Source organism: Haliotis rubra, unplaced genomic scaffold, assembly GCF_003918875.1.
Source record: "Haliotis rubra isolate DU_JTF1 unplaced genomic scaffold, ASM391887v1 Scf814, whole genome shotgun sequence".
NCBI classification, from domain to species: Eukaryota; Metazoa; Mollusca; class Gastropoda; order Lepetellida; family Haliotidae; genus Haliotis; species Haliotis rubra.
The window spans coordinates 1-144,179 of NW_025767540.1; the positions used below are offsets into that span (position 1 = coordinate 1).

The 144,179-nt window shown below is 42.4% G+C and overlaps 3 protein-coding genes and 1 long non-coding RNA gene across 4 annotated transcripts; 3 read left to right on the forward strand and 1 right to left on the reverse strand.

Annotated features, from left to right (window-relative positions):
• The first annotated feature begins 3,051 nt into the window (after positions 1-3,051).
• Positions 3,052-86,987, forward strand: LOC124261885 (probable ATP-dependent RNA helicase DDX31). Its single transcript, XM_046696251.1, has 4 exons — positions 3,052-3,288; positions 6,551-6,665; positions 86,098-86,207; positions 86,883-86,987. The coding sequence occupies exons 1-4, from the start codon at positions 3,133-3,135 to the stop codon at positions 86,985-86,987; spliced, it is 486 nt and encodes a 161-aa protein (XP_046552207.1). The 5' UTR covers positions 3,052-3,132.
• LOC124261892 lies at positions 12,467-13,942 on the forward strand. Its single transcript, XR_006894458.1, has 3 exons — positions 12,467-12,797; positions 13,458-13,596; positions 13,903-13,942. It is a non-coding gene; the product is annotated as an uncharacterized LOC124261892 (long non-coding RNA).
• On the reverse strand, positions 18,297-41,915 carry LOC124261889 (dibasic-processing endoprotease-like). Its single transcript, XM_046696257.1, has 3 exons — positions 41,884-41,915; positions 20,125-20,304; positions 18,297-19,007 (listed from the first exon to the last, which is right to left on the reverse strand). The coding sequence occupies exons 2-3, from the start codon at positions 20,237-20,239 to the stop codon at positions 18,778-18,780; spliced, it is 345 nt and encodes a 114-aa protein (XP_046552213.1). The 5' UTR covers positions 20,240-20,304; positions 41,884-41,915; the 3' UTR covers positions 18,297-18,777.
• Positions 86,988-97,526: 10,539 nt separating the features above from the next.
• Positions 97,527-98,423, forward strand: LOC124261894 (circumsporozoite protein-like). The gene has a single exon (XM_046696259.1). It carries the CDS (start codon positions 97,527-97,529, stop codon positions 98,421-98,423), a length of 897 nt encoding a protein of 298 aa, XP_046552215.1.
• The last annotated feature ends 45,756 nt before the right edge of the window (positions 98,424-144,179 follow it).

Consider the following 144,179-nt stretch of genomic DNA (forward strand, 5'->3'; position numbering starts at 1 on the left):
TGCAAATCCTCTCAAATTATTTATCTCAGTCTACTATTTCCAACACTATTACCACTGATATTGTTATTCGATTGCAAAATCTGTCTGCTTACAGCGTACGCAGAGGAAGCTAAAAAACCTATAGTTCAGCATTTAATTCATCTCAATTATGTAAAATGAATTATTAAACACTACCAACAAACAGCATCTGTATACTCTGTGCAGCTAATCACAGCACTGTATACTCCACCCCGTAATCTCTCCCTTGAATCAGTCTATTACCAGACAGGTAAATGCCGCGTGTTGTTTTAACCGAATTGTAGGGGTTGGTGGCTGTAGGGGTTATAAGGCTGTAGGGGTTATATATGATGCAGGGGTTATGCATGAGAGGGTGTTACTGGGCCGGGGAGGTTTATGGGCCGGTAGTCAGGCCGTAGAAGGTTATGGGCTGTAGGGGTTATGGGATGTAGGGGCACTGGGCCAGGGGCACTGGGCTGTAGGGGTATTGGGCCAGAGGCATATGGGCTGTAGGGGGTTATGGATGTGGGGAATTGTGCATGCTGTAGGGGCTATGGGATGTAGGGGTTTTGCGAGACAACCGTTACTGAAGGCGAATATTCTAACCCGGACCTTCACAGGTCTTTTCGTGATGTAGTCAAACATACTAATAACATTTGTATTTCCTTCATATAATTATACATTAATAGTTTAGATAAGTTTATTGGTCATATAATTGCATTTGCGTGACTCTTAAACCATATAAATAAAAAAAAATCAATTGGTTCCGGTGCTATTTGTTGGGATAAACAAACCAAAATAGGGGACGCTTTTCCTCGGGTTCCAAACTTTAAAGCGAAGACTTCAATTTAGAAACATTTTCAATTGATAGGATAAACGGTATAAGCACTCTATATCAAAACGTCGCAACAGAACAATAAAGAAGTTGATCATCCATAAACATTTGTCATAACTATTGTAACAACTTCTAGAATGCCTCGCAAACAAAGTTCATTTTCAAATTGATTCTTTGTACAATAACATCTGAGTCCCGACAGTGGCCAGTGCATTGTTTCAAAAGAAAGAAACAGTAATTCCAGTATCTTAAACCATGTTACACTGTCACATTGTATTGCAATAAATATTGTAATGCGCAAAACACATATAGTATGACCAGAAATTATTGAGAATTTTAGGAATATGTTTAATTGGATTTCTAGTATAAACAACCTTGACCAGCTATCAAGTGCTTGGTTTCATTCAAGAGACAACTCCGTTAATCCTTTTTCATTAGTTTGTGAAGAGTTATCCCCCTTTGTTTACTTGCTAGCAGACGACATTTTCAGTGATCCTCAGTATGGATGATTTAGAGAAGAGGAAGTTGATTTTAGAGTATTATAACAAGGACATCAGATCAGCTAAAGTGATTTCAAGTAGAACAGGCATCCCTTGTCCACTGTTTATCGTGTTTTGAAAAATATTGCAAATGGATATGGCATTGAGCACCAGGGAGGCGCAGGTAGGCCCAGAACATTGACTGTCGGTGACAGGAGGCGGCTTGGTATTCTTGTTTCTAAAAAACAAACGAAGGAGTTTAGAAAACTTAAGGCTGATATGATTGACAGAGGAACTGTGGCTGTCTGTAAGGAGACAATTAGAACTGAGCTGCATGCAATGGGTTGGCAGAAAAGTCGAGGAATTCCATCACCGATCATGAAACCTGAACAAAAGGAGCGAAGGTTGAACTGGTGCTTACAGCATACAGAAATTTTAACTGGGACAATGTGATTTTCTCGAGATGAAAGTTCTGTGTGGCTGTTTCAATACACTGAAATTCTGGACCAAACAAACTGAAAACCTTTTGTATCAGCGCCCAAAGAACAGTCCGAAATTTAACGTGGGGTGGCGATCTCGGGCAACGCCCCTCTGTGTATTTGAAGGAATATGAACACTGAGTGGTACATAGATATGCTCGAGGACATTTACTTCCATCTGCTCCCGTGTTCTATGGAATTTGTTTGGATTTTCCAGCAGGACAACGACCCAAAACATTGTTCAGCATCTACAGGCCTGGTTTCGGACCCAAAAGGCGACATTATTAGATTGGCCAAGCTATAGCCCTGACCTAAATCCAATAGAAAATGTTTGGGGACTCTATGAAGGAAAGTGTCAATAAGAAAAATCTGACAAATATTGCTGAAATGAAAGAAGAGGTGGTCCGATATTTGGACAGCGTGGACTCACGACTTCTAATTTCCTTGATCAGTAGTATGGCCCGGCGCATTGAAGCTTGCATTGCTGCCCATGGTGATTCTGACAAAATACTGTTCACCTGTCGTCTTTGAATCTGAGTTATGTTCTGCTATTCACATTTAATATGTGAGTAGTGAGTGAATTTTTTTTTTAAATTACAATCTTTAAATTCTCAATAATTTCTCAGGTTGTACTGTATCACAATATATCACACAACAAAAAGTTGGAGCAATAATTCCAACCCCTAACATTTACAGGTAGTGTTGGAATAAGTGAAGGAAAGTCAGTTGTGAGAGACAGTGGAGCAGGTAAGTACCAAAGAAACACACCTACCCCCTATCTGATAGAATGGATTAACCCCAGCTTATTAGGGATTATCTATTTAACTGAATCTTGTGGAGGTAGCTTAAAAGATAAAGTAGCACTAACCTTACTGAGGTAAATGGCTTTTAAAAATAAACGCTTTGTAGGTAACTTCGTGATCAATATGAAAAGTGTCAAAATCTCCAAACATGGACCCTTGTGTAAAAGTGTTTTATAATGACACACAAACATCATATAACGCAAATCATCAAAGTGTGTGAGTCAAAAATCATAATGAAATATTTAATGAACTATTTCTTCTGTGTAAATATAATGATAATCTTTTTCAGTATTTCAGTATTTAACTTGTTCTTCATTGAAAACAATAAATGCTCTTTAATGCTCATTAATGAACTATGCCTCCTGCGGGACTCTTCAGCAGCAGGGCTGTTCCCACTTTCATCGTGGGGATGGGGAAGCACCACCTGTGTGCACTGAACCATTAATTAATGTGTCTCACAACTGGGAGTTCTCACAAATGGGAGGACACCTTTACAGGTAGTGTTGGAATAAGTGAAGGAAAGGCATCCACATTTTGACATGCTTGGATCATGTGTATGTTTCTGTGGGGGAATTCGGGAATATACACTCAGTGTCTCAATGGAGTGTTTCTGTTTCAGCTCGAAAGTAACAGAATTAAAAGAAGATGTGTTTTCATCAGATTCCTTCAGTCATCTCTCTCTCCACCCCTTCATGGTGAGATAGTCATTAGCTTGTTAACATGGTGGGATTGTAAATGGCTTGTTAACATGGTGAGATTGTCATTAGCTTCTTAACATGGTGAGATTGTCATTGCTTTGTTAACATGGAGAGACTGTCATTAGCTTGTTAACATGGAGAGACTGTCATTAGCTTGTTAACATGGTGAGATAATGCTGATGGCAGAATGGTGAGATTGTAATGGTGAGGTTGAAATACTGATGTCGACATGGCGAGATTGCCCTTATGATGTTGATATGGTGAGATTGCCATTATGTCTTCATGGTGAGATTGTCATTAGGATGTCAGCATGGTGAGATAATGCTGATGTCACAATGGTGAGATTGTAATGGTGAGGTTGAAATACTGATGTCGACATGGCGAGATTGCCCTTATGATGTTGATATGGTGAGATTGCCATTATGTCTTCATGGTGAGATTGTCATTAGGATGTCAGCATGGTGAGATAATGCTGATGTCACAATGGTGAGATTCTTGTAATGGTGAGGTTGAAATACTGATGTCGACATGGCGAGATTGCCCTTATGATGTTGATATGGTGAGATTGCCATTATGTCTTCATGGTGAGATTGTCATTAGGATGTCAGCATGGTGAGATAATGCTGATGGCACAATGGTGAGATTGTAATGGTGAGGTTGAAATACCGATGTCCATTATACGGCGAGATTCGCTCTTTATGATGTTGATATGGTGAGATCGCCATTATGTCTCTCATGGTGAAATTGTCGACAGGATGTCAGCATGCGAGATAATGCTGATGTCACAATGGTGAGATTGTAATGGGTGAGGTTGAAAGACTAATGTTGCCATGGTGGCGAGATTGTCCTTATGATGTTGATATGGTGAGATGGCATTATGATGTCTTCATGGTGAGATTGTCATTAGGATGTCAGCATGGTGAGATAATGCTGATGGCACAATGGTGAGATTGTAATGGTGAGGTTGAAATACTGATGTCGACATGGCGAGATTGCCCTTATGATGTTGATATGGTGAGATTGCCATTATGTCTTCATGGTGAGATTGTCATTAGGGATGTCAGCATGGTGAGGATAATGCTGATGTCACAATGGTGGAGATTGTAATGGTGAGGAGTTGAAATACTGATGTCGACATTGGCGAGATTGCCCCTTATGATGCTGATATGGTGGAGATTGCCATTATGTCTTCATGGTGAGATTGTCATTAGGATGTCAGCATGGTGAGATAATGCTGATGGCACAATGGTGAGATTGTAATGGTGAGGTTGAAATACTGATGTCGTCATGGTGAGATTGTCCTTATGATGTTGATATGGTGAGATTGCCATTATGATGTCTTCATGGTGAGATTGTCATTAGGATGTCAGCATGGTGAGATAATGCTGATGTCACAATGGTGAGATTGTAATGGTGAGGTTGAAATACTGATGTCGACATGGCGAGATTGCCCTTATGATGTTGATATGGTGAGATTGCCATTATGTCTTCATGGTGAGATTGTCATTAGGATGTCAGCATGGTGAGATAATGCTGATGTCACAATGGTGAGATTGTAATGGTGAGGTTGAAATACTGATGTCGACATGGCGAGATTGCCCTTATGATGTTGATATGGTGAGATTGCCATTATGTCTTCATGGTGAGATTGTCATTAGGATGTCAGCATGGTGAGATAATGCTGATGGCACAATGGTGAGATTGTAATGGTGAGGTTGAAATATAAGTCGACATGACGAGATTGCCCTTATGATGTTGATACAGTGAGATTGTCATGATGTCATCATGGTAAGATTGTCATTAGGATGTCAGCATGGTGAGATAATGCTGATGTTGACCTGGTGAGGTTGAAATACTGAAGTCATCATGGTGAGGTAATGCTGATGTTGGCATGGTGAGATTGTCATTATGATGCCGATATGGTGAGATTGCCATTATGTCTTCATGGTGAGATTGTCATTAGGATGTCAGCATGGTGAGATAATGCTGATGTCACAATGGTGAGATTGTAATGGTGAGGTTGAAATACTGATGTCGACATGGCGAGATTGCCCTTATGATGTTGATATGGTGAGATTGCCATTATGTCTTCATGGTGAGATTGTCATTAGGATGTCAGCATGGTGAGATAATGCTGATGTCACAATGGTGAGATTGTAATGGTGAGGTTGAAATACTGATGTCGACATGGCGAGATTGCCCTTATGATGTTGATACAGTGAGATTGTCATGATGTCATCATGGTAAGATTGTCATTAGGATGTCAGCATGGTGAGATAATGCTGATGTTGACCTGGTGAGGTTGAAATACTGAAGTCATCATGGTGAGGTAATGCTGATGTTGGCATGGTGAGATTGTCATTATGATGCCGATATGGTGAGATTGCCATTATGTCTTCATGGTGAGATTGTCATTAGGATGTCAGCATGGTGAGATAATGCTGATGTCACAATGGTGAGATTGTAATGGTGAGGTTGAAATACTGATGTCGACATGGCGAGATTGCCCTTATGATGTTGATATGGTGAGATTGCCATTATGTCTTCATGGTGAGATTGTCATTAGGATGTCAGCATGGTGAGATAATGCTGATGTCACAATGGTGAGATTGTAATGGTGAGGTTGAAATACTGATGTCGACATGGCGAGATTGCCCTTATGATGTTGATACAGTGAGATTGTCATGATGTCATCATGGTAAGATTGTCATTAGGATGTCAGCATGGTGAGATAATGCTGATGATGACCTGGTGAGGTTGAAATACTGAAGTCATCATGGTGAGGTAATGCTGATGTTGGCATGGTGAGATTGTCATTATGATGCCGATATGGTGAGGTTAACATTAGGATGCTGCATGGTGAGATTGTCATTAGGATGCCAGCGCGGTGAAGTTGTAATACTGATGTCAGAATGGTGAGATTGTAATGGTGAAGTTGAAATACTGATGTCAGCATGGTGAAATTGCTATCAACATCAGATTGTCATGCTCATGTGAACATACTGAGGTTGTAATGCTGATGTCGACATGGTGAGATTGTCCCTATGATGTCGATATGGTGAGATTGTTATTAGGATGTCGATATGGTGAGATTGTTATTAGGATGTCGATATGGTGAGATTTTAATTAGGATGGCAGCATGCTAAGGTTGTAATACTGATGTCGATTATGATGTTGACTTGGTGAGATTGTAATGTTGATGTAAACATGGTGAGATCGTCATTATTGATTTGACATGATGAGATTGTCATGTCAACAGGTAAATGTACTGGAAGAAAGGCTGCAGCTGACACAGATGACAGCTGTACAGCAGCGAGCCATCCCCACAATCCTGCAGGGTCAGGACGCCCTCATCAAGTCACAGACTGGCTCAGGTAGGTCAGATCACAGACTGGCTCAGGTAGGTCAGGTCACAGACAGGCTCAGCTAGGTCAGGTCACAGACTGGCTCAGGTAGGTCAGGTCACAGACTGACTCAGGTAGGTCAGGTCACAGACTGACTCAGGTAGGTCAGATCACAGACTGGCTCAGGTAGGTCAGGTCACAGACAGGCTCAGGTAGGTCAGATCACAGACTGGCTCAGGTAGGTCAGGTCAGAGACTGGCTCAGCTAGGTCAGGTCACAGACTGGCTCAGGTAGGTCAGGTCACAGACAGGCTCAGGTAGGTCAGGTCACACACTGGCTCAGCTAGGTCAGGTCAAGGACTGGCTCAGCTAGGTCAGGTCACAGACTCGCTCAGGTAGGTCAGGTCACAGATTGGCTCAGGTAGGTCAGGTCAAGGACTGGCTCAGCTAGGTCAGGTCACACACTGGCTCAGCTAGGTCAGGTCAGAGACTGGCTCAGGTAGGTCAGGTCACAGATTGGCTCAGGTAGGTTAGGTCACACACTGGCTCAGCTAGGTCAGATCACACTCTCTCAGGTAGGTCAGGTCACAGACTGGCTCAGCTAGGTGAGGTCAGAGATTGGCTCAGCTAGGTGAGGTCAAAGACTGACTCAGCTAGGTCAGGTCACACTGTCAGGTAGGTCAGGTCACACACTGTCTCAGCTAGGTCAGGTCACAGATTGGCTTGGCTAGGTGAGGTCACAGATTGGCTCAGGCACGTCAGGTCACAGACTGGCTCAGCTAGGTCAGGTCAGAGATTGGCTCAGCTAGGTGAGGTCAAAGACTGACTCAGCTAGGTCAGGTCACATTCTCAGGTAGGTCAGGTCACAGATTGGCTTGGCTAGGTGAGGTCACAGATTGGCTCAGGCACGTCAGGTCACAGACTGGCTCAGCTAAGTGAGGTCAAAGACTGGCTCAGCTAGGTCAGGTCAAAGACTGGCTCAGCTAGATCAGGTCACACACTGGCTCAGCTAGGTCAGGTCACAGACTGGGTCAGCTAAGTCAGGTCACAGACAGGCTCAGGTTGGTCGAGTCAAAGACTGGCTCAGGTAGGTCAGGTCACAGACAGGCTCAGCTAGGTCAGGTCACAGACTGGGTCAGCTAAGTCAGGTCACAGACAGGCTCAGGTTGGTCGAGTCAAAGAATGGCTCAGCTAGGTGAAGTCAAAGACTGGCTCAGCTAGGTCAGGTCAAAGACTGGCTCAGGTAGGTCAGGTCACAGACTGGCTCAGCCTTTGAACCGGTTGAGGCATCAATGGAGGAGAACCGACCAGAGGAATCTGAAATCCCATGGAAAGAGTTGACTGAACGAAGGGGTCTTTCAGTATCGTCCAGTTGAGTTCATAATCTCCAAGTCTTCCGCCGACTGGTGAGTCTACCACTGGCACAACTGGAGGCGAGAGTTCCTAGTCATGCAGCAATGTCACAGAGTTACTGCTTCGAAGATCCCGACACAGGGGGCTGTACGTTCCTGGCAGAGCCACGAGAGCTGGCGAAGTAGTGTTGCTGTCGTCTGGGACGTCCATGAGAGAAAGATCGTCCCCCCAAAGGGAGCTGAAGACATGGAGCGTAACTTCGGATTTCTCGCAATGTATTGTTGCAACGATTCCTCTACCTGCATACTAGTGGTGGTCCGATTAATTCAAATAATCGAAATTGGTCGTAGTGACTCAATGACCAAGCAATCAATCATAATTTCTCATAATTGAACACAAACAATTCTGAAACACTTGTTTTCATTAACAATATTTTTCTCATGGTTGGTTTTGTCTGTTACATTTCGTCAGCACTACAAGCTCGTTTCAAGTCATGATTGAATTTATCTTAAAGATTCCAAGAAATTTATGTTCCTAACATACTAGTCATCCTTAAAGATGTGAAATTTTGCCAGAAACTCCCCCCAAAGAACTACATATTTTTTCCTTATTTTTATGTGCATTAACAAATTTCATAAATGACGCTAACCACTTATGTTCCATGATTGATCGGTAGTAATGAACCAATCATCAATTATGAGATTTTAACCAATTCCCAACACTATTGCTTATGCTGAAACTTCAGGAGTTGAACTGAAACCTGAAGTTGTGTATCTTGCACGACTTTAGTAGCTACCTCTCTGGTGGCCCCATTAAAGAGTGTGCATCCAGACCAGGGCTGGCGAAACAGGTCAGTTGTAGACCCATCCTCCAACCACGACAGATTCAGTGGTCCCCTACACCTGACAGCCATCAGGTAGGAGAAAAAGTGTGCAAACTGATCCAATACTTGCGCATGATCCAATACTGTCGGGAACTGCTCCTGCATCAGAACCATGGCTCCTCTAATGTAGGCCTGTTCAGGCAACAGAGCATGAGCAACTGGCTGTAAGGATCATAATAAAGGGAGCAAGGATCTTGCGTACTGACAAATCCAAGTGACACAACTCCCTATTTTCTACTAGAAGTGGGGTGTACGTATGTTGTTTGGTCCCTAACAAAGCAAGGTCATCATCAATTGAGTGATACATGGTCGAGGCGGGAAGGTTCATGCAAACCCGGAGGAGTAGCAGTCGCTTAGGGAAGATCCCGACCTAAGGCAGAGGCTACTGCTCAAACAATTGAGTCAAAGTCGAAAGGCTGGGAACCAGCACTGTCTCTAGAAAGATCCCAAGAAACCAGAATAATCGGACGGGAGGATGTAGACTAAACCGTCACAGGAGCTGAACCCGGCAAAGTAGATGACGTTGTAGATGGGAGTGATGTCACACCTGGCCGGAGAGGGACTGTCACCTTGAAGTGAAACAGCGCACAAGTCTGAAGTGCTGGAGTTAGAGGGATCACCGTAAACAAGCTCGCACTACAAAAAGTGACTGTAGACATTTTAATTGCTGAGCCAGAAAAGAGAGATACACTGCCAGTAGGTGCTGACATTGCTGTACCGGGTGTTTGAGAAATTGTCACTAAAACTGTTGGTCGGGACTGTGATCGCGATGTATGAAGCACTACCAAACGAGGGGGGGAGTCAGTCTGTCTCAACACTGGACTCGATGTCTGGGGCCTCAATAAACGGCTTTAACTCGCTGAGGTAGGAATCTGACGCAGCATCAAGAAATCACTACGTCCGGTGATGGTGATGAACGGCAAGCTGTTCAGAAGGCCTCCGACGGTCCCTGTCTGCCACTCGTCTTGTGCCCACTCTACGATAAGCGGTGAATGATTCATCATCTAAACTGCCAAAATATGAGCAACGGCTAGACCAGTCACACCATCTGATACAATCAACACACAGTGTGTGAGGATCAGCGGCGGAGAAATTACTTCTGCATTGTCACAGTGTTTTCTCTTCCTGGTAGATTGGTTACTTTCCCCCATGATGAAAAATAAGAGACGACTGCAGACAGAGCATAACACACGTCCACCTCTGTAGGCAACAAAAAAGAGAATGACATTAGTGGGACGTCACGTGACCATCTGAGCGCTTAGCTTCACAAAGATGATTGACAGGTCCAGCTATTGGAGCAGTGGGAGCAATCGGGTGGGAGAGAGGCCAGAAGATTTGATTCAACTTAACCTACAGGACATATCCACGCCATAGTCGAAGTGAGAGAGAGTAGTGCATACCGTGAGATAGGATAAGTTTAAAAATTATTCATTTTCTAAATCTATACACAATCATACAACTTGGTTCCAAAATAGTATAACCCCAAACTAGAATATCCCCTACTTTTTCAAAAAGTGTATGATGCCCAGCTGTGAATATATCCGACATTGGTTAAGGTAGGACACCTCGTCTTAGGGGATGATGAATGGTTCCTGGAGGACTAGTGTCAGAAACTGCTTGGCTACATGGGAACGTTTTGTGGGATACAGTCCGTCATCGGTATCTCCTGGAAACTTAACAGGATTTGGGTTAATCATATTCTTGGAACCACAAATTCTGGATAGGTGTAGTTGAATAGGTGACAAACAATTTAAACTTTCATAGTGTTTAATTCTGATGCAACAATAAGAAATATTTTACAAGAAGAACCTTCTCCAAAAGTAATCACTATGTTCAGCAACAGCAATATTCACCACCAGAAATAAGGAAGCAACAGTGAGTGTGTGTTTAGTGTTAGGCCGCTTACAGCAATATTCCAGCAATATCACGGTGAGGTACACCAGTAATGGGCTTAACACTTTGAGCCTATGTGGGGAATCGAACCCGGGTCTTCGGTGTGACAAGTGGATGCTTTAACCATCAGCCTACCCTACCTCCCAGGGCAGCAACAGCAATATTCACCACCAGCAATTCCCATGTTGAGGAAGTCAGCAGCAGCAATATTCACCACCAGCATGTTGGGGAAGTCAGCAACACCATCAGCAGCCATTATGTGCACAAACTCATCAAAGCACTATTTCCCTCAGCAATCACTATCTTCATAAATGCAGCACCAGCCTCAACTACAGAGCACAGACAAAACAATACAGACAAAGCTGTCATAGACTGGAATGTTTCCTTGTGGGGATCACAGGGCCAAAGTCTTTCAAGAACTCAAGATATATGACGTAAAGACAATATCATGCTTTAGAACTATATTACATAAATCGGAATCTGTATGCTGAAGTGGATAAAAAGATGGATCATGTCATTGTTGGAACCCAGCTGTAATGATAAGAGACTTGCACACAGTCTACATGTATACTGAGCCAGGCGAGCCGGACCGGCCCCCTACCCGGATGTGCCTGCCTCACACGTGCTTCTCGAGAACCGTGTCACCTTGTACACATCATGTTCAGTCCTCTATTGTTGGTCCTCGTCCTAGCGTCACATTGTTACATGGTGTCAGGAGTGGTTTCGTCAGAGAATGGACAAACTACATCCACCCTCATCTTTGCCGTTGACGGTAATCTTGTAGTTCAAGCAACGGTTTCAGTTGTTTATGACTGCTACTGACAAAGACCCGAAAGGTGACAAGGTATTTTTTTGTCTACTATTGGAGAAGATGCACTGGAGATTTATAACACATTTCATTTTGAGAATGACACGGATGCTATGAAACTTCATCCGATTTGGGATAAATTTGAAGCTTATTGCATTCCCAAACATAACATTACTTTGAAAGGCACAGATTCTTTACCTGTAGCCAGAGGGAAGGGGAGAAAACAGACCAGTATGTTACAGAATTAAAGAGCAGAGCAAAAACATGCGAGTTTGGAGATTTGCATGATTCTCTCATCCGAGATAGGATGTGCTGTCTTGTTTCACATACAAAAATATAAAACCCTGACCCATCTGCCATTACTGCCAGACTTAGACTTAAGGTCAAGGTCATGTGTGGGCCCTAGTTCATTGACACTTCCAACAAAGGAACGAGTATAAAACAGTTCCAATATCTATACAAAGTTATGTACAAATAAATTATCATAATATTGTCCACTAGCATAAGATGCAGCTCCAGGCCTCTTGAAGGATTTTTAAAAAGGTTAAACACTATGCATTTTTATTACATAATGCCATTCAAACATGAATATACACCACATCTGCACCATCCGTTTACGAAAAATAGTCGTAAAAATTATAAATATGCACTAAAACTAAAACCACTTTAGCCCCGCCCACTCGTATGCATATTTTTATTTTTAGCGATCTGCCATCTGTGGGTGTGACGTCAAACCAGAGAGTCCGCTCAGTGTGTTGACATTTCAGTAGTGTATACGCCATCGAGTTGAAAGTGACTTGAAGCGCAATATTTTGAATGGAGCGTTGTTGTGATTATGTATTGGAAACTGACAACGGCTCTACGAGTTTTGATGATTATCCAACTGCGTAAACAACACGGATGTACATTTCCTGAGAAATTCTATTTTACAAGAGAGGAAGAGCATAGATTGTTTACTGTCGTCGTCCGGATTTTGTGAACCCCTCTAGTACGCACGGTCATCTGTGTTCGTTACACTTTTCAAAGAAGTGCTATGAAAGAGACCTAACCTGTGGCGAAATATGGATACGAATAAGCAAAACCAGAGACCATATACCGACTTAAACTTTAAAAGGATGCTATATATCGGGCATTCCTTTCGACATTCCAAACAAACACAGAGGCCGAAATGTCAACTTGGGACTGAGACCGAGAGAGTTGCATTCCGGACGCGACGTTAGTTGCAGGTGAGTTTTAAGATTTAGTTGTTTTGGAGCAACATAAACACTCCAGTAGCTAGCTACATGAAGGAATAGTTGATTAAAAAGTACGTCATAATATGCGCTCATGTCCTATTTTCGATCAGAGATATATTTTCACAGCCACTGTTAGTGTTACTCAGTAGGGCCAAGTCATCTATTTCCCGAGACGGGTGTTTTGTGATGTGAGTGTGTGTTGAGGGATGGGGGTGGGCATGGACAATGAGAACTTGCAACATATGGGTGCGGTGGTGAGAGAGAGCACATAATTACTAAAACATAATTAAAAATAAGTCATATCAGATAATTATCCACCAGGGACTGGTCCCCTACCATGTTAAAATGGGTATGTGAATTTTGTGTGTGTGCGTGTGTGTGTTAGGGCATGATTAAAATGTTGACTCTCACTCTTTCTCTCTTTGTGGCAATGTACAATAAACAAAATGAAAATGACTGCTCTGCACTGGCATAAAACTTAGGTATTAATGGACCCCTTGTAAAAACATCATGGCAGCTGTATATATAGGTAACTTTTAACCCACTTTCAAAAATGGGAAATCAGGGAAATATGTTCATTCAGATAATGTATTTCTTTGTGGGTTTTATTTTTGGCAAATGTGAAAATGCTACTTTAATGCTATTTTTTAGGATGTACATGGCAGCATTTCACATCAATGAAAACAGCCTAAATGCCCTAGAAGTGACCAAGACTGGAGAACCCAACTGGGCAATCAGCTACCCCTAGCCCTAAACCAAGAGGCCCAGCCAGTGAACAAGAAAGTACATGGTAAATATAATTCAGACAATTAATAATCTTTTGTTGAACTGGTGCACTCCAGTTTGAAAAACAAAACAAAACACTGTTCCTATTACTGCATGTTTTTCTCAAACCAATGAGTCAACACTGAGTCTTGTTTGCAAAGACACTGGTTTTTAATCCTCATATCTATTTTCCCTCTCAGCATTTGTTAAGACAAAAGTACTTACTTTTTTAGTGCAGATTTCAAAGAAAATTATTATTTTGTTGCCAAAACAAAATATACTGAAATTGTGTTACAAAATGTCTCTAATTCAATGTAAAATTTATTCACAGAGTTTGTTGAATTCCTACCCAGTAGGCCATTCTTAGGAGAAGAAACATATTTCCTTCCTACAGCCTTGCGGGACAAACAGCCTAAATTTCCAGGATATTCTGCCAGACACTTTCATTTATAACTAGTAAACAGGAACTGGTGAATTCACAGACATCAAGATATAATGAAATCATGTATATGTGTCTAGGATGTGAACTGAAACCAGTTGTGCCTGATGTCTTAAGGTCTGTTGTATTCGTCTGTTTGAATCCTGGGACTTGTTCAGATGGCAGTCACCACTGTGTCACATGGTGTTATTGGAGATCAATCTTGTTTTCTTAGGCTTTTACAAGTCCATCCAGTTAACTTACACGCAAGTCTTTGCCTTCATGATGTTGGTGTACACACTGTATTCATTATTTTGTCATAAATAGTTTGTATGCAAATAAATTATTTGCTTTAATTTTTGTGTGCTGGTTTCTTGATTTGATCCATGGTCTTTCTTTGCGGTTGATCACACTTTACACGTTACTACTAGAACACAATGAAGACTTTTCTTTTTCAGTAGCTGACAGTTAAAGAGATAGATAAGGATTTGTCAGTTCTTTTTTTTGCATCTATATGTATTTATTATATCTATTATCAGCTGTTAAGGAGGTTACAGGTCTTTATCATTTTACATTTTACGTATATTTTGCAGATTTATATGACTACGTATCACGACATATAACCGATGCTTTAGACGTGTATGGAAATTGAAAATGTAATGAAACTGATGTTTGATATACCATGTCAGAGACGATCGATACACCGACTTCTCCTAAAACATACACTAACGAATTTATCTCTATACAGTAGTGAGATCGAACTTATCGACTTCCGTAACGGTACGTATTTCATAGAAAAGATTATCACCATACTTAAACCTTTACGGATAAATTTAGCAGAAGACGCATTTTATGAAATAAAGCTGAAAGTTACTTAATAACATTTATAAAATCATGAACCTCGAACGTAACTATTTCAGTGTTTACCTTCCCATACCGATGTATACCGGAAAACAGGCTCAACACATTGATCGAACATTGCCGTTATCATGACTGCAAATTTTACCGTGACCGCGGAAAAATTAATTCAGTATCTAATCCGTTTTCCATGAACATGTGATAGGCAAGTAACTTTCATACCAGTCTGCAGTAGGTCTAAACAAAACATAGTCATAGTCGGGATCGGGATCGTCCCACGGCTGTATGTTGTCAACTGGTGTAATCGTCCTCAATATTCCTCTCGGTCCTGCTGCTAGAAATACTTTCAAATTGAAAAGGTTGCATGTATGTGGTATTATCTGTATCTAGTATGCCATCCAAATCCAGGTTTGACTTCGTGGATTGATTTATTTGCTAAACTAGAAGCAGACCTCAGTTTAAGCGAACAGGCTCGGTACCACTGTACATGTATTTTCCGTGTGTTGATTTAGCAACTCTCGGGTCTGACGTCACGTGACCATCTACCTCATTATCTTGCGTAATCGCGAAATGCTTTTGAGGGAGGTGCGTTTTAGATTCCTTATACAAGCTGTATAATGAAAAAATACCGTTTTTAACTGTATTTTGTGGATATTATATATACCCAGGTGTTCATTAAGAGCGAAACTAAACAATGTGAAGTGACCTTTTTAAAAATCCTTTAATCACTTTGCAGGACATTTTTCTGAGGATGAGCCACTGACTGATGTTCCACAGACAGTTTGACCCTACACAATCTCTAAATACCAACAATTGTGTATTTACTTGTATCACTTGATCAACAAACAAAATTAAAAGAAGCAAATAGAGAATTAGAGACTATTAATAAAAAAGAAACAGAAGGGATACTACTACGATCTAAAGCTAAATGGAAAGAAGAAGGAGAAAAACCAACAAAATATTTTCTGTCTCTAGAAAATCGAAACTTTTTAAACAAAGCAATATATAAACGTGAAAAAAATCAAAAGGAAACCCTAACCAAAAACGATCTTATAACTGAAACTAAATCGTTTTACCATAACCTATACACGAAAAAACCATGTGAAAAAGTGAACCTAACAGAATTGCTTAAAAACATAGACGTCCCAAAGCTATCAAAGAATCAACAAGAAAGTCTAGAAGGACAATTAAGATATGAAGAAGTATTAAAGTCTTTAAAAAATGAAAAATGAAAGAAGTCCTGGCTCATCGGGTTTCACTGTTGAATTCATCAAAAAAAAAATTTCCAATATTCACGAGTATCTTATAAGATAATTAAATTTAGCTTACGAGAAAGGAGAATTGTCTTTGACTCAAAAGCAAGGCATTATAACCTGTTTTCCCAAAAAAGGTAAATCCAAACATTTGCTTCAGAATTCGAGACCCATTTCATTGCTGAATGTAGCGTATAAAATCGGATCATCAACCATTGCAAACAGAATAAAAACAGTCCTACCCTCTATAATAAATGAGGATCAAAAAGGGTTTATGTCAAAAAGATATATTGGTGAGTGTACTCGCGTAATATATGACATCATTGACTATACTGAATATATGAATATACCAGGAATTCTACTTCTTATTGACTTTGAAAAGGCATTCGATTCTGTTGACTGGCATTTCATTCCAAAAGTTCTTCTATTCTTTAACTTTGGACCATCGATTACTAGATGGATAAATACCTTCTTTAATAACATTCAACCATGTGTTGTTGTAAATGGTTTCCTTCAAATTATTTCAATATCTCGAGAGGATGCAGACAAGGAGATCCCATCTCCCCTTATATTTTTATACTGTGCGCAGAAATATTGGCAACAATGTTTAGAAATAATAATAAAATAAAAGGAATACAAATTGGAGATACAGAATATCTAATTTCCCAATACGCTGATGATACTTCGCTGATACTAGATGGCACTGAAAAATGTTTACAGGCGACATTAGAAATTCTTAGAAAATATGCCTCATTTTCAGGCTTAAAAATACATGTAAACAAAACACAGGTATTATGGATAGGCTCAGAAAAAAAACTCTAAAAGAAAATTTTGTAGAAACTGGAATTTAGACTGGAAGAGTGACTCGTTTACACTATTAGGAATTGTATTTACTCACAACATCGCAGAAATGGTTGAAGGCAACTATAAAGATAAACTTAAGACTCTCAAAATATCAATGAATCAATGGTTAGCAAGAGATCTAACTCCCTTAGGTAGAAATACCATATTGAAAAATTTACTTTTACCGCAACTTAATCATTTATTTGTAAGTCTACCGAACCCAAACGATCAAATGATTAAGGAAACTGAGCAGCTCTGCTTTAAATTTATATGGAAAAACAAACCAGACAAAGTCAGTCGAGAAACTATCACAAAGAACTATGAATACGGAGGAATACGAGCTCCAGAGATAAAAAATCTTATTCAATCACAAAAAATATCATGGATTAAAAGACACATCAACTTAGATTCAAAAGTAAGGAAATTGCTACAAACGAAGACACATTTGGACATCGACAGCTTTATACAAACATGCGAAACACACATACTTGAATCATTAATAACACAAGAAATAAATCATTTTTGGAAAGACACTTTGAAATCATGGGGTAAATTCGTAACCAGAAAAGCAGAAAAAGAAAAAAACGCATGTGATATTTTATCCCAACCCTTATGGTTAAATGACAATATTAAAATAGATGGAAAACAAATTAATTATAAACATTATTCAAGCAAAGGGATTACTTATATAAACGACATGTTTGACGCCCAAGGTAACTTTTTAACGGTGGAACAATTAAGAAAATCGTTTGGGTGCAAAACTAACTTCCTAGAGGTCAAGGAATAGTGGAATCAATTAAATACTACTGCAAATCCATAAACATCCATATTGAAGAAAAAATCCAAGCCCTGATCTTGCCATATCTTTTACCAAATATAGTAGGAAACCCAAAAGGATGTAGAGATATTTATGACATACTCATAAATGGTAAATCTAGAAAAAACTTAGTGAGTCTATTGACGATAATATATGGGAAACGATAGAAAAAACAACCTTTAAATCGTGTAATAGTTTAAAACACTCGTGGTTTCAATACAGCATACTGCATAGGTTTCTGCCTACAAATGATTTGCTAACAAAAATGAAATATAAAGATTCCAACACATGCACATTTTGCAAATCCGAGAAAGAATCAATTCTACATCTATTTTGTGACTAAAGTCATAAAAGCTATTGGGAAGAAAATAGAAGAATGGATATTCGAAAAAACAGGGTCAAATATTATCTTTTCAAAGAAAAATATTATTCTAGGATATTGTGAAAAGAGAAACCATGCTCTGAATTTGATAATAACAGCAGTGAAATATAATATATACAAAATGAAACAAAGAGATTAAACACCAAAGACAACATATTATGCTGAACGTTTTAATGCCTATTCAAATTGCAAATATGACAGCTTCACAAAATTTTGGTCACTATGTCACAAGCTGTTCTGTTAACCTAGCACTATATATAATGTACTGCTATTACATTTTCAAGTACCTATTCATTTTGCCTGTAAATCGACTTTGTATATATTTGCGAATCGTGATTATACCAACCCGTTATGTTATGAACTGTATGACCTGAATTTATGGAGAATCAAAAATGAAAAATTATAAAAAAAACCCAAACAAAATGGTAAAATTTGTCAGATAGGGAATCGAGTCTGCACATAATCAGCTGACAAAGCTTCATGTCGATCTAGGTGCTCTGCTGCTGACAACCACGGCATATGCCTGAATGTAGCTCCTGTAGAATGGGCAGCTCCGGTCCAAGTCAGTGATGATCTTGTTCACACAGTCAATACACACGTTGGTGTGTGAGCAGGGAGATAACTCTATATTGCCCTCATTTTCGAAACACACAGCGCACTCGTTGCTGATGTCTGGGCCCCTTCCACGCTAGGCGATGACGGCGATGACAAGCTCGGCCAGTCTGGTTGTCATCAGGGTTGTCATCAGGTCTGTAATCAGGTCTGTCATCAGGTCTGTCATCAGGTCTGTCATCAGGGTTGTCATCAGGGCTGTCATCAGGGTTGTCATCAGGGCTGTCATCAGGGTAGTCATAAGGGTGATGACCTGTAGAGAAGAAAAATATTATGGCCAGTAGACCACTTGACTACTCCATTTCTTCGAGGGCATGGAGCCTGTAACCCATTGAGCAACTCACGGGGATGGGGCAATCCCTCTAACCACAACAATCTTTCTAACCATTACAATCCCTGTTACCATGACAGAACAATTACTCTGGGGTTGTCCAAAAAAGTACAGATCATTGGGGTCCAAGGTAAAATGTTGTGATGGTAGTGTTGTTTAAAGTGATTTAAACCCATGGATAGTCAGACATTGTGTCACTGTTTCAACTCTCATTGTTACAACCTCTCTCACTATTAAGGTCACTCTAACCATTACAATCACTTCCCATGGTTACAATCACTTTTCATCACAATCACTCTCAGTGTCACAATCGCTCACAGTGTCAGTCACTGACAGTGTCACAATAACTCTCCATCACAATCCCTGACAGGGTCGCAATCACTGACATTGTCACAATCACTCTTCATCACAATCACTCTCTATCATAATCACTCTCTGTATCATAATCACTCTCAGTGTCACAATAACTCTCCACCACAATCACTGACCTGGTCACAATAACTCTCCATCACAACCACTCACAGTGTCACCATCATTCTCAATCACAATCACTCTCAGTGTAACAATCAATCACAGTGTCACAATCACTCTCAGTGTCACAATAACTCTCCACCACATTCATGCTCCATCACAATCACTCTCAGTGTAACAATCAATCACAGTGTCACAATCACTCTCAGTGTAACAATAACTCTCCATCACTCTCTATTATAATCACTCTCAATGTCACAATCACTAACAGTGTCACAATATCTCTCCACCACAATCACTGACAGTGTCACAATAACTCCATCACAATCACTGACAGTGTCACCATCATTCTCCATCACAATCACTCTCAGTGTAACAATCAATCACAATGTCACAATCACTCCCCATCACAATCACTCACAGTGTCACCATCACAATCACTCTCAGTGTCACAATTACTCTCCACCACATTCATGCTCCATCACAATCACTCTCAGTGTCGACGTCACAATCACCAATAATGTTACATCACTGGTACAATATTACAATCACCTTGACAAGCTCTCACCTGAGTGATATCCTGAGTCAGGCTGTGGACAGTGCTGCCAACTTTGGCGAAAGAAGTAGAAGGCAAATGCCAAGGCTATCCCGATTGGAATTACTGTTACCAAAGGTGGCAGCATCCTCAACCGTACACCAAGTGCTCTTTATTTTATCGCAACACAGTAAAATGTCACACCTGCGAAACCTGCGAACATAACGCACATCATAAACACTGATGTCTGACTATTATATGGACATTTAACACTGGAAAGTAGAGCACAACTACAGTATGATCATAAAGTAGTGACATTATCTAAAAAAGATTAAACCTACCAAACTACCCCATACTTCTACCCCCAACATATTTTCTGGTAAATTTTCCAAATTCAAAATTCACATAAAAAAATTCAATATGTAACCCACCCCTTCAGGTTGGTCTCTCTTTCTGTGATGTTCACCCCTCTTTCGATCTAACACTAAACATGGTAAATGGCCTGGCAGGCCTGTGTGTGAAACACATGTTGGAAAGTGCAAGTAAAATCTCGAAATCATCATCAACTAATATGTAATGGTCTCATCCTTAACGATGCTAAGGTTTGAATTGATGCTCCGGGTGCCATCCCAACAGACACCAACACTGTGCGAGTCAGCAGATAGTGCTTCTTGAATACTAGTATATCTCTTTGTTGAGTACAGACTTGCTCTCAACTTCCGAAGAACATGCTTCAGCTGATTACCACAAATCTACAAGATTAACCAAAAGCTCTATCACACATAGTCATGTTTACTATGTGATCAGTGTTGTATATTGACCTCCAAAGTTAAGCAATCAGTTAACCCAGAAATCCAAACACAGGAGGATTCAGCGCGAAAGCAACAAGACACATATTACAGGGAACAGGTGTATGATAAACTTATGACCGTTTACATATTAATACAAATTACTGCAAAGTCATTACAATGACAGTATTACAATAGGGTGGCAATATTTGACGGAAGTAAAATTACACAGGCAGTTTGTCATGCATCCGCCGAGCAGGTAGGATAGGGGAAGACCGCAAAAAGACAGCGTGAAAAAGCGCGGACAGACCAGCAGGAGGCAAGCCATGGACACAGAGGGACGAACACTGACCAGCCTATCCAGGCGTTCTGCTGGTCAAGTGTCAGTCTGACTTCTCTGACTTCCCTCCATAGTGCCTGTCAGACTATGTGTGAACTGTTCACACTGCCTCACATAGTTCAGTCCCTTCTGGATTCCGCGACAATATTTAAGAATTCCACGGCAAATATAAGTAAATTCTGCATCCCATATTTCAAAATTCCGCAAAAAAAATCTGCAGTTTACCCTGTCTCTCCGTTTGAATGCCCGACACCCGGATTTACAGGGAAATCCAGAGTGCTGAAGAAAAATGTAATTTTCTGACTAAAATTTAAATTTTATACTTATCCTGACTCATGCTAAATGCTTGTCCTTGTGAATGATAGTGGAACACTTGAAATCCCTTGAAGTGCCCTTCCACAAAGCTGACGTAAAATCACTACTCACCCAGGAGTTGCCTCCCTTGCCCCTTTGGCGCTCTTTTGGTCACCTGACCGACCATGCCTTGTCACTCTCTCCGTTTGAATGCCCGACACCCGGATTTACAGGGAAATCCAGAGTGCCATAAGAGGGGAGGTTGGGAGGGCTGACCTCATGAGTCAGGATAAGTATAAAATATCAATTTGAGTCAGAAAATTACATATTTTTCCTTATCCTGACTCATGCTAAATGCTTGCAGAATCCGTCGGAATCGGTGGTGGGTCAGGCCACTTCTGGATTCTCTGGCTGTAGATTTACGTCCCGGATTACCCCCCATGGGAACTTATGACGGCACTGCTGATGATTCTGTTCTTTCAAGTTCCTCTGATGAGTCTGGGGGGAACCACAACTTGTCAGATTTCTTCCGAAACTTCTCCTGACATTTCGTGTGAATTTTTAGATATACTAATGTTCCATTAGTTATCTATTGCAACTCCATCTCTTGATGCGCGCATCAAGTGGAGATGCGACCCTTGTTCATGTACGAGTATGTCCTATACAAGTACAGGGTCTATCACTCATGCTACCCTGTCCTAGACGTGTGCATCGACTTTAACCATTTGCTCTCCAGAGCGTTGGTTTTCATAAGTCACGTGATAAAAAGGGTGATATTTTTCTCAGCGCCTTTGTGGAACCGTTAGTTGTTGTGCTACAACAAGTGGCCCAAACTGGTGAATGCCTGAGACGTCTTCGGTGGCAATGTCTCTGAGGTAGTGGTTGGCAAACACTGTGTCCGATTTCCAAAAGCAACCCTCCATTATTGTTGTAATCGTGCAGTTTCCATGCAGAGCAAGTGTATATTTCCGTGGGCATCTCAGTAGATAAGGGGATGAATAGGCGCTTGAATTTTCGTTTCCTTGTATTTGTCCTTTGTAGGTAGACTTTTAGTGCTCTGACAGGGCATAAGGATAGATCCTGTGTATCCTGTGGTCCAAGGACTGTAGAGAGTGCTGGGATGTCAGGCTGGCCGGGCAGTTGTTTCTTGGCAATAAAATCCCATCTCAGTCCTAGATGTAAGATGTCACGATTCAAATCGTGTTCGTTCGAAGTCCAGAACATGTATTTCTGACATCCGTGCTGCTGTTGCTAGGGCGATCAGGAACAGCGTTTTCTGAGTCAGTAGTTCAAAGGATGTCCATTTAGAGGCTCGTAGGCATCACTGGTGAGATGTTGTAGAACTATGTTGAGATCCCAGGCAGGAGCCTTGAAATACTTTTGTTGGTCTTCCAACTTGAACGAGCGTAGTAGTGCCAGTATCTCTGGTACTTTGGTCAGCTTGACACCCGTCTTCATGGTGATTACTGTGCTGAGCGCAGCCAGGTACGTTGAGAGTGTTGAACCTTTTAAGCGTCTCGTCTGTTGCAGATGACACAGGTATTCATACCCTCGCTGGCCAATAGGGCACGACCAAAATCAGTTGCAGCGTTGTCATCTGTTTGATTTCCTGTATTACTTGTGGTAGTAGTGCTGGAGGTGGAAACGCATAAGCGTTTAGTCCTTCCCATGAGATGCTTAAAGCGTCTGTTGCCAATGCCTGAGGATCCGGAATCGGAGAGACGAATGTTAGTAGTTGCTTGTTGAACTTTGTTGCAAACAGGTCTATTATCGGAACTAGGAACCCTTGCCATATCCGTCATGGAAGCGGAGAGATGATCGATTCTGGAATCATGGCTTGAAGCTTGTCTCATCAATCTTCCGGTAATTTCTTTGAGAGGCATTTTAGAAGTTGTGAAGATGAAGGAAAACTGATTTCTATGGATAGTTAACTTCTTTATTGCAATGAGTGTGACGTTTCGGTGTAGGAACTAACACCGTTATCAAGCAAGAGATACAACAACTGAAGCAAGGAGAATATATACGTAGCTGTATAGTGAGTGTAAAGGCTGGATGTTTTGTCCTAGTCTTTTGCACAAGTAACCCAATATCCTGCCCTTTACCAGTTATCTGATAGGGTTCTGGGGCTCAAGGCACTGGTGCCATGGTTTCCATAGCAACAATTTTTTAGCCAATCCCCAGGGGCTTTGTTGTCACATGACAGGGGCAAGAGGGAGCGTGGGACCCCCAAGCCTGAAATCTTCCTCTTTCTGCCTGCACTGTCGAGGTGACAACAAGCCAGCTTGTTTTTTAGGTAAGAACCTCAGTTTGCTTCGATATTGCAACTGGGTCTTCTGTATTAAATTCCATTTATTTACAACTTGTTGCTGCTAACAACAGAACTCTTTTTGCCATTTTAATCTAAATTAAAAAGTCTCTGTATCACTGTCCCGGTTTCCAAACCATGTGCTCAGTTGGAGTATCACGGTGTCAGCTGGAACCAATTAGTGGCGGTCATGCTCACTGACCAGTGCTGACCTCTCCACTGAGCAGCACACAGCCTGGGCTGTCTTCGGCTATCCTCGGCATTCTCCGGCTCCCGTCCGGCTCCATTACAAAATGGCTGCACCGGATGTAAACAAAACTAGGGTCCGTCGTCTGCTTCATGGTTATCTTAACATAGCATTGACTACCGTACCATGCCACTATATCAATCATATTTTAGTATGTTCCCCCACTTGATGTGAAAGTGAAGTCACAGTTTATTCAATAATAATATAATGTATTATATTATATGGCCAATAATATACCTACATATTGTAGTAATGTAAATTATGTAATATCCGTTTATTACATATTGTCAATTTACTTACTACAATTAGGTGTTTATCCTGGGTAGCCCCAAGTGGTGTACCTACTGGGTGTATTGACATTCTGTTGGAGCTAGCCTCATATTGACTAGTATGATCATCCAACAGGCAGTCATACCCCATTTCCCTTAGCCACATGTGTCGTACAGGCCAGGTGTCCTGTCGTGGCTATTGTGTTTATCAATCAACCGGTTTTCTGTATCATATATTCCAAATGTGTTGGGTATAAATATTGCCCCACTTTGTGTATATATATATATATTTTTATATTTCCAATTGGCCCTTAATATTAATGTGACCTTCACCTCACCTCAGGTGGGGCCCTATGTAAATCCTCTGATAGGATGGGTGTGACGATTCTTTTGGGTTATGTAATTAAAGGTATTTATGTAAATACTCTTTGGGATTGTGTGCTCATATATGCACATATACTTTTGTACCAATATTGTATTTATTTGTCCTTTAATAATATTGTTGCCCCTATTAAGTATTGTCGTCACATCCTACATATCAGTCGGATTATTATTTATTTTCATTATTGTATCTGTACAATGGCTCTTTCTGCCTGCACTGTCGAGGTGACAACAAGCCAGCTTGTTTTTTAGGTTTCACCTGGACTGTGCAGTCAGATTTGCAACTCTGTTACCAAGACTTTTATTTCAATATATATTATTACTGTCTTTTTGTGTTGTGTCATCTTTGACTGGAGCACTTCGCGCAATAGACACACTTGCCCATCCCTTTTCCCGTGAGACGTAATTGTTACGCAATAACAGCAATTACCCAAGTCTTACATTGGCTTAACGTGGGGCAAAGTGTCGCAAGCGTTCATAGTACTCCTCAACGGTCAAAGATATACACTCATTGGCACATAAGGCATAATTTTGTATCTATACTCCTACCCTTAGTTGCCTTAGTCAACTAAGAATTCTCAGTACCTCATCTCCGATTTGTTGTCAACATGTCCTCGCTCACGAACTCTGAGCTCTTGGACACTATGTTGTCAATGAAATTTGACCCCAAGCGATCAATTGGAATAATTGGGCTCCCAGAGGAAACAAAAACGGAGTCGGTTGAGGAGGAGTTGTCCCCTTGCTATGGGAAGGTGCGGGTTCTCCAGGTGCTTGATTCTATTCATCAGCTGCACCTCGTGGAGTTCCCAAGCCCTCAAGTCCCTCTGAAGCTTGGGGACACTGTACTCATCAGAGAGGAGGAGTATCAAGTTATGAAAGTGAACTTGGTCCAGGAAGGATCCTCCTTAGAAGATGTCGTGGCCAGGGCAGTAGATCAGGCCCTGGACAGGAAGACAGCCCTGATGATGGAGGCGATGAAGTCTCAGATGCTGGAACAGTTCCAGCTGCTACTACGACAGCTTCCATCAGCCACGACCAGCGCCGGATCCATAAAACCAAATCCACCAACTCCCACACCTGTTCTGGCGGCTAACGAGGTTGCTGCTGCCCACTCAGAATCCCCAGCCGCTAGCGACTCTAATGTTGCAAGCTCGAGTGCTGGGGTTGTGGGTAGCGGTAGCACTGTAACGCCCAGACCCACAACAGGTGCTGGTGAATTTGGATCGTCCCTCATCCAGCTACTTCAGACTGAAGACCTTCTCTGGTGCAAGACCCATCAAAGCCGGTGAGGTAGCCTTTGAAGAATGGGCCAAACAAGCGAAGAAATCAGCCCTATTTATGCACCCTGCCAATAAAGAGTGAAGTGGCCCACATCTTCAGCAGCATTGTTTCTGACCCTTCCGGACGCCTAGGAACAGTACGACTAACCGGGAGGAAAAGGATAATTGTACCAGCAGGACAAACTATGGAGATCCGCGGCACGGCAAGAAAGGTCAATATTCCATCTACTGCACAAACAGTTCTGATCCAGGAAAGCATTAACCATCAACAGTTGTATGGAGACAGTCTTCAAGTCATGAATGCTGTTGTGTCTGTCACAGGAAGTGTCCCAAGAATAAGAGTATTAGTCCACAATGTATCATCTCGTGACATAACCATCTCGCCTCGGAAAGCACTGGCTGACTTGTACCTCCCCCAGGACGTCACCCCCCTTGACTGGGTGTATAACCGTCTGAAGAAGGAAGAAGCAGCCAAGCCACCTGTTCACTGCAATGCTGCCCAGATGTCCACAGGGGAGTTATCACCAGAACTGAACTTTGACTTTGGTGACTCACCCTTGCCAAAAGAAGACAGGCAAAGGATCATCGGGAAGCTTCATGCTATGAGAGATGTGTTTTCTACTCATGATTATGACATTGGGAAGACAGAGCAGGCCACTCATGCCATTAAACTGACAGACAACTCACCATTCAGGGAGAGAGCTCGCCCAATACGACCTCAGGACTTTGAAGATTGCCGCCGCCACATACAACAGTCAATAGATGCTGATATCATTCAGCCTTCATCAAGTCCCTTTGCTAGTCCAATAGTCCTCATTCGCAAGAAGTCAGGAAAGCTAAGACTATGTGTGGACTACCGGAAGTTGAATTCTAGGACAATTCGGGATTCATATCCTATTCCAAAGGTTGAAGATCTCTTCGCAGCACTACATGGATCTGCATGGTTCACCCAGCTTGACGTTAAATCGGCCTTCTATGCTGTCCCAATGGATGATGAATCAGCAAAGTACACTGCCTTTGTGTGCCCATTTGGACTGTTTGAATACAAGAGAATGAGCATGGGTCTTGTGAACAGCCCTCTAACGTTTCAACGCCTGATGGACCAGTGTGTAGGGGACATGAATCTTAAGGAGCTGGTCGTCTACATGGATGACCTCATTGTCTTTGCTGAAGATATCCCCACACATGAAGATCGCCTGTTCCAGACTCTTGCTCGACTTCGCAAGTTTGGCCTCAAGCTGGACCCTGAGAAGTGCAAGTTCTTCCAAACAACTGTGACCCACCTTGGTCATGTGTGTTCCAAAGAAGGAATATCACCAGACCCTAACAAAATTAACGTTGTAAAGGAATGGCCTGTCCCAACCAACATCGGTGAACTGAAAAGCTTCCTTGGGTTTGCAGGGTACTACCGTCGCTTTGTGGAAGGATTTAGTCGTCTCTGCAAACCATTAAATGCACTGACAGCCGGCTACATTCCAAGGAAGACCATGCTTAAACTCGGAAGAACTCCTGGGAAGAACAACCTCACCCTGAAGACGCCTTTTGGGGATAAGTGGACAGAGGAATGCCAAACAGCTTTTGAGAAGATCAAGGAAAAGCTAACTACTCCTCCTGTGTTAGGCTATGCTGACCTGTCTGCCCCTTTTGAACTCCACACTGACGCCAGTGGCACTGGACTCGGAGCTGTCCTTTACCAACAACAATGTGGTAGCCTGAAAGTCATCGCCTATGCAAGCCGAGGTCTTTCTAAAAGTGAGGCAAATTATCCAGCACACAAGCGCGAATTTCTAGCATTGAAGTGGGCTGTTACTGACAAGTTCCATGACTACCTGTATGGTTCGGAATTCACAGTCGTAACAGACAACAATCCCCTTACATATGTCCTGAAGTCAGCGAAAGTTGATGCCATGGGATACCGATGGTTAGCAGCCCTAGCAGCCTACAACTTTAACATCAAGTATCGACCAGGAGTGCAGATGGCCGATGCAGATGCTTTAAGCCGCTTGCCACAGGAAGCTCAAGAAGAAGATCTAGAGTTTAAACAGGACACTGAAAGAATAGACTGGTTGATTGCTCGGAGCACACCCCTCGATGCTCCAGAATCTGGAGTGGTGGAGTGTTCCTCATGCTCAATCCGGGCTATTCTTCAATGTCATGGCATTCACAGCAGTTCAGAGGGTAGGCAGCAAGGGAATCTCAAAGAAATAAGCAGGCAAGAGAAGAAGTGCATGGCATACTCTCAAAACGCTGTCTTGTCCAGCACAGAAGAACCTGTTCTGGTGGAAGCTCTTTCCTGTTCCAAGAAAGCAGTTCCTGACAGTTTGGTCACGCCACCTACAGTCCATGATCGAGGGATGTCGTCAGTGGATTGGAAAACAGCGCAAGGCCTGGATTCAGAAATCTGTCAAATCATGTCAGTACTCAAATCAAAGGAGGGATCATGCAAAGCAAAGACATCCAAACTCCATCCCGACATGCATGTCTACCTGCGAGAACTGGAGAAGCTTGTTATTAAAGATGACATCCTCTACAGAATGGTCACTGATGCCAAGGGTATAGAACGACAACAGCTGGTCATCCCCAAACAATATCGCAAGGAGGCAATTCATGGAGTTCATGATCAAGTTGGACATCCCTGCAGCAACAGCACTTTATCCCTTGCCCGCCAGAGATTCTTCTGGCCATTCATGGCTACCTCCATCCAAACTTACTGTTCAAACTGTGAAAGATGCATCAGGAGGAAAGCCAGGAAAGAAACTGCACCACTGGAAGCCATCTTACCATCTGTCCCGCTTGAACTAGTCTGCATTGACTACCTGTCCATCGAACCAGACAAAGGTGGCTTTGAAAACGTACTGGTGATCACGGATCACTTCACAAAGTACGCAATGGCAGTTCCAACAAAGGATCAGAAAGCTACCACTGTAGCCAAAGCTTTATGGGAAAACCTCATCTGTCACTATGGTTACCCTCAGCACCTACTGTCGGATCAAGGACGGGACTTTGAATCAAAAGTTATCAAGAAGTTGTGCGATATGGCTGGCATCAAGAAAATAAGAACGTCACCATACAATCCAAGGTGCAATGGTGTAACCGAAAGGATGAATCGTACCCTCTTGGATATGCTCGGCACTCTCAACCACAGCCAAAAGAAAGACTGGAGAAAATATGTTGGACCTCTAGCCCATGCATACAACTGCATTGTACATGACACCACAGGCTACTCTCCATACTACCTCATGTTCGGCCGTCATGCACGCCTACCAATAGACATGGTGTTTGGAACAGATCCTGACAGCAGGACTTCAAAAGGACCTCAACAGTATGTCAAAGATCTGCGGAACCGACTCCAGTTTGCATTCCAAGTGGCCAGGGAGAATGCCCAAAAGTCAGCGATTCGCAACAAGGGCTACTATGACCGAAAGGCTCATGCAGCAGCATTGGAACCAGGTGACCGGGTTCTTGTCCGTAACATTGGGGTCAAAGGAAAACATAAGATCGCTGACAGATGGAAGTCGGGAGTCTTCATTGTCGAACGTCACCAAGGTGAACTGCCTGTCTATGTTGTTCGACCAGAAAATGGAGACGGGCCCTCAAAGACTTACCATCGCAACCTCTTACTTCCTGTTGGTTCATTGCCCCTAGATATGGATGAACCAGAAAGACACCAGTGTCTGAGGCGGCCTGTTACCAGATCCAAAGCCCGAAATCAACAACCGGAGGACATCTTGGAATCCTCTGAAGACGAACTACACACTGTCAATGTATGGTACCCACAGCCTGAACCTATTAGAGCTGTACCCACTAGCAGCTTGAACCCTGAGGCTCAACCCTTTGAACCACAAGAGCAGGCGCTGCCATACTCACAACCTACTGTAGAGGAAGTCCCCGCAATCCAAGTGGTTCCCGGTATGCAGAATGAGGCAACCACTGCAGGACCCCTCACCTGGGAAACGGTTGCAGTGGAAGCTGAAGCTGCTCCATCAGAACCCATGGAGAGTGGGGACTCAGGAGAACTACATCAAAGAGAAGATAGGCTGCCTGAAGATCCGGACAATGAGGATACATCGCTCATCGCCCCTTGTGATCTGGTAGAATCCTCTGGTGGTGAGCCAGACCTATCTGAGAACTCTGTGGACTCTGCTATAAGTGATCCAGTTGCTGCGGAGGAGCCACTCCAGTCTCTCCCCTGTGAAGAGACTGTTATCATGACCTTGCCGGAAGCTCCTCGTAGATCCCAGCGCCAGCGACGAAGCACTAGGTTCTTTTCCTGGGATCCATTTACGAAGAAGTATTCTCAGGTCATACATGTGTGATACAAGAGGGTTACGAATGATTGTTCAGCTGAAGCATTGTTTAATCATGTATTTGTATTTATCAATTTCAATCCGGGTTACAACATTTCCTTAAAGGGGGGGAGAGTGTAAAGGCTGGATGTTTTGTCCTAGTCTTTTGCACAAGTAACCCAATATCCTGCCCTTTACCAGTTATCTGATAGGGTTCTGGGGCTCAAGGCACTGGTGCCATGGTTTCCATAGCAACAATTTTTTAGCCAATCCCCAGGGGCTTTGTTGTCACATGACAGGGGCAAGAGGGAGCGTGGGACCCCCAAGCCTGAAATCTTCCTCTTTCTGCCTGCACTGTCGAGGTGACAACAAGCCAGCTTGTTTTTTAGGTAAGAACCTCAGTTTGCTTCGATATTGCAACTGGGTCTTCTGTATTAAATTCCATTTATTTACAACTTGTTGCTGCTAACAACAGAACTCTTTTTGCCATTTTAATCTAAATTAAAAAGTCTCTGTATCACTGTCCCGGTTTCCAAACCATGTGCTCAGTTGGAGTATCACGGTGTCAGCTGGAACCAATTAGTGGCGGTCATGCTCACTGACCAGTGCTGACCTCTCCACTGAGCAGCACACAGCCTGGGCTGTCTTCGGCTATCCTCGGCATTCTCCGGCTCCCGCTCCCGGCGTCCGGCTCCATTACAAAATGGCTGCACCGGATGTAAACAAAACTAGGGTCCGTCGTCTGCTTCATGGTTATCTTAACATAGCATTGACTACCGTACCATGCCACTATATCAATCATATTTTAGTATGTTCCCCCACTTGATGTGAAAGTGAAGTCACAGTTTATTCAATAATAATATAATGTATTATATTATATGGCCAATAATATACCTACATATTGTAGTAATGTAAATTATGTAATATCCGTTTATTACATATTGTCAATTTACTTACTACAATTAGGTGTTTATCCTGGGTAGCCCCAAGTGGTGTACCTACTGGGTGTATTGACATTCTGTTGGAGCTAGCCTCATATTGACTAGTATGATCATCCAACAGGCAGTCATACCCCATTTCCCTTAGCCACATGTGTCGTACAGGCCAGGTGTCCTGTCGTGGCTATTGTGTTTATCAATCAACCGGTTTTCTGTATCATATATTCCAAATGTGTTGGGTATAAATATTGCCCCACTTTGTGTATATATATATATATTTTTATATTTCCAATTGGCCCTTAATATTAATGTGACCTTCACCTCACCTCAGGTGGGGCCCTATGTAAATCCTCTGATAGGATGGGTGTGACGATTCTTTTGGGTTATGTAATTAAAGGTATTTATGTAAATACTCTTTGGGATTGTGTGCTCATATATGCACATATACTTTTTGTACCAATATTGTATTTATTTGTCCTTTAATAATATTGTTGCCCCTATTAAGTATTGTCGTCACATCCTACATATCAGTCGGATTATTATTTATTTTCATTATTGTATCTGTACAATGGCTCTTTCTGCCTGCACTGTCGAGGTGACAACAAGCCAGCTTGTTTTTTTAGGTTTCACCTGGACTGTGCAGTCGGAACTTGCAACTCTGTTACCAAGACTTTTATTTCAATATATATTATTACTGTCTTTTTGTGTTGTGTCATCTTTGACTGGAGCACTTCGCGCAATAGACACACTTGCCCATCCCTTTTCCCGTGAGACGTAATTGTTACGCAATAACAGCAATTACCCAAGTCTTACATGAGTATGTACAATTAACAAGGTTGATGTACATTGGATATTTGATAAGTGATTTCAGCAGAGGAGGTTGATGTCCATCTGACTTCCATGCTTCCCTCCTTTGTGCTTGTAATCACAACTATTGTACGTCAACTTATCAATTGTATAAACTCAACTCTAATCACAATCAATCACTCTGTACATCAACCTCCTCTGCTGTAATCACTTATCAAATATTCAATGTACATCAACCTTGTTAATTGTATATACTCACTATACAGCTATGTATATATTCTCCTTGCTTCAGTTGTTGTATCACTTGCTTGATAACGGTGTTAGTTCCTAAACCGAAACGTCGCACTCATTGCAATAAAGAAGTTGACTTTCCATAGAAATCAGTTTTCCTTAATCTTCCGGTAATATGTAATAAAGATGTTGTCACCAGAATCCGAACAATGTGCAGCGATGATGCATAATACGTCGTCTCTAGATCAGCAAAAATCTATGATGTACTGGGACTGCCATTGATGTGAAGTCTATTTATAGTCGACCGGCTGCTGCGAGCAGAAACCGTCTCACGCTTGTCGCTGCAAGTCCCCAGATAACCAATATTAAATCTGCTGACAGGGGAAGTCCTCTATGACCCGTGAAGATAGTCGAACCACGCTGTACCCTGCTAACTGGAGTGTAAATGGAGCCTTTCCCACGTTGAAAGAGTTGTTTACAACTGTAGACGACTTCCTGGCACGTGACTGTGACATCACCGGTGTTGCAGGTAAATGATCCTCATACAATCTTGTGCAGTCGTTGATTTCTTTGTCAACACGGCCTTGTCCGTAACCTCTCTGTTCAGCTTGTGCCGGAGTTACACGAGTGAACACGTGTCTTGATGGCTGAACCGCGTAGTGCCGATGTAAGCAGACTGTTCCCTGTCTGTTGTGACTGTATTCTTCAACTTCATAATCTTTACTGCCGTCGTCATCTTATACAGATTCACCTTCAGTGTTTCATCGGATGTTATCTGACATCGTTACTTCAGGTGTGCATCTCTTCCTTCAGCCATGCATTGATCCAACATAGCCAACATCTAGTTGTAGTGTCCAGTTGTGTTATTTTCTTATCATGCATCTTGAAGATCTATTACGGGATTCACTGATGATCTTGTAATCTCAAACCCTGATGTATCATGAAGGACTCTGTATGATGAAGGGGAAATCTGCCATCATTGAACAGCGGGACATGCTGACTCTGATTATAATCCTCCCCGTGAGTGCCTGTGCGCAGGTTTATGAAGGTCCAAGTTGGAAGATCCGTATCTGCGCAGTCTGTAGAATCCTGGAGAACGACTGGATCTACTTCGGTGTTAGAATCCTTCCTGCTGAGACGCTGAAACAGCGTGGAGGCTCCGTCATGGACTGCTAGCGCTAAGCTGGCGTTCGTTGAATCCTCCAGGCTGCTAACTGCTGATACTTCTGACGGTAAAGATCTTCGCGAACTTAACCATTCGTGCAGGCCTTCATCCAAGAAAGCTTGTATAGCTAATATACCTTTGCGCAGGGCGACTGTCATCGAAGGGGTCTGCTATGCTGAGCTGACGTTAGTAGAGTTCTCCAGACTTCTAACTTCAGACGGTGAAGTTGGACATTTCCCTATCTGAAGATCAATAATGACGTGAGTCTCTGTATGTAGATCTGTATGTAGAGCTGCGTGCAGGTGAACGGTCCTGGTGTGACTGTGTATTCCTCCTGGAGTCTTGAGATATCTCTCTAGGACTTCACGAAGGCTGATAGACGTAATCTCCCCTCTGTGAGATGTGGAGTGCCTGCGAGCAGGTTCCCGATGTGAGTCTAAGTCCGACGATGATGACGATCCATATATGCGGCTACTGTAGGGTTCTGGAGAACGCTTCAATCTGCTTCTGTGTTGAGAATCTTAGAGGCTCCTTTGGGGACGTCTCAGGCTGAGCTGACGTTGGTAGCGTTGTCCAGACTTCTAGCTTCACTCGTTGAAGATCGTCAGGTGCATGGCCTTCGCGCAGGCTTTCTCTTCAGCCAGGTGCGATGGAGAGGCTGCTGAATCTTCATGCTGGCTTGTAGTCATCATAATGGACGTCGTAGCAGCTTCCTCCTGCGTGAAGCGATGTTCCATCATCGACCTAATCTGATCTGTAAACTGTTGCATAAACAGCCCCAGGTTGAAGTTCTGCGACGTATGTTGAGACTGCTGCGGGGCTGATGATGCTTCTGAGAACGTTGAGGCCTCTTCTAAGGTAGGCTGCACTTGTGAAGAGTTGACGCTGCTGCTATCTCTGGTACCCGATGTCTGTGTTGATGGAAGGTCTTCTGTCAATGTCTGCGCTGATATAGTTGCCGATGTAGCTGTTGAAGCAGGCTTCGTCTTCTTGCTGATGACTGTGACTTCAGGTATGATGATGGGAGGATCATCATACACGTCTGCTTCTTCCTGCGGTACAATTTCGGCAGTGAAGGATCTCGTCTTCTGCATAGAGCTGTGAAGAGACTTCGACGAAGTCTTAGGTGCTGTAGACTTCTTCTGCGCTGAAGAAGATCTCGTCTTCTTCGTCTGCGATGAGGACAGCTCCCTTCACGATGATCTCTACTAAATCGAGACAGAGTTCATCATTGGAACAGCGACCTGCCCTCATAAAACGCTCGGCAATTACTAGAATTATGAACCTAGGTTATCAGCGCAATCACTCGATTTACCAAACATGACTTGTGAATACCTTCTTACCCAGTCCTTTGCACGTCTATGAAGGGAAAAAAGGTAGTTATTAAATTCAAAAGTGGTTAGTTTCTGACAATGTTTACAGCGAAAGCTTGAAGAACGTGTAGCATACAATCAGGACATAATATCTGCAGGTCAGCCACAGACAGCCGGTAGCTACAACGAATAGAAGTTTTCATCAATTGTAAACCAGATGAAAAACATGGCACACAACGTATAAATTAGACAAAATATCAAAACAATTGATAATATACAATCCAAAAACCGTATACAGCTGCCATTTAGATGTAAAAGGTCCAAAGTAGAAAAGGATATGTGCCATATAGGGACCCAGGTGCTCTCACAGCCGTCCTCAAGGGCGAAGAAGGAGAGAGTGACAAACATGGCATGGTCATGTGACCAAAAAGGGCGCCAAAGGAGGCAAGGAGGACTACTCGTGGGTGAGTGATGATTATACGTCCGCGTTTTAGAAGGGATCTTCAAGGGATTTCAAGTGTTCCACTATCATTCGCAAGAAGAAGGAGACAAGCATTTAGCATGAGTCAGGATAAGGAAAAATAAGGATATGTGCCGTATAGGGACCCAGGTGCTCTCACAACCATCCTCAAGGACGAAGAAGGAGAGAGTGACAAGGCATGGTCGGTCAGGTGACCAAAAGAGCGCCAAAGGGGCAAGGGAGGCAACTCCTGGGTGAGTAGTGATTTTAAGTCCGCTTTTTAGAAGGGAACTTCAAGGGATTTCAAGTGTTCCACTATCATTCGCAAGGAGAAGGAGACAAGCATTAAGCAGGAGTCAGGATAAGGAAAAATTATTACCTTAGGAATAAATCATCTTTATTCGTGAATATTTTGAAAATATCATTGTAACAAATGTCGCAGTTCGTTTTTGTGTAACCAATTATATTTTGGTCATTTACCCTGACTTTTCGTTTCGGTCGATAGTCAATCTTGATTCAACTTTCAAAATATGTAAATTCCGTGGCACAAATATGGCAAATTCAGCAGGTATTCTGCATGAAAATGCATTTTCCGTGGACCAGATGATTTTCTGCATCAAAAGGTAATTTCTACAACCGCAGAATTGCAGAATCCAGGATGGACTGATAGTTGTACTGCGAGAATAAAAACACCCATTCTGTGTTTGTCACTACGCCTCGTGTTGTTTGAAGAGTGACATCCATCCCGGATTTGCCCATAGCTTTCTAGAAGTTTCCCGGCAATACTAGATTACAAAAGGATCGAAACAAAGTAGTTACACATTCAGTGATGTCAATACAATGACAACTCTGTTTTACAAAGATTACACTACCATACATACTGAGTCACTGACACCATGACAATCAAAACTCTTGAAAATATAATGGAATTTCCTCAGTTTCCACGAGATGAATCTGTTAAAAGCACTGAGATAGGTAACACAAACCTTAACACTAACCCTTAATTGTAACGTAGAGCAGTCCTGAAAGAGACCAAACGCTGACCATTCTGAAGCACTGCTTGAAAACAATAGCCAATAAACGTCAAGTTAACTAGGCCCTGTCAACATATTCCACAAGAAAAGTTTCTGCTCGAGTGACCACATCCTGGCTAGGATTATCACGTCATCAGACTTTTCACTATTTATCCAAACACACTTGTGCTAATAAGAACAGACTAACCTAATATAAGAATTGAAGTGCACATTACATATTGTTAAGCATAATTCAATAGATACATTACTACAACTGTGACAAGTGTGGAGCATGACACATCAACAAGGCCATGTAACCACTTCTCTGTATGGGCTTTCACGACAGAACAACCCGGGAAGATCCAGGTTAGAATTTATCTTCAGTAACCCATGCTTGTAGTAGGAAGCAACTAGGAATCGGGTGGTCAGGCTCGCTGACTTGGTTGACACATGTCATCGTATCCCAATTGTGTAGATAGATGCTCATGCTGTTGACTCAATTATTTACAGACCACCGCCATATAGCTGGAATACTGCTGAGTGCGGCGAAAACTAAACTCACTCACTCATGACAGAACAGGATAAACTAACAAGCAGAAATAGTCTTTCAAGTTTTGTGTACAATGTGACAATGTGTTAAAGGTAATGATTGGCTACATACGGTCAATTTGATTATTTTCTATATTCTACTCAAGATTTTGATAAACACTGGCAGCTAATTTAAGCAAGCTGGCTATGAGTATTTTGCAATTTATCAATGAGGAAAACACACAATCTTTCTCTTTCATTTGCCCTCAATATAAATCATGACAGAAACCATTAGACCTCCTAATGACCTTGACACTGCTGCTTTCCTGCGCCATGTACAGTATTCTTTCAAATCCTACATTCAACAGTTTGAATGGCATTGTTGACATCTTGAGAGAAGATGCAAAAGTTGATGTCTTCAACAATACTTCAACACTATCGAGACGGTATGCATCAGCTCCTCATCTTTTACTGCACTTGAGTCACATCCCCTGTTTTTTGACACCTGCTTCTTGAGCCCATGAAATTGACCATGCACCTAATGATGTCATCATGATAGACACTTCAAGGCCCAGTGAGGACAACATATTGTTTGCCACTTGCTGCTGAAGTCCTTGAGTAAGCCATAAAAGGATAGGTATTCAAAAAGTAATGACAACAAACCTCAAAACTTACATTTTCTCTAATGCACAATATAATTGGGGAATACTAGTAACTGTACTGTGTTTGACGAATTGGGGATGTATACCGGTGGTTATATAGCTGCAAATTTAGTTATCGGCGACGCGTAAGTGGAGTCAATATAACGTTAAATTTGGGGCCATATAACCACTGGTATACATCCCCAATTCGTCAAACACAGTACAGCTATCCCCATTTTAATTCAACTCGTTTTGCGCTGTTTTTTCGTGAAAGAAATTCATTATTTAAACCAGGTCAAAGTTCCTCGAGGTCAAAGGTTAATCATATCACTCCTTCAACTGACACCATCGCCAGAAAAACTAGTTCCCTTTTCAAACTTCAACACATTTATTATGTGCACACTGACTAAATCTGACAATGATGAATAAATCATAGTGTTACAGCTAAAATGGACAGAATTATCATGAAACCGGACTCTAATTATCAGAAATGAGCGGAACACTGCAAATGATAATGGCCCGCTGATTCCTTAATGATGGGCCATTCTAAGATGCCTAGCATTTAGAACAATCAAAAGAAAATACATTATCAGACAATAAAGGTATAGTTTTTTGATGACGTAACAATTGAATGACGTTATCCCGTCGCTGCGCCATTCTAGTGTGCCCCCTCGTAATCGAACCATTTTACATTACGTCACAATGTAAGCGACGTCACGATGAATGTCAGTTGTCATCGCCTCGTACGGCCTCCTGCAGTAAACTACTCCGTTGCATCCCGTTTTTTGCTTTGCAGTTGCTTCACGCAGCTAACATCACTGGTGGAAACATTACGTTTATGTTTTACGACGGTAAAATGTGTCAATTCGACTCACAAGTTTTCAGCGACACGGTAACGTTCGCAATGTTTACATTCCCACAATGCAATCGTGGAATGTCGATTGACTACTCAGCTTCATCTTGATGTGGGTGCTGGTCGAACCCTTGGCTTCGGGGATGACGCCACTATACCCGTTTCACCGGTATTCACCGTGGGTGTGACGTTTAAGACGTTGATACCCGGGTTATTAGCCAAATTTTGATCGGTGGTGGCGGTGACTATTTCGTTGTCGTAACGCACCACTTTATGGATTCTCAGGTGCATGTCTCTCGGGGCCATGTACAGTCCCACTCCGAACACGTAGTCGGCTTTCGACCGGGCATATTCCAACACGTTTTAGTAGCGTTGGATAGCACTCAGTAGATCAACTGGAGCATTGATAGCATCCTCAATGTTTGACACGAACTGTTTCTGCGCGTCGTAAGCCGTCCCTTTACCCACGATGTCGGAATGCGTTTGTATCTGCGCTCCCTGCAGCGCCCACACATACGTTCGAATCGAGTAGTTCAAGTGTGAAGTGAAGCACGAGTGAACCCTCTCGAATCCAGCATGAACATTTTCCAATCGTTCGCAGACCCCTGCTCAAACCTCCAAACGCGATAATCCTTGCTGTCCTCGAAAGCCATGAGATCATCTCTCCACTCGTTACTCGTGACGTAAGAACCTGCATACGTTCTACCACCACATACTCATATTGTGAACGATAGGAATACCCAAACCGTGATTCACGCCTGGCAAACGCCAATCCGTGTTCGGATCGATTTCGAATTCATTGCAAATTCTTTCGTATGCACGTCGATCGTACGGATTGTTTACCGCATCCCATGCTTTGTCCTGTGGAAGCAGAGCGCTGATTTCTTTGAGGATACGCCTGATCTGGTAGCACACGTGAAACATAAACACAGACTTACTCAGCAGGCCACGTTGAGTGTCGCTCAACGTCACAACGCACCCTCTCGTTGTGCACCACACGCCAAAATTGAATTGATTCTGCCAGAACTGCATCTGGTTGTTAAACCAAGTGTGTACCATCTTAACGTTCGTCACCGAAAACCTGTAATTTTTAAACACATCGATAAATGGTGCTTTGAAATGCAACCCATCTGCAACCAAGATCTTCATGTGTGTGAAATCAGAAGTATCGCTTTTAGAATAAAACACTCCTGGTTTGTACATGTTGAATTGTTATATAATATATAATATATACATCCAATATGTACGTGACGCTTCCGGGAATAACGAGCGGTGAGGCCGTTCAACTGCTGCACGCGATCAATAACACATCCGGCTTACTTGAAGTCACACGCAATATCACCTACTACCCGCGATGGACCAACATCAACAGCAAAAACAACAGGCTGTTCGTCAACAATGTCCGCAACCAAATAACGGACGGCTACTACAGCGTGTACTATCTCAACAAAGAAATCTTCAAATCCGTGGGGGCCGAACTCAAAATTAACGACGGAGAAAAACACTTTGAGACTCAGTAAGCCATTGACTAAAACGCTCGGGTTTACGACATTCCACCAAAAACCACCGTGACCGGCACGAAATTACCCGATCTTGTTCCATACCATGAACTGTGCATTCATCTCGATCAGCTGAGCACATGCAACAACGTTCAAGGTGATGCCCTTCCACGCTGTTGAGAGCCGTACCTGTGAAAACGGAAAAGTGTAACAATGGCAGAACCGAATCGTTTTCGTCACGGCAGTACAAGAAATTAACCCGAGGCACCATCTAGGAATTAGAAGTATCTGTTTTAGACATAAAACATAATCCTGTGAATATAGGATTCCTCAGCGTGACGCTGCACATCCGATAATGACAAGCGCCCAAGGTCCCGGAATGCGTTTGAAAAAATGCGTTAATATAGTGGTCTCCGACCTCGGGGACACGAGCAGATTGGACGAACCAGGAATAGACTGTAAACTGTACGCCTTGCAACTGAAAAACAATATTTACAAACGCGTCGAAGTCCCCGCCGCCGGTAGATCTGGCAGTTACTTAGATGATATAGTTAATACATCAAGAGCTGTCAGCAGCATTCGGTACGACCTAGTCCGCAATGACGAGGATGAATGGATGATATACCCAGCGTTCGGCGGCAAGCTGTTCGACTTAAACGACGTCGAGACCACGGTCGTCGATCGAAACAAGCAGTATGCCCTCGTCTTCACCGACGACAACAAATGGATTTTAACACAATCTCGAGTCGACTGGTTTCTCAACATCATGCTCGGCTCTTCCTACGTGTTCACTGAAAACAAAGACCATTACCTAAACAAAGTCGTGAACAATGGAACCCTGCTCATGGCTTACGTCCCGACGCATAGGCGCAGTGTAATCATCAGCGCAGTCTCAAGTATGGCAGTCCACATGCTATCGAGTAAACCCGGGGAGCAAAACGTGGGGTTGCAGGTGGTGTCTGAATTCGAGGGCGTTGTCAACATCCTGGAAAGTCTACCGGCGAATTCCACGCTGGTCATCCAAGTCTACCTCGGTGAACCATCATCACCAGTCGAAATCGTGAAAGGAATCAAACTCCGGTGGACCAAACAACATCAATATCGCGTTTGTTCTGTTTACGTGTGGGTGAACGTCGATTCCCACACCAGTCTGCAGGGAGTCACCGTGACCGTGGAAGACACGATATCGCTCACCAAAATTTTCCTACCCGACAACATACATCTCATGGGGTTGAAGTGCACACCTGATAAATTATCAGAAAAACAATTGGAAACTATTTTATAATTTTATATAGACGATGAATCATCATCCCAACGTCACACTCAGTGATTTAGGAGACACGGAGGGGTTCGATCTGCCTGATGATGAAAACACCTGGTACGTCCTACAAGACAACGTGTATGAGCGGGTGCCGCTGGCAGACTTTAAAGAGCCCGAATGGTTGATCAACGTGACCCTCACCACCACCTTACATCTCTTTAAACAAAAATAGGTTTGTCTCCGAAATTAGGAACAACGGCGTCTTTCTCGCGTCTTTCATTCCGAATTTTGATAATATAATGGTTGACCAAATACCACATCACACGTGCAACATGTTAGTTTCAAACGGGGATTCAAATTTAAGGTTCGACTTACCCGATCACCTATCAGATCTTATGACTATGAAACCAGGCTCCACACTGATCATAGTCTTTCTCGGACACGCTGCTAGTTGGAGGGGTTCAGACCGATAATTTATACCTGGGTTGACAATACATTGTGAAGAGGGGGGCACACGTTGCCGTATCGTCATACAACTGGGATCGGAACCTTTACTGAGATTTATACCACCCTTATTAATACACACACACACACACCCCAATCCCCACCCATAGGTTTCGTATAGACCAAGATTTACCTATTAGCCTTTCCAGTATTTTCCTGTCCGAGGATCTAAACCTTATAAGTCTCAAATACACTGAGCAACCATTAAATAAAACACAATTAAAAAATCTCTTATAAAATATGTACACGGGATGGGTCTGTACCCAGTCGTAGAAGAAGTAGCGAAAACCAAAGAAATCATAGGAGATTCACATTAAATTGTTTCGCTGAGATCAACATTATATAGTTTATTGATGTGAAAATTTACTGCTAGGACAAACAACACTTACCTCCGCGTCGAGTGATCACAATAGTGCAGGGAGTGTTAGCTTGAGTCATAAGCCGCGTGACCAGGAGAGTGCCGATTCGCGGTCATAGTGACCAGGAAGTTGGCTGGGGATTCAAAAGTAGTATGCACACTAGTGGAGAGAGATAAGGGCCTGATAAAAGCTTTATTTAATAGAGTCTTTTGTTGAAAGTGATCTCGTACCATCACTCTGTATATTACTACTACTCATCTGGAATTTAATGAAGTATATATCATAAAAGCAAGAAGCCAATTACAATCCCACCAGGTTAACAAGCTTATGACAATCTCTCCAGGTTAACAAGCTAATGACAATCTCTCCATGTCAACAAGCCAATTACAATCCCACCAGGTTAACAAGCTAATGACAATCTCTCCATGTCAACAAGCCAATTACAATCCTACCACGGGGGGGGGGGGGGGAGATGACTGAATAGAAGGAATCTGTTACCTGCGATCAGAAACAGAAACAGAAACACGCCATTGAGTCATTGAGTGTTGTAACATATCCCCCCCCCCCGATTCCCCCCACAGAAACATACACATGATCTAATGATGTCAAAATGTGGATGACCTCCCTTCACTTATTCCAACACTACCTCTAAATGTTGATGCTGATATCTCAGCTGTTAAAATAATGAATTGGAGTTAATATACATGCTTAATAAATCAACAAATATTAACATATGTTAGTATATTATGATCATCAACACGAAGATGACTTCCAGTAAGTCTTCACTTTGAAAGGGAGAACAGATAAACAAGAAAGATCATTACCATTTAATTCTATGATATAAGCAACTTAATACACCACATTTACACAGTGAAAATATATTTACAGGAAAATAGAAATACATTGGAATTTCTGTCCAAGGTAATCTGTATAAACAGATTTTCATTAATTGTATGTATGATGCTCAGATTTATTTAAGTATTAAGTATTTGTTGAGAGGTAGACACTTAGAACTGTATAGCCCGAGGTGAGGTGAGGTGAAATTGGGTTTAACGTCGTGCTTGAGAATATTTCGCTCATATGACGACGTGCATGCGTGTGTATTTGTATGTGCGGCTGCTTGTACTAGCCCAGACTTAAGCTGGTTTTATAGTGCTAGCCCACTGAGATACCATGCCGCAGTGAAGCATGAATACCCTACTCAGACACATTATACTGACTCCAAGCCGACCAGTCCTTGTTTTACCCATTAATGCCGAGCGCCAGGCAGGGACCAACAAGTACCATATTTTAACGTCTTTTGGTATGACGCGGTCGGGAGTATATCCCGATGGGGAAATAGGCAAAGTAGACTGTATATAAAATTTGATTCACATATTTTAATTTTAAGATGATAACCACACCATAAACCTATTAAAAGTGTTCTGAACTGTATGACAATATATATACTTTAGTTGAACCATAATGAACAAAACAGCTTAAAATTACTTTAAATAGCCTCATGTTTCACAAGGTATTTGAATCCAGAATTATTCTCCTTTATATCATAACACAAAATACAGAGTTTAAGTACAATTCCTCTGTGAGTGACACTGACAGCTTGCTTCAAATACGTTTGGTTATCTGCGCTGTCCTACTGAGAGAAAAAATATGAATGCATGATATAAAAAACTCTAAAGAGTGCCATCAGGCGATAGAACTATTTTCTGTGGAATACAATATTATGAATGGTTTTCTATGAAAGAAAAGAGCAAACAAATCTCTCTTTTCAATGGCCCCCACTCTGCAGTGTCATCTGAAAGGACCAGTAATTGTTTTCCAGATGCCAGAACGTGTAAAACAAGGGCTTTCCTGTGAGGAAAACTGGAGCATTATTTATGTTAGTTTTGTAGAGTTACATCCCATGCAGAGCTACTTGGTACAAACGTGTTAATTCTAACATATTGCATAGAATTTCCTTCAGAAAGATTTGATTTACTTGTTGGCAGCGATGGTTATCCCTAAGTCTAATAAACCAAATAGGGATTAAATGGTTATTTTTAATTGTGAAGTGGTTATGTAAACACAATGATATTAAAGGATGCTTGATCGGAAAGAGGATCCACACAAACTAACACAACTAGTCCTAAGGCATAGAGATAGAACAGTCAGAGCTGTGAGTTATGTCTGGTAAACTGTAGTTTTTGCCAAACTTAAACTTTCTCACCTTTGGTGAGTATGGCTAGTTAGCTTCTGCAATGCTATGTACATCAAGTGGTTTTTCACATACTAAATATTTAGACCATTGCTTGATGTGTCAGACGAATAAAAGGCCGTCGGAAGCTGACAAGTAAACAGAAGAAGGAATTTGCTGAGTCCAAAACTGAAGAGAAAGTAGATGCGGGGGACACCATAGATGGAGGCGTGGCGGGGTATGAGTCAGCTGATACAAGAGAGGCGGTTGCTACACCACAGACAGGTGATGGGCAGTCAAGAAAGAGGAAACAAAAAGGTGACAATGTCGGAAATACTACTAAGAAGATGAAGAGTGGACATGGCGGACAGGTTGTTTCATCGTTGTTCAGATACAATCCGGATATACCTAAAGTTGTCAGGTACGTTGATATCTGCCTGCAATATTTAATAGGGATGGGAGATAAAACCGGTTAACCGGTATATCACAATTTGAACTTCACAATACGATATATTGCTGTACACTTTTCGCAAACCGGTTCACCCGATACGATCGGCAATTGGCGTGACCATGATCGATAATTTTGGTGATGTGAGTGAGTTTAGTTTTACGCTGCACTCAGCAATATTCAAGCTTTATGGTGGCGGTCTGTAGATAATTGAGTCTGGACCAGACAGTCCAGTGATCAACAGCATGAGCATTGATCGGCGCAATTGGGAACCGATGGCATGTGTCAACCAAGTCAGCGAGCCTGACCACCCGATCTCGTTAGACGCCTCTTACGACAAGCATGGGTTACTGAGGTAACCTCCCAAAAGCCCGACAGCCCATAATCCCAAAAGCTTATATCAACAAAGTTCATGGTCCAGTGCACTGCTAATCTCCTGCATGTTACCTATTTCATACAATGGACCATTCCAAACATTTGGAAATTAAGGGAATGATTTCAATGAGCAATAAGGAAACTAAGAGTTTGAGATAATGGTTTAAATGGAAGATCACAAAAATATTTTAATAAAAGTACAATAATATTGAACTTGAGGTTTAATTAACTTCATTAAATATCATAATATCATAACATATGAGTTGTGTTCATGTTATATTTTTCTACATATTATCTGTCAACCTCAAGCAAATTGGTTTTACCATGTTCCAGCCCCATCTTGTTTCACTTTTTATTTTGGTAGTTTGCAAAATCTGCAATAAATGCATCACAAACTTCAGGAAACAAAATATGAAAGAAACACTTTGGTTGTTTGAGATATTCAGAAGTTCGCTAGAATCAAACTACATTAAAGTGCATAAAATAATAAAAGCAATGGTCACACAAGTGTCAGCTCTCAACATATTGTATATCTGGACTTAATAGTTTTGAAAGATTAAAATGGGGTGTCCTTGAAAACCAGCCCCCGTCTAAACGTAAATCAAGCAGTCCAAATCTTTAAATGTTGATTATGACGGGAAGTCATCCAATATTAGACTGAATATATTTTATATGATATTATCTGAGGGCATGCCATAATCTAAGAGGTATCAAGTAACAGGTTGTTACGACGTAAATTGTAATAAAAACGTAAATTGTAATAAAAATTGACGTCAATTGTAATACGCAAATTGTAATAAAAATTGACGTAAATTGTAATAATTTTCGTTGCGGAAAAATGTAATAAATATTTACGTAAATTGTAATAACAGTTTTAATCCCTAATAAATACGCTGGTGTTTGTTTTTCGTTGCATTTCATACATCAAATAAGCTTGTTGGGGCGATAACTCAAGAAAGAAATGATGGATTTTGTTCAAATTTGGTACCAAGGTATATTGGCGAGATTCACCGACACAAGTGAAATGGAGTGACCTTGAGATAATTTTAAAGGTCAAAGCAAAAATCTGAAGGGTTTTGCCAATGTAAATATTGTTAGCGCGATAACCCAAGAAAGAACTGACAAAGACAAATCTTAGCCAAACGACGAAAATGATATTCGTCCTGATATATAATCGATATAAAATCTCTTACTATCCTCTGTATCATGTCTTTTCGCAAATATCTTTTAAGGTTTTGATATGTATAAATATAAAGTGGGGGTGGGGTTGAGGTGGCTTTCTAACTGGTATATCAAATCAAATCAAATCAAATTAGACATTTGTATAGCGCTACATATCCAGAGTCCTGCTCATGTGCGCTTAGTCGAATGCTCTTTGAAGAGGATGGTTTTGCGACAAGATCGGCAACTGTTGATATTTTCCGTTTTCAGACATTTTCAGGTAATCAATTCCAGAGTACAGCGTCCGGTCTGCTAAATGATCTGTCTCCGTATGTTGTGGTTCTGACAAATGGAATAGCCTAGCTGACTAGCAATGAAATGCATCACAACTTAAACTACAGGAAACAAAATATGCAAGAAACATTTTTGTATGTTTGAGATCGGTAGAGGTCGGCTAGAATCAAACTTAGATATTAAACTGCACAAAAAGGCAATTTGAAACTACAATCGCTTGTTCAAATGACTGCCCCTTCGGTTTACTGAAAGAACTCGAGAAAGAAATGATGGAGTTTGTTCAAATTTGGTACCAAGGTTTACAGACGAGATGTACCGACACCAATTGAATTTAGTGACCTTGAGGTCATTTTAAAGGTCACAGCGAAAGTGTAACAGTTTTGCACATGCCAAGCTTGGTAGCCGCGAACTTAGGAAAGAATTAATAGATTTTGATCCAATTTTATATCAAGGTGTATTGGCGGGAATCCCCCTACACCAATTGAAACAAAATATGCAAAAAACATGTTGTATGTTGGTAAAAGTCAAACATAGATATTAAACTGCACAAAAAAGCAATTTTAAACGATGATCGCTTGTTCAAGTGACTCCCCCTTCATGTTTACTGAAAGGGCTTGTTTTGGAGACAGTACCCACCCCCTTTCAGTTAACGTCATCATAAGGATATAACTCATCCTAAAGTTTTCACTTATTCATACATGGTGTCAATGGTTCAACTAAATACTGAATGGTCACACAAGTTTCAGCTCTCAATTTGTTGTATATCTGGACACAATGTTTTTGAAAATTTAATGTTGATGATGACGGGAAGTCATCCAATACTTTGCTGAACATATTTTATATGATACTATCTGAGGGTATACCATTATCCAAGAGATAGCGCAAAAGTGCAGTTGTGAGGTGTCTGCCTATCACGCTGAAGGCCCTGTTTCGAGGAGGCACTGAGGTTTGGTTCCCGAGATGGGCACATTTGCGTACTATCCTTGGACATGATACTTAGATCTACACTGTCTCAGTTCACCCAGATGTAAAATGGGTACCCGCGAGGATGTGCTGGCAATGTGAGTGTTTAGTTCATTGCGCCTAACATGCAGCATGGCTGTACAGTCCCCAGGGAGTTGAAAAAGTATCGGAAACTACGATAGTGTCCTATGATCGGGGATAGTAATGTACGTAGCGCCGTGAGCAGGCAATGTGCCTGGATGTGAGCGCCATATAAGCCGACTATTACTATTACTAGATACCAAATGGGAGATTGTTTTCCATTTTCTGCAAATTTGCAAGAAACATAACACCCCAATGTTGTGATGACTAATATCTCGTTAACCACATTACCCACATGAAATTTTGGATATGACTTTGCTAATGATTCCTTCAAAATATAATGGAAGCTTCGTTTCAAACATTGGACATCGAGAATATAGTTAGCCTTGACTACTTTTTCAACGCCCCGTAACATACTTTAAAGAAATGAGAACGTCTAAGGAAAAAGCATTTCGATCTCTGAATACTCTGAGCTATTTTATATACAAAAGCAAAGGCATGAAGTAAATAATCTGAAAAGAATATCCAAGGGAAACTTTTATTCTAATTTTGATAACTATTTATCACCTCAGTCTACTCAATCAGGTGGTTAGTACTTCATCGGGGCGCGCTCTCCTTCTTGTCACTGATGATTCTGGGATACCTTCAGTTTTTACAGATTTGGATAAAGCTCAAACATTAAATGGATATTTTGTATCTGTTTCAAATGTTACTGATGGCGACAAGACTTTGCCACCTGTTAGCCATCGCTGTGTTAACAGTATAACAAATGTCATTAACACGTCACAATTTAATTCTGGACTCACAAATGTCCCCAAACTCTCCGCACTGTGGGTACTTTCTGACAAGTGATTTGACCAAATTAAACCAGTAGTTATGAATATATGCCAAGGATTAAAAAATGAATTATTTTTTGGCGAAATCTTTAGATTTAACCTCGCTCGCAGTGGAACAGTGGCCCATGGGCGAGAATGTTTAAGTTTGCTCAGAATTCATGTTTTGGAGGTTGTAAATGAATGAGTGTATGTTTATAAGCATCATGACACAAATTTCAGCTCATTTTGACTTAATTCGACTAAGTTAGAACGATATTAAAAACTCTCGCCCATCAAATTATGTATTCTGTGAGACATGAAATGAAAAATAGTGACAAAAATGGTTTTCATAATGTTGCATTGCTGTACCTTCACCCGTCGGAGAAGTCCTTCTCAAAAGATACATATTCCGTTGTTTGGAGCAGGCCTATATGACTATTACGCCCCAGTGCTGCTAAACAACTCGTAGACCTTTAGTCTGACATAGACGCAGACCTTGCATGTTCAACTTCACTTCTGATAGGGGCCGATGTCCTTCTTATATTTCCCCGAACGGAAGCTCTACCCATTTTAGGTACAATGTGCATGTTACAGAATAGTAGGGAATAGTCTTAAGACGTTTCAACTTTGACCAGGATTCTCCGAACTTGTTACAGTCGTTTGAGAGATCAAAAGACAAAGGGGTAGTGCGCGATGTATCTGACGGACGTATGTGTAGAACGTTTGAAGAATGTTACTGTATAAATACAATAATTGAAATACCAGTTATGTTTAAAAAGTACCCTCAATCTGATAGCCAGAGAGATTATTGTGAAAGATCGCCGTATTTATCTTCATAAACGGGCCAAGATAAAAGTACATGCCATTCATCCCCATATTATATCCCTTCTATATACAAGGGACACCGTTGTTACAGGTAAGGCAAACACTTTCTTCTATAGGTATCCGCCGGTTTCACGCTACATACATGTATTCAGATTATTGAGAAAACTAGCGACGCAAGATCTCCTCCATCACACATATAATTGTATACATACCCAGTGATTAGTGATAGCGTTGAAGCAACTTATTAAAATTACGACGGTGACACTATCAACTGCAGTAGTGCTGCTATACCTAGCATCGTATTTATTACTCTCTTACATAAGGTGAAATATCACAGGGTTGTCATGGTAACGATAATTTGGCATACTATTTACTGTCTTACTCTTTAATCAGCGATTAGAATTTAAATCAGTTTTGAGGTCATCATGTTAAGAGAAACGAAGTTGTAAAACGAAAAGTATTGTGATCGAATCTATTGGCCTTTGTAAAAGCAAGTTTCAAGCCACCTACATAAAACCTATTTTCATGATAAATATCTGCTAATCCGTGGCATGATTCCGACCGTATCATGAGCATGTGTTTGTGAATCATAATCAAATAATGATGTTACAAGGCGTCCATGCCGCGTCAACAACACATGGAAACGCACGAGAACTGCAATACGGGCCCCAACACCAATGATTCTCCGTGACCTGGAGACACATGTGATTGAGCGTATGTAGGGACGTAGTCTGTCATACAGACCCTGAAGCAATATATCCAAGTCCAAGCAAGTCTAGAAAATGCGGCAAGTCTAGATTTCCACAGCTTCAGGAGAATGTCTCAGGGGTCCTTTTTATTATATTTCTCTTTTTTACTATGAACTTTTTTTCTGTAAAATATGTTCATTTCAGAGACCAGTTGTTCGTCTAGTAGGGACGGGTAGAAGACAAAAGACAAAATGGATACTCGTGCTGTCATACTTTTGAATTATATGTAAACATTCGTTCTTGTCTCGGGATAAATGTATATTTTCCAGTTTCAACCAAATGTACATACGAGGATATCTAGGTTAAGTTATTTGAATCATATTTACAATTAAAAGACCCAAGCAATGGTCTGTTGTCCAAATTGTTGGTTTTCCATACCTTGTCCAAGTCTGTATCACAGTCACAGACCGATATTATTTGCCCTTCTGTCCAGCCCTTACTGTAATATGCATACTGCAATACTGTATATGTTGCACATATATTACACAACGTATTATGCATGTAGTCAATGCTATGCTAAGCAACATCAATTCGTATTCAAGAGTACACCTGGTTAGACTGACTGACTGACTGAGTTTGGTTTTACGCCGCTTTTAGCAATATTCCAGCAACATCACGGCGGGGGACACAAGAAATGGGCTTCACACATTTTGCCCATGTGGGGATTCGAACCCGGGTCTTCGGCGTGACGAGCCGACGCTTTAACCATTAGGCTACCCCACCGCCTCCCCTGGTTAGAGATGCAAACAAATGTGTATTCGTATGTGCATTTTAATGAAATCATAGCAAAATCATAGTATGCATAAAAATCAAGTTGGTACACTGGGACTCGTTATCATCGGAGGAAGCTCACAGTTTACTTGTATGGACGATTACAGAACCGTTACATAGCGTGTAGAGCACGGATACACTGCTCGTGCATCCCACACACTCACATTCGCAGCTCGTTCACCGTTAACATCTGGCGGTGCGTGTCACTGACTGAAGACGTGAAGGGAGGCATTGACAACTTCATGAGCACATATTATCATATTTATCGAAATCATATAAAATGTTCATTTACATCACATGTGAATCTCTGCAAAAGCGCAATGTTACTGTAAACAATACAGTTTTATGCACAGTTATACTGATGTTAACATATGTAAAGCATGGAGTCATGATGACTATCGTCGTATCGACAGTAACTGTTCATGAGATCGTGCAACGGCATTATGGGTATTTCAAACAAGTTATCTCATGACTGTAATAGTATTCATTTGTCTTGACTCAGACTAATCACCACCTTGAGTTTAGTAGACTCGCACACTTCATCGAAGTGCTATTGGCCACCTTTCTCGCCGGCCCGTCCCCCATCTTAATGAGGATGCATGACCCCGCTGGTCACCCATGACGCCTCAACTTTCTTATACAAGACCAGTTGGCGGGCCCTTCGACCTTGCCCTGCTCGGGTCCGGTAAGATCTTCATTGATGATAAATCGTGTCATCTGACAAGTTATGTGTTCTCCGAAGGTCCTCATATAGCTTCCCGTCTCGATTACGATTTGTGAATCTTAAATCTGAGTCCAATATGTGTTATTCAAAATGGTTGCATTGTATTCTCTCTTCAGGAACAGTTTTGAAAAGGAAGTAATAAAAGTATGTTTTTCAATGGCAATGCTAGAAAATAAAATTGTATATATACACATACTTCACTTTCCGAATGAAAGCATAAAATTATCTGCTGTGTCCATATATGAAAACAACCATAGGAATGTGCTTGATGTTAAACAACTTATGTTCTGGTCACGTGTCCTCGTTGATCATGGAGGGTCGGTTTGCTTGGCTAGTGGTTAAAGCGTTCGCTCGTGGATCCGGGTTCAATTTGCATAATGTGTGAGGCCACCCCCGAGATATTGCTGGAATATTACAAAAAGCGGCGCAAACCACACTCACTCGCTCACTCGTTGATTACAGAGTAACAGCATGCTACAAGATTCCTTCTTATCGTTTATTTGCATATCTCCTTAAAGGCATTGTAACTCTTTAATCTTGCATGAAAACGCATTTAGATGATATCAGCTTTTACTGACATTATTGTAACATGCAATTTGTATGTGTCTCTGTATGGTGGACATACACGGACATGGGCGACGGCAAAATAGTCGGGGCTGCATGAAATACATGGACAGTGTCGGTTATAATGAAGTGAGTGGGTGAGGGTTTTTTTACCCGCTTTTAGCAATATTCCGGCAATATCACGGCGGGGCACACCTAAAATGGGCTTCACACATAGTAACCATTTGGGGAATCGAACCCGGTCTTCGGCGTGATGAGTGAACGCTTTAACCACTTGGCTACCCCACAGCCCAAATAATGGCTGAATGTTTGACAAGTTATATTTATCAATAATACCATTTGCAAGGCATTACATGTACTTGACTTCATACTCATAGGCATATATGGAGAGATTATTCATATTGGTCAACCCATTTCGATCGTTATTAAAAAGTCATTACTGCAAAATTGACACTAGTCTTTCATGTTAAATACCTGTCTTTGAAAGACAGCGTCTATTCCGAGCTGATTTGCTTTTCAGTCACTTCACGTCCCACGCCCAGCGATGACATTGGCATTTTGTGATTTACACCAGCCATTAATGTTAAATAGCTGTCTTTGAAACACAGAAAGTATTCAGAGCTGATTTGCTTTTCAGTCACTCCACGTCCCGCGCCCAGCGATGACATTGGCATTATGGGATCTGACAACGAAAAACAAATGGAAGTTCTTGTGCTTATTTACTCTTTGAAGTGTAGCGTTTCTACAACTTAACACATGTTAAATGATACATAATAGTGTCGTCGTATATCTCATAAAGCGATAGCGTGTAGTGAACGCCTGTGTTTGTTCGTGTTGTGCTTTCCTTTGGGAACATGAATCTAATCAATACCCTGTACGGTGTTTATGCATAACTCCATGTTGAGTCACTCACTCAACAACGCTGTGAGTTTTAAAAACTCTTGTTACCTTTGATCGCGCAGTGAATATCGAAGATATTCAGTCGCAGATGATATTGTGAAGCTAATTCATAACGCCATTCGTGTTGAACATGTAACGGATATTACTTCATACGTTTACACGCGCACCACCTCCTGTACAAACTTGACAAGACGGTTCTCTATGAACCGTTCTCTGTTCATGATAACTGTCTCTTACAGTAATATGTAGAGTTTCAAGTTAGGGTTTAGTACTACGGAAGCGTAGTAGGGCCACGGTGAACAAAATGTTTGGTCTCACTATCTCCTATATAGGACTTAATATCTACTACGTAAGGCATATTTTCTCCTACGTAGGACAAATTATTCCCTACGTAGTACTTAATATCTCGTATATACGTAGGAGATGAGCGATATATTAATAGACATTAATCTGATATGGTCGACTTAGATCGGCAGACCACGTGAACTCATTATTCTTATCACCAAAAGAGCCTGACAAAGAAAGCAGTATTACGCAAGCTACCACGGCTTATTAAGCTGCACTCGCTCTTGCTACCAGTATCAGTTACGTCTTGACTGCGGTGTTGGCAGATCTTGTGAGGTGCTTGTTTCGAGGGATTAAAAGGTTCAGTGGTGAACAAAGGGCGATGAGGTGCCTCTTTGTCCTCTCAAGTGTCCCTAGCTGTCCCAATAGAATAGCACTTTATCTCTCTTACATCCTCGATAATCTCCAGGGTATACGTTACGATCACTCTCCACGATACCCTGGATACATTCACGGCTTAGGGCGATGATTTTATTACCTCAATTGGCTGGTTTTTTATCCAATCAGGGGCCTACGCTGGGAAGTTGAGAGTATCAATCACAACTTCTCTCGCTTCTTAAATTATCTAACCGTTAAAACTTGGCAACACAATTGATGCAGAGGTACTCTGAAAGAAGTAGAAGGAGTTCTGTCATATATTTTTTAAAGTTTCAGATCTGTCAATTTGTCTTTATTATTTCCCATCTGAGTGGCACTGCGAACAAACCTTCGCGACTGCGACCGCTATCCTTGTTGACACTGGCAAGCTCGGTTGTAACGGCGGATTAGCTGATTGGCTACTGTGAGAATGCGGATCCAGGCAAGGGAGGTAATAAAATCATCGCCCTAAGCCGTGGATGCATAGTGGCGAGTTATCGTAACGTATACCCTGGAGATTATCAAGGATGTCTCTCTTAGAGCACAGCCAAATATGCCCCACGTACCTTCTCGTAATTCTTAAGTCTATTCAGCTCACTACTGTAAAATATGTTTTGTCAGTACATAATTGGAATATTATTGCGCTGCATGTGACCTTTCTTAACAGCCTCATAGTGCCGGAACCATGTTATTTCTCCTTCCGCTCAGCCTTTGCTGTAATAACGCCATACATCAGCTTTAAGTTGTCCACAGTTGTTTCAATAACGCAAAAGTATGCGACAACAAAAATGGAGGTATCTGATAAGACTTTACCAGCAAACAAATCTAGTGGACCTGATGGCATTAACACGAGAGTGTTAAAACGAAATTGTACATCTATAGCTGAACCTCTTTGTTTGTTGTATAATATATCACTGAGTGACTGTATTTCTCACATTGTGGAAAACGGGTAATGTTACTCCTATTTTGAAAGAAGGAAATGCATCTCTCCCAACTAATTACAGACCTATTAGTTTAATACCTATCCTTTGGAAAATCCTTGAAAGAATAAGGGTAAAGCATGTGCACGACCATTTCCATGAACATAACATTTTAAGTAAATTCCAGTCAGGTTTTACTGCTAGTCATTCTACTACATCTCAACATAGACATTTATCATAATATATGTTCAGTCCTAGATAATCACCATCTTTACTGTATGCTGTTTTGTGATATTTCAAAAGCTTTTTACAGGGCAGGGCATAAAGGTTTATTGCACAAATTAGAAAATAATGGTGTTCGTGGAAACGTACTTAGTTGGTTAACTAACTAGACGACAGTGTGTCTCTGTTAATGGAACATTATGAAAAACTAAATGTTACTGCAGGGGTTCCTCAAGGATCTGCCCTTGGTTAATTTGTGTTCCTTGTATATATCAATGATTTACCACGAAATTTACAAAATATCGCAATAATGTTGGCCGATGACACATCAGTCGGTGTTGCGGGAAAATATACTGAGTCAAAAAAGAAACTTCACAAAATGTAATTTGAAAAATAATGAATAATTTTTCTCTGATGATACATCTATGTCTCCGAAATGGGATCCCTATCTTTCGACTCAAGAAAAAACGTTGGCAAAACCCACTCAAATCCATCCATTCCTCGTGCAAATGACGTTAGTGCCAAATCAGGTTTTGCATGTGCAGTCGATCACGTGATCTTCGCATCGAAGTTTTCTTCATATGCACGTGTTTGCATTGGCCTCAAGAATTGAAAAAAACACTTTTAAACCACAGTTCTAACGGTACTTGAAATGCCACGATTGTCAAATGTGCAACGTGAACGTGCCGTTGGCATGTTGCAAGCGGGAAGATCAGTTATTGACGTTGCAAGAGCAAAGGGGTGCAGCCGTCGTACTGTGTACGACTTGCCAGGTCGTCTACAACAAACTGGCAACACTTCTGATCGCCCAAGGTCGGGTCGTCCACGTGTGACGTCACGAGCAGAAGACCGTCAAATCGTCCTACGTCACCTACGTGACAGATTTCTGCCGGCTACACGAACCAGGGCTGAGATGTTTAGAGGTCGACTGTCCTCACAGACCATTCGAAATCGGTTGCGGGCTGCCAATCTCCATTCTCGACGTCCATATTGTAATTTGACATTCTGTATACCCATGTTTTGGAACGGCGGTGTAGCCTAAGGGAACTGATTATGGTACTGTCAGTGTATCGAGTACATCACACAGATCTCAGCAATGAAATAATGACAATTTAACCATCTTACCATCTCTTGTTCTTTTATAGTGCCCTGAAGAAAGAATGTGAAGTTTCTTTTTTGACTCAGTATATGTAAAATCCATAGAAGCAACTCTCAACTATGATTTAGCCCAATTGAATTAATGGGCAGAAAAGTGGTGTGGTGTGTTCTAGCAGTTATATCTAGCATACTTTAAGACATAGAGGGGCTGGTGGTGGTTCTAACGGTTATATCTCAAATACATGTAGAGGCGGGAGGCCTAACGGGTATGAACAACAATAAAAACTTTCATGCATTTATGACCCACATTTTCGAACCTTTTATCAGTCTCTAAAAGGGAGCTGGCAATAGATTTTAATGAGCTTCGTCCTTCAAGCCTGGAAACCTTTTAATATGGTTGATTAATCCTTTGTCATTTATCAAAAAAGGTAGTGAGGTTGTGCTTTATTGTTATAGATTTCTAAAATATATGGACACTATTGGGACGTTGGTAACTGTCATCAGACATTATTTGACGACATTTCTCATGGTTTGAATATAGCCGACTTTATAGAAGATAAATATCAGTTTACAACACAACTGCCTAAATCTTGGTATTTTCGAAACCAGAGAAGGGATATGCCGATATTTAGGTCGTTAACCTAGCATATTATGGTCACGAATATAATTTTCTATTTATTACCGAAGTCTTTAATTGCGGAAATTACGCGATAATCTACTTTCCAACAAAGGGAGGCTCCCCCGTCATCGTTGTATTTAGAAGGCGGCTTCTTAGAAGCAACGTGACGTCATAACATTGTTCATGATGTCATGTCACCATTTAAAGTGATATTTTACCCGGTGCGTATCGCATGAAAACAAATTATCCCCGATTTGTTTGCCCTCATATGTTATAAGCATTGTTATTATCATTCATTGAGGTTAATGCAACCCGTTGAATTCTTTGTTGTATTTTGAGCGGTGAAACTAAATAAATGGTTTCTTTGGTCTACCGATAACAATTAAGGTGTCAACTTGCACTGTATACCTTACAGAAAGAAGTTGTGACTTTACTTTGATAACGAGCACATCTGATCGATTCCTTGAAGCAAATGATGCAATTCAATATCATTTCTACATTTTATTTTAAATGCACCAATCACATACAACAAATGAGTAGACAGATTGACTGCTATGTGGCAAGGAATAACCAGGCGCCAGCGATTTATGATATCCTTAGCAAATGTAACTTAAAATTCCCTCTCATAAAAATACAATAATATGTAGTAATATGATGAAGAAAATAATTCGAACCAGGTTAAACTATGACAACGCAATATATGAATGTAGGATCGAAACATAAATCATAATAAATCACATATGATTAAAACATTAAACTAACTTCAAATATGTCATTGCGTCAACATTGAAAATAATTCGAAAATGAAAAAAAAGAAACGTACATTTCAAAGCGTAAACACATAATATCCTGATATTTTGGGATATTCTATGAAGAACTTCAAAATGTAATAGAAATAACATTAAATTATTGAAAGGTATTGCTCGTAAAATATGTCCTTGCGTCAACATCGAAAATAACTCCATAATGAAAAACAGTTAACGTTAATTTTCGAAACATACACATATAATCTCTGGCTTTTTTAAGACGTGTCACGAATAATTTCACAGCTGGTAGAATTAACATGAAATTATAGAAACCATATGCTAACACAAAGTTGAAAATTAGTAATGACAAAGCGTTTGTCACAAACATATAGCTATTACCCCCGCCACATGTCGATATCTGAATGTCGCAATTATCCTCTGTCTGACCCTGAAAATTATGTAAACGTTACCGAAACTGTCATCTGATGCCTTGATACAAAATGCGAACAAATTCCATCCATTAGGTTTGGAGATTTCGCAAGAATACTTGCTGTGACCTTGAAAATAATCCGAAGGTCACTGAATTCGACTGGCGTTAGACGATACTCCCAACGCATCTTGGTACTACCTTTAAGCAAAACATTTTAATTCTGTCTTGTATTTTCGCACTAACAGTTAGACATGTGCAAAACACTTTTCACTGTGAACTTAAAATGAGCACAAGTTTCCCAATCAATTGGTGTTGGGGGAATCCCACCAATACACCTTTATATAGAATTGGATCAAAATCTATTAATACTTTCCTGAGTTCGCGGCTAACAAGCTTGGCATGTGCAAAACTGTTACACCTTCGCTGTAACCTTTAAAATGACCTCAAGGTCACAAAATTCAAGTGGTGTCGGTAAATCTCCAATCTCCAGTCATTAAACCTTGGTACTAAATCTGAACAAAATCCATCATTTCTTTCTCGAGTTCTTTCAGTAAACCGAAGGGGGAGTCATTTGAACAAGCGATTGTAGTTTCAAATTGCTTTTTTGTGCAGTTTAATATCTAAGTTTGATTCTAGACGACTTCTACCAATCTCAAACATAGCATATTTTGTTTCCTGAAGTTTGTGATGCATTTTATTGCAGATTTTACGTTTTTGGGGGAGTACGAAGCCAAGATACAAAGACTCACAAAATGGGATCGTGAGCCTGCAACATAGCAACACCAATTTGCTTGAGGCTGACAGATAATATGTAGAAAAATAAAACATAAAAACAGCTGCATTTGTATCATATTCTATGTGAGGCTGACTACTATTTGAACGTCCCTCGTAGTTATACCCGTTAGAACACCCACCCATCCCTCCGACTCTACATGCATGCAAGTGTGTTAGATATACCCGTTAGAAACCCACCCCTACCCCACCCCTACTTTATATGTATATATATCAAAACCTCAAAAGATATTTGCGAAAAGGCATGATACAGAGGACAGTTTATATCGATTATATATCAGGACGAATATCATTTTCGTCATTTAGCTAAGATTTGTCAATTCATTCTTGGGTTATCGCGCTAACAATCTTTAATTTTTCCTTATCCTGACTCATGTATTATTGCTTGTCTCCTTCCTTTCCCGAACGTTAGTGGAACACTTGTATCTCCTTTTGAAGTTCCCTTCCAAAAAAAGCAGACGTAAAATCACTACTCACCACGAGTTGTCTCCCTCCGGTTTTGGCGGGAAAACGGCGCCATCCGTCTTCCCATGCTTCACTCTCTCCTTCTTCGCCCTAGTGGACGGTTGGGAGAGCACCTGTGTCTTCAATACGGCACTATATCCTTTGATTAATTAGTTATTTCCCTATAAGTTACCTTTATAAGACACCCGTGAAGGTCCGGGTTAGAATAGCCCTTCAGCAACCAATGCTTGTCGTAAAAGGCGACTAACGGGATCGGGTGGTCAGGCTCGCTGACTTGGTTGACACATGTCATCGGTTCCCAATTGCGCAGGTCGATGCTCATGCTGTTGATCACTGGATTGTCTGGTCCAGACTCGATTATTTACAGACCGCCGCCATATAGTTGGAATATTGCTGAGTGCGGCGTAAAACTCAACTCACTCACTCACTCACCTTTATAAGGCTTTAGGGAGTATCCTTGTACAACATGGTTTGAAATTTATTCGTAATTTGACTGTTTATTCACGGTTTTACGTGATTGTTCAGTTTGTTAACATTTCATGAAAACCTGTTTTCATTGCAGGTTTAGGTTCTCTGCTGCAGACCCGCATTTATGTACTTCCAGCTCTCTCGCTGTAAATTGTGTCAGCATTTAACAAATTTGGAATTTAATAATTATTAATTTTCTGTACTTAGACGGCTAAGGATAAATCCAGATGGCTGTTACAAGTCATGGCTAACCGGCTGAGTCCCTAAAGAGCTGTTTGTCGTTGTCTGACGACATACTACCATCCAGTGACCTGCCGGAGGCGTCTTCAGAAGATGAGCGTGGGATGAAGTCCGCCATTACGTCGAAGAAAATATCTTCTACGTCGGACAACTCCTCAACCCATACGAAGAAGAAGAGGTCATCTTCGTCCCAGAAAAAGCTTTATACTACTAAGGCTTCAACGAGATCTACTGGGGGCTCATCGCAGACTACAAGGACTTTTTTCGGCCGAGATCGTCCCGATGGAAGAAATAGGCTTGTACGAAGAACCGCCTATCCTCATCCCAGAGATACTGCATAAGAAGAAGACGCAGGCCTCAGCAACGGTAACGTCAGCAACATTATCAACACAGTCTGAATTACTTTCTACACTGGCACCAGGTACCCATGAGGTACACCGATCCCTGGACCATATCGCTACCCTATCAGATGCGTCATCTCTACCAACATCGCAGACATTCAACCCCGGGACCTTCATGCAGCAATTCTCCCAACAGATGATGGACCCGATGGAGAAGCGCTTCGCGCAGGAAAGGACCTTGCATGATGATCAGGCAGCCGCCTATCCTGCTCAAGTCATCAACAGACAAGAGGGAGCAGTGCTGCACGAAGGACCCAGCACCGGTGGTGCATCTGAGATATCTACAAGAGGTTCTAGCTCTAGGATTAAGAGCAGACCTACCCTGCATGACGTCAACGAACCTGCGCAAAGGAAGGGACATTCATCCGACCAAGAAAGAACCTCGCATGAGGGATAGCCAGACGGCTCTCATGCTCAAGTCATCAACCTCAGAGAGGATCCAGAGCTGCACGAAGGACCCCACAATGATGATACATCTGAGTGGCCTACCAGAGAATCTAGCTCTAGGACTAAGAGCAGATCTACGCTACACGACGCCAGCAAACCTGCGCGCAGGACGGCACGCTCTTCAGAGCCAATGAGATCGTCATGAGATGATGAGGTTAATGAAGAACCTTCACGCAGGTTACCCACTTCTCAGAGAAAGAAACCTACACCACTTAGAAGGTCTTGAGAGACGTCTCGGGACTCAGACCCTCAACAAAATCTCTCACCTGCGCGAAGGTCATCTGAATTATCTTCAAGGGCGTCAACAACACCTCGCAGATCGTCACGGGATTCACCACTTAGGAATACATTGCCAGGAAGGCAATCCCGGCCTAGAAGACGCTCACCTTCACGCAGGTAGCCATACAGATCGCCTCTTAGAACTAGATCGCCACATAGATCTCCACGTAGATCGGCACGTAGATTGCCACGTAGATCGCCACACAGATCGCCACGCAGATCGCCACATAGATCGCCTCGCAGATCGCCACGTAGATCGCCACGCAGATCGCCACGTAGATCGCCACGCAGATCTCCAAGGATATTCAACGATCATATACCAGTGGACATGATACAAATGACGATGGCGGTATCATAATTTCGGACTCAGAGATAAAATATTGGATGGCTAATGGCCTGGACCTAGCGTCACCCTCGAAGGAAGAGATCTTCGCCAGCGCAAAGACTGATGGACACGTGTTGAAGTTCAAGGGGGGTACTCTTGTCCGAATTCATCACCTGCGCAGTCCTTCAGACTGAATCCACATCGTTGAGAAATTTTAGATAGATATATCTACATCAGAAGATAATAACGGGACTCATGGCCATATAGAGATCTTCACTTCCGTACAGATCTTCAGGTATTCACATTGGCGTGGTTCAGCAGCAGCCTTGCTAAGGCTAAGAAGTTACAAAGTCAACATATTCCCAACGTTCAAGTTGGGAATTCCCGCTACTTTACATGGGACCCTGCATAAAGGCCCCAGAGATTGATGTAAACTACAAAATCATCAACGACTCCCTTTGTAGAACTAACAACAAAGTTGAGCATCAACTCTACAAGGACCTGTGTGTTTCAACACAAAGAGGGTAATTTACGGCGCTTCATTGAGATTGATGAATGCAGTCTACAAGTAGCAGCACTGAGGAGGTGTAGACTTCAGCTGATCATCTGTATAAAAGGACGACTGCATTATCTTCAGGACTGAAGTAACAGTCACTGCAGCCAGGAAAACAGCCTACCTACATCGGTATTACGCAGCGAAATCTTTCGCGCGTTTACCATTCAACCCTCTTTACACGTGGTCACTTGTATAACTCGGGAAGGCTACGGACAAAACCGAGTGTTGATAAGATATCAACGGCTGCACTAGATTCTACAAGGACCTTTTTTCTGCTACACCGGTGACGTCACATCGCGGGAAGCTAAAGGAATCAAAATGCTTCATTTTGATTGGTCCATGAGAGACAATGCCCTGCGCAGAAGTCGGACGTAGTTCACATGTCAGGGAATGGTTTACAAGTGACAACAACCTTTCAACGACGGAGGAAGGCCTCAATTACAGTCCAGTTAGACGGGACCTACGTGATTTGGCTGTCTTCACGGGGTTAGAGACCTTCCCTGTCAGCATTGAAGACGATTCATCAGGCGAATTGCAGCAACATACTTTTGACGGACTTTTGGTGACGGCAGCCAGTCTACTTTATATAGACTTCACAACGATGGCAGTCACAGAGTCGGACATTGCTTCGTTTGCTTACGGACATGGCAGGGTTTCACGATCGTTGGATCTAGATACAAGCCATTGTATCTCAAGCACTACTCTCTCCGTTATTACTACGAAGTTGGCAGAGCCTACTCAGTCCTCAAGTCGGAACTAAAGATACAACAGATGGTATCGCAAGCTCTACTCTCTCCGTGGCCACTCAGACAGTGGCAGAGCCTGTTGGGGCTCCTCACATCAGCACAGGATATGAAACGCAGAGGGAGATTACAACTACGCCCACTACAGGTCTTCGTAAATGTACATCTGGACGATCCGGACCCCTACGGACTCCCCGGACAGACTAAAACCATATCTAATGTGGTGGACTCAGAGACCGAATGTTTGCTGAGGCACCTACTTAGCAGAGCCGGATTGCAAGATGCATCTCTATGTGGACGCATCTCTCCAAGGTTGGGGAGCACACCTCGACAACGAAGTGTCAGCTGGGAAATGGACAATAGAGGAGAAAAATCTGCACATCAACATGCTGGAAATGAAAGCAGTGATAAACGCCATAGTCCACTGGACCAGCATTTTGAAGAAAGCTCATCTAACTGTACACACGGACAACTCCACAGTGGCGTTCTACATAAACAGACAAGGATCAACAAGGCCGGCGAACCTTTTGAACCTCTGCTTTCAAATGTTCAGCATAATAGACAATCTGAACATCCACATAAAAGCATGTCACATTCCAGGAGCCAAGAATGTGATAGCAGACGCACTATCTCGTCCAACGCAGCCATCCCCAACAGAATGGATGCTACATCCAGAGATCTCCAAACAGATCATACAAGAGATGGGAATGACACTAATAGACCTATTTGCCACAAGATTCAACAATCAACTGGTATCATTCGTCTCACCAGTACCAGATCCACGAGCAGGGGCAACGGATGCTCTACGCAATTCTTGGGAAGGACTAAATGCTTAAGCGTTTCCACCACCAGCTCTAATACCGAAAGTGTTGCAGAAAATCATACAGACGAAGAACCTGCAACTGATTTTGGTCGTGCCTTACTGGCCAGCGAGAATATGGTTCCCCATTCTCATACAAGAACTAGGACCGCCTCAACTGCAACTACCAGAGTGGACGAACCTGCTAGTACATCCACACACAAAGCAAGTACACGGCAACCCAGAGGTGTTCCGGCTACACGCGTGGAGTGTATCAAGGCATGCTTGAATAAGAGAGGATATTCCGCCAGAGCAGCGAAAGCGGTCACACTAGCTTTACGCAAGTCAACACGCAGCTTGTACGCCGACAAGTGGCGAAGCTTTGAGACCTATGCTTTGAAGACAGGCTTCACAGCCATAAAAGCGACACACCCTCAAGTGGCAGACTATCTTTGTCACTTAAGACAAACAAAGCGGTTAAAAGGGTCAACACTCTCACCATACCTAGCGGCATTGAGCTCAGTTATCACTATGAGGACGAGTGTAAAACTGACGAAGGAACAAGAGTTACTGGCCTTACTACGCTCTTTTAAACTGGAGGACCAACAACAGAGATTTAAAGCTCTGGCGTGGGACCTCAACATAGTTCTACGGCATCTCACCAGTGACGCTTATGAACCATTAGATAGGACATCTTTTGAGTTCTTGATGCAGAAAACTCTATTCCTGATCGCCTTAGCAACAGCAGCAAGGATGTCGGAAATACATGCTCTGGACTTTGAGAGGACACGATTTGATGAAAATCGAAACATCGTGCATATGGGACTGAGATGGGACTTTATAGCAAATAATCAACTGCCAGATCAACCGAACAGACAATTCCACATCCCAGCACTATCATCAGTCCTTGGGCCACAGGATACACTGGACCTATCCTTATGCCCAGTAAGAGCATTGAAAGTTTACCTACAAAGGTCTAGGACCAGGAGACGAAAATTCAAGCGTCGTTTCATCCCTATATCGACAGCGACACAGACTGAGATCTTTCGCACTACGATATCAATATGGATGAGAACTGTCATACTACGGGCCTTCAAAGCAGCAGGACTTGATCCTCCAAGAGCCTCCAAACCACATGAAATCAGAGCTCTGCGTCAACACTCGCTCTACATGGGAATTGCTCTATCACGACGATAATGGAGGGCTGCTTCTGGAAATCGGACATGGTGTTTGCCAACCACTACCTGAGAGACATCGCCACCGAGGACGTCTCTGGCATTCATCATTTCCGCCCACTTGTTGTAGCACAACAATTGACAGTTCCACAGAGGCGCTGAGATGGAGTCTCGCCCTTTTATCACATGACTTGCAAAAGCCTACACTCAGGAGAGTTACAGCTTTAGAGGCCATATTCACGTTTCAGACAGACTAGCATAAGTGATAAGACCCAGTACTTGTAAGGACGTACTCGTACAGGAAAAGGTCGCTTCTCCACTTGATGCTTGCATCAAGAGATGGAGTTGCAAAATCCACATAAAAATGTTAACAGAAGCAAGGACCAAAAGTTAACAATTGTGGTCCCCCCATCAGAGAAAGCTGGAAGTAAAGGGTTACGGCAGCAGCAGAGCCTAGCAGCAAATTGAAGTGCTACCAGGAACACAGGACCAAAAGCCCGGAAATAAACGTAAATACAGTAGGAAATACATGCCATGACCGGATTTACGTATGTTTTCAGATATTTCCTAACTTCGGGCATATATTTCATATGAATCTATACCTTTGAAACATATGCTCATCGTACATTTTCGTATTCACAAGTCCCTCGTTCATGTATGCCATGACCGGATTGTCAGGTATTTCCAAACATGAATTGCAAAACAGATACCCCAGTAAATACATGATCATACAGTATTTCCGATGCATTCCTTTAAATTCAATGGGTGCTGAAATTTCCGATTTCGTTCTAAGTTTACCCAGGTTGGAAACATGTAAATTTACTTATGTGGGGAAACACTTGTAAATTTTCACATGTGCAAATGTTTACACACCTTAGATATTTATGTATCATACCGGATTTCAGGGGTACGTATATGAACGGTTCATACACCTTCATGTTACCTGTGCTCAAGCAAGATGATCATTTGTTTCCATCATGTGAATTACTTGGTTCATGTAATTTCATTTTCACACATTTTAGAACGTTTGAAATCAACGTTCACGTGACCTCATTATTCTTATCATCAAAAGAGCCTGACTAAGAAAGCAGTATTACGCAAGCTAACATGGCTTATTAAGCTGCGCTCGCACTTGTTGCCAGTATCAGTTACGCTTTGTCTGCGGTGTTGGCAAATCTTGTGAGTGGTGAACAAAGGGCTAAGAGCTGCCCCTTGTCCTTGCAAGTGTCCCTAGCTGTCCCAACAGAATAGCACTTTGTCTCTCTTGTAGTCTGTCTCACAGTCCCTGAACCACATTATTTTCCCTGCTGCCAAGCCCTCTCTGCAGTGCTAAAGCCCTAAATAGAGCAAGTCTAGATTTCCACAGGTTCTGAATCTCTAGTCTCCCTGGGGCTCCTTTCCAATTTAAATGGGCTTCTTTCTTACTATCAAAATTATCTATATTCAGAGACTAAGCATTAGTCTATCTCTCTCTTTGAGCACGGCGAAATACGCTACACGAACCAACTCGTAATTTCTTAAGTCTCTTCAGCTCTCGCATCAGTACTGTAAAATAAGTTTTGGCTGTACATAATTGGAATATTATTGCACTGCATGTGACCTTCCTTAATAGTCTCACAGTGCTTGAACCATGTTATTTCTCCTTCCGCTCAGCCTTTGCTGTAATAACGCCACACAAAAAAATAGTTTTTATCGTGTAGCGATTATGTCCGGATGGCACAGGCGGGTGCGTTCTCTGAGTTTACCATTGGCATGTTGGGCCTCTGAACCTTTTGTAAAATTTGTCTTGATTGTCCTGTTTAAATTGACGATCCATAAACCCAGATTCCGAAAGCAAATGACACACAAGTAAATGTGATGTTGCATTGCTGTAATTTTCCCTGTCGGAGAAGTCCTTCTGACAACATATATATTCCGTTGTTTGGAGCAGGCCTATGACTATTACGCCCCAGTGTTGCTAAACATCTTGCAGACCTTTAACCTGACATAGACGCAGACCTCGCATGTTCAAGTTCAGATCTGACAGGTGCCGAAAATATTGATTCCGACAAGAATGCAATATCTCAGTGGGTTATTGTTTTCCTAAGTAAGTGGAGTGCTTTCGACAACATTGGAGATAATGGTATCGTTGTCTTCCTGATATTCCCCCGAACGGAAGCTCTACCCATTTATGGTACAATGTGTAAGTTACAGATTTGTAGGGAATAGTCTTAAGACTTTTCTACTTTGACCACGATTCTTCGAACTTGCAACAGTCGTTTTAGAAGATCAAGAGAGAAAGGGGTAGTGTGCAATGTATCTGGCGGACGTATATGGAGAAAGTTCGAAGAATATTGCTGTATAAATACAATAATAGAAATACCGGTTATGTTTGAAACGTACCCTCCATCTGATAGCCAGTGAGATTATTGTGAAAGATCGCAATATGTATCATCATAAACGGCACCAGATAAAATTACATGCCATTCATTCCCACATTACATCCCCTTTATAAACACGGCACATCGTTGTTACAGGTAGGGCAAACACTCTCTTCTACAGGTTTCTGCCGGTTTCACGCTACATACATGTATTCAGATTACTGAGAAAAGTAGCGACGCATGTTCTCCTCCATCACACATATAATTGTATAGATATCCAATGATTAGGGATAGCGCTGCAGCAATTTATTGAAATTTACGACATACACTTTCATCTGTAGTAGTACTGCTATACCCAGCATCGTATTTATTTCTCTCTTACATAAGGTGAAATGTCACAGGGTTGTCATGGTAACGATAATTTGGCATACTATTTATTGTCTTATCTGCGATTAGAATTTAAATCCGTTTTGGCGTGAGCATCTCTAGAGAAAAGAAGCTGTAAAACGAATATTAATGTGATCGAACCCATAGGCCTTTGTCAAAGTGCGTTTCAAGCCACCTACATAAAAAACCTTCATGATAAATATCTGCTAATCCATGGCACGATTCCAACCATATCATGAGCATATGTTTGTGAATCATAATCAAATAATGATATTACAAGGCGTCCATGCCGTGTCAACAACACATGGAAACGCACGAGAATTGCAATACGGGCCCCAACACCAATGATTCTCCGTGACCTGGAGACACAATTCATGTGATTGAGCGTATGTAGGCAAAAGACAAAATGGATACTCGTGCTGTTATGCTTTTGAATTATTAAGTATTCGTTCTTGTCACGGGATACATGTATACAGTCCAGTTTCAACCAAATGTACATTCGAAGGATATCGAAATCTAGGTTAAGCTATTGGAATCATATTTACAATTAAAAGACCCAAACAATGGTCTGTTGTCCAAATATTTTGTTTTCCATATCTTGTCCCAATCTGTATCCAGAGACCATACAATAGTCTATGATATAGTCTCTGTTTTATCATAGTCAGAGAACGATATTATTTCCCCTTTTAAATGAAGCATATCTAGATATTCCCAGGTTCAGCGTCTGTTAAAACTCACTGCAGGGTTCGGGTTACAGAGTAAACAATACCAAACACCGGCGGCTGGCGGGGACCAACATCTTCAGTAACATTTACATCTGCCAACGCTTAATTCGCAAGTGGTGAGGCAATACGCTAATGAGGCTAAGGGTTCTGTACCATGTTTGTGAAATATCTATGATGCCTTATATGAAGTCTATAATCTAAGCAAGTCTAGCTATGTATGGCTTTGAGTCACTGCTTGAAGAAAAGCTCCTTTAGAATTTGATTTGGTAAATATTAGTATTTCACTGACTCAATCACATTCGAAAACGCGTAGCAGCCTATAATTCATTGTGACTACGATTAAGCCATCACTGTAAAACACGAGGGTTATTTCCTTTGAGTTAACTGACAGGCTTTCGGTATCAAATATTTAGAACTCCAGTCAAAGGTGATGTTATGCTGTCTGGAAATATGGCGTTTTGTAATGCTTTTGTTGCACTTAATGATAAGTGATTGTTAAATGTACATATGATGTTTTTGAAGGATAATCTCAGCTGACTCAGAGACTTTGCACGTGTTTTCCCCCACTCTTTCCACACCCATCCTTCAGTTTTTATGCTTGTGACATGATCTGCACATTGATAATTTAAAACAGGTATATAAATAATAACTTATATAATGTATAACAAATCAGACAGCAAAAGCAAAAATTAAAACGCATGAGCAACATAAATGATGTCAGGTAGTAAACTTTCAATAATTACAGAAACTGCTTAGTTATCTAACTTTATGAACTAATTGCAATCACTACAGTTTTCTATAATCTACCCAAGAGATGGAATCAAAAAGTGTACAGTATATTCCGTCGGGTAACTGAAATTTGAGAAAACGTCCTTATGGGACAACATCTGTATTCCGAATCAAAAGAGGCCATCTGACGTAGTGGTGTAACGATTCATCGATAGTATCGATGTTTGCATAGTCAACTATGCGATACGAATGCATATACAAAACACATTTAGGCAATACATCAGGATATTAATATCGCAAGGGTCCGTGATACATCGATGTATCGCCACAAGAGATGATATATCCCGATACTACTTAAGTACTACTGAAAGTTGTAAGGAGTATTGCATTAGGAATAGGAAGGGAGTCTCTTTGAAATTCTTCTGAAGTGAACCTTGTACTGTGAGACGAACTTAAGAATAATGCCGACCTGTCATTTGAACCCGTGCATCTGAATAGCGGTGCAGTCCATTTTACCATTAAGGTGCCGAGGGTATGTAAAGCGATAAACTGTCAGTGTTGGCATTGTCTTGGTTACTGTGTAGCAGTGTTGAATGTACTGGCGAATTGCGCATTTATCAAACTCATCAAATTCAATTTTCTCTTCGCTACGAGTACGCACTTTCCCTGGGCTTGTGAACTTACTGGTACCCATCGCGGGAACGCATTTACCAGGCGCGTAGCAAGCCAATTTTTCGTGTAAGCCCGATAGGTTGCAAAGCTGTATATTTAGTTAGTGTTGAGGCCTTGCCCAACTTTCATTTTCAAAATCATGTCTAAGCCCGGGGCTTTTTTCATGGTGATAATTTCAAAACCCAAATCACTTTATTAGGCATTGGTCTAAAATGGAATTTTAACAATTAAGGACCTTTGTAATGAAGATATTTTAAGTCTTTTGAAGATCTGAAAATCAAATTTGATATTGGAGGAACATATATGGTATTGTAATGTTGATAGTGAAACGTTATGTCATGTATATTGGGAATGTGTTGTAACTCAAACCTTCTGGAAAGAACTTGAAAACTGGATAATCCAAAACAAACAGAAATTTGAAATAAGAAAGACTTTGGTTTGGTTTGGTTTTTGGTAATAAGCCATTGCTAAATCATATAATCTTTTATGCTAAAAGTCATATATATACTTGCACTTTAAAGAAAATAATTCCAAAAGTTAATAATGTCTTAAAACTTTTTAAGGACACTTACGCGGTTGAAAAATTCATATCCAGAAGGAACAATAATTTTGATAATTTTCAGAGAAATGGTTTCCTTTATCCTCAGTTTTCAATCTCTGACTTAATCTGTAATCAAACTTGAATAACTTTATTGCATTATAATTTCTTCATGCTACCAGTTGATGAACTTTGATCATGCATATGTACACTTTTGCTTTACTTTATATGCTTGTATTCAATTATGGGAACAAATGGGGAAAAAATCACTAAGAGTTTAAGGTAGCTGGTCACGTGATCATTATCGTATTCTAGTTTCAGACCATCACACCGATTACAAATGAGATATTCTTCAAGATCATTAAGGTTAACAGCTGTGTTTGTTCAAACATGCCATAGAAAGTCAAGTGAGTGTATGAGTGGGTTTTTTCCAACACGTGGGCGGACATACATACATACCATTGCAACCGCTTCACAATATATTATATGCACAAATATTCTACATACACAATGAATTTTAGTAGAGTGGGTCGTTTATGTTTCCGTAGTTCCACCAGAAGACATTTTGGATAATAAATATCACACTTTTGATATAATCATACACAATTAAGTGTTTCGCCATATATTCTTACAAACTTAGCTGCAAATACTTGCAATACTGCTGACTCACCTTTAAGCAATATTTACGTATTCACTCAACAAGTCTTTGTCACTCCAGATGTTTTGTATGCATGCGTTGGTTATGTACAGCAAAGTATACCATATATACAGCTTAGTATTTCTAAGTAACCCACCTTCGTCACACTTTGGTATGAAAGGTGTCAGTTGAGTTTACACAGGACCCTTTGTGTGCCCTGTTGATACTATTTACACTCATATGGTCCTGCTTGCAGGTGGAATATAGCCATTATGTCACTGCATTCACCATACATTACCGATTTCCATATTTCATAAATACCTACACTGAGCACTTATCATCTTAACTTGACAACGACCGGTAAACATCTTTTGTCTTCAATGAATAACCTGTAAACACCATTCGACAGCTTAACAACTGCACCTGTGACAAACAAATGTACTATGTGAACACCGAGAGGAGAGAGCAAGGTTCACATTCGTCATGTGGAGGCACCTTTAGGACAATTGTAGCTATGAGAAGAAGTACCGCAACCTTGAATATGACTTAGCTCTTTGTACAGAAATGTATACGAGTTCAGGTATCAAAAGAGGGGTATGGTCTTACAACAGCACGTAGCTCTCTTGATTCCAGCTCTCTTGGTTTCTGTTAAACCCGGCAAAGCCATAACATGCCATTACACTGATTAACAGTTCACAGAGGTGTCATAGCTCAGCACAGTTATCATTGAGGTACACAGACTAAGTGCGACATAATGTTCAAACACCTGACCCCTATGATAACTAACAGTCAGTGTTACTAGTATACACATGCTCGAGCAGAAATACGACATTTCCGAATCATTGCGCAGAAAGTGTTTTCTGCAAGGATAAAACATCACGTGCCCGAAGTTTTCAAACCTAATACATCGAAGTGTTCAAACTAATACATCGAAGCTCTGTAAAGAACGCGGCGCAGAAATGTCTAATGTTGGTTGGACAGTAGGAATATTTGTTTGTATCTGTTACATGAACAAAGTAGTTGGTGTAGAAGTGATAGAGTGTGAACATTTTTCAAACTCTGTGAACTGTACAATACTTGTCTTCAAGCAATTGAAATATGTTTTAGTTGTTTGACAAATAACACCATTTATTCACAACTATGAATGATGTCTTAGCTTTGTTAAGAAAGAGAACAAAGATAAGATACAATTTAGACAGCAGACTTAAGAGTTTTTTCAGTGATTCTGAATTCTGATATAAATTACATTGAATTGGTGTGGAAACACAACTTCCCAAAGGAAACTTCAGATTCAAATGTATTTTAAGGTGTGCTGAACATGTTTGACTGTACCTTCTTCAACATGAAATGCTGAAATTTTATGATATCAACAGCTCTTTTTAAGTGTGTGTAAGTGAATGTAACACAGGTTTTAATGAATTTATAACTATTTGTAGTCACGATATGGCTGAAATACTGCCACTGTGACTGTAAACTTTAACTCACTCACTCACTCATGATATATCGTCTCGCCTCATTAAACTGGTATCAGGATGTATCGTCTCTCCACTTAGACTACGAAGCACAGCTCTAAAACCAAGTATGTGCATATTTACACATTTAAAACAGGACTTCACATCAGTAATACATTGTAATCATCTTTTTCGAAAGTATAGATAATGAAATTTGTGCAGCTATGTGAACACACCTGTCTGTGTTTTATTGCTATAAGCTGTCTCTCCTTGTATGTCATATATAAGAAGTGTACCTAAGGTCAATTATTTAAACTATAATGTAATTTCCATTACAAAAAGTATAAACGGTATTACCTACTGATCAGAAAGACTTATCAGTACCCCACCGCCACCACCCCACCCTAGGCCTACCCCATCCCACACCCTCTCCCTCTCACACACATGCACACACACACACTTCCTAACATGCTTATCGCTCCGGCCCATAGACCCAGTATTGTAACCTTTTAAACAGACATCACGTGTATGTCAAGAAAGGCAGGCACGTTAATAGTGGTGCTCAGTCATGGGTATCACTTCGCCATGTGTTTCTAATGATCTCCGTGCATTATGGCGTGGTCCGACGCGCTAACGAACCCGATGTTACAGTTACATTACAGAACCATTGAAATACATGTTAAAGTAGTGTTAATCTTGTAACACTACATTTACCCATTAACCAACCATTTACGCGTCTACTAAATATATGACAAACCTAACCCTGGTCATACGAGATTTCAAAGGTATTGAAATGCATGTCCTACAATCACAGCATTTACATACGTTACACATGCTAGAAAACACATGAAAATAATGGCCAGATTTACACACCTGTGAAATACAAGTAAATACAGACTTGAGTGTTCATTTATTTTAACACCCCTTTAAACAGTGTGTGTGGTGGAAATCTGACAGCCAGATGATACGTAGATTTCCAACGTTGTTCATATGGCCGCCGGATGAAACGAATAAAATATTATACCTAATGCTAGTAAATGTGGGTAATACAGTCATTTTGTGTGAAGCATGTTCTTTCTTGAGTTATCGCCCCAACAAGCTTATTTGATGTATGAAATGCAACGAAAAACAAACACCAGCGTATTTACGAGGGATTAAAACTGTTATTACAATTTATGTAAATATTTATTACATTTTTCCGCAACGAAAATTATTACAATTTACGTCAATTTTATTACAATTTGCGTATTACAATTGACGTCAATTTTTATTACAATTTACGTTTTGATTACAATTTACGTCAAATTTATTACAATTTGCTGCAAGTATTACAATTTGCGTTTTTATTACAATTTACGTCGTAACAGTTGTTATTACAATTTACATCGTAACACAGGTTATTTTTCATTTTCTGCAATTTTTAAAAGACATATTATGTCCCAATGTGTTGTGATGACAAATATCTGGTTAACCACATTACTCACACATATGAAATTTTGGATATGGCTTTTCTAATAATTTCTTCAAAATAAAATGGATTCTTTTCAAATATTGGACGTCGAGAATATAGTTTTGAACGCCCCTCGTATATACCACCCCAAATCATCTCAAATTATTTATCTGTCTACTATGTCCAACACTATAACAACTGATATTATTACGATTTGCAAAATCTGTCTACTTACAATGTACACCAGGAAGCTTAAAAAAAATATTTCAACATTTGATTCATCTCAATTATGTAATTTTTTTTATTAAAACACTACCAACAACAGCACCTGTATACTCTGTGCAGCTTAATCTCACACTGTATACCTCACCCCATAATCTCTCCTTTGGGCCAGGTCATTACCAGACAGGTAAATGCAACGTGTTGTTTAAACTAATTGTAGGGGTTATGGGCTGTAGGGGTAATGTGATGTAGGGGTACTGGGCTGTAGGCGTTATGGGAGACAACCGTTACTGAAGGCCAATATTCTAACCCGGACCTTCACAGGTCTTTTGTGATGATGTCAAAAATACTAATACCATTTGTATTTCCTTCATATTATTATACATTAATAGTTTTGATAAGTTTATTGGCAATATAATTGCATTTGCGTGACTCTTAAACCATATAAATAAAAAAATAGAATTGGTTCCGGTGCTATTTGTTGGGATAAACAAACCAAAATAGGGGACGCCGCTTTTCCTCGGGTTCCAAACTTTAAAGCGAAGTCTTCAATTAAGAAACATTTTCAATTGATAGGATAAACAGTATAAGCATCTATACCAAAACGTAGCAATATAACAATATTGAAGTTGATCATCCATAAACATTTGTCATAACTATTGCTTACAACTTCTAGAATGCCTAGCAAACAGTTCATTTTCAATTGATCTCTTGTACAATCACATCTGAGTCCTGCCAGTGGCCAGTGGCATTGTTTCAAAAGAAAGGAAACAGTATATTTGTCCTTATCCTGACTCATGCTGAATTGCTTGTCTTCTTCTTGCGAACTATAGTGGAACACTTGAATCCCCTTTTGAAGCTCCCTTAAAAAAAGTGGACGTAAAATCACTCACCCCAGTTGCCTCCATTGAATTCATCTTTTGGCGCGAAAAGGTCACATGTTCGGCCATACTTGTTCACTCTCCCCTTCTTCGCCCTAGTGGACGGTTGTGAGATCGCCTGGGTCCCCTATACGGCATATATCCTTTGAATTTTAGGCTGTTATACTAAATTAGGCTGTATAAGGGCTTTATCAAGGATTTACCAGCAATATCGTTAGGAATTTATTCTAAATTTGTCCGTTTTTCTCGTTGTTGATAACATGTCTCAACTGGTTTACATTTCATGAAAACTTGCATTTCTTTGTCAGCATTTATCTCAAATTGAATTTTGTAATTATTTATATTCTGTTCATAGACGTGCCAAGGACAAATTGAGACGGCAGTTATTACATACATACTAACATTTGTATAGCGCCGATATCCAGCTCAGCTCAGCTGCTCAAAGACGCTTTGTTTTTCAATCGTTCACTGGATATCAATCTCAACGGCACATCGCATTGTCAATCTCAACTCCCTGGGGAACATACAACTGTTGCAGCCACTAGGCGCACCGAGTTATTGTGGCATTCCCATCCTTACGAGGTACCGATTCACAGCTGGGTGGACTGGGACACATAGTCACAGTACTTCCAAGTTTACTGCACGTTGCTGTACCCGCAACTGGGTGTTTGCACGTATTCATGTGGCCACCATCTGCTCATATACCAACGGATTCGTGGGTTCTTTTAAGTGCACAGGGTTGTGTACTGTACACTAGGGGTTGTGACAACACTGAAAGGGTGTGCACACAAAGTTGACTCCAAGGTTTTTACACCCGGTCACAGGTGGGCTCGATCCCGTCACCTCAATTCGCTGGATCACTAGCCTGGCGCTTTAGACAGTTCGCCCGCAGCGGTGGTGAGATTGTCCCTAATAACTGTGGGTTGTTGTCTGTTGAGGTACATCATTCCAGTGTGCTGCCGGTGACGTCTGCTGAGCAGAGAATTGAGGGTTCCGGCCTGAGGAAAAGATCGTCTTCGACTCAACAATCCTCGTCGCAGTCTAAAAAGACCAAGACGCCGTCTGCTACGAAGACTTAGACGTCTTCAGACAAGTCTACACTCAAGTGGCACCCATGAAGGGCCACCTCCTCGTGGTGGGTGCTGGGTCACGCTAAGCGCCCTTCACCCCCGTTGTGGACCCGGGGGGATATTAGGTCCACCAACCCGTTTGCCGTGGGTTGCGCCCCTGTGTCGGTGGAGGACGGTAGCCTGGTGGTTGAGGGCACTGGTTCCAGGAACAGTGTTCCTTTGCCCAACACACCACTTCGGCCCTGACTTCACCTAGACGGGTGGTTGAATGGGCCCGGTTCAACCAATCGGCTGGTCATGCCGAGCCCTGAGCACTAAAACTTTCATTGCTCTATCATTATTTGGCTTGGATTTTAGAAACATTATTGACTTGTTATTTGTTGTATATTATATGATAAATGAATTTTCGAACTTGAAAAATTTGCCTAGATGCTGGTGCCAGAAGGCGATGGCTCATGGGCCAATCTGGTAGGTCATATCTTTCGAGATGTCATCCTGCTTGAGTATACCCTCCTAGTATCCTTGGTGTCGTCTGTTGGAGATCCATAGACATGTGACATCGTCCTTGTTGACACTCCCGTGGTGGGTGAGGATCTAGGAGGGTGAAACATATATATTTCAATCATGGCACCCCCACACAAAAAACGTTCCTACGAATCCGATGATTCGATTTCCTCAGAGGATGAGCTTCCTACATGTCTCACCAGCCCTGACAATTGGCCTCATTTCCTGGTCATGTGTGCTCCTGATGGTGGCCCTCTCAAGTTGAACCCTTTTGCTGTGGCAAAGGGCATTGAAGGTTTAGCCGGTGATGTTAAGGAGATTAAAAAGCTACGATCTGGTTCTTTGCTCATTGAGTGTAGGTAACAGATACAATCTAAACTTCTGCTCAGCACAAAATCGTTGGCAAATGTTCCTGTTGAGGTGTCCCCTCACAGGACATTGAATACAAGCAGAGGCATCGTCCGTGATATTGGGCGCTTGTCTTGTTGATATGAATGAAGTTGACATCGCCGAGAATTGCAGTCACAAGGAGTTACTGATGTTAAACGGTTCACGGTCAAAAAAAATAACGAGATTATCAAAACAAACACCTATTTATTCACTTTTTGTCTTCCAGTTCATCCCACATCTCTGAAAGCAGGTTATTGCAATTTGAGGGTGGACACATTTATTCCCTACCCTTTGAGATGCTTTAACTGTCAAAAGTAAGGTCATGGGTCCAAGTCCTGCCACAGTCCAGCTGCTTGCCAACGATGCGCAGGAACATGCCAGGACAGCAGTCTGTGTGACAAACCTCCTGTTTGTGTCAACTGTTCTGGTGGCCACCCGTCTTCATCCAAAGAATGCCCTACATGGAAATTGCAATCTAAAATTTCGCGGGTGAAACACGAGCGCAATATTTCATTCCTAGAAGCGAAAAAGACTGTTCTTGCACAAGAACAGTCTGGTCCGAAACTAAAGCCTCGAAACCGAAACAAGTTGAATGTACTTCAGTCGGATGCCAGACAGATTATACCTGGACTTCGACTTCTGCTCCCACGTTGCTGTCTACTAAAATCCAGGTGAAACCTTCTCAAGTGACGTCCTGTTCCCAAACCATGTCTTCCTCCAAAAGTATCATTCAGTCCAAAGCGTCTTCTGAGATGGATACATCAGCATCTCAGAAACAATCATCTGTGAATCCATCTGACGTTCCTCCATCATCAAGATGGAATTTTAAAAAGGCTAACTGGCCTTTATATGAAATTCTGTGTGCTGACCAACTGAAACCTGAACTTTTTAATGATATTCCTGATGCCATAAAATGTTTTTCAGATAAACTCAATGACATAGCTGACGAGTGTATCCCAAAGTCCTCTGCAAATCCTCACATGCGAAAACCTTGGTTTAATGCTGAATGCAAACAGGCTCGCAAGGCACGGGAAAAGGCTGAACATTCCTTCGTCGCCATCCTATGGTCCATAACTTGAACAAATTTAAAATTGTCAACGCTAAGGCAAGGCGTACTTTTAAACAAAATAAACGTCAATCTTGGCGAAACTATGTATCGAAAATTAATTCACGTACGCCGATTTCTAAGGTATGGAATATGATCCAGAAAATCAAAGGTAAGGGCTCTAGATCTAGTGTTCACCATCTCAAAGACGGTGATCACTTATTAACTAATAAATCTGATATTGCTAATAAACTTGGCGAAACACTGGCACAACATTCTTCTTCCTCAAATTATTTACCTCACTTCCAACAGTATCAAAAACAGCAAGAAAAGAAGCCTATTAATTTTACTTCAGATAATGGGGAAGATTATAACGAGGTGTTTTCGACTCATGAGCTCAATACTGCTCTTTGACCAGGCCCACGATACTGCTACAGGAGCTGATAACATTCATTATCAACTTCTGAAGCATTTACCGGATTCATGTTTAGAGACCCTTTTGAATATCTTTGATGATATTTGGACTTCTGGAGAGTTTCCTTCTTCATATGTGATGCTATAATTGTCCCGATCCCTAAACCTGGACGTGATCATACGGATCCTTCGAATTATCGACCAATTTCTCTCACTAGCTGTGTTTGCAAAACCATGGAACGCATGATTAATAATCGACTTGTTTGGTACTTGGAAACAAATAACCTCATAACAGATATACAATGTGGTTTCCGTAAAACAGAAGTACTGTCGATCACTTAGTACGTTTGGAATCGTTTGTTAAAAACGCTCTCATAAATAAACAACACGCTGTGTCTATCTTTTTGATCTTGAAAAGGCATATGACACAACGTGGAAATATGGCATTTTAAAAGATTTACATGGCTTCGATTGCAGAGGCCGTTTGCCTCAATTTATAGCCAACTTTTTAGGGACAGACAATTTCAAGTCCGTTGGCTCTACACTGTCTGACCATTACAATCAGGATCAGGGTGTCCCACAAGGCAGTATTTTGTCTGTCACACTATTTAGTATAAAGATAAATAGTTTATCAAAAGTTTTAAACGATTCAGGTGATGGATCGTTATTTGTGGATGATTTTAATGTTTCCTGTCGTGGTAAAAATATGCATACTATTGAACGGCAATTGCAGTTGTGTTTAAATAAAATAAATAAATGGTGCCTTGAAAACGGCTTTAAATTTTCAAAGTCAAAAACAAATTGCATACACTTTTGTAGAAAATATAAGCCTCATAAGGACCCTGAACTAACTAGGAGGCCAAGTTCTTGGGTCTGATTTTTGACTCCCATTTAACGTTTCTTCCTCATATCAAATCCCTAAAAAATAAATGCCTGAAGGCGCTCGATTTATTAAAAGTCGTGTCTCATTCAAAATGGGGAGGAGATCAATCTACCCTCTTGCATCTATATAGATCACTGGTCCGTTCGAAGCTTGATTATGGCTCAATTGTGTATGGTGGAGCCTGCAAAAGCAACCTAAAACTACTTGATTCTGTCCACCACCAAGGTCTAAGACTTTGTCTTGGGTCTTTTCAAACTTCTCCTGTTGACAGTCTCTATGTCGAGGCAGATGAGCCATCTCTTCCACAACGCCGTACCAAACTATCTTTACAATATATTACAAAACTATACTCTCACAAATCTAACCCTGCATATAACTGTATCTTCAATCCCCTCTATGAGGATTTATACACCAAGAAACCTTCTCTTGTTCCGCCTCTTGGGCTCAAAATTAAACCTTTCATTTCTGCTGCCGGCATTGAGCTGGACAATATATCTCCTTCCCGTCTTCTTTCTTCTCCTCCTTGGCAATTGGTGAGGCCAGAAGTTGACTTAACATTAACCACATTTAAAAAATCAGAAACTAATGATCTACAGTATAAACAAGAATTTAGTCAATTACGAAATAAATATAATACCTATAAATCCTTATATACAGATGGATCCAAGGATGGTGGCACGGTGGCTTGTGCCACTGTCATTGGGTCCAAAACAATATCTTCCAGACTACCCAATGACAGTTCAATTCTCACAGCAGAAGCAAACGCAATACTAACAGCTCTTAAATATATTAATAAACACCGTAAATATAAACAATATATCATCTTTTCAGATTCTCTTTCGTGTCTTCAGGCTATTAAAAATCTTTCTTGCAAACATCCACTTTTATTAGAAATTATTGAATTGCACAATGCACTTGCTACTGGCCAATGCGACATCGTCTTTTGTTGGTTACCCAGCCACGTTGGCATTTCTGGGAATACAATGGCTGATATTGCTGCTAAGGCAGCACTCAACAAATCTGTGACACCACTTCTGATCCCATACTCTGATTACAAAGCTGCTATAAGATCTTATATCCGTGATCTGATGCAAAAGAAGTAAGACACCCAAGTAGGTATCAATAAATTACATGCAATAAAACCCTATATCGGTTACACTTACTTGGGTTGTCAGTCCAGATTTGAAGAGGTCATTATGCGACGATGTCGTATTGGCCACACTAGATATACTCATGAGTACCTATTAAAAGGTGAGGATCCTCCGTTTTGTATTCCTTGTGATGAAAGAATCACGGTCAAGCATGTCCTGCTTGACTCTGTTGAATATTCCATCACAAGGGATATTTATTTCAACGTAAAAACTATGAAGGATCTTTTTAGTCATATAAGTTCTCATTTAATTATTGCCTTTTTAAAAAAATTAGACTTGCTAACTGATTTGTAAATAGATATATATTTTATTATTGGTAGTTTAAATTAGTAACTGATATTGTTAGTGGCAGTACCCTCAAAGGGTGTTGAAGTAGCGTAAAATTATTGTCCTCCTGAGAGGGTACGTAAGTCCCAAAACATTTAGTCAATTTCAGTGTACCAGGTTTTTAATCGTAGAATATGTGTACTTTTAATTTATGGCTAGGTTTCTCTTCTGTCGCCAATGGCTGAAGGGATGGTGTAAATCCAGCTAGGGTCCATGCAGGAAGCAAATGTACTGTAAGTCCCCATGGTCCCTAGTATGGTGATCTACCTTCAGTTGTTGGCGATCAATAGCCTGTTTTTTATATTGTATCGTCTTGTATAGTTCAAATGTTTTAGATTTCTGTTACTAGTTTTATATCTATATCTGTGATAATCTAGTTATTTTACTGTCCTTCGTCGGCAGAATTTTACAATTTCACTTAAATTGTCGATATATTTATAACTTGCTTTAGTCACGATATGGCTGAAATATTGCCGATGTGACTTAAAATCTTAACTCACTCACTCACTCACTCACTCTACACTCAAGTCGTCAATGGGAGCAGCGAAGAAGTCGAGGTGCTTCGCCGCAGATATCAACCCATCGGACGAAGCAGAGGTTTACGATGACCCATCGATCCTCATCCCTGAAGTACCGGCGAGGAAGAAGACGAGGTCTTCTTCTACACTGGCGTCTGCAACTATATCTACGCAGTCAGACGGCCTATCTGCGCAGACTGCAACAACCAGAGAGGACAGGTAGTCCTAAGATGACACCTCAACACTGTCAGATGCGGCGTCATCTGTACAGCAACAGCAGTTATCAGCGCAGACCTTCAACCCGGGCATCTTTATGCAGCAGTTTACCCAGCAGATGATGGACCTGATGGAACGTAGGTTCGCTCAGGAGAAGACTGCAGAGAGGCAGACGAATCTACACCTCAGCGGGATGAAGGACGCAACCTGCATGAAGGAAACGTTCGTGAAGGGAACGCCCAGGATGGCAACAGCGATCGTGACGAATCTCGTGAAGGCATTCACAGAAGGACCACTGGTGAAGACACTCTTGGAACCAACAACCAAGATAGAACATCTGCTACAGACGAGAAGCATTCGTGAAGGCATCGCAGATCATCTTCATCCTCGGACTCAGATAAGCACCAGAGGTCTACGCGTTCACCACGCAGAAGAGATTATACGCCTTCACAAAGGCATACAACTTACAGAGACAGGTCACCATCGCGCAGATCCTCGGCAAGATCTTCATGGTCGTCACCACGCAGGTACAGATCACCTAGTACATCTCCAATTAGGCATTCACCAGTGCCTTCGCGCAGGCTTACACATAGACCTCCACCTAGAGATCAGGACCAACAGCAACGACCTTCAGAATGTGACACATCGCAACCGGAGGATGATGGAGGAGTTATTTTCTCAGATACAGAAATCAAATCATGGATGGCTAATGGTCTGCAGCTTGCATCATCTAAGGAGAATAATGAAGCCTACACTTACATGATGTCTAACGACGATTGTAACACGCTAACGCTACCACCCATAGATCCGGTACAAGACGTCCCAGATAACCTCAGCAAAATCCACACAAAATGTCAGGATAAATCTGACAAGCTGTGGTCCCCCACATTCATCAGAGGAAGCTGGAAGAAAGGACAAATGCCATTAGAAGTTCCTAAGGGGGTATAAGGACGTAAATCAGCAGAGAATTCAGAGTGGCTTGACCCTACACCGTTTCCGTCGGATTCGACAGGCAACTAAGCAGGAGTCAGGATAAGGAAAAATATGTGATTTTCTGACTACAATTGATATTTTATATTCATGAGGTTAGACCTTCTGACCTCCCCTCATGGCACTCTGGATTTCCCTGCAAATCCAAGTGCCAGGGCTCGAAATAACGGAGAGAGTGACAAGATGGAGTAAAGGGAGACTACTGAGGTGAGTGATTTTACGTCCACTGTTTGGAAGGGAGCTTCAAAAGGGGATTCAAGTGTTCCACTATAGTTCGCAAGAAGAAGACAAGCAATTAGGCACGAGGCAATTAAGCATAAGTATAAAATATCAATTTTAATCAGAAAATTACATTTTCAATATGTTAAACCATGTGTTACACTGTCATATTATATTGCAATAAATATTGCAATACGCAAACACACATAGTATGACCAGAAATTATTGAGAATTTTAGGAATATGTTTTATAGGATTTCTAGTGTAAACAACCTTGACCAGCTATTAAGTGCTTGGTTTCATTCAAGCGAGACAACTCTGTTAATCCGTTTTCATTAGTTTGTGGAGAGTAATCCCCCTTCGTTTACTTGCTTGCAGACGACATTTTCAGTGATCCTCAGTATGGATGATTTAGAGAAGAGGAAGTTGATTTTAGAGTATTATAACAAGGACATCAGATCAGCTAAAGTGATTTCAAGTAGAACAGGCGTCCCTTTTGTCCACTGTTTATCGTGTTTTGAAAAAATATTGCAAATGGATATGGCATTGAGCACCAGGGAGATGCAGGTAGGCCCAGAAAATTGACTGTCGGTGACAGGAGGCGGCTTGGTGTTCTTGTTTCTAAAAGCAAACGAAGGAGTTTAGAAAACTTAAGGCTGGATACGATTGATAGAGGAACTGTGGCTGTCTGCAAAGAGACAATTAGAACTGAGCTGAACCAGTCTGAGACCTGACCTACCTGAGCCAGTCTGTGACCTGACCTAGCTGAACCAATCTGTGACCTGAACCAATGGGTTGGCAGAAAAGTCGAGGAATTCCATCACCGATCATGAAACCTGAACAAAAGGAGCGACGTTTGAACTGGTGCTTACAGCATATATAATTTTGACTGGGACAATGTGATTTTCTCAGATGAAAGTTCTGTGTGGACCAAACAAACTGAAAAACCTTTGTATCAGCGCCGAAATACACTCCGAAATTTAACGTTTGGGGTAGCATATCTGTGTTAGGGGCAACGCCCTTCTGTGTATTTGAAGGGAATATGAACAGTGAGCGGTACACAGATATTCTCGAGGGACATTTACTTCCATCTGCTCACGTGTTCTATGGAAATGTTTGGATTTTCCAGCAGGACAACGATCCAAAACATCCTATAAAGCATTCACAGGCCTGGTTTCGGACCCAAAATATGACATTATTAGATAAGCCAAGCTATAGCCCTGACCTAAATCCAATAGAAAATGTTTGGGGACTTATGAAGGAAAGTGTCAATAAGAAAAATCTGACAAATATTGCTGCAATGAAAGAAGAGGTGGTTCGATATTGGGACAGCATGGACCACAACTTTCTAACTTCTTTGATCAGTAGCATGCCCCGCCGCATTGAAGCCTGCATTGCTGCCCATGGTGACTTTACAAAATACTAACTGTTCACCTCTCTTTGAATCTGGAGTTATGTTCTACTAATATTCACATTAATACGTGAGTAATGAGTGAAAAGAATAAAATAATGTACAATCGTTAAATTCTCAATAATTTCTGGTTGTACTGTAATGAGGATGGTAGCATGATAAGGTTGTAATACTGATGTCGATTATGATGTTGACATGGTGAGATTGTAATGTTGATGTCAACATGGTGAGATTGTCATTATTGATTTCACATGATGAGATTGTCATGTCAACAGGTACATGCACTGGAAGAAAGGCTGCAGCTGACACAGATGACAGCTGCACAGCAGCGAGCCATACCCACAATCTTGCAGGGTCAGGACGCCCTCATCAAGTCACAGACTGGCTCAGCTAGGTCAGGTCACACACTGGCTCAGGTAGGTGAGGTCGTAGACTGGCTCAGGTAGGTCAGGTCACACTGGATCAGGTAGGTCAGGTCACAGACGGGCTCAGGTAGGTCAGGTCACAGACTGGCTCAGGTAGGTCAGGTCACAAACTTGCTCAGGTAGGTCAGGTCACAGACTGGCTCAGGTAGGTCAGGTCACAGATTGGCTCAGGTAGGTCAGGTCACACACTGGCTCAGGTAGGTCAGGTCACAGACTGGCTCACCTAGGTCAGGTCAGAGACTGGCTCAGCTAGGTCAGGTCACAGACTGGCTCAGGTAGGTCAGGTCACACACTGGCTCAGGTAGGTCAGGTCACAGATTGGCTCTGGTAGGTCAGGTCACAGACTGGCTCAGCTAGGTCAGGTCACAGACTGGTTCAGCTAGGTCAGGTCACAGACAAGCTCAGCTACGTCAGGTCACAGATTGGCTCAGGTAGGTCAGGTCACACACTGGCTCAGGTAGGTCAGGTCACAGACTGGCTCACCTAGGTCAGGTCAGAGACTGGCTCAGCTAGGTCAGGTCACAGACTGGCTCAGGTAGGTCAGGTCACACACTGGCTCAGGTAGGTCAGGTCACAGATTGGTTCAGCTAGGTCAGGTCACAGACTGGCTCAGGTAGGTCAGGTCACAGATTGGCTCAGGTAGGTCAGGTCACAGACTGGCTCAGCTAGGTCAGGTCACAGACTGGTTCAGCTAGGTCAGGTCACAGACAAGCTCAGCTACGTCAGGTCACAGACTGGCTCACCTAGGGCAGGTCACAGACTGGCTCACCTAGGTCAAGTCACAGACAGGTTCAGTTAGGTCAGGTCACAGACTGGCTCAGCTAGGTCAGGTCACATACTGGCTCAGGTAGGTCAGGTCAGAGACTGGTTCGGCTAGGTCAGGTCACAGATTGGCTCAGCTAGATCATGTCACACACTTGCTCAGGTAGGTCAGGTCACACACTGGCTCAGATAGGTCAGGTCACAGACGGGCTCAGGTAGGTCAGGTCTCATACTGGCTCGGGTAGGTCAGGTCAGAGACTGGCTCGGCTAGGTCAGGTCAGAGACTGGCTCAGCTACGTCATGTCACACACTGGCTCAGGTAGGTCAGGTCACAGACTGGCTCAGCTAGGTCAGGTCACAGACTGGCTCAGCTAGGTCAGGTCACAGATCGGCTCAGCTAGGTCAGGTCAAAGACTGGCTCAGCTAGGTCAGGTCACAGACTGGCTCAGCTAGGTCAGGTCACAGACTGGCTCAGCTAGGTCAGGTCACAGATTGGCTCAGCTAGGTCAGGTCACAGGCTGGCTCAGCTAGGTCAGGTCACAAACTGGGTCAGGTCACAGGCAAGCTCAGGTTGGTCAAGTCAAAGACTGGCTCAGCTAGGTCAGGTCACATACTGGCTAAGGTAGGTCAGGTCATATACTGGCTCAGGTAGGTAGGATCACAGATTGGCTCAGCTAGGACAGGTCACACACTGGCTGAGGTAGGTCAGGTCAAAGACTGGCTCAGGTAGGTCAGGTCACAGACTGGCTCAGGTAGGTCAGGTCACAGATTTGCTCAGGCAGGTCAGGTCACAGACAGGTTCAGCTAGGTCAAGTCAAAGACTGGCTCAGGTAGGTCAGGTCACAGATTGGCTCAGCTAGGTCAGGTCACAGACAGGCTCAGCTAGGTCAGGTCACAGACTGGCTCAGCTAGGTCAGGGCACTACTGGCTCAGCTAGGTCAGGTCACAGACTAGCTCAGCTAGGTCAGGTCACAGACTAGCTCAGCTAGGTCAGGTCACAGATTGGCTCAGCTAGGTCAAGTCAAAGACTGGCTCACCTAGGTCAGGTCACAGATTGGCTCAGGTAGGTCAGATCACAGAAAGGCTCAGCTAGGTCAGGTCACAGGCTGGCTCAGCTAGGTCAGGTCACAGACTAGCTCAGCTAGGTCAGGTCACAGACTAGCTCAGCTAGGTCAGGTCACAGATTGGCTCACCTAGGTCAAGTCAAAGACTGGCTCACCTAGGTCAGGTCACAGATTGGCTCAGCTAGGTCAAGTCAAAGACTGGCTCAGCTAAGTCAGGTCACAGATTGGCTCAGCTTGGTCAGGGCCCCGTTCCTCAAAGCTTTCCCATACTTTAACATAGGCATACGACTGTCGTAGCGCTACGATCGCTTTGAGGAACGGGGCCCAGGTCACTACTGGCTCAGGTAGGTAGTTGTAATTCACTATGGAAGTGTATGCTACTATTTCATGTGTTTGCTGTGGGGGTAATATGTCATTTCAGATGTAGTTTGTGGTTTGTAGTGAACTAGGTAAATGAATGCTGAGGAGGTTATCCACTATGTAAGTGTACGCTGCAGTGAAATTATCAATGTAAGGAATGCATGGTTGTTTCAGGAAAGACCCTGGCGTTTGCCGTGCCTATAATACAGAAACTGCAGGCCTTGGAACCTCCTATAACCCGGGCTGATGGGCCGTACGCTATTGTCGTAGTACCCACGAGAGAGGTAGGTAGTAGCATACAAAATGTTCAATACAGAGGGATGACACACAGACAGACTGGTAGCAGTTATAGTCCAGCAAATGCGTTTCTTCCAGAAGGTGGCGCTGGATTGACTGAAATAGACCAATCGTCTTAGCAACCATGATGGATATGGCCAAAGTAGGATTGCAGATTGAACCCAAACAAAACTATATTCTGTATAACACAGAGAAACCAGATAGGTGAGGAGAGGTGAAATTGGGTTTAACATCGTGCTTGAGAATATTTCGCTCATATGACGACGTGCATGCGTGTATGTGTGTCTGTGCGGCTGCTTGTACTAGCCCAGACTGAAGCTGGTTTTATAGTGCTAGCCCACTGAGATACCATGCCGCAGTGAAGCATGAATACCCCACTCAGACACATTATACTGACTCCGAGCCGACCAGTGCTTGTTGTACCCATCAATGCCGAGCACCAGACAGGGACCAACAACTACCATATTTTAACGTCTTTTGGTATGACGCGGTCGGGGATCGAATCCGCGACCTTCCGCTCTCCGGGCGTACGCTCTAACCACTACACCACGGAGGCGGTCAACCAGATAGGTACTATCACAGCTATGTTTCATCAGATGCCATACACTTGACATGAGTCATGACTTCTGTGCAGTGTTTGACATGTCCTCTCTCCGTTTCAGCTGGCCCAGCAGTGCCTGCAGGTGTTTATAAACCCAAACTCTCACACTGTGAGCCCTGGCATTGACTCGATAGTATACCCATTATGGCTTGTGGTTCCACCATAAAGACAGCAAGGTGCAAGTTGGGCTTGTAGTAACTCAGCAAGGACTATAGTTCATGTTTATAAGTAATTGCGAGTTGTGACTCACTAAACAATGTAATATGCAAGATACATCTTGTAGTGACAATCTTTTGTCCATCATTTGCAGCCGTTTATCCGAATTGTTCCAGGCCTTGTGATTGGAGGTGAGAAGAGGAAGGCAGAGAAATCCAGGTGCTGTACTTGATACTTTGTTGGTGTAGTTACACATGTAACACTCTTCTCATCTGGTGGTGTTAACTACTGTGTTGTTGCTACTGTCACTTCTCAGTGTTTCAGCGGTAAAATATCTTTCTTGTTTGTACAGTAACTATCCATTGTTTCAGCTGTAAAACCCCTTTGTTGTTGCTACTGTAACTACCTATTGTCTCAGCTGTAAAACCCCTTTGTTGTTGCTACTGTAACTACCCATTGTCTCTGCTGTAAAACCCATTTGTTGTTACTACTGTAACTACCCATCGTGTCAGCTGTAAAACCCTTTTGTTGTTGCTACTGTAACTACCCATTGTCTCAGCTGTAAAACCCATTTGTTGTTGCTACTGTAACTACACATCGTCTCAGCTGGAAACCCCTTTGTTCTTGCTACTATAACTACCCATCGTCTCAGCTATAAAACCCCTTTGTTGTTGCGACTGTAACTACCCATTGTCTCAGCTGTAAAACCCCTTTGTTGTTGCTACTGTAACTACCTATTGTCTCAGCTGTAAAACCCCTTTGTTGTTGCTACTGTAACTACCCATCGTCTCAGCTGTAAAACCCCTTTGTTGTTGCTACTGTAACTACCCATCGTCTCAGCTATAAAACCCCTTTGTTGTTACTACTGTGACTACCCATCGTCTCAGCTGTAAAACCCCTTTGTTGTTGCTACTGTAACTACACATTGTCTCAGCTGTAAAACCCCTTTGTTGTTGCTGCTGTAACTACCCATTGTCTCAGCTGTAAAACCCCTTTGTTGTTGCTACTGTAACTACCCATCGTCTCAGCTGTAAAACCCCTTTGTTGGTGTCACTGTAACTACACATTGTCTCAGCTGTAAACCCCTTTGTTGTTGCTGCTGTAACTACCCATTGTCTCAGCTGTAAAACCCCTTTATTGTTGCTACTGTAACTACACATCGTCTCAGCTGTAAAACCCCTTTGTTGTTGCTACTGTAACTACCCATTGTCTCAGCTGTAAAACCCCTTTGTTGTTGCAACTGTAACTACCCATCGTCTCAGCTGTAAATCCCCTTTGTTGTTGCTACTGTAACTACACATCGTCTCAGCTGTAAAACCCATTTGTTGTTGCTGCTGTAACTACCCATTGTCTCAGCTGTAAAACCCCTTTGTTGTTGCTACTGTAACTACCCATCGCCTCAGCTGTAAAACCTCTTTGTTGTTGTTACTGTAACTACACATTGTCTCAGCTGTAAACCCCTTTGTTGTTGCTGCTATAACTACCCATTGTCTCACCTGTAAAACCCCTTTGTTGTTGCTACTGTAACTACACATCGTCTCAGCTGTAAAACCCCTTTGTTGTTGCTACTGTAACTACCCATTGTCTCAGCTGTAAAACCCCTTTGTTGTTGCTGCTGTAACTACACATCGTCTCAGCTGTAAAACCCCTTTGTTGTTGCTACTGTAACTACCCATCGTCTCAGCTATAAAACCCCTTTGTTGTTACTACTGTGACTACCCATCGTCTCAGCTATAAAACCCCTTTGTTGTTGCTACTGTAACTACCCATTGTCTCAGCTGTAAAACCCCTTTGTTGTTGCTACTGTAACTACACATCGTCTCAGCTGTAAAACCCCTTTGTTGTTGCTACTGTAACCACCATTGTCTCAGCTGTAAAACCCCTTTGTTGTTGCTACTGTAACTACCCATCGTCTCAGCTGTAAAACCCCTTTGTTGTTGCAACTGTAACTACCCATTGTCTCAGCTGTAAAACCCCTTTGTTGTTACTACTGTAACTACCCATTGTCTCACCTGTAAAACCCCTTTGTTGTTGCTACTGTAACTACCCATTGTCTCTGCTTTAAAACTCCTTTGTTGTTGCTGCTGTAACTACCCATTGTCTCACCTGTAAAACCCCTCTGTTGCTGCTACTGTAACTACCCATCATCTCAGCTGGAAACCCCTTTGTTGTTGCTGCTGTAACTACCCATTGTCTCAGCTGTAAAACCCCTTTGTTGTTGCTGCAGTAACTAACCAATGTCGCAGCTATAAAACTTGGCTGTTGTTGCTACAGTAACAACCCATTTTTATCGCCGTTAAACCTGTTGTTGCTGCAATAACGTCTTGTTGTGGTAGGTTACAATCTAACACAGCAGCTGTAACCACCATCTCTCTGGTTGCAGCATACGTAAGGGCATCAACATTATGGTTTGCACACCTGGGCGACTGGTGGACCACGTGGGTACACAGCCAGTCTGAGGGTGGACAGGGTGGAGTTCCTTGTGCTGGATGAGGCAGATAGGTGGGTACACAGCCAGTCTGAGGGTGGACAGGGTGGAGATCCTTGTGCTGGATGAGGCAGACAGGTCGGTACACAGCCAGCCTGAGGGTGGACAGGGTGGAGATCCTTGTGCTGGATGAGGCAGACAGGTAGGTACACAGCCAGTCTGATGGTGGACAGGGTGGAGTTCCTTGTGCTGGATGAGGCAGACTGGTGGGTACACAGCCAGTCTGAGGGTGGACAGGGTGGAATTCCTTGTGCTGGATGAGGCAGACGGGTGGTACACATCTAGTTTGAGGGTGGACAGGGTGGAGATCCTTGTGCTGGGATGAGGCAGACAGGTGGGTACACAGCCAGTCTGAGGGTGGACAGGGTGGAGATCCTTGTGCTGGATGAGGCAGACGGGTGGGTACTAAGCCAGTCTGAGGGTGGACAGGGTGGAGTTCCTTGTGCTGGATGAGGCAGACAGGTGGTAACACAGCCAGTCTGAGGGTGGACAGGGTGGAATTCCTTGTGCTGGATGAGGCAGACGGGTGGTACACATCTAGTCTGAGGGTGGACAGGGTGGAATTTCTTGTGCTGGATGAGGCAGACAGTCTGGCTTTTTTTATCATATCTTTATGTTCTTGCTGTCATTTCAGACTTTGTAACCTTGGATATGAAAAACACATTGCCCAAATTGTGACAGCGTTGAACACACGGAGCAACCATGGTCGCCAGACTATCCTTCTGTCTGCCACTCTGTCTGATGGTAACTATTCGTTCACATGACAGCACTTGTCATGTGGCAGTTATTATCCCCCACTTAGTGCAAAACGTGCGGCGGCGGATAATAATAGTACTAGGCTCCATCCGTCTGTCCGTACGTACGTATCTACGAATTGGAATATCTTAAGAACCGTTGGCTAGATTCTGTTCATATTTGGTACCAAGGTTCATCACAGTATGCGAAAGGTCCAGTCAGGGTTGGTGATCTTGACCTTCATTTCAAGGTCACAAGGGGACATTAACGTTATACCCTTGTCTACGAGATATCTCAAGAACCGTTCACTGGATTTCTTCATGTTTGACACCTAGCCTCATCTAGGGAAGGTGCAGGGCCAAGTCGATTTTGGTGACCTTCACTTAATCTTCAAGGTGATGGCGACACTTTAACTATTTTAGCATGCTAACCTGCATGCTTAGCTTGTTAGTGATATCTCAAGAACCAAAAACTGCATTTTCTTAATTACTAGTTTTGCATATTTCATACACCATGACATTCATGTCAAGGTCAAAGTGAGGCTTGAAATATTTGTGTGTTTGAACAACTACAGAGCAAGATATCAAGAGAGGTTGATTGGTCATGCTTTTTGCTGTCATTTAACTTCATCTTAAACTTTCATTACTTTTTAAGTTTGTTTTGATAATTTGGGGTGGGGGATTATGTCACCTTTGTGACAATGCTTGTTCTTTGTGGGATACAACATATTTTATAATTGGGATTACGCTATCTTAGTAAACTACAAATTGTATTACTTTTTTGGGTCGAATCTCATCTGGGATTCGAAACCCACACGCTCAGACTCAGGTACCAAATCGACAGCACACAAAATCATGGAAGTCGGGCAACTGGTAGTCTAGACTGCAGACTTTGTGTACCCCGCTGATAAGTGTAAATTGGCATGGCTCCCTCGGGCGAAAGCTATGATTACACAATGCCATTAAGAAAGTGGTCAAAGGCAATGCTGGCGATTTGGTGCCTGAGTCTGAGGGTGTAGGTTCGAATCCCGGATGGAACTCAACCCCAAAAAGTAATAGAATTTGTAATTTGCTAAGAAAGTGTAATCCCAAATATAGCATGTGTTGAATATGACCACTTTCTAAATGGCATTGTAATCACTTTGTGGGATAGCATGTTTTGTTTCTGTTTGCAGGTGTTGAGAGGATGGCAGGAATGTCGCTGGGTGATCCAAAGCACATCTTTCTGTCTGAGACACCTAGTTTGGCAATGTCTTCTTCAACCAGTGTAGAATGCCACGACAAGTCAGGAGACTCTGCCAACAAGTTCACTGTTCCCCAGAACCTCCAGCAGTATTTTGTCATCACTCCCAGCAAACTTAAGTTGGTCACACTGGCCGCCTTCATCCTGGGCAAGGTGACCACTGTTACATCACTTTGTGCAGTGTATGAAATATCAGTGGTTGTGCACACCACAGCATATAATAGACTCTGTACCCATGTCCGTGACTGCTCCTTTATCCTTTTCCTATGACTGTTCCAGTGACTCATACGTTCCCCTTACTGTGACTGTATGTTCCTACAACTGTGGCTATATATTCCTGTGACTGTATATTCCTGTGACTGTCTGTTCCTGTGACTGTGACCGTGACATGTTTCTCTGACTGTTCCTGTCTGTACCTGTTTGTGTAGGTTCCTTTACCTGTTTGTGTCTGTTCCTGTGACTGTTTTTTCTTGTTCCTGCTTGTGTCTGTTCCTGTACCTGTTTGTGTCTGTTCCTGTACCAGGCTGTACCTGGGACTGTCTGTTCCTGTGATTGTCTGTTACTGTGACTGTGACTGACTCTTGCTGTACTTATGACTGTTCCTGTACTTGTGACTGACTGTTCCTGTACCTGTGACTCTCTGTTCCTATACCTGTCTGTTCCTGTACTTGTGACTGTCTGTTCCTGTACCTGTGACTGTCTGTTCCTGTGACTGTCTGTACCTGTGATTGTCTATTCCTGTACTTGTGACTGTCTGTTCCGGTACCTGTGACTGTCCGTTCCTGTCTGTTCCTGTACTTGTGACAGTCAGTTCCAATGACTGTCCGTTCCTGTAACTGTCTGTTCCTGTACCTGTCTGTTCCTGTGACTGTCTGTTCCTGTACTGGTAACTGTCTGTTCTTGTGACTGTCTGTTGCACTACCTGTTACTGTTTGTTTCTGTGCTTGTGACTGTTCATTTGACTGTTTGTTCCTGTACCTGTGACTGTCTGTTCCTCTACTTATGACTGTCTGTTCCCATACCTGTGACCGTCTGTTCCTGTACTTGTGACTGTCTGTTCCCGTACCTGTGACTCTGTTCCTGTACTTGTGACTGTCTGTTCCTGTACTTGTGACTGTCTCTTCCTGTACTTGTGACTGTCTCTTCCTGTACTTGTGACTGTCTCTTCCTGTGACTGTCTGTTCCGGTGACTGTCTGTACCTGTGATTGTCTGTTCCCATGACTGTCTGTACCTGTGATTGTCTATTCCTGTACTTGTGACTGTCCGTTCCTGTTCCTGTGACTGTATGTTCCTGTACCCGTGACTGTCTGGCCCAAAAGAGAAGTGGAACCTACAGAACGTCTTTCAGAGTAAATCTATATCACGGTATGCATTATCCCACGGTTGGACGGGAGGCCGCAGATTACCCTGTGTCAAACTCAAACAACCATTACACAAGGAGGCCTGGAGAAAGCACCAGCTCCCGATATGCTAACTCCAATACTTGTGATGTGTTGCTTCTGATTGATAAACCCCTTGGCCTACACAGCACATAAACTCTATGGAGTGGAGCAGTCCCGAATTAATGTGGTTTTCAGCCGCAACTTTTGTCAAAACAGGACGCAGTTTAGCAAGTAGGTCCCGCCTCCCCACGATTTCTCAGAAGGCCCCAGTGAATTGAGGTGAGGTGAGGTGAAATTGGGTTTAACGTCGTGCTTGAGAATATTTCACTCATATGACGACCCCAGTGAATTGAAGTCTAAGACCTCAATCAGGACAGTCTATGCCTTTAAACATCCCCCAGACACACGCTGGAAGGCAGTGAAAGGGAACACAGCCCGGTGCTCAACTTGTTTAAAGTTCAGTACCAATCAATCACCCAAAAATGAGAAAGGAACCAAGGAGAGGAACGCTTCGAAAACCTTACAGATGATCGGAAATTGCTCAGGGAGTAGAGGTCAACAAGTGGAATGTCGACCACCTCTGCACAGGTGCAAGACTGGCCTCACAGTTGCTGCGCTAGCACCAATGAACCAAACTGGTGAAGACCCTACATATCAGTGATGGACAGTCTCGGAGATAGTGATAGGCGAAGACCGTATCCGACTAGTGTTGTGAATTGTTTAAAATCTCATAATTGATGATTGCAATCATCGAAGGTAATTGGTTAGCGTCATTTATCAAACTTTCCTGGTTGTTTATTTCTTGCATATTGCACAAAATGCATTTGCAAATTTCACATCTTTAAAGGATGACTAGTATCTTAGGAACATAAATTTACTGGAGTCTTTTAAGATAAATTCAATCATGACTTGGAACGAGCCTGTACTGGTAATGAAATGTAACAGACAAAACCCACCTTGTGAAAAATATTGTTAATGCAAACAAGTGTTCAAAAATTGTTTGAGTTCAATTATGAGAAAACATGATCGATTGCTTGGTCGTTTAGTCATTGCGACCAATCTTCGATTATTTCAATTAATCAGACCACCACTACCTACTACTGAGGGTTGGCAGTAGTAGGCAGTGGAAGATCAGCGTAGGCATAGGCACGAAGGATGGTAGACCTCGTCCAAAATGCCAAGGTGGTACGTGAGATTTCTGCAGATGAGACTGTAGAGAGAGGAATGAACAGTCTCTTACGTAGCCTATGACGTTCACTGGAGGCAGCAAGACACACCCATAAAGCCCGGACAGGGCATAGGGAGAGATCCTCAGTGTCGTCAGGGCCTAGGATTGTAGACAGTGGCAGAATAACGAAGAGTCTGTCCAGATGTCCTGGCAAATGGTTCTTGGTGATCCCACCTCCAACCTAGAAAACCTTTGGCATGCCTTTTCCTCTCAAAATGCACCCGGTTGACGTCCAGCGTACTCTGCGCTGGTGGCCGGAACTTCCGAGACTGGTCAGCAGCCTTGTGATCGCAAGAGGGACTGGACTTCAGGGAGAGATGATACCTTGACACCTGAAGCTGTGGCAATGACCGTGTTAGGTCCGAGCATCTAGGTACGTGGCCAAAGTTTAGCCCTTCAACTTCCAGGAAGAACGTAGATGCTGTAAATATTCGGCTACCATCTGTGGTGATGCTGTAGTCGGGGAAGTAATGGCCTTCTTCTTGCAATATGCCTCGAAGTTCTACCATTTATCTTCGTTGAGTGAATGGGTGGAAGTACGTTGAGCTGTGGTTACTGACGTAGCCCCACGCTTTGAATAGCCCTTCGCAATCAGCAATTTATGCAAATGTGCCAAGCGTGTAGATTGAGCGTTTGCAGCGACGAATGGAGCTGATCCGAGTGAGGGTGGAGCAGAAGGTCGTTGGGAAGCGGTACTGGGTGTGGATTGGCCAGCCTTTGTAGATCGACGAACCAAATTCTGGCCGGCCAATAAGGCATGACCAAAAGCATGCGTCGGCTGCGTCGTTCATAGCTTGAGTAGTATTCGAGGGAGTAACGCCAGTGGTGGAAAAGCATATGCGTTGAGGCCTTCCCAAGGTATCGCCATTGTTCTCATGCCAGAGGATCCGGAATCGGGGACACAAACTTTGGAAGGTGAGCGTTGAACCAGTTTGCGAAGAGATGCACTGTCGGGCTCGACATTGGAAAACAGTGAGTCTGGATGATCTGTGGATGCAACTTCCACTCTGTCAGGGATGGTCGAGCTGATCGGGACAGTGAATCGGCAATGATGATCTTTATCCCTGGAATGTGATTTGCCCTGACCGTGATGTTCAATGAGTCCAAAGGCTGAAGAACTGTGGAGTGCCCAGTGAAGTAGCTGTGGAGAACCAAAGGATCCCATCCGGTTGATATACATCACGACCGTGGCGTTGTCCGAACGAAGAAGAAGGCAGGTTGACTGAAGAAGATGCTGCCAATGAGTTACCGCCCAAATGACTGCCCTGAACTCCAAGAAGTTGATGTGACAAGTCTGATCTGAGAGAGACCACAGCCTTGCCACTTGAAGATCGAGTAGGTGAGCTCCCCACCCGTGTAGAGAGGTATCTACGAACAGATGATGCACTGGAGCAAACGACCTGAAAGAGATTCCGCCGCAAACATTTGATTCGTCCAACCACCATTGAAGATGGGGATGAAGCTCCGTGGGATATGAAATTAGCGTGTGGGGATCGCTGATTCTCATGTGCAGATACAGAAACAGTTGTAGTGGCCATAGTTGAAGCTGTCCCCTGAGAGTGAGCCCTTCAGCCGACATCAGCAAACCAAGAAGTTCTTGCCACTGACGGAGAGTTGTGGGTTGCATAAGTGCTAGGGGTATCAGTTGTAGAATCTTGAGGAACCAATCTCTGGGAACAAACAGTTTGCTGAGATTCGTGTCGAACACCGCCTCGATGAATTGGAGACAGCGTGTTGGAACAAGTTCTGACTTCTTTAGATTCACAAGCCAGCCTTACTGGCGAAGAAGCTTTATCGTGAAACTGCAGAATCCGCTGATCTGTCTGCACTTGAATGCAGTCGTCGATGTACGCTTCGAAAACAATCCCTCTGTGGTTGTGAAATCATGTGACTGGCTTCCTAACCCGTGTGAATAACCATGGGACTGTGGAAATACCAAATGGGAGGACACGCCACTGATAGTGGATGCCGTCGTAGATGAAACGGAGAAACTTGTGATATTCGTGGAAAATCAGCATTTGGAATTAGACATCTTGCAAGTCCAGGCTGACCATGAAGTCACCCGGCTTGATGATGAAGGGCCACCGAGACCATCCGGAAGTGGGGAGGTTGTTGGGGGCATGTTGCGTTGAATATCTTCATGTTCAACATTAAAGGCAGTTTGTCCAAGTCTTTCTTCAGAACCAGAAACATCTGAGAGTAAAATCCCCGAACATCGGGTGCCGGGGGCTAGAGAAGCACCGACCAGAGAAATCTGTAATCCGATGGAAAGAGTTGACTGAAGGAAGTGGTCTTCCAGTACCGTCCAGTTGAGTGCATAATCTCCAAGTCTTCTGCCGACTGGTGAGACTACCACTGGCACAACTGGAGGCGGAAGTTCCCAGTCATGCAGCAATGTCACAGAGTCACTGCTTCGAAGATCCCGACACAGGGGGCTGTACCGTCCTGGCAGTGCCACGAGAGCTGGAGAAATAGTGTTGCTGTCGTGTGGGATGTCCATGGGAGAATGATCGACACCCAAGGGGAGCTGAAGACGTGGTGCGTAAATTCGGGATAGCTCTCAACGGATTGTTGCATACTAGTGGTGGTCCGATTAATTGAAATAATCGAAGATTGGTCTGATGACAAAATGACCAATCAATCAATCATAATTTCTCATAATTGAACACAAACAATTCTGGAACACTTGTTTTCATTGACAATATTTTTCACATGGTTGGTTTGTCTGTTCCATTTCGTAAGCACTACAAGCTCGTTTCAAGTCATGATTGAATTTATCTTAAAGATTCCAAGAAATTTATGTTCCTAACATACTACTCATCCTTTAAAGATGTGAAATTTTGCCCCAAACACACCCCCAAGAACTACAGATTTTTCCTTATTTTTATGTGTATTAACAAATTTCATAAATGATGCTAACCACTTATGTTCGATGATTGATCGGTAGTAATGAATCAATCATCAATTATGAGATCTTAACCAATTCCCAACACTACTGCATACGCTGAAACTTCAGGAGCTCAACTGAAACCTGAAGTTGTGTATCTTGCACGACTTTAGTAGCTACCTCACTGGTAGCCCTATTAAAGAGTGTGCATCCAGACCAGGGCTGGCGAAATAGATCCGTTTTAGACCCATCCTCCCACCACGACAGATTCAAAGGTCCCCTACACCTGAGAGCCGTCAGGTAGGAGAAAAAGTGTGCAAGCTGATCCAGTACTGTCGGGAACTGCTCCTGCATCAGAACCATGGCTCCTCTAATGTAGGCCTGTTCAGGCATCAACTCATGCGCAAGTGGCTTTAAGGATCATAATAAAGGGAGTAAGGATCTTGTGTACTGACGAATCCAAGTGACACAACATCCTATTTTCTACTAGAAGTGGGGTGTACGTATGTTGTTTGGTCCCTAACAAAGCAAGATCAGTTGAGTGATACATGGTCGAGGCGGGAAGGTGATGGACCATAAATGTCGCATGTCAAAAGAGGAAAGCAGATCTGACGGACACCTACTCCTGGGTAAGTTCAAGTTATCCGCAATCCACGTCAGCAGTTGGGGTGTCTCTACTGCATCTGAGGTAGACAGACACTCTGAAGGAGGAGAAGGCATGGCAGAAGTGAGTGCTTCATCCAATGAGGGACCCGACGATGGTTCATGCAAACCCGGAGGAGTAGCAGTCGCTTGGGGAGGAGAGGCAGAGGCTACTGCTCAAACAACTGAGTCCAAGGCGAAAGGCTGGGAACCAGCATTGTCTCTTGAAGGATCCCAACCAAAGGCAGAGGCTACTGCTCAAACAACTGAGTCCAAGGCGAAAGGCTGGGAACCAGCACTGTCTCTAGAAGGATCCCAACCTAAGGCAGAGGCTACTGCTCAAATAATTGAGTCAAAGTCGAAAGGCTGGGAATCAGCACTGTCTATAGAAGGATCCCAACCTAAGGCAGAGGCTACTGCTCAAACAATTGAGTCAAAGTCGAAAGGCTGGGAACCAGCACTGTCTCTAGAAGGATCCCAACCTAAGGCAGAGGCTACTGCTCAAACAGCTGAGTCAAAGGCGAAAGGCTGGGAACCAGCACTGTCTCTAGAAGGATCCCAACCTAACGCAGAGGCTACTGCTCAAACAACTGAGTCCAAGGCGAAAGGCTTGGAACCAGCACTGTCTCTAGAAGGATCCCAACCTAAGGCAGAGGCTACTGCTCAAACCATTGAGTCAAAGGCGAAAGGCTGGGAACCAGCACTGTCTCTAGAAGGATCCCGACCTAAGGCAGAGGCTACTGCTCAAACAACTGAGTCCAGGTCGAAAGGCTGGGAACCAGCACTGTCTTTAGAAGGATCCCAAGAAACCAGACTAATCGGACGGGAGGCTGTAGACTAAACCGTCACAGGAGCTGAACCTGGCAAAGTAGATGACGTTGTAGAGGGAGTGATGTCACACCTGGCCGGAGAGGGACTGTCACCTTGACAGGCCCTGCTGAATCTGTAGATACTGCTGACCTGGCAGTAGTAATCGAGATTGCTGAATGAGCAGGAAGCGCCGTGTTGTATTGGAGAGCCGTACTGGTATGAAACATTGAATCAAAGTAAAGTGGCGCACTGATCTGAAGCGCTGAACTGCAGTGAAACGGCGCACATGTCTGAAGTGCTGGAGTTAGAGGGATCGCCGTAGACAAGCTCGCACTACAATAACCTACAATAAGTGACTATAGACATGTTAATTGCTGAGCCAGAAAAGAGAGATACACTGCCAGTAGGTGCTGACATTGCCGTACCGGGTGTTTGAGAAATTGGCACTAAAACTGTCGGTCGGGACTGTGATCGCGATGTATGAAGCACTACCAAACGAGGGGGGGAGTCAGTCTGTCTCAACACTGGACTCGATGTCTGGGGCCTGAATAAACGGCTTAAACCCTCTGAGGTAGGAATCCGATACAGCATCAAGAAATCACTACGTCCGGGTATGGTGATGAACGGCAAGCTGTTCAGAAGGCCTCCGACGGCCACTGTCTGCCACTCGTCTTGTGCCCACTCTACGATAAGCGGTAAAGAACCACTAAACTTTGTTTTGTTACTCTTTAACCATTACATATGAAAGATTTGTGGTTAGTCTTATGCGGAACACCAAATTTATTCTTTAAAAACTTGTGGTTAATTAATACCGAGCGATTAAAAGTGGCCAAAAGTCGCCTGCTTCCCTCTCGCCCGCCAACGAAACCACAGACAGGTTACGTAACTCTGTCGCCAGAGCACTGCAGTGACGTCATATGAGGAACGATTTTCAGTTAGTTGTATAGAAAATGTGTAGCACGCTCATCATTTTGATGATTTCTCGACATCAACGATGACATGCCGAATCGTTGCTTTGTCGTCAATTGCTCCTAGGGGTCGGGCGATGGTGTCCCCATGCACAGATTTCCACAGGACCCCGCAGTTCGTGCTAAATCGGTTATGTTTGTGAGTGCGAAGCGAGCGTTGTGGAAGCCTGAAACGATATCTTACTTGTGTTCAGATCGCTTCACTGAAGTTAAAGAATCAAAACTACTTACTAGTTGTTGTAAAATATGCATATGATTGATGACCATAAAGATTTTCTATGACACAACTTGTAACATAACGATTTCTTCCTCGGAAGTGAGGTTGTGGTCGAAGTAACAATAATATTGTAAGTAGTATTATATTGACACCCACCTCGCTGCCACGAGAGAAATTGTTATGTTATACGCTATGTCATGCAAAATCCTATTGGCCATCAATAAAATACATATTTTACTACCAGTAGAAAGTAGTTTTGATTTTGTAACTCGGTGAAAACAAACCTAAATACCATTTATCCTCAGACTGGCGGATGTTCCCGACAGGGCGCCGCCATTTTAAAAATAAAAAAATCTGTTAGAATTAATGAGATTATAGTTTGTTTTCATCAAGTTAGATAATCAAGACTACTTTCTACTCGTAGTTAAATATGTATTGGAATCATAACCAAACGGATTTTGCATGACACAACTTATAACATAACGATTTCTTCCACGGAAGCGAGGTGGGGGTCGAAGTCACAATACTGCGCGATAAATGTCTTGCTACATTCCCATGGTTAATGTCCACTCACCAGTATGTTAATACTAGTCAGTGTGCGTCTTTATATTTGGTCTTATAATCCTAATTAGTTTATTATCATACTTGTATGCATTTTGAAACTAAATACAAAGCAGACGATCTGCTGATACTTATAGTGAATTTATAACAGAACTGTAATATCTAGACATTTTATAGTTTGCCAATGTGAATCATAATTCGCACACACACCCTAGTGCATGTTGTCTGACTCATTACACTTCACGGCGAAAACAATGATTCTGTTGAATGCTACGACAAATGAATAAAATCAAAATGCAAATATTAAAATTAAAACAGATTAAAGTTATAGGAACAATATCAGGCCATTACCTTGTTCGAGGAATGTATCCATCAATATCCACAAAACTGTTCCAAATGATGTGTCTTTTAACAGTTTAATATACGAAAAAGTGATAAATCTTTTCAGGTATTGGTGTATAGTCTCATTGGTCACCCAAGATAGCACACCTGGCAACTAATTGCATAATGTCCGCCTTTCTTTAAAAACAGTAATTTAGTTAGCCAATAATGGGCAATCAATCAATGTATTGCCGGTTAATCCTTTGAAAGAAGGACGTTGTTTTTACGCAGACACCGACACGACAGAGTGTATTCAGTATAGATTAGTAAATCTACATACATAAACACTACCTTTTGACAATTCCGCTGTGTAAGATAAAAGTAATTAATCAATCAGCGTGTTATCGGTTAATCCTTTGATCGATGTTTATAATGTTGAATATTTACTCCAGACACAAGAAATGCCAAATGGGAACCTTTGTCGGGTAATCTAAGTGTGTTACCACTAATTATACCTGTTATAAATTCATTAACTGACCATCAAGTGAATGATGACAAATAACATGTGTAGGTTTATACCACCTAACACGGGTTACAACAAGGAGTATTAATTGCTGTATTGCATGTGAAAACTTATGGGCCGACACTGTTTTGAGAATACAAACAGATTTTTACATGACATGATTAAATATCGAGGTAAAAAAACACAGAAATGGGATCGATTTGGATCAGTCATTATACAAATAGGGCCTAACGACACCAATCGATTTTGACAGAATCGTCTATGAAAACAAGTTGTAACTCGGAAACTAGGCAAAGCAGGAGACAAAATTAAATGACAGTAGATTGTGAGAACATATAGCTTTTATTTTCCACAACAATTGTCACGATTTCAGGTTTATACAAGCCTGTAAACAAGATAATTTAACCCTAAAATGTAGATGAATTCTGCATCGGCCCTCAAAGCTATTCCTCATATGACGTCACAGAGGCGCGCCGCTCTGATTGGTTGAAATTTCGTTCGCGGGTGAGAATTGTGCACTGTTGTCAAAAGGTCGATTTAAGTCAATTAAAGGTCGAAATGAGTAGTTTTAATGACGGGGTTTCATTTATAACGATGCCAGTTAGTGATTTATGTATTTGTACCCCTAGGGTTTATGTGACCTTTAATAATGGGTTTAACACTTTGAGCCTATGTGGGGAATCGAACCCGGGTCTTCGGTGTGACAAGTGGATGCTTTAACCATCAGCCTACCCTACCTCCCAGGGCAGCAACAGCAATATTCACCACCAGCAATTCCCATGTTGAGGAAGTCAGCAGCAGCAATATTCATCACCAGCATGTTTGGGGAAGTCAGCAACACCATCAGCAACCATTACGTTCAAAAACTCATCAAAGCACTATTTCCCTCAGCAATCACTATGTTCATAAATGCAGCACCAGCTTCAGCTGCAGCACAGACAAAATAATACAGACAAAGCTGTCACAGACAGGAATGTTTCCTTGTGACACACTGTTTCGTGACATTTTTGGTGTGTGAGGGTGGAGTGATAACATATGCTTTTACAGTAAACTTGAGTGTTGTTTTCACCAGAGACCATGACTCATTTCTTCAACAATCACTTGTCTGTTGTTTTTTCGTAGTGTTAAGATTGTTTGTTCCACAGATTCAGAAATATTCACATTTCTAAATAAACTTGCGTTTCTTTTGCGGTTCAGTATATTTTCGATCAGAGATATATTTTCACAGCCACTGTTAGTGTTAGTCAGTAGGGCCAAGTCATCTATTTCCCGAGACGGGTGTTTTGTGATGTGAGTGTGTGTTGAGAGATGGGGGTGGGCATGGACAAATGAGAACTTGCAACATTTGGGTGTGGTGGTGAGAGAGAGCACATAATTACTCAAACATAATTAAAAATAAGTCATATCAGATAATTATCCACCAGGGACTGGTCCCCTACCATGTTAAAATGGGTATGTGAATTTTGTGTGTGTGCGTGTGTGTGTTAGGGCATGATTAAAATGTTGACTCTCATTCTTTCTCTTTAAGGAAATGTACAATAAACAAAATGAAAATGACTGCTCTGCACTTGCATAAAACTTAGGTATTAATGGACCCCTTGTAAAAACATCATGGCAGCTATATAGGTAACTTTTAACCCACTTTCAAAAATGGGAAATCAGGGAAATATGTTCATTCAGATAATGTATTTCTTTGTGGATTTTATTTTTGGCAAATGTGAAAATGCTACTTTAATGCTATTTTTTAGGATGTACATGGCGGCATTTCACATCAATGAAAACAGCCTAAATACTCCTAGAAGTGACCAAGACTGGAGAACCCAACTGGGCAATCAGCTACCCCTAGGCCTAAACCAAGAGGCCAAGCCAGTGAACAAGAAAGTACATGGTAAATATAATTCAGACAATCAATAATCTTGTGTTGAACTGGTGCACTCCAGTTTGAAAAACAAAACAAAACACTGTTCCTATTACTGCATGTTTTTCCCAAACCAATGAGTCAACACCAAGTCTTGTTTGCAAAGACACTGGTTTTTAATCCTCATATCTATTTTCCCTCTCAGCATTTGTTAAGACAAACGTACTTACTTTTTTAGTGCAGATTTCAAAGAAAATTATTATTTTGTTGCCAAAACAAAATATACTGAAATTGTGTTACAAAATGTCTCTAATTCAATGTAAAATTTATTCACAGAGTTTGTTGAACTCTACCCAGTAGGCCATTCTCGGGAGAAGAAACATGTTTCCTTCCTACAGCCTTGCAGGACAAACAGCCTATATTTCCAGGATATTCTGCCTGACACTTTCATTTATAACTAGTAAACAGGAACTGGTGAATTCACAGACATCAAGATATATACTACCGACAAAAAATATGGGAACTGATGAAATGACAGTGAATGTGAAATTGCTCTGAATGTTCACTAAATCAAATGTGGGCGTAAAGTTCAATATCTGGTGTGTCCACCATGCTGGGAAACACATTCACAACACCTTGATGGCATACTGTTGATCAATTTCCGGATGGTTGCCCGTGGTATTGCCCGCCATTCCTCCTGAAGAGCTGCACCAAGCTGGGCCAGGTTGACGGGTGCGGGGTCCCTGGCGTACACCCTCTGACCGAGAATGTCCCATAGATGTTCAATTGGGAACAGGTCTGGGCACTGGGGGGCCAGTCCAATGTCTGTATGCCCTCTCGTCGGAGATAAGCTGTGGCAATTTGGTCCCGATGTGGTCTGGCATTATCATCTTGGAATTCAAAATTCCTGCCGATGATTCTAGCCAGTGGAGCCACGACAGGACGCAAAATTTCGTCAACGTATCGCTGACCAGTCAAGAATCTATTAACGATGACCAGATCTGATCGCCTGTCATGTGTAAAGCCACCCCACACCATGACACTACCACCCCATATCGATCATGGTGGCCTGCACGCGATTGACATACCACTTCACCGCTATGGCGCCAACAACGCTTTTTGCCATCTGTGAATCTGTGGCAAAACCTTGACTCCATCTGAGAACATGGTGCTTAACGCCAATGGCGCAAAGCCCGTCCCTGATGCTGCTTAGACCATGCCAATCTTTGGCGCCTATGGTGAGCTTTAAGGGTAACACCCTTGGAAGGCCGCCTTGCTTTCAGACGTGCTTGATAGAGCCGGTTTTAACGTTTGAGTGTGAAATTCGTCGCCCAGTGAGGTGTACGGAATTCCTATTGATGGCAGGTGCTGATTTGAACCTATTGCGTAGGGCCATTAATGTAATGAGACGATCCTGTCGTGGGGTCGTTGATTTTGGTCTACCACGCCCAGGTCTCATTGGAACCCCACCCGTTTGACGCATACTTGTCCCACAGGCGTGAAATTACACTTTTGATTTACCCCAACATTCGGGCAGCTTGACACAATGATGTCCCCACCTCTATCATCCCCACAATTCTCCATTTTGTTTGTTCATTGAGATACTGCCTCGGAGGCATTTTTCAGCATATGTTCAACTCTCTTACATTAGTGATTGTGAGTTCTCCAATACGTTTACAGAGGTTGACTTCTGTGTGCACGTGCATCACGTATTGGTAATGCATCGTGTGGAATTTCATTGTCATTGGATGTTGCGTTTGGGTGCAACGCTACGGTAACGGACCCTTTCACCTCTACGTTTGCTGCATTCAATTTCTTCGTTCCCTTATTTTTTGTCGATAGTATATAATGAAATCATGTATATGTGTCTAGGGTGTGAACTGAAACCAGTTGTGCCTGATGTCTTAAGGTCTATTGTATTCGTGTGTTTGAATCCTGGGACTTGTTCAGATGGCAGTCACCACTGTGTCACATGGTGTTATTGGAGATCAATCTTGTTTTCTTAGGCTTTTACAAGTCCATCCAGTTAATTTACACGCAAGTCTTTGCCTTCATGATGTTGGTGTACACACTGTATTCATTATTTTGTCATAAACAGTTTGTATGCAAATAAATTATTTGCTTTAATTTTTGTGTGCTGGTTTCTTGATTTGATCCATGGTCTTTCTTTAGAACTGATCACACTTTACACGTTACTACTAGAACACAATGAAGATTTTTCTTTTTCACTAGCTGACAGTTAAAGGAGATAGATATAGATTTGTCAGTTCTATTTTTGCATCTATATGTATTTATTATATCTATTATCAGCTGTTAAGGAGGGTTACAGGTCTTCATCATTTTACATTTTACGTATATTTTGGTAGATTTATATGACTACGTATCACGACATATAACCTATGCTTTACACGTGTATGGAAATTGAAAATGTAATGAAACTGATGTTTGATATACCATGTCAGAGACGATCGATACACCGACTTCTCCTAAAACATACACTAACGAATTTAGGGTACTTCTCTATACAGTAGTGAGATCGAACTTATCGACTTCCGAAATGGTACGTATTTCATATAAAAGATTATCACCATACTTAAACCTTTACGGATAAATTTAGCAGAAGACGCATTTTATGAAATAAAGCTGAAAGTTACTTAATAACCTTAATAAAATCATGAACCTCGAACGTAACTATTTCAGTGTTTACATTCCCATACTGATGTCTACCGTAAGACAGGCTCAACAAATTGATCGAACGTACATTGCCGTTATCATGACTGCAAATTTAACCGTGACCGCGGAAAAATTAATTCAGTATCTAATCAGTTTTCCATTAACATGTGATAGGCAAGTAACTTTCATACCAGTCTGCAGTAGGTCTTTAAACAAAATATATAGTCATAGTCGGGATCGTGGATCGTCCCACGGCTGTATGTTGTCAACTTGGTGTAATCGTCCTCAATATTCCTCTCGGTCTTGCTGCTAGAAATACTTTCTAAATTGGAAAAAGGTTGCATGTATGTTGTATTATCTGTATCTAGTATGTCATCCAAATCCAGTTTGGCTTCGTGGATTGATTTATTTGCTAAACTAGAAGCAGACCTCAGTTTAAGCGAACAGGCTCGGTACCACAGTATTTTCCGTGTGTTGATGTACCGACTCTCGGGTCTGACGTCACTCGACCACGTGACCATCTACCTCATTATCTTGCGTAATCGCAAAATGCTTTCGAGGGAGGTGCGTTTTAGATTCATAATACAAGCTGTATAATGAAAATTTACCGTTTTTAACTGTATTTTGTGGATATTATATATACCCAGGGGTTCACTAAGAGCGAAACTAAACAATGTGAGGTGACGTTTTTAAAAATCCTTTAATCACTTTGCAGGACATTTTTCTCAGGATGAGCCACTGATTGATGTTCCACAGACAGTTTGACCCTACTCAATCTCTAAATACCAACAATTTTGTATTTACTTGTATCACTTGATCAACAAACAAAATTAAAAGAAGCGAATAGAGATACCTCTCTGAGATGTTGTCAACATATATGCCTGCCCGTTCTCTCTGCTCTCAGAATCAACATATTCTCTCAGTTCCCCAAGTTCGTCTCAAACACTTTGGCCATAGGTCATTCATATTTGCAGCACCAACCCTATGGAACTGTCTTCCTACTCGAATAAAAAATGCTTCATCCCTAGAAGCATTCAAATCGGGACTCAAAACCTTCCTCTTCAAAAAAGTCTACAACCTATAACTGCAAAATATTCTCACGGTTATTTTTGGCTAATTGTCATATCTTCCTCTTCAACTCTAGTGACTCTTTTTATATGTAGCGCTTTGAGCATGCTCTGGATGGACTATGACGCATAAGAAATATCCATTTATTTATTATTATTATTAGAGACTATTAATAGAAAAGAAACAGAAGGGATACTACTACGATCTAAAGCTAAATGGAAAGAAGAAGGAGAAAAACCAACAAAATATTTTCTGTCTCTAGAAAATCGAAACTTTTTAAACAAAGCAATATAAAAACTTGAAAACAATCAAAAGGAAACCCTAACCAAAAAAGAAGATCTTATAACTGAAACTAAATCGTTTTACCATAACCTATACACGAAAAAAACATGTGAAAAAGTGAACCTAACAGAATTGCTTAAAAACATAGACGTCCCAAAGCTATCAAAAAATCAACAAGAAAGTCTAGAAGGACAATTAAGATATGAAGAAGTATTAAACAGTCTAAAAAAAATGAAAAATGAAAGAAGTCCTGGCTCATCGGGTTTCACTGTTGAATTCTTCAATTTTTTGGGTCCAATATTCACGAGTATCTTATATGATCATTAAATTTAGCTTACGAGAAAGGAGAATTGTCTTTAACTCAAAAGCAAGGCATTATAACCTGTTTTCCCCAAAAAGGTAAATCCAAACATTTGCTTCAGAATTGGAGACCCATTTCATTGCTGAAAGTAGCGTATAAAATCGGATCATCAACCATTACAAACAGAATAAAAACAGTCCTACCCTCTATAATAAATGGGGGCGGTGGGGTAGCCTAGTGGTTAAAGCGTTGGCTCGTCACGCCGATGGCCCGGGTTCGATTCCCCACATGGGCACAATGTGTTAAGCCCATTTCTGGTGTCCCCCGCCGTGGTATTGCTGGAATATTGCTAAAAGCGGCGTAAAACTAAACTCAGTCAGTCAGTCAGTCTATAATAAATGAGGATCAAAAAGGGTTTATGTCAAAAAGATATATGGGTGAGTGTACTCGCCTAATATAAAATATCATTGACTATACTGAATATATGAATATACCAGGAATTCTACTTCTTATTGACTTTGAAAAGGCATTTCATTCAAAAAGTTCTTCTATTCTTTAACTTTGGACCATCGATTACTAGATGGATAATACCTTCTTTAATAACATTCAATCATGTGTTGTTGTAAATGGTTTCCTTTCAAATTATTTCAATATCTCGAGAGGATGCAGACAAGGAGATCCCATCTCCCATCGTTTACACTATTAGGAATTGTATTTACTCACAACATCGCAAAAATGGTTGAACGCAGTTATAAAGATAAACTTAAGACTCTCAAAATATCAATGAATCAATGGCTCGCAAGAGATCTAACTCCCTTAGGTAGAAATACCATATTGAAAAGTTTACTTTTACCGCAACTTAATCATTTATTTGTAAGTCTACCGAACCCAAACGATCAAATGATTAAGGAAATTGAGCAGCTCTGCTTTAAATGTATATGGAAAAACAAACCAGACAAAGTCAGTCGAGAAACTATCACAAAGAACTATGAATACGGAGGAATACGAGCTCCAGAGATAAAAAATCTTATTCAATCACAAAAAATATCATGGATTAAAAGACTCACCAACTCAGATTCAAAAGTAAGGAAATTGCTACAAACGGAAACACATTTGGACATCGGCAGCTTTATACAAACATGCGAAACACACATACTTGAATCAGTAATAACACAAGAAACAAATCATGGGGTAAATTCGTAACCAGAAAAGCAGAAAAAGCAAAAAATGCATGTGATATTTTATCCCAACCCTTATGGTTAAATGACAATATTAAAATAGATGGAAAACCAATCAATTATAAACATTATTCAAGCAAAGGGATTACTTATATAAACGACATGTTTGACGCCCAAGGTAACTTTTTAACGGTGGAACAATTAAGAAAATCGTTTGGGTGCAAAACTAACTTCCTAGAGCGTCAAGGAATAGTGGAATCAATTAAATACTACTGCAAATCCATAAAAAATCCATATTGAAGAAAAATTCCAAGCCCCGATCTTGCCATATCTTTTACGAAATATAGTAGGAAACCCAAAAGGATGTAGAGATATTTATGACATACTCATAAATGGTAAATCTAGAAAACCTTTAACATATCGAAACAAGTGGCAAAAAGAACTTAGTGAGTCTATTGACGATAATATATGGGAAACGATAGAAAAAACAACCTTTAAATCGTATAATAGTGTAAAACACTCGTGGTTTCAATACAGCATACTGCATAGGTTTCTGCCAGCAAATGATTTGCTAACAAAAATGAAATATAAAGATTCCAACACATGCACATTTTGCAAATCCGAGAAAGAATCAATTCTACATCTATTTTGTGACTGTAAAGTCATAAAAGCTATTTGGAAGAAAATAGAAGAATGGATATTCGAAAAAACAGGGTCAAATATTATCTTTTCAAAGAAAAATATTATTCTAGGATATTGTGAAAAGAGAAACCATGCTCTGAATTTGATAATAAAAGCGGTGAAATATAATATATACAAAATGAAACAAAGAGATAAACCTGAACTACTAGGGCGTAAAGACAACTATCTGGTCAAATCTGTTTCTCACAAAATTTTTCACTATGTCGCAATGGAGCAGCGCTATATATAATGACTCTATTACCAAGTACCTATTGATTTTGTAAAGTTTGATATTTGCGAATCTACCAACCCGGTTTGAACTGTATGACCTGGATTTATGAGAATCAAAATAAAAATTGTATAGATACTTCATAGGGTTGATCTGTTTCTCTTTCCCACCAATGGAGCAGCCACTCTGCCACTATTGATTTTAGTAACCTTGCCGGTGAGATGGGTGACCCATTCAGTGACACCACCGATCGGCTTCAGTCCCGGTTGGCCATCTCCCTCGCATACTGATGTCCGAATAAGCGCTCAGCCAAAGTCCTATTAAATCTCTCAACTATGGCTTGGCTGCGATGGGCTCCGCCCGTGCCACGCCTGACCTTTGTATCGTGTTTGGCTAGCAGTTGTGACACGACACCCATGAACTCCCGCCCGGGGTCAACTTGCAGCTCTGTTGGCCACGTCAGCGGACTGCGTTTGTATATGCGTTCGAATCCTCTGGCTACCTGGGCAGAATCTTTCGCGGTCAAGGGTTCGGCTTCCTTGTAGCGACTGGCTACGTCCACTACGGTTAAGGCATACTTGTACCTCTTGTCGTGGGGTAGGAACAGTAGGTCTGCCTGGTGAACGCTATTAGGTATGTTAATACCAAACTTCCTTCTAGGCACGTAGCGTGGTGGCGGTAAATAGATCTGCCACAGGGCTTGTTTTTCAAGCCACGCTTTGGCCTCCTCCGGGGGTACTCGCGCCATTTTAGCCAGCTTATCTACAGCGCTAGCTCCTTTCCAGTACCCACGCGGGCTATAGTAAATAGCCTCAAACTTTCTCTGGTTCCGTGACATATATATATCTATGTTCTTGGTTCAATTTTCTCATGCCCGTACGCGTACGTGTTTATCCCATCAATAGCTATCCAACGTTTAGTGTCCATCGGCGACAGGGACGTCTTGTTTATAGTCAGTCCGTATATCCTATGCCCATCACTTCTAAGTGTGTTCATTTTATGTCTAAAGGTACGGGTCTTGAACAGGGCTTCCTTGAATCTGGCGTGTTTGATGTGTTGTTTCACCACGTACTTCTTAACACCCTTAGCCTTCCGGATCTCACTATTGTCGGCCTTCAGGATGGAGTACATCTTAGGTCTCAAACCTATGTACTCGGCTATGGGCGTGCCAGCACACTCGTCCTTCATCTTACCTAGGACCTTTTTATTTACCGTACTGTGTATGGCATGGTCCTTGGGGTAGTCGCTGGTGTCGTACAAATCGAGGTGTTTTTTTCATGTCCTCGTACACATCCTCAGTTCGAATCTCCATCAGCAGGGAATCCGTGTGAGTGTACAGCACTTCACACCTGTCGTCGTACTGTTTCTTAAGCTCGTTGTAGTAAAAGTCATACATCAGGTGTTTGGATAAATCGAGGATGCTCATCCCCACGTAAACAGGCCGGTTGAATTTTATGTGGCTTTTCTTCATGTGTAGGGCAACCAGGTCATCGGTGAATATTTTGCTACGGTTGAATGCCCGGACTGGCTATCAGTCTCCTGAGCTTGTCTTCCTCATTCGACCAAACCAGCTTCACGGTCACGCGTTTCCTCAGGTTCTCCATAGTCTTACCGAACACCGAGTTGTTCATGAGCTTGTAGAGATTTTTCTCAAAGTCACTGGTGGCAAGCTTTCGGAGGTCTGTGTTCATTCTGATGTATGGCTCCATCCAGGGGCTCTGGTTGAACACGAGCACCCTGTGTATTTTGGTCAGCCTCATACCCAACGACAGGTACAGCTGTAGGTTGCGATAGTGAACGATGTACTTGGTCTTATTCATTAAGTTGGGCACGAGTTTTTCAACGTCTGCCACCCGCCCACCTAACAAGTTATGTTGGTACTCAGACATCCAGTCTGGGTTAACCCTCATACGTTCGGGGGCCAGGGGGGTAGCTGTTGTGTGATGTGTGTAATGCCTTGGGGTATTCCAAGTCAACCTCGAGGATATAACCTTTGTTCGAATCTGGTGCGATGCTCATAACATCGACCTCGTGTGACGCCCATTCGAATCCCACTGTGGGTAGATACTGGCTCATGGCCCAGCCGTACAGGTTGTTGGCGTCGAGGTAGAGAATGTGATTGGTTGGCTTGCTCGGGTCGTAGCCCTTCACGTATTGATTATTTGCTTTCGCCTATCATTTGGTTGCCATGGAGATCCCGCCTCGCAAGCCTTTCTCAATGAATAGGTGCATGTCATAATCTGTGAGTAATTCTAACTTAACTCCGGTATTTTTCAGCAAGGCATCCCACGACAGACCTGGGCTGGTGTAATACCATGCGGGGTCGAGTTTATACTGCTTGAAACATGTCCGCCTAAACGTCTCAAACACGTCAGCTAACAGCAGTACATCTGTCCTCAAGTACAGGTCGTGATAGTCACCCAGGTTCTTACAACCCAGTTTATTCCATACATTAATAGCGTGCGAGTAATCGTCTTGGGATATTTCCGAGTCTGTCAGATTGCTGTAAAATTCTCTGATGGGGGGTAGTCTGGTCTCGGCGAACTTGGCCCAACCATCCATGTACTCATAGGGGTACACACCCTTCCTCATCAGCAGGGGTCTAGTCTCGGCGTCTGTGTATCGATCGGTAATAGGGAAGGTATCGTTGGCCTTGACCAGACTGTCGAGTGATGACAGGAGGAACTGAACTGAGTCGATGAACCTAAGGCCGTTTAAGCTGAAGGAGATGTATCTCTCCATGTTGTTGGGGATGCACGTTATATTACCATCGATTTTCGCGATGGCCTGCATGATCAAGTGTGAGTCATACCCTCTCAAGTTGTGAAAGACAACGGGAATGTTTATTGTCTTAGGGTTGATTCTAAGCTTAAGGTTACACGCGCTGTGAGCAGCGCCTCTATACTTACCGGTTACGTGACAGTGATCTCTCACTGAATCACCGTTAAGTGGTGAGTCACACACGTGACAATTAGTGCTACAGGCGTGAGCTAGTCGGTCGGCGACGGTCATACGCATGGGAGCGATTGTATACAGTGTATTCCTAATAATTTTTTCTTCCTCCTGCAAACACTTTAGAAACCTTTCAGCCGCGTCAGGACCCCTGTACACTACCGGAGCTTTCGTTTCCCCGTCACAACGGACGACAACGTATCCAAACCCACAGGCTTCATGCTCCTGTGTTTTGAGTGTGCAGCTCTCACCTGTGGGTAGAGCATTGGGGGTATCAACTGGTTTGACCAAGGCTTCAAAGTCGGCGTAGATGACATAAGGCACAGACATTTGGTTCTTGTGGTTGTCGAATTTTAGGATATTGTCACCTTCCTTAGGCATGTCGACTCGTATGGCCGTCTGCCCCACACCTTGACAATCCTCCCGGTGGGATTCTAATAAATCAGCTCGGCTGAAACCGTGCAGGCATCGCACACAAAAGTGTTTTTTCCCAACGTGTTTCGACTGGTCGTGCAACAACCGGCTGAGATGTTTTATCCACGTGTAGTGATACTTTTCACCTCGTTGGATCATGAATATATTGATAACTTGGCGACCCTCCTCCCCCAACACTGGACTGACCCTGTGTACTATTGTTGTGTTGCCTTCATGTCCAAAGACGACGTTATAAGCTAGATTATTCTGTTTTTCTACTTTAGTGATCTGAGATATGGGGGTGGGTTCATCTATACCATCCCAGTTGAGCCCATCGTCTTGGGGATAGCTAGAAAGCCTGTTCGAATTAGTGTCAGCTGGAAACAAGGCTGACCTGGTAGCTACCCTCAGGCAATCGTCTCCTCTATTCTTGACGTTTACCATGGCCTGTTTTTTCTTATAGTAGGGGGACAAGTCTAGGTATGACCCACCTCTGAACGGCACGTAGTTAGCTATGTCTAGATAGACATTATCGATTTTATCTACAGCCCACCCGGACCCCAAGTGTGTGTAGCGTTCTAGGTATTCTCGTATCTGCTGAAAACTAGTATCAATTGATGCGTCAATGGTCTCTGTATGCGTGACAACCTCTTGCCTACCTCTGAAGTAAGGCTGAACGTACTCAGTGACCACAGTGGGGGTTCCCCCTACCTGCTTATCGAGCGACATTTTAACTGTGATCTGAAATTTGATACTTCCAAGATCGTTTAGTTCCTGGTTGACCTTATCAGCTATCAGAGGCTTGATATCTGTGATGTCTATGTTCCTATCAACATGCATGCGCCAGCCTCTCAAATAGTTGCCTACAGCGCGCTCAGTGCGCACGAACTGTAGGTCAATAGCTCTATTCTGCCGTAATAGTTCTACAAGCTGTGGTTTCTTCATATGGGAATATCCCTCTAACCCCAAATTACGTGCCTCGGCTTGTAATTGTTTTACAGTGGGAGGTTTTGCTACGGGGGCATGTGATAACAATGCGATTAACCCGGCTCTCCCCAGGTTTGAATAACCCGTGAGCCCAAGCTGTTTTGCCTGGACTTTTAATTGTTTTACCGTGGGAGGGGCTTCTAAACCTAGTAATTTCAACAAGGCTGGCTTCCTCATTCGAGAATACCCGATCACACCATGGCGTCTGGCGATTTGTTTGAGCTCACGTATAGTAGCCATAGCTAAGTACACACCTAAGAGAATCAATGTCTAATTGGGCCGCCGTAAAGGTAGAAAAATTAGAGATAGACCTTATCGACCCACCACAGCCCACAAACATAGCTATACGTAGGTGTGCACAAACTCTAATTGGGTCACTGGCAAAGGGAGGTAACTCCTCCAACCTTGAAAAAATATAGTGAGGCGCTCATAAAATCACTAGATGGGCCGTTTCAATCCAGTACTTACACTGTTGGATATAGTATTCCTTGAAGTTGTACAGGTATTCCTGTATACTTGTAAAACAATTTATTTGGTATTGAGTCGTGATGTCTCCCTCACATGTGAAGGGGCGAGTACACTTAACACCCTCCTTAATCCATGCCACTTCCAATATGACCTGAAATCTGAAGCGTCCCCATAAGTTCAGTTCATCTTTGAGTATGTTTTTAACCAGAGATTCGATGTCCCTGGGGTCAATTTCCACAGACATAGTTATACCTAGGTGTGCACAGTGTCTAATTGGGGGTCTATCCTGAGAAGTCGCCTACGTTCTTTTATGTAGGCCTTTTTATTCTCGTAGATGAGGTGATGTCTGACTACGTTCGCCCCGTGAGCTTTACATAGGCAGTAGTGCCCTTTAACCCCTATACCACACACAGAACACGTGTAGTTAGGACTTCCCATGTGGAAACAACAGTACCCCTCAGTCCTACATCTCCTATCACAGGCTTCTTTCTTCCCCATAAGTATGTATTCGCATCGGTATGGAGCAGGTCTCATGTTTAGCATACTTATATGAGTACTTAGTCTAATTGTTTCGCAACCAACGCAGTCGCTGCTATACCCAGCGCTATGAAGACCAGTTCACGGTCCATTTGCCCCTTGGATGGTGTGTAGTACTGAGCGAGTGTAGGTTTATTGAGTGGTTCCAATCGTTTACCAGTTAGTAGGTAGTATTGTCTCACTGCGTCGTCGACATCGTGGAATGTTTGAACGGCATGGTTTTCACGCCTGAGTTGTTCGTTAATGTAATCGATCCTCTGGAGGCGTTTTTTAGCGTACTCGGATTGTGCTGTTTGTAATTTCTCAATAGCGAGGTTATGTCGCTTCCTTTCTTCCTGTATTTCAGCCGCGTGTGACTCTCGTAGTTTCGAGAAGAGGAAATTACTCCCGGAAAATGCCAGGGCATTTACTAACGCACCACCGACCATCATGGCAATCGTAGCCATCCTATATTTACTTCATAATATTTTCAGGTAGTATCCCTTGTTTTACTAGGATGTCCTTTGTGGCCATCGCCATACCAAGGTTAATTATGAGCATACCCATATCCTGCAGGTTGAAATCTAGCTTGATAGTCGGTTGTTTAAGCACCATTTTGGTCAACCGAGCGTATCCTACGGCTAGACTGGCGACCACGGTGGCGTGGTATGCGTCGTTGACGAACGTTTTCTCCTCAGACATTATGTATATGATATAAAAATATTAAATTATAACATGATATGTGGGTTGACCTCTAATTGTGGGGCCGGATCCTTGGGATCCCTGTGTCGTGTATATAACCACGAGATAACCACGGCAGCAGTTACGCCTACAGCCAACAAGAGTCGGGTCGGGTGAGTCACCGTGATAATTTTATGTTGGTTACACCACCTTTTTTTACCGGCAGCTACTCTCTTAGGATTCTTCTGCCTGGTTACTGTGGGTTCCCCCAACGTGGGGGTCTGGGTCTCCTCTGAAGGGGTCTCCTCCAGTTGGGGTTTCCCCAACGTTGGTGTCTCCTCCTGTGCAGCATCCATCTATACTATTATTATTATTTTTCCCCTCAAATTGGCAATACTTTGCCGTGATAATCGCCGCCGTCACCGGGGCTAACAACATACCGTATTTGTGGTACAGCTGGCAGCTGATAGAGCTCAAGGCGTGTTCGATAAAAGGGTCTTTCTCGAGGTCTTCCCACAGGTAAAGTCGGCGCTCCGGGGGGATGGGAAGGAAGTATGACGCAATACCAGTGTATATCTGGGTCATAGCCGATCCTATTGTCTTTGTCATTTCTGCCCCGAGTCTAGACTCGTATCTAGCGTGCAGCTTATCGATTTCTTCGGCTGACATTTTATGAATTTTATCTGGAGTGTACTCCCCAAAGTAATGTTTGGCTTTGCCACCAACAGCCAACGCCACCAGTTTCTCTCGCTTATCATCGTCCACCTGTGGTGATTGGGGTACCAACAGTTGCTCTAGCAATTCCTCACACTCCATCTTATAATGTAACAAGTAAGTTTTAGTTTTAACAATATAATACCCTATGCAGGCAAAACACAGAGAAATGAAGGTTAAGTTGCACACGACGAACACTTCAAATACCATAGCTATAACTAAATGCTAAGCATTTGCTAAGCATTTGCTAAGCTTTGCTAAGCATTTGCTAAGCTTTGCTAAGCATTTGCTAAGCATTGCTAAGCTAAAACACCCTATAGGCCACTGGTTGGTCGGTCTTGAGCACGAGCTTAGCGTGTTTAGTTTCAGCGAGCTGTTTCTTCACCCGTTCCCGTTCTAATTTGCTCATCACATCGTTCTCTCTCAAACACTCCTCGAACGAATCCCTGTCCTTGCAGTGAAATAAGGCCACCCATCGCGTCTGCTCCCTGAGGTCTTTCAACACCGAGTTGAACTTCTGCGTTAGCACCCAGACGCTGTGATTTGCGTGCCGGCCGGAGAAGGCCAGGTACGATAGCATGTCTCTCTTTTTTGTTATCTCGCGATTAGCGCTGCAGTCGTCTAGTATGAACAACGTCGACTCCCCTTTAAATTTCTCGTGAAGAGCTTTCAACCAGTCCTGCAGGCGTGTTCCCGGGTCGACTTTGTGTACGTCTGGGTCCGTCATCACCCAAGGTCTTTCCGTGTACGTTTTATTCATGCTCAGAGTAGGGCACATGATAACGATGTGGTCGAACACATCCCTGTAGTACCCCTCCAACATATCCAACACGAAAACGGTCTTCCCACAGCCAGTCTGCCCACACACTATGGCGCAGTGTGGGTCGCGGGGGAAATCAGCAGGCAGTGGCCTAGTAGATGGCTTGCACGAGTCTCCCATTGTCTATATTAAGTTGCGCGTCCATAATAACGTACAGATATAATTTCAACTTGCCAGCGGGTTGAGCCTTCTTGGTAATCTGGATTGTTATCCCCTCGCTGCCGTTGTCTATGCGGCGACCGCTACCGTGCAGTTTATCGTCATCCGTGGATCGCATGTCCAACCACAGCGCGTACTTGGTGGTCAGGTATTCACCGATCTGCACGGAGGATAGGTCCAGGTCTTTGGTTATGTATGGGTGTTGTTTGATGGCCGGTAGCTTTTTTATCTCATCCCACTGCTGGTATGCCCTCATACCATGACTGAACAGCTGGTTGGGCACGCCCTCGATGGTCACTTCCACCTTTTCAATCTCGGGGTTGAAAAACTTCTCGCTGTCCCTCTGGAATGGCTCGTAATCCTCCGGGGACGACCAGGATGCCTTTCATCGATCGCGCCGGCACGTTCAGGTTGATATTCCACACAGTGTCGCTCTTATCCCGCACGACTGATCTATGCCTCAGTATGCGATCGTACAGGATGGCCACCTTCCCCGAGTACTGGCTTCGAACCTGCCTGGCCAGCTCCGGGCTAGTGACCATGTCGAACTCCAGAGAGATGTTGTCTATGACGTAACTGGCCTCATCGCCGTTCGGCGTACGCACTACTTTGCTGTAGTCGTTAAACGTTAGCTCGTATTCAAGCCTATCACCCAGCGCGGCCTGGTAAAACGGCGTGTGTGACGTGAGCAACTCGAAGTCGAGCGGCACGCAGAACCTGTTCCCGTACGCTTGAGCGATGGCCTTGTCACCGTCCGATATCTTGTCTAACTGGTCTTGCGTGAAGGCATACCCAATGCGCAACCTGGTCGATTTGCTCATACCCTGGTACACGTCATTGACGCGTTCTCCCTCGCTTTTCCAGAGGTCCCCGTAGCAGTGAAACACGTCGCTGTCGTCGATGCTCAGCACCTCGTTACCGCTGATCTTGATGGTGGTTTTCTTGATGATGGCTCGACCTACGTTCCGCACTAGCTCGCGTTTGTCGTTGGTGAGGTCAACGTGAGGTTGAACGCCAGTCGAACCGTGCCTGGTACAATGAGGTCATTCTCGCCAAGGTTTGGGAATCTAACCAGCAGCGTTTGATTCTGGTCTATCTTGCTGGGATTGTTGGTGATGGTCACCGACTGGCGCACGGCTCTGACACCTAGAGGCTCTCTTGATCTTCTGAAAGGATCTAGTTTTCTACCATACATTGTTATATAAATGAAATATATAAGTTTTAATACTAAATAATGGCTGAAGGCGGTTATGAGTACATCCCTATGGATGATATGTGGGATGATAGTGCCCAGGCATTCGAGGGGGGATTTCATGCAAAGCAACGAACTCGTGAAGCAGGCCATCAACGGGTTTTACGATGGTTTAAAAGGGGATAGAAATTACGTAGAGCCGTGGGGGCGAGACTATACCAAGTTTACTGTAGATAAGAAGGGCACGCTGCGATTGAGGGCTCACCCGGAGATCGATCTCATGAATAAGCGCACGAGAGAACCGCTTGCCTTATCAACACTCGGCAGTCGCCATGGGGGTGACTTTATCCACGATGAACTAGGCTTCATAGATCCCCTTCAAGATCTGCAAGACATCAGGGGCGCCACATCGGATCAAGACATGACTGATAACATTGAAAAGCTGTTGGCCACCTACCATGACAAACCCTTACCCGGGTTCGAATTTACCGCTCGAGAACTGCGTGGGCTGGACATGGCCATGCAAACCATTCGCGGACATCTTGTGAACAACACGGCCAAACTGGACGCGATAGACGACAACATCGCCCATGAAAAGGTCAAACTCGGTGAAACGGAGGACGAGTCTCTGAAAGCCACCATCGAGGAACGAATACGTAATTTGGAAGAGGAAAGGAAGACCCGGCTGGAAATGGCATCCTCCTTCCGACACCAGCTTCGATCCCAGGTCAGCCGTGCGTGGGAAACCGTTGATCGAGTCCTCCACCAAGACACCACGCTAGCTGACAGGATTCGGATCCTGTTCTGGGAGCAAGGGATCACCATCGCCAGCATTCTGACTGCATTGGGCTTCATCATATCAACCCTGGTGGTGTCATTGAGTGGGGGTACCCCCACGCCTGCACCAACACCAACACCCACAGGTGGCGCCAAAGACTGGATAAAAAAACACCTGAAATCCCTAGGGGAGGCCCTGGCTAAACTGGCTGGTAAGGCGGCCGAAGCCCTGCCCGGCATCCTGGGTAGCATCGTCTCGTGGCTGCTGAGCGCTCTGGCTAAAACTGCCACGTGGCTCAGTCAAAACCTGTGGGCAGCCATCGTCGCCGTGGCGGGTTTGGTGTACGTAGCGGCTAAGGAATTTTTAACCAAATGAGTCCCAAAGCTACCCCACCAACCACCAGGGCTGTTTTACGATCGATGTGCTGCTGATTGACGCCTGAACGTGTGGGGTGACCCCACAGGGGGTGTTGGTTGAACCCTAGGCTCCGGGGGTGGCGCCACTATACCCGTTTCACCGGTCGTGGGTGGTGGGACGTGGGGGACGTTGACATCGAGGTTGACGCCCAACTTTTGGTCCGCCGTGGCTATGACTATTTCGTTGTTGTAGCCCACCACTTTTTTTACTCTCAGTTGCATATCGCTCGGAGCCATGTACAACCCCACGTCGAAGACGTAGTCGACTTTCGACCTGGCATATTCCAACACGTCTTGGTAGCGTTTGATGGCACTCGGGAGATCAACTGGAGCATTGATAGCATCCTCAACGTTGACAACGAACTGTTTCTGAGCGTCGTAAGCAGTCCCCTTACCTAGGATATTGGAACGCGTTTGCGTCTGCGCACCCAACAGCGCCCACACGTACGTTCGAATCGAGTCGTTTAACCTGATTACCCCGGCACGAGTGAACCCTCTCGACGTGTCCAGCATGAACTTTTTCCAGTCATCCGCTGCCCCCTGCTCAAACCTCCAGACTCGGTAATCCTTGCTGTTGTCGAAAGCCATGTAACGGTCATCCCACTCGTTGGTTGTGAGGTGATGATACGACTTGTATCCCCATTCTTTCAACTTCTCGCTGGCTTCCACGAGGGGCATGTTGTGAACGATGGGGATACCCAACCCGTGGTTCGGGCCCGGCAAACGCCAATCCGTCTTCGTGTTTAGTTCGAATTCGTTGCAAATACGTTCGTAGGCCCGTCTATCGTACTGGTTGTTTACTGGGTTCCACGCCTTTTCCTGTGGGAGCGGGGCGCTGATCTCTTTGAGGATACGCCTGACCTGGTAGTACACGTGGAACGTGAACACAGACTGACTCAGCGGTCCACGCCGAGTGTCGGTCAATGTCACACCACACCCCGTTGTAGCGCACCACACGGCGAAGTTGAGTTGATTCTGCCAGAACTGCATCGGTTTGTTGAACCAAGCGTGAACTACCTTGGCGTTAGTCACCGAAAACTTATACCGGTCGAACACATCTATGAACTGGGCGTCGAAATACAACCCAGCAGCGACCACGATCTTCATGTGGGGGAAATCTACGTCCAGTTTAGGGTAAAACACTCCAGGGGAGTACATTTTAAAACTATTATATAATGAGTTTATATACTCTAACATGTACATAACACTTCCAGGAATAACGAGCGGTGAGGCTGTTCAGCTGACGCACGCGATCGATAACACGTCGGGTCAACTCGAAGTAGCACTGTGCGATATCACCTACCTACCGCGATGGACTAACATCAACGCCAACAACAATAAGCTGATCGTCGGTGGCACTCGCAACCAGATAACTCACGGCTACTACAGCGTGTGCTCGCTAAGCGACGAGGTCTTCAAGCCCCTGGGAGCCGAACTCAAGATTAACGACTCAAACGGCACAGTGGTGTTAATCAACAACGGAAGAAACTCCTTGAGGCTCAGCCGACCATTGGCGAGGACACTCGGTATGCCGCCGGACGAGATAAAACCAACGACTACCGCCACAGGCACGAAGTTACCCGACCTAGTACCGTACCGAGAGCTGTGCATTCATCTCAACCAGGTGAGCACAACGGACAACATTCAAGGGGGTCACCCTTCCACTATACTGAGAGCCGTACCGGTGAAAACGGAGAAATACAACGACGGTAGAACCGAGTCGTTTTCACCGCGGCAGTATAAGAGGTTAACCCAGGGCAACATCCCTGAGCTGATGATATCGGTGTTAGATATAAATCATAATCCCGTGAATATAGGATACCTCAGCATAACGCTGCACATAAAATGACCAGCGCACAAGGCCCTGGAATGAAGTTGAAAAAATGCATCAATGTGGGGATCTCCGACCTCGGGGACACACGCGGATTCGACGACCCCGGAGTAGATGGTAAATTGTACGCCTTGCAACTGAAAAACAACATTTACAAACGCGTTGAAGTCCCCTCCAATGGTACTAGCAATCTAAGTGATATAGTAGATACCTCAAGAGCGGTCGTCAACACTAAGTACACCCTTGTCAACACCGGTGATGATAACTGGATAATATACCCATCGTTCGGGGGCAAACTGTTCGACTTAACCGATGTTGAGAGCACTACCGTCGCCCGAAACAAACCATATACGCTCGTCTTCACCGATGAAGACAAGTGGGTGTTATTACCCGATAAAGACGACTGGTTTCTCAATATTAGGCTCGGCTCCCCCTACGTGTTCACGGATAACAAAGACAACTACCTAAACAAAGTCGTGAACAACGGAACCCTGCTAGTGGCTTACGTCCCGACTCAGAGACGTAGCGTAGTCATCAGCCCACTCGCCAGTATGGCAGCCCATATGCTATCGAGTAAAGCGGGCATGCAAAACGTGGTATTGCAGTTGGTGTCTGAATTCGAAGGCGTGGTCAAGATACTGGAGAGTCTACCGGCGAACTCAACACTGGTCATCCAAGTCTACCTAGGGGAACCATCGCGGAATGATGTCGAGATCGTGAAGGGGGTCAAACTCCGGTGGGGGAATCAACACCAGTATCACGTTTGCAACGTTTACGTGCGGGTGGGTGTCGACTCCAAAACCAGTCTGCAGGGCGTCACAGTGGTCGTGGAAGACACGATATCACTAACCAAGATATTCCTACCCGACAACATACACTTCATGGGGGTGAAGTGCACCCCTGAACTATTATCAGAAAACCAGTTGGAAATTATATCGTAATAGTATTATAGCAATGACCAGGCACGCCCCAACGCTACGCTTAACGACTTAGGGGACACGGAGGATTCGATCAGCCTGGTGAGGAAGACACCTTATACATCCTGCACTTCAAAGACAACGTGTATAGGCGGATACCGTTATCAGATTTTAAAGAGCCTGAATGGTTAGTCAACTTAACCCTCACCTCACCTTATATCTCCTTTGGAAAAAATAATACTATCTCCGAGATTAAGAACAACGGCATGCTTCTAGGATCGTTCGTTCCGGAATCTAGTTTACTAATCATACCAATACCAGACTTCTCGAGTAACATGTTATTTTCCAGTGAGAAGGTAAAGACAGAGTTCTTTATAGTAGTTACCGATTAGATAGAAGTGTCGCGGAAAACTACACATTAATCATAGACGTCTATCTCGGAGATATAAGTTTGACTAGTGATTATATTTACATTATAGATGATATGAAGATAATTTGGGAAGCCAGGTGTAATAAACCAACGTTGTCGTATTACTAAGGTATCGGGAAACAGAACCTTTAGCAAGCCTTGATGGAGTTCGTCTCCTTAATGGACTTAGATTTAAGACCCTGCTTTTTACACGCACGCTAATCTAAGTATTATCAGCTTTAAGTACATTAATCGAAGGTTAAATGAAACCCAATTAAAATATCTTTCGTAATATATATTATAGGATGGGGCTGTACCCAGTCGTAGAGGAAGTAGCGAAGACCCTGGAAACCGTAGACGGGTTCCGCTTGAGGCAGTTATGTGATGTAAAACGCCAACTAGAACAAGACCGCGACACGCGGACAGCACTATATAAGAAGTACCATAGAGCTTTCAATGCCGTGGACGGGACTGATACTGCCCTTATGGCAACCAGCATGGGACTAGGGGCGGCAGGTGTTGGGTTGTTAGCTACCATCGTGGCTGCACCTGTAGTGCTAGGCATTGAAATAACAGCTGGGGTGACAGGGGTGTTAGGGTTGGTGCTTAAGTTTGCATCACGCAGACTGCATCGTAAGGCGTTGAAACACGACGAGATCAGGGTTCTGGCCGAAGCAAAGCTGAACACGATAAGTGAGCGTATTTCCACGGCACTCACTGACAGTAAGATCTCAGAGGAGGAGTTTCGTTCAATCCTCTCTGAACTCACAAAATATGACAAAATGAAACAAGAGATTCGATCCAAGTCTCGTAAGTCTGCTGCTATCAGCGAGGACGAGAAAAAAAGTACATAGAACAGGGGATACAAAAAGCCCGGCAAGCCTTTATTACGAACACCAAAGAGATCATAGGCGATTCACATTAAACTGTTTCATTGACATAGTGTCACAGTAGTGTCATAGCGGCACGTTAGATGGAGTCCATGCAATCCCAGGATAGACCCGTTAAACCGACATACTTTAGCCATGTCCCCGGTAGCTCAATCGGTTAAGCAGTGCGGTTTGTGAGGTGTACATGTGGGGTTCGTATTCCGCTTGTGTCTGAAATTTTTATAGGTTGAGAAAGTAGTAGATACAATGGTAGCAAGAGCTAAGGGTCCGACCAAAGTCTTATTTGGGAAATAAGGCTTTGCAGAGGCTTTTGTTGGACTTGATCTCGGACTATCATTGTATCTACAACCACTTGACTACTCCATTTCTTCGAGGACATGGAGCCTGTAACCCATTGAGCAACTCACGGGGATGGGGCAACCCCTCTAACCACAACAATCCCTCTAACCAAAACAATCCCTCTAACCACAACAATCCCTCTAACCAAAACAATCCCTCTAGCCACAACAATCTTTCTAACCATACCAATCCCTGTTACCATGACAGAACAATTACTCTGGGGTTGTCCAAAGAAGTACAGATCCTTGGGGTCCAGGGTAAAATGTTGTGATGGTAGTGTTGTTTAAAGTGATTTAAACCCATGGATGGTCAGACATTGTGTCACTGTTTCAACTCTCATTGTTACAACCTCTCTCACTATTAAGGTCACTCTAACCATTACAATCACTTCCCATGGTTACAATCACTTTTCATCACAATCACTCTCAGTGTCACAATCGCTCACAGTGTCAGCCACTGACAGTGGCACAATAACTCTCCATCACAATCCCTGACAGGGTCGCAATCACTGACATTGTCACAATCACTCTTCATCACAATCACTCACAGTGTCACCATCATTCTCCATCACAATCACTCTCCGTGTAACAATCAATCACAGTGTCACAATCACTCTCAGTGTCACAATAACTCTCCACCACATTCATGCTCCATCACAATCACTCTCACTGTCGACATCACAATCGCCAATAATGTTACATCGCTGGTACAATATTACAATCACCTTGACAAGTCTCACCTGGGTCAGGCTGTGGATGCCAGTCCCCGTTTGCCCCAGCTCCATGGTGCTGCCAATTGCGGTGAAGTAAGAAGATGGCAGCTGCCAAGGTCACCAATAAGGGAAATGCTGTTAAGAAAGCTCCCAGCATGCTCAACTGTACACCAAGTGGTCTTTATTTTATGGCAACACAGTAAAATGTCCCACCTGCGAAACCTGCGAACATAACGCACATCATAAACACTGATATCTGACTATCCAGTTATCCAGGCTCTTTTGTTAAGTAATTTACTTCCATGGACCGTGAGAAGACGTTTAGTTAAGCGGTATTGTTAACTTATCCGAGTTTAGTTAACCAGACTCTAATAGTGATAATTAATGAAGAAAGTTGCCGGGACCAAAGAAAAGTGTTTACTTATCAGGTCTGTTTAGTTAAGCGGTCTTTATTTAGGCGGTTTCTACTGTATTATATGGACAATTAACATTGGAAAGTAGAGCACAACTACAGTATGACCATAAAGTAGTGACATCATCTAAAAAAGATTAAACCCTACCAAACTACCCCATACTTCTACCCCCAACATATTTTCTGGTAAATTTCCCAAATTCAAAATTCACATACAAATTGAAATGCAACCCACCCGTTCAGGTTGGTCTCTCTTTCAGTGATGTTCACCCCTTTTTCGATCTAACACTAAACATGGTAAATGGCCTGGCAGGCCTGTTTGTGAAACACATGTTGGAAAGTGCAAGTAAAATCTCGAAATCATCATCAACTAATATGTAATGGTCTCATCCTTAACGATGCTAAGGTTTGAATTGATGCTCCGGGTGCCATCCCAACAGACACCAAGACTGTGCGAGTCAGCAGAGAGTGCTTCTTGAATACTAGTGTATCTCTTTGTTGAGTACAGACTTGCTCTCAACTTCCGAAGAACATGCTTCAGCTGATTAGCACAAATCTACAAGATTAACCAAAAGCGTTATCACATATAGTCATGTTTACTATGTGATCAGTGTTGTACATTGACCTCCAAAGTTAAGCAATCAGTTAACCCAGAAATCCAAACACAGGAGGATTCAGCGCGAAAGCAACAAGACACATACTACAGGGAACAAATGTATGATAAACTTATGACCATTTACATATTAATACAAATTACTGCAAAGTAATTACAATGACAGTATTACAATAGGGTGGCAATATTTGACGGAAGTAAAATTACACAGGCAGTTTGTCATGCATCCGCCGAGCAGGTAGGATAGGGGAAGACCGCGAAAAGACAGCTGAAGAGCGGACAGACCAGCAGGAGGCAAGCCATGGACACAGAGGGATCTAACACTGACCAGCCTATCCAGGCGTTCTGCTGGTCAAGTGTCAGTCTGACTTCTCTGACTTCCCTCCATAGTGCCTGTCAGACTATGCTTGAACTGTTCACACTGCCTCACATAGTTCAGTCCCTTCTGGATTCCGCGACAAATTTTTAAGAATTCCACGGCAAATATAAGTAAATTCTGCATCCCATTTTTCAAAATTCCGAAAAAAAATCTGCAGTTAAAAACTTGAAAAAACATACAAACTAATGCAATTTCAAACTTCAAAAAGATCGATGTGGTGAACATAATTGCAGTAACAAACTCAAATAATATTATTGTAAGGTGGTGAAGAAAAATGTAATTTTCTGACTAAAATTTAAATTTTATACTTATCCTGACTCATGCTAAATGCTTGTCCTTGTGAATGATAGTGGAACACTTGAAATCCCTTGAAGTGTCCTTCCACAAAGCGGACGTAAAATCACTACTCACCCAGGAGTTGCCTCCCTTGCCCCTTTGGCGCTCTTTTGGTCACCTGACCGACCATGCCTTGTCACTCTCTCCGTTTGAATGCCCGACACCCGGATTTACAGGGAAATCCAGAGTGCCATAAGAGGGGAGGTTGGGAGGGCTGACCTCATGAGTCAGGATAAGTATAAAATATCAATTTTAGTAAGAAAAGTACATATTTTTCCTCATCCTGACTCATGCTAAATGCTTGCAGAATCCGTCTGAATCGGTGGTGGGTCAGGCCACTTCTGGATTCTCTGGCTGTAGATTTACGTCCCGGATTACCCCCCATTGGAACTTATGACGGCACTGCTGATGATTCTGTTCTTTCAACCACAACTTGTCAGATTTCTTCCGAAACTTCTCCTGACATTTCGTGTGGATTTTTAGATATACTAATGTTCCATTAGTAATCCATTGCAACTCCATCTCTTGATGTGCGCATCAAGTGGAGATGCGACCCTTGTTCATGTACGAGTATGTCCTATACAAGTACAGGGTCTATCACCCATGCTAGCCTTTCCTAGACGTGTGCATGGACTTTAACCATTTGCTCTCCAGAGCGTTGGTTTTCATAAGTCACGTGATAAAAAGGGTGATATTTTTCTCATCACCTTTGTGGAACCGTTAGTTGTTGTGCTACAACAAGTGGCCCAAACTGGTGAATGCCTGAGATGTCTTCGGTGGCAATGTCTCTGAGGAAGTGGTTGGCAAACACTGTGTCCGATTTCCAAAAGCAGCCCTCCATTATTGTTGTAATCGAGCAGTTTCCATACAGAGCAATTGTATACGCCAAGGCTCAAGTCCCGCTGCTTTGTAGGCCCTTAGTATAACGGCTCTCATCCATATCGATATCGTTGTCCGTGACACTTCCGTGGGCGTCTCAGTAGATAAGGGGATGAATAGGCGCTTGAATTTTCGTCTCTTTGTATTTGTCCTTTGTAGGTAGACTTTTAGTGCTCTGACAGGGCATAAGGATAGATCCTGTGTTTCCTGTGGTCCAAGGACTGTAGAGAGTGCTGGGATATCAGGCTGGCCGGGCAGTTGTTTCTTGGCAATAAAATCCCATCTCAGTCCTAGATGTACGATGTCTTGATTCAAATCGTGTTCGTTCGAAGTCCAGAGCATGTATTTCTGACATCCGTGCTGCTGTTGCTAGGGCGATCAGGAACAGCGTTTTCTGAGTCAGTAGTTCAAAGGATGTCCATTTTAGAGGCTCGTAGGCATCACTGGTGAGATGTCGTAGAACTATGTTGAGATCCCAGGCAGGAGCCTTGAAATACTTTTGTAGGTCTTCCAACTTGAGTAGTGCCAGTATCTCTGGTACTTTGGTCAGCTTGACACCCGTCTTCATGGTGATTACTGTGCTGAGCGCAGCCAGGTACGTTGAGAGTGTTGAACCTTTTAAGCGTCTCGTCTGTTGCAGATGACACAGGTGTTCATACCCTCGCTGGCCAATAGGGCACGACCAAAATCAGTTGCAGCGTTGTCGTCTGCTAGATTTCCTGTATTACTTGTGGTAGTAGTGCTGGAGGTGGAAACGCATAAGCGTTTGGTCCTTCCCATGAGATGCTTAAAGCGTCTGTTGCCAATGCCTGAGGATCCGGAATCGGAGAGACGAATGTTAGTAGCTGCTTGTTGAATTTTGTTGCAAACAGGTCTATCACCGGTACTAGGAACCCTTGCCATGTCCGTCATGGAAGCAGAGATATGATCGATTCTGGAATCATGGCTTGAAGCTTGTCTCATCAATCTTCCGGTAATTTCTTTGAGAGGCATTTTAGAAGTTGTGAAGATGAAGGAAAACTGATTTCTATGGAAAGTCAACTTCTTTATTGCAATGAGTGTGACGTTTCGGTGTAGGAACTAAAACCGTTATCAAGCAAGTGATACAACAACTGAAGCAAGGAGAATATATACGTAGCTGTATAGTGAGTATGTACAATTAACAAGGTTGATGTACCTTGAATATTTGATAAGTGATTTAAGCAGAGGAGGTTGATGTCCATCTGGCTTCCATGCTCCCCTCCTTTGTGCTTGTAATCACAACTATTGTACGTCAACTCATCAATTGTATAAACTCAACTCTAATCACAATCAATCACTCTGTACATCAGAAAATTATTACCTTAGGAATAAATCATCTTTAATCGTGAATATTTTTAAAATATCATTGTAACAAATGTCGCAGTTCGTTTTTGTGTAACCAATTATAGTTTGGTCATTTACCCTGACTTTACTAGATTACAAACGGATCGAAACAAAGTAGTTACACATTCAGTGATGTCAATACAATGACAACTCTGTTTTACAAAGATTACACTACCATACATATTGAGTCACTGACACCATGACAATCAAAACTCTTGAAAATATAATGGAATTTCCTCAGTTTCCACGGGATGAATCTGTTAAAAGCACTGAGATAGGTAACACAAACCTTAACCCTCAACTAACCCTTAGCTGTAACGTAGAGCAGTCCTGAAAGAGACCAAACGCTGACCATTCTGAAGCACTGCTTGAAAACAATAGCCAATAAACGTCAAGTTAACTAGACCCTGTCAACATATTCCACAAGAAAAGTTTCTGCTCGAGTGACCACATCCTGGCTAGGATTATCACGTCACCAGACTTTTCACTATTTATCCAAATACACTTGTGCTAATAAGAACAGACTAACCTAATATAAGAATTGAAGTGCACATTACATTTTGTTAAGCATAATTCCATAGATACATTACTACAACTGTGACAAGTGTGGAGCATGACAACATAGCACTACACATCAACAAGGCCATGTAACCACTTCTCTGTATGGGCTTTCACGACAGAACAACCCGGGAAGATCCAGGTTAGAATTTATCTTCAGTAACCCATGCTTGTAGTAAGAAGCAACTAACGGAATCGGGTGGTCAGGCTCGCTGACTTGGTTGACACATGTCATCGTATCCCAATTGTGTAGATAGATGCTCATGCTGTTGACTCAATTATTTACAGACCGCCGCCATATAGCTGGAATACTACTGAGTGCGGCTAAAACTAAACTCACTCACTCATGACAGAACATAAAGGATAAACTAACAAATAGAAATAGTCTTTCAAGTTTTGTGTACAATGTGACAATGTGTTAAAGGTAATGATTGGCTTAATACGATAAATTTGATTATTTTTTATATTCTACTCAAGATTTTGATAAACACTGGCATCTAATTTAATCAAGCTGGCTATGAGTAGTTTGCAATTTATCAATGAGGAAAACACACAAGCTTTGTCTTTCATTTGCCCTCAATATAAATCATGACAGAAACCATTGGACCCCCTAGTGACCTTGACACTGCTGCTTTCCTGCGCCATGTACAGTATTCTTTCAAATCCTACATTCAACAGTTTGAATGGCATTGTTGACATCTTGAGAGAAGATGCAAAAGTTACATCAGTTTTCACACCAGTTGGTGTCTTCAACAATACTTCAATACTATCGAGACGGTATGCATGAGCTCCTCATCTTTTACTGCACTTGAGTCACATCCCCTGTTTTTTGACACCTGCTTCTTGAGCCCATGAAATTGACCATGCACCTAATGATGTCATCATGATAGACACTTCAAGGCCCAGTGAGGACAACATATTGTTTGCCACTTGCTGCTGAAGTCCTCGAGTAAGCTATAAGAGGATAGATATTCAAAAAGTAGTGACAACAAACCTCAAAACGTGCATTTTCTCTAATGCACAATATAATTAGGGGATACTAGTAACTGTACTGTGTTTGACGAATTGGGGATATATACCGGTGGTTATATAGCTGCAAATTTAGTTATCTGTGACGCGTAAGCGGAGTCTATATAACGTTAAATTTTGGGCTATATAACCACTGGTATACATCCCCAATTCGTCAAACACAGTACAGCTATCCCCATTTTAATTCAACTCGTTTTGCACTGGTTTTTCGTGAAAGGAATTCATTATTTAAACCAGGTCAAAGTTCCTCTAGGTCAAAGGTTAATCATTTCACTTCTTCAACTTACACCATCGCCAGAAAAAGTAGTTCCCTTTTCAAACTTCAACACGTTTATTATGTGCACACTGACTAAATCCTACAATGATGAATAAATCATAGTGTTACAGCTAAAATGGGCAGAATTATCTTGAAATCGGTCTCTAATTATCAGAAATGAGCGGAACGCTGCAAATGATAATGGCCCGCTGATTCCTTAATGATGGGCCATTCTAAGATGCCTAGCTGTTAGAACAATCGGAAAAAAATACATTATCAGACAATAAAGGTATAGTTTTTTTGATGACGTAACAATTGAATGACGTTATCCCGTCACTGCGCCATTCTAGTGTGCCCCCTCGTAATCGAACCATTTTACATTACGTCACAATGTAAGCGACGTCACGATGAATGTCAGTTGTCATCGCCTCGTACGGCCTCCTGCAGTAAACTACTCCGTTGCATCCCGTTTTTTGCTTTGCAGTTGCTTCACGCAGCTAACATCACTGGTGGAAACATTACGTTTTTGTTTTACGACGGTAAAATGTGTCAATTCGACTCACAAGTTTTCAGCGACACGGTAACGTTCGCAATGTTTACATTCCCACAATGCAATCGTGGAATGTCGCTTGACTACTCAGCTTCATCTTGATGTGGGTGCTGGTCGAACCCTTGGCTCCGGGGATGACGCCACTATACCCGTTTCACCGGTATTCACCGTGGGTGTGACGTTTAAGACGTTGATACCCGGGTTATTAGCCAAATTTTGATCGGTGGTGGCGATGACTATTTCGTTGTTGTAACGCACCACTTTATGGATTCTCAGTTGCATGTTGCTCGGGGCCATGTACAGTCCCACTCCGAACACGTAGTCGGCTTTCGACCAGGCATATTCAACACGTTTTAGTAGCGTTGGATAGCACTCAGTAGATCAACTGGAGCATTGATAGCATCCTCAATGTTTCACACGAACTGTTTCTGCGCGTCGTAAGCCGTCCCTTTACCCACGATGTCGGAATGCGTTTGTGTCTGCGCTCCCAGCAGCGCCCAAACATACGTTCGAATCGAGTCGTTCAAGCGTTCGGTGCCGGCACGAGTGAACCCTCTCGAATCCAGCATGAACATTTTCCAATCGTCCGCAAAACCCTGCTGAAACCTCCAAACGCGATATTCCTTGCTGTCATCGAAAGCCATGAGATATCTCTCCACTCGTTACTTGTGACGTAAGCACCTGCATACGTTTTACCAACCCATTCATTCAACTTCTTGCTAGCTTCTACGAGGGGCATATTGTAAACGATAGGAATACCCAAACCGTGATTCACGCCTGGCAAACGCCAATCCGTGTTCGGATCGATTTCGAATTCGTTGCAAATTCTTTCGTATGCCCATCGATCGTACGGATTGTTTACCGCATCCAATGCTTTGTCCTGTGGAAGCGGAACACTGATCTCTTTGAGGATACGTCTGATCTGGTAGTACACGTGAAACATAAACACAGACTGACTCAGCGGGCCACGTCGTGTGTCGCTCAACATCACACCGCACCCTGTCGTTGTGCACCACTCGGCAAAATTGAATTGATTCTGCCAGAACTGCATCGGGTTGTTAAACCAAGTATGTACCGTCTTAACGTTCGTCACCGAAAACCTGTAATTTTTTAAACACATCGATAAATGGTGCTTTGAAATGCAACCCATCTGCAACCACGATCTTCATGTGTGTGAAATCGGAAGTATCGCTCTTAGAATAAAAACACTCCCGGTTTGTACATGTTGAATTGTTATATAATATATAATATATACATCCAATATGTACGTGACGCTTCCGGGAATAATGAGCGGTGAGGCCGTTCAACTGCTGCACACGATCGATAACACGTCCGGCCAACTCGAAGTCGCACTTTGCGATATCACCTACTACCCGCGATGGACCAACATCAACAGCAAAAATAACAGGCTGTTCGTCAATAATGTCTGCAACCAAATAACGGACGGCTACTACAGCGTGTGCTCTCTCAACGAAGAAATCTTCAAACCTGTGGGGGTCGAACTCAAAATGAACGACTCGAACGGCACGGTCGTGTTAGTCAACAACGGAGAAAATACTTTGAGACTCAGCCATTGACTAAAACGCTCGGGTTTACGACATTCCACCAAAAAACCACCGTGACCGGCACGAAATTACCCGATCTTGTTACGTAAGTTGAACTGTGCATTCATCTCGATCAGCTGAGCACAAGCAACAACGTTCAAGGTGAACGCCCTTCCACGCTGTTGAGTGCCGTACCGGTGAAAACGGAAAAGTATAACGATGGCAGAACCGAATCGTTTTCGTCACGGCAGTACAAGAAATTAACCCGAGACACCATCTAGGAATTAAAAGTATCTGTTTCAGATATAAAACATAATCCTGTGAATATAGGATACCTCAGCGTGAAGCTGCACATACGATAATGACTAGCGCCCAAGGTCCCGGAACGCGATTGAAAAAATGCGTTAATATAGCGGTCTCCGACCTCGGGGACACGCGCGGATTCGACGAACCAGGAATAGACGGTAAACTATGGAATACTGTAAGGGACATTCTCGCGATCTCGCATTCTCGCGATCTCGACCTTTGGAAACAAGCTAAAAATGCCAAAAGTGCGAGAATGCGAGATCGCGAGAATGCGAGATTTTGGCCAAATCTCGCGTTCTCGCGATCTCGCATTCTCGTGTTTTTGGTACATAGCACTTTTTGTCAAAAGTCGAGATCGCGACATTTGTACATGCTGTCACATCTCGCATTCTCGCTATCTCAACTTATCAAATATGGCCACAAAAACACGAAATCGCGAGAACGCGAGAATGCGACATTTCATTTTCTCGCGTTCTCGCGATCTCGCGATCTCGCGTTTTAGACGCTGTCGTTGCGCATGCGTAATATCATAAGGTCAAGGCGCATGCACATCTTAGTAGTGCTGTGGTCATGCTTCTTTCGTGCTTTTCATTTCCCAAGTAGCATTTAGCAAAATTATGTCATAGCTTGAAAATGTTATGTAATTTACATACACGATGTGTAGGGTAGTGTATATAAGTCCGCTGCCGTTGTTACGATTTCCTATGTACTTAAAAATCTTCAACGTGTTAAATAGAAGTTAACAAACGAAATTGTGAATATGAATGTCCAATAAAAGTCAAAACATGAAAGTGTCCGGAAGCTGGAAATATATTAACGTCAGTGAGTGATAAAATAGTGCTCAAAGCCGCATCAGTTCGCAGCTACACCGTCAGTTATACAAATAATCACAGACCAGTGAGTTCTCCATGATGCAATATCATATACGGCTAGCATATTCATTCAAACAAAATTCTAACCGACCAATTTCTAGCAGTCGGCTAAAATGAGCATGTCTGATGTTTTACTCGACACCATATTCGCTACTTTAATAGATTTTCTTCCGCTCCCGCCTGACTACAAAACATCCTGCTTTATACTATTCTTTTGTCTTCAAGTTCCAACATAGAAATACATTTGTATCGCTAATAGTTGTGTTCCTGTGGCAGACATGATATGGCGGAGTTCCAATGTGTTATTAACCACAGACTACGGGTTAGGACTGAGATATCTGTTTATTTCCGTATCGTGGTGGAAGAAGACACCCTGTAATAAAAATAATATACACGATATACACAACATAAAATCACATCTGATGAACATGTCATCTTATAATAAATATAGTGCATAAATGTGCCTATCAACAGTCATATACCGGTATTAGGCGATGCAATATAACACAGGTGACTTACGTGATCACGTGTTTACAGTGATATACAAAATGAGTGTTGACATAAAGACTTATAATAATACATGGTATAATAATGAAATAGACAATAGATACGGTACAAATAACCTATCCTGTTGGTGACACTAGAATGGATTTGCACATCCAGCAGCCGAACAGTCATCGCATGCACTAATCCCATATAAGAACCACACACTGATCAAATGTAATCTTTGTCAAGTACATACAATATACATGGTAGATGAGATATATCAATCTTTCATGATACAGAAACATAGCCAACTAGCCAACATATTGATATTGACATATTGACTGGACATATAGAAAACTACCATAAGCACATTCATACACGTTAAATGGTATATTGTGTATCGACTTTTATTTTGTTATCATGGGCATATTTATACCTATTTTGTGTGATGATTAATATTAGGGTTTTATTTATTTTGTATGTTATATTATAATGCATAATAACTAACGTTTAATTCTGACCAAACTGTGACACAGAACTGTACATGAAACACAAAGACATCCGTGAAGGTCCGGGTTAGAATGTATCTTCAGGAACCCGTGTTTGTCGTAAGAGGCGAAACGGGATCGGGTGGTCAGGCTAGCTGACTTGGTTTAAACATATCATCGGTTCCCAGTGGCGCAGATCGAAGCTCATGATGTTGATCACTGGATTGTCTGGTCCACACTCGATTATTTACATACAGCCGCCATATAAACTAAACTCAATCATTCACTCACTGAAACAGAAAGACAAGAGGCAGCTGAACTGACAACTAATTGCAACTAAAATGCATAAAGAATTCGTCGTCTGCGAGACCACTATATCCTGATATAAGATAATGATGATTAGTTATTCATTTACGTACACAATATACAACCACCTAATTCACCCCTCTTACATTCCTACTTTCTTTACTTGATGAACATGCATGATGCATGTGAATCGAATCCTTCTACAGTAAATGTACACAGGTGCCTTAAAGAGTTCGATTAGACAAAAATTCAATGTAAATAAACATACTTCCCACCTCCCATGTTTTTTTTAGAAATTAATCAAACTATGTCTATAAATTTATTGCGGCCTTAACTTCATGAGCTCGGCATGCTAATATTGGAAATTTACCCCCATTCACACAGCCCGGGCACGTGCATTGCTCTAAATAAGTGAGTGAGTTTGGCTTAACACGACTTTCAACAGTATTTATCTTTTCAGTTATATCACGGATTATCAGTTCGATGTAGGATGAAACCCACCAGCATAGGTTTCTGGCACGCTCAAGGGACGCAACTGCATTGCCACGACTGAGCTACCCGTGATCACAGTTCAAGATGACTGTATAGGTAATTGGTAGAAAAACGCGAGATCGCGAGATTGCGAGATCGCGAGATTTGTCAAGTGTCGCAATCTCGCATTCTCGCGTTCTCGTGTTTTTGAAAATCGTTACATAGAGCTGTATGTGCAATTGGCACAAAAGCACGAGAACGCGAGAACGCGAGATCGCGAGATTTGTCAAATGTCGCAATCTCGCGTTCTCGCGTTCTCGTGTTTTGAAAATCTTTACAAAGAACTGTATGTGCGATTGGCACAAAAACACGAGAACGCGAGAACGCGAGATCTCGAGATTTGTCAAATGTCGCAATCTCGCGTTCTCACGTTCACGTGTTTTTTGAAAATTGTCACATAGAGCTATATGAGCAATTGGCACAAAAGCACGAGAACGCGAGATTGCGACTTTGACCAATCTCGCGATCTCGCGTTCTCGCGTTCTCGTGCTTTTGTGCCAATTCGCCAATACAGTTCTATGTAACGATTTTCAAAAACGAGAACGCGAGAATGCGAGATTGCGACATTTGACAAATCTCGCGATCTCGCGTTCTCGTGCTTTTGTGTTAATTGCCCATACAGTTCTATGTAACAATTTTCAAAAACACGAGAACGCGAGATTGCGACATTTGACAAATCTCGAGATCTCGCGTTCTCGCGTTCTCGTGCTTTTGTGCCAATTGCACATACAGTTCTATGTAATGATTTTCAAAAACACGAGAACGCGAGAACGCGAGATTGCGACATTTGACAAATCTCGCGATCTCGCGTTCTCGCGTTCTCGTGCTTTCGTGCCAATTGCCCATACAGCTCTATGTAACAATTTTCAAAAACACGAGAACGCGAGAATGCGAGATTGCGACATTTGACAAATCTCGCGATCTCGCGTTCTCGTGCTTTTGTGTTAATTGCCCATACAGTTCTATGTAACAATTTTCAAAAACACGAGAACGCGAGATTGCGACATTTGACAAATCTCGAGATCTCGCGTTCTCGCGTTCTCGTGCTTTTGTGCCAATTGCACATACAGTTCTATGTAATGATTTTCAAAACGAGAAGAACGCGAGAACGCGAGATTGCGACATTTGACCAATCTCGCGATCTCGCGTTCTCGCGTTCTCGTGCTTTCGTGCCAATTTCCCATACAGCTCTATGTAACAATTTTCAAAAACACGAGAATGCGAGATTGCGACATTTGACCAATCTCGCGATCTCGCGATCTCGCGTTCTCGCGTTCTCGTGCTTTTGTGCCAATTGCACATACAGTTCTATGTAACGATTTTCAAAAACACGAGAACGCGAGAATGCGAGATTGCGACACTTGACAAATCTCGCGATCTCGCGTTTTTCTGCCAATTACCTATACTGTCATATTGAAACGGGATCACGGGTAGCTCAGTCGTCTGAGGCGCGGCAATGGAGTTGCGTCCCTTGAGCTAGCCAGAAACCTATGTTGGTGGGTTTCATCCTGTATCAAACTGTCAAGCCGTGACATGACTGAAAGATAAATACAGTTGAAAAGGCGTGTTAAGCCAAACTCACTCATTTATTCGGAGCAATGCACGTACCGGGTTGTGAATGGGGGTTTATTTCCAATATTAGCATGCCGAGCTTCTGAAGTTAAGGCCGCAATAAATTTAAATACAAAGTTTGATTAATTTCTAGAAAAAAAACATGGGAGACGGGAAAAATATTAATTTACATTTTATTTTTTACTTTGTACAACTACTGTCGAAGGATTCGATTCACATGTATCATGCATGTTCAGTAGGGCTACGTTTGTGGAGTATTTCATCAAGCAAAGAAAATAGAAATGTAACAGGGATGAATTATTACATTATTAATATCATAGGATAATTATATTTATATAGCGCACATATCCACGCAATATCAATATCAACTCCCTTGAGAGTATACAACTCTTACTGCCTCTAGGCGCACCGAGTTTATTGTGACTTTCTCATCCTAACGAGGTACCCATTTCCAGCTTGGTGGACTGGGACACAAAATTCACAGCACGTTGCTGTACCCGCAACTAGGTGTTTGCACGTATTCATGTGGCCACCATATGGTCATATACCAATGGATTTGTGGGTTCTTTTAAGTGCACAGGGTTGTGTACTGTACACTAGGGGTTGTGACAGCACAGAAAGAGTCTGCACACAAACTTGACTGCAAGGTTTTTACACCCGGTCACAGATGGGCTCGATCCCGACTAGCCGGCGCTTTTTCGCCAGTTGTTTGTGTTTCACTGAGTGAATGAGTTTAGTTTTACGCCGCACTCAGCTATATGGCGGCGGTCTGCAAATAATCGATTCTGTACAAGACAATCCAGTGATCAACATCAATCTGCGCCACTGGGAACAGATGACATGAGTCAACCAAGTCAGCGAGCCTGACCACCCGATCCTGTTAGTGGCCTCTTACGACAAGCATGGGTTCCTGAAGATACATTCGAACACGGACCTTCACGGGTGTCTTTGTGTTTCATGTACAGTTCTGGGTCACAATTTGGTCAGAATTAAACGTTAGTTATTATACATTTTAATTCTTACATACATAGTAAATTAAACCCTAACATTGATCATTACACAAAATAGGTATAAATATGCCCATGATAAACAAAATAAAAGTGAATACACAGTATACTTTTTAACTTGTATGAATGCCCTTATGGTTTGCTTTCTATATGTATAGTGAATATCTAGTGCTGGCTAGTAGTTGTTGTTTGGTAACTATTTTCTATATCATGTAAGATTGATAAATCTCATCTACCATATATATTGTATGTACTTGACAAAGATTACATGTGATCAATGTGTGGTACCTATATGGGATTATTGCATGCGTTGACTGTCCGGCTGCTGGATGTGCAGACACACTCTCGTGTAACCCACAGGATAGGTTTCTTTGAGCAGTATCTATTGTCTATTTCATTGTCATACCATGTATTATCATAAGTGTTTATGTCAACACTCATTTTGTATATCACTGTAAACATGTGATCACGTAAGTAACCTGTGTGATATTGCATCGCGTAATACCTGTATATGACTGTTGATAGGCACATTTATGCACTATATTTATTTTCATCAGATGTGATTTTATGTTGTGCATATCGTGTATATTATTGTTATTACAGGGTGTCTTTTTCCACCACGATATGTAAATAAACAGATATCTCACCCATAATCTGCAGTCTGTGGTTAATAACACATTGAAACTCCAATATATCATGTCTGCCAGAGGAACACAAATATTATTGGTACAAATGCATTTTTATTTCTTGGAACTTGGATACGAAAGAATCGTGTAAGACAGGGTGTTTTTTAGTGAGGCGGGAGCGGAAGAAAATATATTAATTAATATTTTATGGCCTAAACTAGCGAATATAATGTCGAGTAAGAAAAAATCATCAGACATGTTCATTTTAGCGGACTCCTACAAACTGGTCTGTTAGAATTTTGTTTGAATGAATATGCTAGCCGTATATGGTATTGCATCATGGAGAAACCCACTGCTCGGCGATTATTTCTGTAACTGACGGTGCAGCTGCAAAATGATGCGTCTTTAAGCACTATTTTATCACTCACTGACGTTAATATTTTTTCCAGCTTCCGGACACTTTCATGTTTTGACTTTTATTGGACATTCATATTCACAATTTCGTTTCTTAAATACAATTTTACATGTTGAGGATTTTTTAAGTACATAGGAAATTGTAACAACGGGAACGGTCTCATATACTCTACCCTACACATCGTGTGTGTAAATTACATAACATTTTCAAGCTATGTCATAATTTTGCTAAATGCTACTTGGGAAGTGAAAAGCATCAAAGAAGCATGACCACAGCACTACTTAGATACGCATGCGCCTTGACCTTATGATAATACGCATGCGCAACGACAGCGTCTAAAACGCGAGATCGCGAGATCGCGAGAAATTGCAATGTCGCATTCTCGCGTTCTCGCGATTTCATGTTTTTATGGCCATATTTGACAAGTCGAGATAGCGAGAATGCGAGATTTGACAGCATGTACAAATGTCGCATTCTCGCGATCTCGACGTTTGACAAAAAGTGCTATGTACCAAAAACACGAGAATGCGAGATCGCGAGAACGCGAGATTTGTCCAAAATCTCGCGTTCTCGCAATCTCGCATTCTCGCACTTTTGACATTTTTAGCTTGTTTCCAAAGGTCTAGATCGCGAGAATGCGAGATCGCGAGAATGTCACTTACAGTATTCCATAGTAAACTGTACGCCTTGCAACTGAAAAACAATATTTACAAACGCGTCGAAGTCCCCGCCGTCGGTGGATCTGGCAGTAACTTAGACGATATCGTTGATACATCAAGAGCTGTCAGTAACACTCGGTACGACCTAGTCCGCAATGACGAGGATGAATGGATGATATACCCAGCGTTCGGCGGCAAGCTGTTCGACTTAAACGACGTCGAGACCACGGTCGTCGTTCGAAACAAGCAGCATGCCCTCGTCTTCACCGACGACAACAAATTGATTTTAACACAATCTCGAGTCGACTGGTTTCTCAACATCACGCTCGGCTCTCCCTACGTGTTCACTGAAAACAAAGACCACTACCTAAACAAAGTCGTGAACAACGGAACCCTGCTCATGGCTTACGTCCTGACGCATAGGCGCAGTGTAATCATCAGCACAGTCAAGTATGGCAGCCCACATGCTATCGAGTAAACCCGGGGAGCAAAACGTGGGGTTACGTGTCTGAATTCGAGGGCGTTGTCAACATCCTGGAAAGTCTACCGGCGAATTCCACGCTGGTCATCCAAGTCTACCTCGGTGAACCATCATCACCAGTCGAAATCGTGAAAGGAATCAAACACCGGTGGACCAAACAACATCAATATCACGTTTGTTCTGTTTACGTGCGGGTGAACGTCGATTCCCACACCAGTCTGCAGGGGAGTCACCGTGACAGTGGAAGACAAGATATCGCTCACCAAAATTTTCCTACCCGACAATATACATCTCATGGGGTTGAAGTGCACACCTGAGAAATTATCAGAAAAACAATTGGAAACTATTTTATAATATTTTATATAGACGATGAATCATCATTCCAACGTCACACTCGGTGATTTAGGAGACACGGAGGGGTTCGATCTGCCTGATGATGAAAACACCTGGTACGTCCTACATTTGAAAGACAACGTGTACGAGCGGGTGCCACTGGCAGACTTTAAAGAGCCCAAATGGTTGATCAACGTGACCCTCACCGCACCTTACATCTCTTTAAACAAAAATAGGTATGTCTCCGAAATTAGGAACAACGGCGTCTTTCTCGAGTCTTTCATTCCGAATTTTGATAATATAATGGTTGACCAAGTATCACATCACACGAGCAACATGTTAGTTTCAAACGGGGATTCAAATTTAAGGTTCGACTTACCCGATCACCTATCAGATCTTATGACTATGAAACCAGGCTCCACACTGATCATAGTCTTTCAGATTACACTGCTAGTTGGGGATCAGACCGACAACTTTACCTGGGCTGACAATACATTGGGAAGAGGGGGCCACACGTTGCCGTATCGTCATACAACTGGGATCCGAACCTTTACTGAGATTTATAGCACCCTGAATAATTACCCCCCATAGGTTTCATATAGACCAAGATTTACCTATTAGCCTTTCCCATATTTTCCTGTACGAGGATCTAAACCTTATAAGTCTCAAATACACTGAACAACCATTAAATAAAACACAATTAAAACATCTCTTATAATATATATGTATGTATGTATGTATGTATGTATGTATGTATGTATGTATGTATGTATGTATGTATGTATGTATGTATGTATGTATGTATGTATGTATGTATGTATGTATGTATGTATGTATGTATGTATGTATGTATGTATGAATGTATGTATGTATGTATGTATGTATGTATGTATGTATGTATGTATGTATGTATGTATGTATGTATGTATGTATGTATGTATGTATGTATGTATGTATGTATGTATGTATGTATGTATGTATGTATGTATGTATGTATGTATGTATGTATGTATGTATATGTATGTATGTATTTATGTATATGTGTATGTATGTACACAGGATGGGGCTGTACCCAGTCGTAGAAGAACTAGCGAAGACACTGGAAACCGTAGATGGGTTTCGTTTGAGACAGTTATGTGACATAAACCGCCAACTAGAACAAGATCGCGACAAACGGACATCAACATGTAAGAAATACCATAGAGCTTTCAATTTCGTGGATGGGGCTGATACCACCCTTATGGCAACCAGCATGGGATTAGGGGCGGTAGGAGTCGGGTTGTTAACCACCATCGTAGCCACACCTATAGTGCTAGGCATTGAAATAACAGCTGGGGTGTCAGGGTTGGTGTTTAAGTTTGCATCCCGCAGATTCCATCGTAAAGCGCTGAAATACGGTAAGTGAGCGTATTTCCACGGCACTCACTGACAGTAAAGTCTCCGAGGAGGAGTTTGGTCATCTCTGAACTCGCAAAATATCACAGAATGAAACAAGAGATTCGGTCCAAGTCTCGTAAAAGCACTACCATCAGTGAAGACGAGAAAAAAAAGTACATAGAACAAGGGATCAACAAGCCCAACAAGCTTTCATTACGAAAACCAAAGAAATCATAGGAGATTCACATTAAATTGTTTCGCTGAGATCAACATTATATAGTTTATTGATGTGAAAATTTATTGCTAGGACAAAAAACACTTACCCCCTGTCGAGTGATCACAATAGTGCACGTGACCAGGAAGTGTTGGCTTGAGTCATAGGCCGCGTGACCAGGAAAGTACAAATTCGCGGAAATTGTGACCAGGAAGTTGGATGGGGACTCAAAAGTGGTATGCACACTAGCGGAGAGAGATAAGGGCCTGATAAAAATAATGAATTGGAGTTAATATACATGCTTAATAAATCAACAAATATTAACATATGTTGGTATGTTATGATCATCAACACGAAGATGACTTCCAGTAAGTCTTCACTTTGAAAGGGAAAGCAGATAAACAAGAAAGATCATTACCATTTAATTCTATGATATAAGCAACTTAATACACCACATTTACACAGTGAAAATATATTTACAGGAAAATAGAAATACATTGGAATTTCTGGCCAAGGTAATCTGTATAAACAGATTTTCATTAATTGTAATTTGTATATATAATGCTCAGATTTATTTAAGTATTAAGTATCTGTTGAGAGGTAGACACATAGAACAGTATATACTGATGGGGAAATAGGAAAAGTAGACTGTATATATAATTCTATTTACATATTTTAATTTTAAGATGATAACCACACCATAAACGTATCAAAAAGTGTTCTGAACTGTATTATAAGGGTAATGCTATTTTTGAGGGCATTATCATTTGCAGAAGCCCTAGGTCTTCTATAGACCATTCTTAGCCAATATGCATGACCTCGAGGTCAAATCGAAAGCGAGGCTTATATAGGTTGACCCAAACTTGAAAATGGCGACCTCGGAAAGGAGAGATGACTGCTGTGTGCCTTTGCGTTGGAGTGATGCCCGTAAGGATTGTACGGTATCTTTTCACCATATTCCCAAGAATAAGATCAGAAGAAGGCAGTGGTTGACGAAAATTCGGAGAGATCCTCGAAAATGATTCATAGTAAGTACAAAATAATTACGGCACATGGCATAGTCTAGATCTGCCGGGAAATGTACAACTGTTCACTATGCAAGGTTTAAATATTTAGGACACATGTACAATGTGAATGTCACACACACAGACACATTCAAACCTAACACACACACACACACATTGTCATGTTCAAAATCAGTGACCACCCCCCTAGTTCATATGTACACAATTGACCCCTTCCCCTGCCTCCCAAAACAAACTGGGAGACACCCAACCCCAACAAACACCGCACCTAAAATCATCATCACACCCCCTAGTCATAAATTGTGAACGGTCCATTATATTATTTGTTTTAAAGCATATGGACATATGGAGACACTCTTGTCATGATGGCAAGGGAATTTTATTTGCAAATATTCTGTATCAGTGAAATTTGATTGGCTGCAAATCAAAGTAACATTTCAAGTACATGTATATGCAGGACACACACATGCTGTTAAAAAATCTTAAATATGTACTTTCAAAATTACTGCATGCTGACCAGTACTTCAGGGATACAGGACATATTACTGGACAATCTAATTACAACAACTGACACATATTTAGTGTTTAAATATCCATTTCAGATGCTGCAAATCAAGAGTCAGAGAGCATGTCACCAGCTCAGGAACCTCCCATAAGCAATCTACCACAGTCACCATCTCAGATACAGTAAGAATGTCAGATCGTATTAAGTTAATTTTGCCAACTGACATGGTTCTAAAGAATTAAATACAACTGAACTTTATAATGCTATGTTATTTACATACAAAAATATTCATTGCCCATACCGTCTAAAATATGAAATGATGTTAGCCTCTACTCCTTGATGTATATTTGTAATTCCAGAGATATATTTATTGTTTGTGTGGTCGAAGAGATAATAGTAATGCTTTACAATGCTTATATTACAGTGAAGCAGAGAGTGATACAGCTGCCACTGACCCCAGTCCTACATAGAACAACTCCATCAAAAACTACATGAACAGGGGAGGCAACTCAAGGAAAAGGTTGACAAAATAGAAGAATTGAACAGAAAACTTGAACTTGAAAAGTTTGGACTTTGTAAATTCATGTATGATGATAGAAAATGATTGA

What these genes read in the sequence shown, in the direction of transcription:
- LOC124261885 (XM_046696251.1), top strand. Translation starts at nt 3,133, where the DNA reads ATGCTTGGATCATGTGTATGTTTCTGTGGGGGAATTCGGGAATATACA. An exon ending in TCTCTCTCCACCCCTTCATG is followed by an intron (nt 3,289 to 6,550) that starts GTGAGATAGTCA and finishes TCATGTCAACAG; the next exon opens with GTAAATGTACTGGAAGAAAG. An exon ending in CAAGTCACAGACTGGCTCAG is followed by an intron (nt 6,666 to 86,097) that starts GTAGGTCAGATC and finishes TGGTTGTTTCAG; the next exon opens with GAAAGACCCTGGCGTTTGCC.
- LOC124261894 (XM_046696259.1), top strand. Translation starts at nt 97,527, where the DNA reads ATGTCAAAAGAGGAAAGCAGATCTGACGGACACCTACTCCTGGGTAAG.
- LOC124261889 (XM_046696257.1), bottom strand. Translation starts at nt 20,239, where the DNA reads ATGCTGCCACCTTTGGTAACAGTAATTCCAATCGGGATAGCCTTGGCA. An exon ending in TGACTCAGGATATCACTCAG is followed by an intron (nt 19,008 to 20,124) that starts GTGAGAGCTTGT and finishes TCTTCTCTACAG; the next exon opens with GTCATCACCCTTATGACTAC.